Source organism: Lactuca saligna, chromosome 4 (genome assembly GCF_052625555.1).
Source record: "Lactuca saligna cultivar CGN05327 chromosome 4, ASM5262555v1, whole genome shotgun sequence".
NCBI lineage: Eukaryota > Viridiplantae > Streptophyta > Magnoliopsida > Asterales > Asteraceae > Lactuca > Lactuca saligna.
Genome location: NC_136420.1, coordinates 98,637,381 through 98,781,559, shown reverse-complemented (window position 1 = coordinate 98,781,559; position 144,179 = coordinate 98,637,381). Strand labels below are relative to the sequence as shown.

At 37.5% G+C, this 144,179-nt stretch overlaps 11 protein-coding genes and 1 pseudogene across 11 annotated transcripts; 3 read left to right on the top strand and 9 right to left on the bottom strand.

The window, feature by feature from the left end:
• Positions 1-20,387: 20,387 nt before the first annotated feature.
• On the bottom strand, positions 20,388-37,540 carry LOC145039967 (protein MANNAN SYNTHESIS-RELATED 1-like; annotated as a pseudogene).
• A 32,457-nt stretch (positions 37,541-69,997) lies between these two features.
• Positions 69,998-73,163, top strand: LOC145042458 (calmodulin-binding protein 60 A-like). The gene is made up of 7 exons (XM_078990888.1): positions 69,998-70,281; positions 70,549-70,639; positions 70,730-70,776; positions 70,865-71,361; positions 71,445-71,605; positions 72,083-72,283; positions 72,370-73,163. Exons 1-7 carry the CDS (start codon positions 70,175-70,177, stop codon positions 73,042-73,044), a joined length of 1,779 nt encoding a protein of 592 aa, XP_078847014.1. The 5' UTR covers positions 69,998-70,174; the 3' UTR covers positions 73,045-73,163.
• A 108-nt stretch (positions 73,164-73,271) lies between these two features.
• Positions 73,272-75,252, bottom strand: LOC145042459 (Putative thiol-disulfide oxidoreductase DCC). The gene is made up of 8 exons (XM_078990889.1): positions 74,934-75,252; positions 74,529-74,677; positions 74,341-74,448; positions 73,897-73,953; positions 73,752-73,817; positions 73,609-73,669; positions 73,492-73,535; positions 73,272-73,403 (listed from the first exon to the last, which is right to left on the bottom strand). Exons 1-8 carry the CDS (start codon positions 75,064-75,066, stop codon positions 73,365-73,367), a joined length of 657 nt encoding a protein of 218 aa, XP_078847015.1. The 5' UTR covers positions 75,067-75,252; the 3' UTR covers positions 73,272-73,364.
• Positions 75,253-95,605: 20,353 nt separating this feature from the next.
• LOC145042457 (succinate dehydrogenase subunit 7A, mitochondrial-like) lies at positions 95,606-97,455 on the top strand. The gene is made up of 4 exons (XM_078990887.1): positions 95,606-95,765; positions 95,888-95,956; positions 96,873-96,975; positions 97,239-97,455. The coding sequence occupies exons 1-4, from the start codon at positions 95,709-95,711 to the stop codon at positions 97,310-97,312; spliced, it is 303 nt and encodes a 100-aa protein (XP_078847013.1). The 5' UTR covers positions 95,606-95,708; the 3' UTR covers positions 97,313-97,455.
• Positions 97,456-98,128: 673 nt separating this feature from the next.
• On the top strand, positions 98,129-100,678 carry LOC145042456 (pentatricopeptide repeat-containing protein At5g66520-like). The gene has a single exon (XM_078990884.1). The coding sequence runs from the start codon at positions 98,884-98,886 to the stop codon at positions 100,555-100,557; it is 1,674 nt and encodes a 557-aa protein (XP_078847010.1). The 5' UTR covers positions 98,129-98,883; the 3' UTR covers positions 100,558-100,678.
• Positions 100,679-101,695: 1,017 nt separating this feature from the next.
• Positions 101,696-103,732, bottom strand: LOC145039966 (heat shock cognate 70 kDa protein-like). The gene is made up of 2 exons (XM_078987961.1): positions 103,516-103,732; positions 101,696-103,330 (listed from the first exon to the last, which is right to left on the bottom strand). The coding sequence occupies exons 1-2, from the start codon at positions 103,730-103,732 to the stop codon at positions 101,700-101,702; spliced, it is 1,848 nt and encodes a 615-aa protein (XP_078844087.1). The 3' UTR covers positions 101,696-101,699.
• Positions 103,733-104,233: 501 nt separating this feature from the next.
• LOC145039965 (uncharacterized) lies at positions 104,234-109,995 on the bottom strand. The gene is made up of 5 exons (XM_078987959.1): positions 108,972-109,995; positions 108,100-108,849; positions 107,886-108,007; positions 107,450-107,803; positions 104,234-104,302 (listed from the first exon to the last, which is right to left on the bottom strand). The coding sequence occupies exons 1-5, from the start codon at positions 109,993-109,995 to the stop codon at positions 104,234-104,236; spliced, it is 2,319 nt and encodes a 772-aa protein (XP_078844085.1).
• Positions 109,996-113,169: 3,174 nt separating this feature from the next.
• LOC145039964 (heat shock cognate 70 kDa protein-like) lies at positions 113,170-115,202 on the bottom strand. The gene is made up of 2 exons (XM_078987958.1): positions 114,986-115,202; positions 113,170-114,800 (listed from the first exon to the last, which is right to left on the bottom strand). Exons 1-2 carry the CDS (start codon positions 115,200-115,202, stop codon positions 113,170-113,172), a joined length of 1,848 nt encoding a protein of 615 aa, XP_078844084.1.
• A 3,448-nt stretch (positions 115,203-118,650) lies between these two features.
• LOC145039963 (uncharacterized) lies at positions 118,651-124,421 on the bottom strand. Its single transcript, XM_078987957.1, has 5 exons — positions 123,398-124,421; positions 122,526-123,275; positions 122,312-122,433; positions 121,876-122,229; positions 118,651-118,719 (listed from the first exon to the last, which is right to left on the bottom strand). The coding sequence occupies exons 1-5, from the start codon at positions 124,419-124,421 to the stop codon at positions 118,651-118,653; spliced, it is 2,319 nt and encodes a 772-aa protein (XP_078844083.1).
• Positions 124,422-127,595: 3,174 nt separating this feature from the next.
• Positions 127,596-129,628, bottom strand: LOC145039962 (heat shock cognate 70 kDa protein-like). The gene is made up of 2 exons (XM_078987956.1): positions 129,412-129,628; positions 127,596-129,226 (listed from the first exon to the last, which is right to left on the bottom strand). Exons 1-2 carry the CDS (start codon positions 129,626-129,628, stop codon positions 127,596-127,598), a joined length of 1,848 nt encoding a protein of 615 aa, XP_078844082.1.
• Positions 129,629-133,076: 3,448 nt separating this feature from the next.
• On the bottom strand, positions 133,077-138,851 carry LOC145039961 (uncharacterized). The gene is made up of 5 exons (XM_078987955.1): positions 137,828-138,851; positions 136,956-137,705; positions 136,742-136,863; positions 136,306-136,659; positions 133,077-133,145 (listed from the first exon to the last, which is right to left on the bottom strand). The coding sequence occupies exons 1-5, from the start codon at positions 138,849-138,851 to the stop codon at positions 133,077-133,079; spliced, it is 2,319 nt and encodes a 772-aa protein (XP_078844081.1).
• A 3,167-nt stretch (positions 138,852-142,018) lies between these two features.
• Positions 142,019-144,051, bottom strand: LOC145039960 (heat shock cognate 70 kDa protein-like). Its single transcript, XM_078987954.1, has 2 exons — positions 143,835-144,051; positions 142,019-143,649 (listed from the first exon to the last, which is right to left on the bottom strand). The coding sequence occupies exons 1-2, from the start codon at positions 144,049-144,051 to the stop codon at positions 142,019-142,021; spliced, it is 1,848 nt and encodes a 615-aa protein (XP_078844080.1).
• Positions 144,052-144,179: the final 128 nt, after the last annotated feature.

Genomic DNA, 144,179 nt, shown 5'->3' with positions numbered 1-144,179 from the left:
GAGCCTCGGCACGTCTGGTCCGCCCTTGTGGGGCCTACAGCCTATCCGGACCGCTCGCTGGGCCTTCGGAACAACCGGTCCGCCCTGGGTATCTTGGCCTACAGCACAAAGCAGGACCCGCCTTAACCCATCTCCAGTCCAAACCACCATGTGCACAAAACATACATTCATATAACAGTCATAGTCAACAAACCGAGCAAGCAGATCACATAGCATATCATTACCCTAACCGGGTTAGCGACCTAACCGGTCACTAGCATAGCATCACTCTGTATATCGGGAAAACTGACCTTAGCAAGGCCTCCTAGCATGTACCATCCTAGCTACCAGGATGCAGACACATCAAACAATAACATAATAACCATAACCGAATCTCAATACAATAAAGGGCCGGCCTTGGTGCCTTAGACCCTGTTGATATAGTGAGGATAACTCACCTCGAAACTGCCGGCTGAAAAGATAAGATCCCGCTGCTCCGAACTCTGGCACGAACTCCTTCACTAAACATCAAAACATACAACTCAATAAATACTCTTAATTACCAAAATACCCCTGGAAGACAACTGGTCAACCTTGGACGAGTCAAAGTCAACCCCTGTCTGACCCTACTCGCCGAGTCATCCCAATGACTCGCCGAGTCCTTATGCTCAGAACTTCCCTCAATTAGCGACCCAACTCGCCGAGTCACCCCAAGACTCGTCGAGTCCAACAACTCTAAGTCCACTCGCACCCAACTCACCGAGTCATCCCTTGACTCACCGATTCATCGACTCAACCAGAAATATTGGGACTTCCTCGACAAGACTCGCCGAGTCCAAATGGACTCGTCGAGTCCAAGGCCATCTTCAACCTACTCGCCGAGTTGTTCTTCCAACTCGTCGAGTCCCGGGCCATCTTCAAGCAACTCGTCGAGTCCACCCATGTGACTCGTCGAGTACCACCTATCTGAATCCATACAGAAGCATCTCAGGCCATGCAATTGATCCAAAACATAGATCCAACCTCCTACAATCCATCCATCACGTAAAGTGGCAAACTTTACGTGAATCTAACGAGATTTAAGCCATATTCACCTTAAAACCAAGGTTTGGGACATGGTGGCTTCACTAAGCACACAACACAGGAACTTTAATGCACTCTAGGCCTTCAATATTCCAGATCTGAGGTAGCAACCTCAGATCTATTCTCCAAACTCCAAAACATTCCAAGACATACTCCCCACAAACCCCAAAATGAAGAAACTAGGAATGCACAGCCTAAGGACGAAGATATTACCTCCAAAAGATGCCTCAATAGCAGTCAAACTCGAATCCAAGCAAAGCCCTTTGATCCAAGCCACTTCTCCTTCAAGATCTCTTCAAACAACACCTCTCCAAGCTCTAATTTTCTCCACAAATGATCTCTCCACGTATTTAAGGTTTCTGGAACTCAAGGGGGGAATAAGGGAGGCTGTGGAGGAGTATAATGCTCTTTATATAGGGCTCAACCCCGGAATTTAGGGTTTTCTCCATACAGCACCTACTCGCCGAGTCCATCTAGGGACTCGCCGAGTAGGCCACTTGACACGCGACCATGACCGTGACCTGACTCGCCGAGTCATCCATGGACTCGCCGAGTCATCCTCTAAAACTTACACTTTCAACCCCTCAACTCTACTCTTGCGATTCCGGGACGTTACATAATGGATTAAGAAGTTGAGTTAAGAACTTAATAGACATGAAAAGTCATAAAGTTGGAAACTTTATGACTCTTGAGGGTATTTTATCCATGGATCTGAAAGATGGACGTAAGGGTTTAAGGCATTAAGCACTAAATGAAGTTTGGGAAGTCTGGGCTTACGCCCTGGATAATTTGTGTACACAGCGCGTATGCGGTTAACCCTCGCAATGCCGATCAAAGTGGGAGTATACCCTGTGTACCCTTAGAGTACGCCTAATGTACGTCTTCTTAGTCGACTCGGCTGAGTCAACTCATTTGGGTTGGCTCAGTTGACTTATGGATTTTTATTAGTTTGGCTTTGACTTTGACCAAGTTCAGGGGTATTTTGGGTATTTTGGTTGGTGTTGAGAATTGGTCTTTTTGGATGGTGATTTAGAATTGGTATTTTGGTTGGATAGGTAGGGGTTAAAGCTGAGATTCGGAGTCGGGACCTCATCAGCTATTGATCAGATCAAGAGGCGAGTTTTCTTCACTGTACTTACGGGTCAAAGGCACCAAGGCTGACCCATTGGATTGATGTTTTGCTATACACTGATATCATGAGTATAGAATAGATCTAAATGATTATATGCTAGCTGTCGATATGCTAGTCTGTTAGATCTGTAGGACTGCCTATGATTATGTCTGCATGATTATATGTATATGTTTGTTATCATTCAACATGTTGTGTTGGTTTGAGGTTGCATTGCTTCGTGTTGTAGCCAACAAACCCTGGAGCATTCCAAATATGAGCTGAGGACCGGGTGGTATGCTAGACTCATACTAAGGGCTCAGGTGCATTCCAGATACGAGCTGAGGACCGAGTAGTATGCCAGACTCGTACTGAGGGCTTGAGGGTATTGGAGCATTCTAGATATGAGCTAAGGTTCGGGTAGGGCATGCCAGACTTATACTTAGGGCTCAGAAGCATTACAGATACGAGCTGAGGAACAGTTGGTATGCCAAATTGGTACTGAGGGCTGAAGATTTGTATTCCAATAGGATGACTGATTGGACTAGGGAGCAAGCCAAACATAAGTTGTACGCCCCAAGGGCAAGCCAAACTGTAAGTCCCTAATTTTCATGTGTATCAATCAGATCCGTTTGATGGTGCGAAATCCCAATCAAACGGATGATGTCAGATCAAATAGAAGAGAAAGAGAAGAAGAATAATATGAATCTCTGTATGAATTGATTAGAATTAAGATCCGGATACAAAATATTCACACACAAAATGCTCTCTAGTTTTCTCTCTTCTCTCGTTCATCAATCTCTACTCCTCACCCTATACTTGGAATATGGGCCGGATAACACATGGTCCGTAAATGAATTTACGGCCGTAAACTAAACCATAAATAAATATTACAGAAAAATACAATTGCCCAGAAAAGTAAAGTATAAACCATATTTTGACCCAACAATCTCCCCCTTGGTTTATAGCTTTCTTTTCTTAATTGACTCAACAAGCTCCCCCTAAAAAGTAGCTAGCTCTTCTTGTCAATCTTCAATGAGAGCTTGGCTTCAGCTTTAACCTTCGATTTCTTCACAGCATCAGGATGAACATATTAATCTTCAGTGAATGACTTCATCTTGAGCACTTGAGGTTTTTTTTCAGAATTTGGCATTGAACGCACATTGGGTGAGGAGGCTTGACGTACTGATTCTTGAAAGATAGTGCTTTCAGCTTGAGAATCTTCAGAGAGAACATCAAAGAGAACAAATCTTCTAGATCACTTCAGCAGGTTTAAGATAGCAGCAAGCTGATCGAGGAGGCTTCAATTCAATCCGTCACATAATCTTCAATTTCAGCTTCACCTTGCTTCTGGGGTTGAAAGATTGAATTTGAAAGAATAATCTTCATTTCTTGCTCCTTCGAATGTGAATTCTTCGATGCTCACGGACGAGGCTTTGGCTCAGAAATCTTCAACACAAACTCCATGAGTCTTATCTATACCTGAAATCACTTTTCAAGACAAAACAAAACTAAAAGAAAACTTAGCACACAAATTAAAACAGTAACAAAAATATTTTTGGATTTTTTTTTGATTTTTCTGAACAAGAAATAAAACACAAATAACACTATTTTTGGATTTTTAATTTTTGATTTTTTTTAAAAATTTTTTAATTCTCCCCTAATATTTAAATTAGAAGAAACTATGAACAAATTTAACAAAAATAAAATGATATCTAACTTTAAGAGTGATTTGGGATCAAAGTTGTTAGACAATATTTATCCACTTGTCGGTACCTTTCATATTCACATCTTTGTCTGGTCGATCGTCGGTATTGTGGTCCACTTAAACACGAAAAATTATGACAGATTTACGACATACTATTTGTTACAAGACAGGGTGAACTTAAAATCCTAAAATTTACATATGATCCTAATTCTTTAAATACTATATCTTAAGGACCATTCATCTGACGACGACCAAGGATATTGTTGTCCACCTAAATTGAGCAGCGAGATCTATAGACAATCTGTATGAGTTCAATTTTAAGTGTACTGGAACGTGTTTCCCGCTTCCTGATATGCCCCAACCATCAAGAACTTCCAGAGTACTCCTTACACCGGGTGAGCAGACAACCATTCAGAGAGAAGATAGATTCAGAATTCTATTACTTATTACTTCAGAGGGGTTGAGAAGAAGAAGGTTGCATATGCTGTGTACCAGGTCGGATTAAAAGTCACGCAGAGGAGACAACATATGGCTAACAGATAAGAAGTATTTCACATATATAACTTGCAGAGAAATAGAGTTGCATATGTTTCAATCTGGGTCGGATCTCTTCCAATCGCGCAAAGGGTGCAACATATGACTAACCGACGGAAAGAAAGAAAATCATATTCTACAGACCTAATTTATCGGAATTTACCAGTCGCCCCATCTAACCGGAATTAAGGACAGAATCCACACATCGAGGAAAAGTTAAACCACGATTCTAAGTACGGGTTCAATTAATGTGACGAGTAGATTCCCATATATATCTCCCTGCTCAACCTATCCGAGTGTCGTATTGTCAGGCTGAACGGATCTAACTAGGTCAAAATTTGTCAAGTCTATAAATTTTCTAAGTTCAACTCTGCCTAGTCAAGTCCATTTAGAATTTTTCGTGCCTACCGACGCATCAAGTCAGAGCATAGACCCTTCAACTTTGGGTACGTTACGCAGACTCAGGTTGCATGTTACCACTTGATAATATCACTTCCCAGAACATCTCCCTCTAGAACATTTCATAACCAACGTATTTTTGATTTTATGATTTTCTAATGTTTTTGGATTTTTTAAAATTTTAAAATTTTTGTTTTGTTTTTATTTCTCCCCCTAAATTTGTGCATAGGAGAGAAACGAAAGTAAATGCGCAAATTTAAACTATCCTAAAACAAAAATTTGTCTTTGAAGCGAATCAGAATAAGATAAAATCAGGAGTATAGAGAAGAAAACGCAAACCGTAATTCACCGATTGAATCTGCATTCAGAAGGTCTGAGAACAGCACGCGTAATCTCAGAACAGATCCGAAAATTCTTCATATTATTAAGCACTAATCCCATGAGTTATCCCTTCCTTTCTTCCCTTCCCGCAAAGGACACATACTCTCAAATAATGTTCTTAGTGTTGTACAGTTGAGAGCTGTCCTCAATCATATGCCAGGAGCAGCCACTACCAACAAACCGAATTCTGATGATATGCCTCCATAGCTGCTCCGACACAGAGCGGGATCAGTTGGTCTTTGGAACCCAGTCCATTTTGAAACTGGGTCGACCTTTTTCCTCAACGCACGATACTCTCTCCCATGACATATCCTGCTTATCACAAGCAGAAGATGTAGAAACGTTAGAAGCATTAGGAGATTTAGGAGTTTTCACCTTTGGTACCCATCTATATTCGGGTTTAACCCATTTCTTGTTCGATCCGATGGGTGCCTCCGCACTTGCTTTGGAACTTGAAGCCGACTGCCGAGATGACTTTGACCTAATTGGTCTTGGCTTCACTGGAGCATCTCTTGAACTAGACTTCTGGGCCGGCATTCCCTTCTTGTTATTAGGAGTTGGATGCTTGGCCTTGTTCGTATTCCAGTCATCATGGTCTGAACGTGACCTTGAGTGGTTTCTTTTGGAGTATCTCCCTCTTGGTGCGTTCTGCTAGCCTTGTGCATAGTAAGGAACGTATGCGCGATTTGGACAATTTCTGGCAATGTGTCCAGGTGTTCCACAGTGAAAACAAGTCCTTTTCTTCACTGGGAAATTGTTTCTTCCTGCCCCTGGTGGCGTATCCTTGCCTTGTCTCTTGCTTTTCTCACACGCACAGTTGCAACAGGCACTCTGTTTAGCTTGAAATGGTGGCCTGTATTTACCAACGGCAGGTTGATTAGAAGCAGTTGAGTTCGAAGCAATAGATTCAGAGTTCAAGGAGTCATTGGTTTGTTCAGAAGAGCTCTCCTTGTTCTCATCTCTTCTACTTTACCTGCACATGTAACAGAAACATCAGTATTTTCAACATTAATAACTCCTCCTGACACAAATCCAGCTCGTTTTCCATATCGAAGATGTGGCTCCCTGTCAGTTTCGTCTTGTGTCATAGGGATGGATGTGTAGTTATGATTATAAGGAGGAGGTACACTATCATACCCTAGACCCTTGTTTTGATTTTCTTTGAATTTTAATTGAGTTTCATACAAGGACTCAACTGTCTGACTTGACGCAGTATAATTTTTGAAACTGACATCTGTTTTTCCACACTTAATTTTTAAAGCGTCAAGTTCTTCAGTTATAGCAGCAAGTTGTCTCTTAATATAATCATAATTTTCACACTTGTTTCTATACTCTTCCTGAAGCTTCCTAAAGTCCTTGGTTTTTGCTTCTAATTCAGCCTTCAGGGGTTTCTGTCCTTTCCTGAGTTGATATCCTTCATATCTCAGGTCCTCAACTTCTCTTTTTAATAAATCAGTTTGTTCCCGAAGAAATTTAATCGTAGCTTCACAAGCTGGAGTACATGTAACTTCAGTGACCGGAATCTTTTCAGAACTCATTGTTTCTCTACACTTCAAAGCATCAAGTTCTTGAATTACATCAGCAAGACTAAGATGATTGAGATCTTTTGTCTTCTTGATGATAGCCACGTTCATGTCCCACGATTTCGGAAGTGAATTTAGCAGCTTTTTGTTTATCTCAGACTTAGTCAAGAAGGTCCCGACTATATTCATCTCAGTAGTGAGTGTAGTAAATCGCTGCAACTGAGTTTCAAGGGTTTCTCCAGGGATATAATCGAAAATGTTAAAATTTTGTCTTAACATATCCTGACGACTCTCTTTCATGTTTTCAACTCCCTCGAAAACTTCAAAAACTATTAAAAAAACAAAACTAGAAGCTAAGATAAAAATTAAACGTCAAATTTAAAATGCCCTTTTTCTCAAAAGTCAACCTTAAAAGTCAAACCTAAAAAATTAAACTCAAAAGTCAAACTTGAAAAGTCAAACCGGAAAGTTAAATTTGAAATTTTAAAAGTTAAATGAAAAAGTCAAAGTTTAAAATCAAAGGTCAAACCTGAAAGTCAAAATCAAAATATTAAATAAAAAAAATCAAAAATAAAAGTTAAAAATAATAAATTTTTTTATATATATTTTATTATATATATATATATATATATATATATATATATATATATATATATATATATATATATATATATATTATTGAAAATGAGGTTTTACTAATAAAAGAAATTGATTTTGGGGGTTAAATGTGCCAATTTTCGAAATTTGGTGTGAAAAGGAGTCTATTTGAATTAAAATCGGAAGAGTTGTATCATCAAGTAGCCTAGCTCAGTTGGTAAGGCATTTCGTAGAGTATAGAGGAGGCGTGGGTTTGATTCTTGCCACCTGCAAAATCGCTTCCTTTTTTTTAATAAACACAGATGCAAGCTGTTGCTTAGCCGGCCACTGAGCCGAGCCGCAAATTCCGAGCCGCTCCGAGGCCGCAAGCGTCCGGCGACCGTGAACAGTCTCCGACCGTGAACGCAGAAACCCTAGCCGCCGGCTGCAAAAAACACCGATTTTTCGACTTTGAAACTCAAAAACTCGATCAAAAACCTTTTTTTTTTTTTATGAAAAACACGAAGAACAAACCCCCCTTATTTTTGCGAGATCTATCCGAAAACGCAAAAATATTTCGAAAATAAGATCAAATAATGCCCCGAATCTAACAAAATTGACTGATACAACTTGGCTCTGATACCAATTGTAAGTCCGTAATTTGCCTGTGTATCAATCAGATCCGTTTGATGGTCGGAATCCCAATCAAACGGATGATGTCAGATCAAATAGAAGAGAAGGAGAAGAAGAATAATATGAATCTCTGTATGAATTGATTATAATTAAGATCCGGATACAAAAGATTCACACACAAAATGCTCTTTAGTTTTCTCTCTTCTCTCGTTCATCAATCTCTACTCCTCACCCTAACACCTCTATTTATACTTGGAATATGGGTCGGATAACACATGGGCCGTAAATGAATTTACGGCCGTAAGGTGTTTATGGCCATAAACTCAGCCGTAAACTAGACCATAAATAAATATTACAGAAAAATACAATTGCCTAGAAAAGTAAAGTATAAACCATATTTTGACCCAACACAAACTTATACTATAGGCTCAGGAGCAAGCCAGATATGAGATGTGGGCCCGATAGGCAAGCCAGGCTCATACTGTGGGCTTAAGGGTAATTCAGTCTTTTAGTTATGGACCCAGTACATGATATTATTTGTATATGTTATATGTTCGTGTGCTGGTACTTTGGGGGAACTCACTAATCTTTCTGCTTACATTTTTTGTTTATGGTTTCAGGTACTTCAAAGGACTTTAGCAAGGCGAATGCATGACCGTACACATCCTTGGTTTTACTATTGATTGGGTATTTGGAGATTCTTATTTTAAATCATGTTTTGGAAACAATGGTTTTGTAAACACTTTTATTAGTAAATGGGTTGTTTTGAAAAGTTTAAATTTGTTGAAATTTAAGGGATGTTTCGTGGGGTGTGGACATCCTATCCTGTATGGTCTTGGAATCCTATTTCCTGGAAGCTCGAGATGATATTAGTGGAATAGTAAGGTTGTGATATGGTTTGGAAGTCCATCGGTTATGGGGTTGACAGAGTGCAGTTGAATCCAAGTGGGGGAGAACCGTTTGGAGTATTGGGAATAATTCCATGTGTAAAATAAGGAGAAATTATATACGGTAGGAAACTGGAGAGCCAATTCTAATTGCGGTGTAGACTAAGATTTGCTCAATGAATGAGAATTTAGGTTATCTTTTCTGAATATGTAAAGCATCAGTCATGGTGCATTAAGGAGATGTGATTAGATATAGTTAGAGGGTTCGTGTTAGAGCCTCTCTGCATATTCTTATCTAATAAAGGCTGTAGGGTTCAAAGCGTAACCCAGACACCTGATTGGGGTATAGTTGGATGCAGCTTCAACTCATAATGATTTTGGTTGGTAGGTTGATATGGGAGTGTTGTATGACTACGGGGTAGCCGTAGCATACACAAGGATGATAAGTTGTTAGGTAAGTGTTGTAAGTCTACGAGGGGATCATAGCATTCACCAGAATGAGGTAGGCCATTGTAAGAGTGGTCATTAGGATGAGGAAGGATCAACACATGTCTGGGTCAAGTCGGATAGTATTATCAGAGGACTGCTCCTGGTTGAGTATGAGGATCGTTGGATCTGAGGCGATGTTGAGCCTTTATAACACTCGATTGGATGAGACCCATGGGCGAGGCCTGTCGAGTTATGATAGAGTGGGTGAGGCCCGGTGCGAATTGGTTGGAGCAAGGTATAGGATCACGTTTAAAGCGAGATGACTTTATGGTTAGTGGTTGGTTTCCATGTGGTGTGTAGGCTAGGGTAGCCTGTATCAGCCAGACTCTTAGTAGGAGCTTGGTTGTAGGACCAAATGTGAAACTGTCAGTCTCAACAGTCGATTGGGGATTTGATATCTCAGTTTAGTGGAAGGTCTTTGTGGAATGGGAAGATTTCAGTTTGAGTGCAGCATAAATCTTTGGATTTAGGGATGTGAGTTATGTTTCGGGTTGGTAAGTAGATGAGACTCACGTTGGGAGTCGTCTTTATTTATATGAAAATTTTATTTTCATGAGTAAGGTATGTGTAACAACGTAAATTTCCAAAACAATTTTTAGCATTTTATCAAAACATAATTCATTTGTAAATCATAAAAACATCATTGTTTGAAACTCAATTTATAACATATATCAATCCCAAGATCTCATAGCATAAAAATCCCGTGTGTGTACTGATCAAGCCGGCGCCTTCCCGCGATCCTCACTAGTACCTGAAACACATAACACAAAACACTGTAAGCACAAAGCTTAGTGAGTTCCCCAAAATACCACATAAAACACATATTAGCCACTCGAGGCTATAACTTTGTGGGTCCGTGCACCCAAACTCTGTGAACCCTCAGGTTCTAACTCTGCAAGCATGTACAACATAAATCACATATAAGAATGCCACACAACAAACAATATATATAAAACACTGTATCACATAACTCTATTTACCTACTCAAGGTAAAGTATAGTGAGAAGACTCACCTTGCGTATCTCAGTAACTCGTAAATCCCTGAAATCACTAGTGCTCGATCTCCCGAGCTATAGTCCTCCTATACACAAATATATCCCTAATTAACACTTCCCCAACTAGGGTTGACTAACTCTATCAAGTCAACACCGGTTAACTCTGGTCAATGGTCAATGGTCAACCCAACTCGCTGAGTCCCTACGAGGACATGATTCCTCTGAATCCCTTCCGACTCACCGAGTCACTCACCCAACTCGGTTACCCAACCCCTGGTTCGAAAACACGGAACAACTCGCTCCAACTCATCGAGTCTGCCAATGGACTCGGCGAGTGCATTCCATGCATAACCCCAAATGACCTTCTGAGGTCAGATCTGTTCCACTAGCTCATAGATCCAGTCTTTCCAAACTTATTTATCACGTAAAGTTTATGTCTTGGCGCTCATATCACACCTATTGACTCATAAATGGTGTTTTAACCTCACACACAATGATCCCAAACCAAAACCTCCATAGACTCATATAAAGCTTGGACAAAGAGGCACTCTGGACCTCCATGGGTCCAAGTCCATAACCTAACTCGGCTAAGGGACCATGGGAGCACTAGATCTAGTCACAAAAGGGCTCAATAAGCCCTAAATCAACATGAACATCACCTCAACAGAAAATGGTTCGAAAATAGTACCTCAAACGTGATTTTCTGGACCTCAGATCTTCAGGTGGTTAACCGTCTTGCTTCCTCTTGGCTATAGCTTCCTTTCTCTTGCTAGACAACACTTCCAAGGTCGACAATGGCTCCTTCTCTCACTCCAAACTCTCAAGTTCACTAGGGTTTTGCTATGCGGGGGGGGGGGGGGGGGTGGTGAGCACAAATGACGGCCATAAGGCCCTTTAAATAGGCCCCAAACCTGAGAAATTAGGGTTTCATTAAACAGCGCGGACTCGCCAAGTCCATCAATGTGACTCATCAAGTCCGGTCATTAATCCGGGTGAGAAATCGCGTCTCTACTCGGCGAGTCTACGCACCAACTCGCCGAGTTCTTCCAAAAGACTCAAAATAAAATGAATAAATATAATACCTGAAATTCCGGATGTTACAATATGGTCAAGGATTCTGCCTACCAAGGGTATCAGTTGGGAATTTCTGGATCAGATGGATACCTTTTAGTTTAGTTTGTGGAGAGAAGTCCTAGCAATTGTGTTTTGGAATGGTTCCGTCGGTGTGGAGGTCAAGTAAAGTTTTGGGTTTATGGATTTTCTAGTAGCATAGTACTGGTTCTTATGTATTATAGAAGTTAGTGGATCAGTGAGTCATGCTCCTTTAGGACGTGTGGGACCTGTGAAGGTTGGGGTCAAATATTATTGCAAGGTTATTGTATGTTAAAGTTTACTTTGATTGGATATCTAGAAGAATTGACTTGATTTTTTGGGAAGTTTAGAACGTAGTAATAAGTGATTTCAAGGACGAAATCTAATTTAAGTGCGGGAGAGTTGTAACACCTAGATTCTTGTGATTCATTTCTTTTTATGTTTGGTGATTTTTGGTAGTGGCCACGACGTGGTGGAGGAACCACCACAACGTGGCAAGGTCAAATGTGGTCGCATGACTTTTGGACTACCATGGCATGGTGTAGGTCACCAAGACGTGGCAGCCGATCAGGCCCAAGCCCATTTTTTTTAGGGTTCCCTTTGTATTTAAACCTATCTAAACCCATTTTACGTTTCATCATCAGCCTCCAAACCTCCTTTAACCTCAGAAAAACTAACCCTAGCCTCCATTGAAGTTATGAGCTCATTCTTGGTATATTTTGGTGATTTTAGAAGGAGAATGAAGCGTTTGATGAGGTGGTTTCTTGGAAAGCATCATTTCTTTAGCTAAGCTCATTTCTTGGACCTTAGTGAGTGCGCAAGACTCAACCTTTTCCTGCCATGTTGCTAGATCTCTTGTTTTGTCCCCTTTTTCCATGATTTTGATGGACTTAAGTGATAAGAGCTCATAAAGTTTTCAACTTTATGAATCTCCAGGTCAAATGGAATATTTGGTGTCTTGGATCTGAATTATAATCAAGTCTTGATGTCATGCATGAGATTTTGGTCATTAAACCCTATTTTTGACCTAAAATGGAAAAGTGATGTTTTGGACATGCAAGTCCATAAAGTAACGACTTTTAAGGTCACTTGGGAGTGTGAAATCATTCTGGGAAATTTGGAGGTGCAACTCTAAGGATTAGGTGCTTAATGAAAATCTTGATGCATTATGTTACCATTAGTGGTTGAGGTTGCAATTTTGGATTATGGAAGGGTTTGAGGGATAAAGTTATAAACTTTACACATTAAGACCACTGAAAGGACCAAATGTAAGCCTTGGAGTTTTTTAAGTTGAAGGAAAAACGACTTAATGGGTTAAGATGTCCAAATGCGTCACCACGGTGTGGTTGAGGTTGTCACGCCATAGTGACTTGATCCAGACCCGTCTGTTTTGGCGGTTTTCGACCACAACGTGGCCAAGGAGCCACAAAGTTGTGGCTAGTTGGGTTGACTTTTGAATTTTGATTTTGGCCTGGATTTTAACCAAAGTTTGACCTAGGAATATTTAGGGTATTCTGAGTGGTAGAGTCGATTCCAAAGCAACATGTTGTTTCAGTTTCTAAACTGTCTATGAGGCGAGTCTCTTCACTATGCTCATGGGTCGAAGGCACCAATGTCAGCCCGATAGGATTTGTATTGTAGGATGCTAGTTGTCTTTGTTATACTTGCATGAAAGACTATTGAGGGGGGGGGGGGAGGGGTAGCCCTTGGCACTTGTATGTAATACCGGGATTTAGCCCTCAACATTACAAGGAAAGGACATGGGGGTAGCCCGTGACACATGTATCTAGTACCGGGATCTAGCCCTCGATAGTACAAGTATCATATTATCGGGTTGAAATATACCCCAAGGCAGGACCCATATTTTTTTATTGGGTTGAAATATACCCCAGGGATATTTGTTTATTGGGTTAAAATACACCCCAAGGGGAAGCCCATATTCGTAAGTTGGTATGTAATACTTTGGGGGACTCACTAAGCTTTGTGCTTACAGTTTATGTTTATGGTTTCAGGTACTCCTAATTTGAAAGGGAAGGGCCCAACATGATGGCACAACAGCCTCCCCTCATGATTTCCCCAATTTGAATAATTGTACTCTAATATTTTGAGTATTATGATTTGGTGTTGATTTTTGAAACAATTGATGAATGATTTGAAAGACTTCCAATGAAAAGTTTTATTACTATTTTTAGGCTGTTACACACTAGATCATCAACATATATACCAACCAGAATTAAATCTATTCCTATGCATCTTCGAAGCACAACTTGTTCTTGAGCACGTCTAAAACTTCATTTCTTTCAGAATTCTATGAAGCTTGATGTTCTATATACGTGGTGCTTGTCGTAAGCTATACAAATCTTTTATTAACTTGTAAACTGGGTCTTCTTTCCCTGTCTTCATAAAACCTTCTGGTTGATGAACGAACACCTCTTCTTGTAATTTGCCATGCAAGAAGGTAGACTTTACATCTAATTGGTGCACTTCCCAACCTTTTGAAGCTATAAGAGAAATAACAATTTGAACGATTTTAATACGAGCAACTGGTGTAAACACTTTGTTAAAGTATACACCAGGTTGTTGTTGGTAGCCTTTTACGACGAGCCTTGCTTTGTACTTACTAATAGAGTCATCCACATCCCTTTTAACCTTGAAAAAACACTTTAGACTAATAACAACCGTGTTTTTGGGTCTTGAGACTAACTTCCAAGTGTCATTCTTCTCAATGGACATGATTTACTCTTCCTCCATTACTTTTATCCATTGTGGATTTTTTTCGTGATTCATGATAGCTTGATGGCTCATAATCATTTAAGGATAGAAGATGTTGTATATTTTTGACATAAAATCTCATTTCGTAGTCATCACACCTTCATGGTGGCTATGTGGTCCGACTTGACCTTCGTTAGGGAGGATCTTCATGGTCATCAGTGTTATATTAATTGGGTTTGTCTGGTTGTTCATCTTCCAATTCACTTTCTCCACTTTCTCGCTCACCATTAACGTGATCTGATTCGTCTACAATAGATCCTTATCCGGTGTCTACACTCCTTGACCAATGAATCTAGAACATACCAGGTTTTGTGTGTTAAGTTGCAATTTTCGTCAAAAATCACATCTTGAGATACAATGATAAAATTTTATGACAAATTGGATCATACAATCGATATGTCAAAGTTAGCATGACCTAGCCTTGAATGACTCACATTGTTGGTTATTCCCTATAATGGGTGGTAAGCCAATAACCAGATCCTCTTTGATATATTTGAAATTATGTCAAAGTTAGCATGACATAGCCTTGCATGCCACAACAAATTTTTATCTCTTAGACGACTATGTAAACAAATGGGTCTTCCAACTAGGAATCTTGCTTTGTATAGTCTGTTTTGCCGAGTGTTTTACCTTGAATAAGAGGAATCTATGACTGTCATAGAGTAATAGTAGATTGTAACGTCCCAAAATTTAAGACCAAAAATTTTAGTTTTATAATAATAAAACCATCATCAAAAAATGTCTCGGAAAAACCATAATGAAATCATAGTATATTAATAATCATCCAGTTACATCAGAGTCAAACAAAATGTGGAACAATGTGATGTGTGTGATACGATTATCCCGAGTTCTTCCCCTTTGATACGGAAGTACCTGAAACATAAATTAAAAAACGTAAGCATGAAGCTTCGTGAGTTCCTTAAAATACTTCATAGCATACATATCAAATATATAATGAGTCATACCCAACAACAATTAAGCCCTACCCGACATCAAGCCCCGCTCAGAACAAATATGTCAATAATATGAGATGGGCCCCACCTCATCACATTCATTAGGCCCCACCTGGCATGGCCCCCCGCTCGGTATGCATATCGACATATAAACACATGTAATATTCACCAAGACAAATAGCATACAATACACTCATCAGGCCCCGGCCGGTATACATATTACATACAATGCATGCAAGAGTCACACATACAACTAGCATCATAACCATAATAAATTATGGGTCGGAATTAGTGCCTTTGACTCGCCAAGCACAATGAGGAAACTCACATCAAGCTACTGAATGTCTCAGATAAAAGCTCGGACCACTGATTCAGAAAATCCCGCTAACCAATCAAACATACCCAATTAATAAGTTGGGTCACAAACCAATACTATAAATCTCATTCAGTTGTCCAACTCCCATGTTAAAAGATCATTTTACCTTTTCCTCACTTATCCTAATAACCAAAGCCCAACCCAATAGATCCAAAGGCCTAATATAACCTAAAATCCTAAATGGCACCCAAAGCCCATTATATGCCCAAACCAAGAAGGCCCAATGCCTAATAATAGCCTAAAGGTCAAAAGACTATGGGCCCAACAAGGCTTAAACCCTAAATGTCCAAATATGACCCAAAATGAAAAAGTCAACAAAATTCAAGTTGTTGAGTACGCCCGACATACTCAGACTTACGCCCAGCATACTCCCTTCTGGGGCCAGTACGCCCAGTGTACTCCATCGACAACGAACTCCTTCCATTAAGCACTTAATCACTTAAACCACTAAGCCAAACTCTTAGATCTGATCCCAAATGGTATCTTAATACATAAAGTTGAAAACTTTACACTCTTTCACAACTTATTGGGGGCCAAAACTCAAAAAGAACCTATAAGAGTAACTCTAAATCATGCATGGGCCAAGATAACTCATCAAGATTGCATTTTTATGAACAAGTGACCTAAAAAATGCCAAGATCTACCATTCCTAGCTTCTAGAGTAGCTCATACTTTCAATCATGTCTTAAAGGACCATAAAAAGCACAAAGACAAGCCCTAAACTAGATCTATCATAAGGAACCATCAAGTTAGGATCTTTATACCTCAAATAGCCTGGAGAGTTGATGAAGATTTTGGATATTCAAGCTCCAAGTCCAAAAAAGGTTCACCGTCAAGCTTTACTTTCTTCAGAGGATCCAAAAACACCTCAAAATCACAACAAAGACTCACAAACATTCAAATGAGGGCTAGGGTTTGGTTCTTAGGTTTTTGAGAGATGGAGGCTAGTCATAAGAAACCCCAAAGGAAACTTAAGGTGTTTAAATAGGGCACAAACCCAAAAAATTAGGGTTTTCCCCTGCCAAGCGTACACTCCACGTATTCCCACGTATGTACGTGGGAGCCTCCGCAACCATCTTAAGAGCCAGTACTCCCATCGTACTCTGCTAAGGACCAAGTTTGTAAAGATTTTTATATAACAAGGGCTTAAAGGGAAAACTTGGAAATGCAGTGTTACATTGGTCTCCTTTCATTGAGACTTCACAACCAATTTTTGTTGCTTGTTCCAAACTAATAATATTTGCTTTGAGATCAGGTATGTAGTATATGTCACTAAAGAGCTTTTGAACTCCACCATTGCTATTGAAGAGAATGGATCATTTTCCTTCTATTTCGACAGACAAATCATCTCTAAATTTGATCTATCCCCCAATACGCCTGTAGATTTCGGTGAAGAACAAAAGGCTACCTATCATGTGGTTACTAGCACCATCGTCTAAGTACCATATGTCATTCTCATCCTTTCCTGTGTTATAACTGCTAGGTATCACATTCGCTTCGTTTAAAAACATTGTTTTATGAATTGTTTTTAACATAAATAAACATGGGTCATGATCTTCAATTTCATCCATGTTGGCTTATTCCTGTTTTACTTTTCGTTCTAGCCATTGGGATGCAAATTGACCGAATTTGTCACATCTCTAACACTGAACCTTTGACCTGTCTTTATTTTCATCTTAGGTTTATTAGATTCTTCATTAGTAATAGGTGTGGATCGGCGTTGATTTTGAGATTGGCGACCTCCTCCTTGTCCTCGCCCTGGTCCACATCCACCTCATCCTCCTTTGTTGGCATCTTTATTTCTTGTGGTAAAAGTCGTGTTGTTGAGTGACAGCTCTCCTTGATCGATAGTGGGTTCATCTTCACGCACGCGTTCTTCATAAGCTTTTAGTCTCCCTACCACATCTTCATATCCAATAGTTTTAAGATCAAGAAACTGTTCTATTGATGCAACAATATAAACGAATTTCCTTGGTAAGCTAGTAAGGAATTGTTTTACTAATTTAGTTTTAGGGATAGTTTCACCAAGAGAGGTTGATTTTGATGCAATGGCTGAGAGACTGCTTGTAAATTCATCGATAGTGCTTGTCTCCTCATCTTCAAATTGTCGAAATTGGTAGCGAGAGTCTGCAAGCGTGCTTCTCGTACCCTATCAACTCCTAGATGATGGGTCTTGATTGAATCCTGGATTTTTTTGTGCTCATCACACCGACTTGTAGGATGAGGTCTTCAGATATCGATTGGAATAGGACTGCAATAGCAACGTTATTTTTCTTTGAGTCGGTCAATCCTAGATCAATGGTATCCCAAACCTGATGAACATTGAGCATTACCTTCATTCGGATTGACCATACCGTGTAGTTACAAAATTCAACATCGGTACATGAAGCGAAAGTGGCATGCCTTCTTTCGTCCTTAATGTGCCTGAATCTAGCGGACCTGACATGCTTGGTGGATCAGATTTCTACTTTTCGCTCTAGTGCCAATTAACGATTTTAATTGGAATAGAAACAGAAAACTCAGAAAAATAATTTGTTATATTCAAAGAACTAACTCAAACTTTGATTACAACATTTTCCTCTCTATAATGTTGTAACACGATAACTACTCCTAACATCTATATATATATATATATATATATATATATATATATATATATATATATATATATATATATATATATATATATATATATATATATATATATATATAATCAAGAGCTTTGAAACCTAGTAAAATACCAACTTATTCACCAAAACTTTCCTTAATCACTACATTGTGATAAGGACTCCAAAGTTTCTTGGGCAATAAGGAAATTACCAACAATTTATTGCTTTCACAACTACTTAGATGTTTTCTTTTTTTTATGATTTGATCTCTTAGTTGTTTAAAACTTGCCACTACACCTATGGGATTTTTAAATGTTATATATGATCTTGTTAAAATAAGTGGGTAAGTGAATTAATCGTCCCGAGTTGTTAAGAGACCAAGCTCTCTTAATTTAAACATGCGGGCTTCGCCAAGTGCCAAATCACCTCGAATTGTTTACCCCACAAGTTAAAACAAAATGTGGGAACTAAACAACCTTTTTGCAATAGACAAAACTGCACAAATGGTCCTTTTGGTTTGTTGAAAATTTCACTTTGATCCAAAAATGTTTGGAATAACACCAGATATCCAAACTTTTTATTTTTTTGCGAGTTTGGTCCAATTTGCTATGAACTTTTTCATAATAATGATTTTACTCTTATTTTTTTCTTTTTTCTTTTTTTTATTATTTAAAGATTGTTTAGAAGAAAAAAGAAAAAAAATAAAATTTGCCTTTTCTATTTTATTTTTATAATTTTTTTATAACAAAAATAAAAAAAAATGCAAACTCTCTCTCTCTCTCTCTCTCTCTCTCTCTCTCTCTCTCTCTTAAAAATTTACCCATCTAGCTTATCTTCTTCCTCCCACTCTTGCTCTCAATACCATTCAATACTACCAATCGTCCATCATTGCCACCTCCTTTAATAAAAAATAACTAAATAATAAAAAAACTGCAAAAGAAAAAAAAATAAGGGTAAAATCGTTGTTAAGAAAAAATTCATAGTAAATTGGACCAAAGTCACAACAAAATAAAAAATTTGGAGCTAGTTCAAATATTTTTGAACCAAAGTAATAATTTTCAGCTAACCAAGTACCATTTGTGCAGTTTTGTCTTTGCAATGAGATCAACCGATCAAGGAACCGGATGAATTGAAGAATATTCTTTCATTCTTTTTTTTGTTTTATTAGAATTTATTTCAAAATGGTTTTTCTATTAAAAGCATATAGGATAGATATTCAAAAGATCGAACCACTTTTTATATAAAACACAAAGCAATGGACTGACAGGGGCTTTGGGGAAGAAAGTAATCAAGTGTTTTGTCTTTTAGAGATAGGATGATAATTATGAAAAATGTGCTAAGCCAAAAGCATGCTTCAAAGCATGTTGAAGCCCCATAATCTATGGACCCTATTTATAACTCTGGGAGCGGATAAACATATAACTTTACTCAGATATTTAACCGTGCATGGCACAAACCAAAACACCCTTTCAATCTCATGGAAATATGAAGTAAGATATATGCTTTTTTTCTTTTAAAAGTAAGAACATTTATAATTTTTATATGTCAAACTGACAATTTTTTAACAAAAAGCATATAATTGTTTATGTATTTCTGAACTTATCCATTAAACAATCATCAACTGAGAAAATGTTCTATATATATATATATATATATATATATATATATATATATATATATATATATATATATATATATATATATATATATATATATATATATATATATATATATATATATATAATCAAAATCAAAATTTTCCTTTAATTTAATTTTCATATATTTAGTTTAATACTATTCTATAATTTTATCATGGATTCTAAAACAAAATAATCTCATTATTATCTTAATGTATTTTTTTATATTAAGACAAAGTATTGTCTTACTTAATATTAATATATTCTTTATGTTTGGCATAGGTTTTGGTCTTGATTAGCTATAATCATACTATATTATTTTATTTTATTTTCTCTATTTAAGGTATGGTATTCTCCTATTTTGAGATAAAATAAAAAAACAATACAAATGGTAATATAAAGGTTACCAAAAAAACTATTATTTTAAAAAGAAAAAAACATATGTTGGACAAAAGTAACATACGTCAAAAAGTAACAAAAAATAATTATTTATATAGATGACATCTATCAGAAGTTAAAACAAAACAATTGGTTTAGATGATAGTAATTTTTTTTCAAGAATAGTTAATACAATAAGATTAAAGTTAAAAAAAGGTAATATCATCTAGATCGATAATATAATAACATTACAATTGATAATACCATTGTCAAACCTATAGAATCACTACCAAAAAAAAAAAAAAAAAAAAAAAAAAAAAAAAAAAAAATCAACTAAAAACAAAATGGTCACTAACAATGGAAGGAGTGGTCACAAAGCGATATAGTGACCAAACTTTTGGTCGTCATTTTTTGTAACTATAGGTCCGTCTAAAAAGTTGATAAGCGACCAAATATTAAAATGGTCACTAATTAGTGACAAAAATATATTGGTCACTAAATCTGTGACGACACATTTTAACATTAATCAATGAAAGTCATCACAATTTTATGTAGTCAATGACCAATAAAGGTCGTCATTGTTTTATCCGGTCAGTGATCATACAAAGAGGTCACTGATTTACCAAATTAGTGACCATAAAAAGTCATCATTGATTTTGGTTGTTTATCGCATTTAACCTATTTAAGTAATTAACATGGAAATATACAAATGACTAAAAGGTAAAAACACATATGTTCACATATCTATACAAAACATAAATGACTAAAAGGTAAAATGATAAGCATAAAATAGTCTCAAATTTAAACAAAACCTATAATATACAAACACATAAATGACTAGAAGGTAAAAACACATATATTAACCTTTGTATAAAAGTAGGATTATACATGATATTCAAAAAATTTACCATGGAAATATAAAAAGGTTACATCAATCTATAAACATATGTAGAAGTCAATCGCCTTCTCATATTCATGTTCAAGAAACTTTGACTTCTTGTCCATTAGCATTATTTCCTCATGAAATCAATCAATCATTCAATCAACAATTCAAATTAAACTAAGAAATTCAACTCTTCTTTTTTATGTTATGTCTCACCTTTGTGTAAGATTTGGGAAAGAGTTCTTTCAAAGCATCAAGACTCCTATCCCATCTTGATTGAGTCAAATCTAAAGCAATATACTTATTAAAACCAAGTTTTCTTAAAACTAATGCAATCTCTTATGCACTATATCCTTGACAACCTTGTGATCTAACATGTTAAGCCTCAAGTCATGTCCACCAGATCATGCGACTTAAGGTTTTAAGTCAATCAACCATTGAGTCAACCACTTCCTGAACATCTGGTTGAAGCTCAACTGTTCCCATAAGTGGCAAAGCATCTGATTGAGTTATCTTGGTTGAAGCTCTTTTTCATGTTGACATATGGGAAGTATGTTGCTAGCCTTAATGGTAACTCTGAAGGTTGAGTCTTAACTACTTTCACCACTCCATCTATAGGTTGTTTACAAACTTTTCAATGTCATATTTGTCTCTAGAGTTCCTAGAAGATGCATCAAGTGATTTCATGACCACAAAATTGCTAACAAATAGCCAAATATAAGTGGAAATGTGGAATATCAGAATATGAGGAGTAGGTTGTAACCTCCAATCACCAATTTCGCTTCAAAAAAAAACACAACCCAGTTAATAAATAATAATAAAATAATCTATAATTCAAATTTCACCACTTACTTTTCACAAACATGAGTCAACCTAATATGGGACTAATTCCTTGTTGCTTTCTGGGATGCAATATATTTGAATTCTAATCCTAACTCAGCTGTCAATGTATCACCGCTTCTTAGCTGCTCAAAACAATATAAAAAAAATTCAAAATTTTCTGGAAAAATAACATTAACAAGATTCAAAAAAAAACTAACCATGGGTAATTGTGGCTTAGCATAAGCAACAAAATTTCCTTCATTGTTTAAAACTTTAACCACCTGTCTTGCACATTTTGTTTCACTGTTAAAACAAAACTCTAGGAATATATAAATCAAAGTAAGAAGTAAAAATAAATAAAAATAAAAACCTTCATGATTTCAGGATTCTTCCATGACCCTTTATCAGATCAAAGACAACCCCCTTGATCTGAACAAATACATGTTCCACCCAAAAAGTTCAGGCAATTCACTATAAAAAGAATGTGTTAATTGAATATTTTTTTAAACGTTTATTTTATATAATAATTAGAAAAATATATATGTTTACCTGGAATCGATAATCTCAAGCAATTTATTATGGTATTTGCATCCAAGAACATGAGAGATTAACAAACAGAAAGATTAATTCCTAAAATAATTATGAAGAAAACAATGAAATTCTGAAGATGTAATACAAAAACATATATTCTGACTTGTGAGCTACATAAATGAATCTTTGAAGTTGCTTAGGCGTCACCAATCTAAGTTTAACAATCTACCATGGTCAAACATCAAATTAAATAGAGATCCAGAAAGGAGGAAAAGCAACAAGATGAAGTCAACATTCCAGGGAGACATGATATTCTGGTCCATTATTTAAGGAGAAAGTGACAAATCCTTTGGATTCTTCTACCTCTTCTGCATAATTTGATGCAAAATAAAAGGTTATATTTTCATTAGAGACAATCTTCTTTCGACTGACGCAACTCTGAAGATGCCACAAGAACAAATACATAAACGAATTAGTGAATAAATGTGTTTAATCATATATCATCATTGTATGAAGAAAGAAGATAAAGAAATGAAATCAAACTAAAGATCAAACAAATACATAATTGTATTGTAGATAAATTGCATTAATAAGAAAAGGGAAGTACATTGTCGTTATCCTAATCTTGAAAATAGCACAATGGACGAACTTTTATTCTAAACTTGAAAAATAACAAAAAAAGGCATTCTTCTGTGATTTGTAGGTGCCTTCTTTCTTCACTAATCCAAAGGAAAATTTTGTTAAATGATTCAAGAGTTACTTATCTTAATATACTAGATGATCATATTATGGAATACATGTGTATATATGAGAATGTGATTCAATGTGATTGTTGTAATATGTTTTTTCTGCTAAGCAAATTTCAGTCTCATGTTGGAAGTACATATCATAGACCGTCTTCCAAGATATTTCTAGATGATGGGAGGTCTCTTTTGGATTGTCAAACTCAGGTAAACCTAGAAAATGAAGTTGATAGTTACTCAATCGATTGACTTATCTAATCATGCGATACTTGGCTAATATGGCCTTTGTTCGTTTTGCAATGATGGAGCCGATGGATTAGCAATCGAGCAATTGATTAGCAAGAAAGTGATGTCTGTGACATGAGAGTAATAAATTTAGCTACATTGATGGTCAGAGCGTAGAAAAGAGTATGGAGTACCTATTTGACTTCGAGTGGAGAACAGAGGTGCGCCAATGGGAGGGTGTGGAGCAACGATGGACCGACAACGTTGGACCGACGATGATGGTTCGATGACCATGGTCCGACAACGATGGGACGACGCGATGGTGTCGAACTGGAGATTGTCGGTGTGTCGATATAGGGCAAAAGAGATGTCTTGAGTCGATTTAGGGTAAAGTACTCTTCGTCGATTATTGTATCTATGGTCAAAATTAGTCAAGCTTATTTATAATAATAAACCAATTAATCTGGTGTTCACAAAAAGTTGTCTGAATAATTAATTTGGTCAAAATTAGTGAACTATAGTCAAAATTATTCAACCATAGTCTCCTTATTTAGTCAAAATATAAATAGAACCCATGATTTTTCTAATGTGTTTCTCCTTCTTTCAACTTTTCCAAATATTATAGCAGTAAATATGTTTCATAAGGACTAGTCAGTGTAACGAGTCTCTTCAAAATTATGTGAAAAAAAACGAAATTGCAGTCATTTTCAAAATTAAATAAAACTAATTAAAAATATTTTAGTTTTTATTAATTTAAAATTTATATATATATATATATATATATATATATATATATATATATATATATATATATATATATATATATATATATATATATATATACTCGGTGACCACTATTTTATGGTCACTAATTATTTTTCTGCATTTAAGTAGTTTTCAATAACAAAAAATAGTCGTGTAGTTTTGAATAGGAGTAGTTAGTGCCCATTATTTTTGGTCACTAAACCTCCAGTACAGTGATCACTTTTTTGTCACTAAGCTTCTAACATGATGACCATTATTTTTAGTCGCTATATAGTTAACATGGTGAACATTATTAAATAGTTGTTATGATATGAAATAAAAATAATTTAATTTTTCGCTGTTTAGTGACCGACTTTGTAACACCCAAAAAAAATTCAAGGCAATTTAAACTTTTAAAATGTTTTAAATCCATTAAACATTACAACTTGTTTTCAAAATATATTATATCAGAGTATCCCAGAAACAAATTCATAAAAAGTGAGGAGCTGTACGATCACGCCTTAGTCTTGCCCCGATCTCCTGAAGTACCTAAAACAATAAACTGAAACTGTAAGCCCGAAAGCTTAGTGAGTTCCCCCAAAATACCGATACACATACAATCCACATAATCATGTCAGCAACATCATAACATAACAAACTAAAATAACATAAAATGGGTCCACAACTTTATAGACTGGATTACCCCCTGGGCCCACAGTGTGAGTCTGGATTGCTTTCGGCCCACAGTACGAGTCTACCTTAGCCCGTAATTGGAATGCTCCCGGGTTTGGTGGATTACCGCACGAAGCAGTCTCGCCTCAACCCATCCCACATAACATATCAACATGTTGTAGGATTAGTGTCTAAGTCCATAACTATTTTGGTATGTACTTGACCCGATGGTGCATGGTCCTTTTGGGTTGCCTTCACCAAAGCAACTTGATTGGAGAAATAAATAAAGAGAGAGAGGTTATTATGATTTATTAATATGTTATAAGAATAATATATTAAAGGAGAAATCATATTTGTTTAATTAATATTGGTCAATAATTAATTAGGAATTAATTTTGTGATCAAGTGTAATTAATAAAACTAGAGGGGCTGATTTGTAATTATGTGATAGTTACAAAATAAGGTAAGGATTATCTTATTATTAGGTTGGATGAATTTAAGGTGATAAGGCCTTATAATTCGACTATGATAAGGATTCAAGGATTATCTTATGGGTTGCTTTGTGGATAAGCAACTAGATAAGGATAATGATTGAAACCCTATCTCTACACCTATATAAAGACCCTAAGGCTCATGAATTCATGTATCCCTTCCCAAGAGGTCCTAGAGACGAATTCTCATACCTCTCCTCTCTCCTTATACCTTCTCCATTTGCTCTTGGTGTTTGTAAGCCATTAGAGGAGTGACACTTGTGACTCTAAGCATTCCAAAGTCAATTCAAGGATATTTGGGATTGTTATTGCTACATAACAATCAGGGTATGATCTTAAACCTAATTACATATTAATATGATTACTTGAATGCTAGAATTAGGGTTTATAGTCTTGGATTCAAAGCATGTACAATAGAGAAACCTAGATCCAAGCATTAGGGTTTGTATGAGTACATAGGATGTCTTATGACCAAAACCCATCAGTGGTATCAGAGCCTAGGATGGTTTCAATTGTATTGATGCATTGTATATCTAAAAAATTCGATTTTTTGGTGTTGTAGAGGCTGGACTCGCCGAGTCTATAGCTGAACTCGCCGAGTCCAGGGTGACGCGACGAGTCCAGGCTTGACTCGACGAGTCAACTCGTTAGATAATGTTTATCTCGGGATTTCTTGTTGTTTTTGCATATGGATAGTTACCTTATCATGTTAGATCAATATTAATCTGATTATATGATATATTTGACTATATTTTTGATCTAAATGAAGATATTTATCAATTAATAAGATAATTGTTTCCTTATAAGATAATTGATTAATTATTTTGAGTAAATTGATAAATTGTTTTGCAAGAAATCATTAAATAAATCAAATATGGATAATTATGTGATTAAATGTTAAGTTAAAATTATTTGTTATTTGATCCTTGTTGTTATGAAAAGTTTCATATTTTCCCCTTTAGGTTTTATAGTTTAAATTTGAACCCAAAAGTTTTGAAGTTTTGAAATTTAAATAGTTAAAACCCTAATGTTTTGAAAAAGGTTTCAAAACTTTCCCTCAAGTTTTGGAATTTAAAAGTTGATTAAAAGTTAATTAGGAATGTTAAATTCTAAAACCCTAGTAATATTTTGAAAAGTTCAATTTACACCCTTATGGTTTTATTAATTAATTAAGGTGTATAATTAAAAGAAGTTTAATAAATCCATAAAAGTTTAGGTTAACCATTTAGTTGAATTAAAAGTGTAATTGTTAAAGTTAACCACATAGTATTTTAAAAGTATAAAATGCACCCTATACTATATATAACATTAAAAGTCTAACATTATATATATGTATGAGTAAAAGTCAGTCTTACCGTTAGTAGGCCTCATTCACGAAACTGGTCTATGAGGGGTGTTTAAGGAAATTGCCTATAATATGGCGATTGAATGGGTATCCACTCTTACCCACCGCACTCTTGACTAGTGGAGGGTCGTTAGCCGAACGGGTAGGATAGGACGAAACCTTTCATTATAAGTATAATGAAATACAAAGTAACTAAATGTTTTGCAAATTCCCAATCTTAGTTACTTAGGCAAAAGTGAATTGATGGAATTCCATGAAGTTACACTTTGTGCCCTTGCGAAGACGTTAGTAAAGCGTGTGTGGTTTACCGGCACACTAAATGGTTCTAAGCAAAGGTAGCAAAGGGTGACTCAATGTTTGTCATAGTTCGGTGGAGCGTGTGTGGTTTACCGGCACATCGAATAGGTCATTGTAACATGTGAGGGCACCATGTAAGTTTGCATGGTTATTCACACCCGCTTTGTGATCCTCGGCATCCCAGTCACAAACAAGAGGGGCATATCGAGATTTAAACATGCCATTGAATGTTCAATGAATCTCCAAGGATCTAGGAGTTTTCATAGATTTAAAACTTAAATTTATTTTTCGTTTTTCATGGTGGAAATTAGTGAATCGTCATTCACTTACCTTCAAATATTCTGCAACTAGATTACGACATCCCTTTTCTAGGTTGTAGCGTATTGTGTTCGGTCCTAGCCTTAGTATCTCATTTGGGTGATTTACTAAGGACTCAATCGATCAACTAACTTGAATTTGTTTTCTCCCATTTTGTAGATGTCAGAGTTCGACAACTATGGTCTTCCCAAATCCCGTGGAACAAGCATTCCACATGAAGATGATATTCCACGATTCGATCGAGGAACAAGAAATCATTCTTCACTTCCTCCTCCTCCTCCAATTATTCTCCCTAACCCACAAGATTGTAAAATTGAAAGGTTCAATATCACTCAAGCCCTTTTGGCAAGTGAACATAAAGAAGGAAAGTCGGTGTGTGCACACATCCTAGGGGTCCGTTGTCTGTGAGGAAATGGCTGTTGATTGGGTTCTTCAGTCACTACCTAACTCATATAGTGAGTTCGTAAGAGAGTACTATATGATGAACCGCGACGTGACCCTTATAGATCTCACCTATATGCTTATTGCTGCTAAATCAGCAATGGTTTGGCGCAATAGAAAAGCAAAGTTGATTGGTGAATCTGCCTTCGAGACCTCTATGGATATAGACAATGACAATGAAAGACATGCAATGATTGAAAAGTTTGATCATAAGAGAAGGGCGATGTCTGAAGTAGTTCCATGTGTTGTTCCAAAAGAGTCAATTTGCTTTTATTGCCAAGAGAAGGGGCATTGGAGACGAAGTTGCCCTATTTACCTAAGAGATCTAAGAGATGGGAGAGTCGAAAGTATGACTACGCTTCAGGTAAAATCCACTATCTAACTCTGTTAAGTTCCTATTCATTGATTCTTAATACATGATGTGATAAGATTGCATTTGAATGTTTTGAAGGATCGGTGAAAAGAAAGGAAGCTTGATAAGAGAGCAAGATGAATCTAATCACAAGAGATGGATCTTGATCGCATGGACTTGAAGATTGGATTTTGAGCTTAGATAGTTATGATAGAGTTGTTAGAAGTTTTCCTTTTACATAGTTTTCAATAGATTTTGCATTGTAAGGACAAATGTTTTTCCGCTGCTTTTATAAATAAAATAAATTTTGTTTGACTTATTTATTTATTTGTTTACTTCCTTGCAATGAAATCGTTATGAAAATTGATGTTTGCATATTTCTACAACGAATGGATATGATTCTTAGTTATGTTATTTATGGAAATGTCGAGAATTTACCAAATAGGGAGAGTTTCTCATCGCCCAAGTTTCAATTGGACAGAAACTTGGAATCATGCAACTTGGTTGCACGATGAATGAGAAATTTCATATTTTGGAAATTAGACTAATTCATTGACAAAGTGTCAAGTGAAGGACTAGGAGATCAAGTATAGAAAGTTGTGTGTTGATCAAAGTCCACCATAAGAGTAACAAAGACATTCGTCATGATTTACTAAAGGTTTAGTAAATATGATTATGCTTATAAGATTAAGTGTAATTCTGAATTGATTGAAAATGTTTAAATCAATAGCAGAACAAATAAGAAGAGTCAAGTAGGCATAAAGATAAAAGTTTCTCCATTCTAAGAAGAAGGGAGAGTACCTTCTATGCTTTATGATAGGTCTTAATGATTAAGAACCATATCTCAATTGATCCTCTAAGTGAGTCTTAGTACAATTGTATGTTTAAGAAGAGGAATCAAGGATTGAAGAAATGGTTAAATCAAGAAGTCTATTATACTTCGTTCCAATAACAAGTCTTAAAGTTAAGATTGTGACAATGAGTGAAAAGTATTAAAGGTTTATAACATTCATCAAATGTGGAAAGTTGTGATGTCTTGAATAAGACAAAGATCGACTAGGACCAATTTATGAAGTGTTTGATAAAAACTACACTAACTCTTGAATATTTGATTGTCAAGAAATGTTTATTGACAAAAGAATCTTATATGTCAAGGAGTCAGTGGGAGTCTTATTGGTCTGGAAAGGTTTCAGGAACAAATCAAATAAACCTTATCGATCATCACTAGCACACAAGTTAAGGTTTACAACCTATCGTGATGACATTATTTTGATTCTGTGCCAATCCAATCGAGTTAATTATGCATGAGAGTTCTATGAGTTCTCATTTTGAACGCATAAAAGGCAAAGCACCTTAATCAATGAAAGGTCCATTAATAGGAAAAAGGTGAGATGCTTAACTACTTGGAAGACGTGGTGGGCAGCTGTGCTACCATAAGGCAAGAAATCAAGATTAAGAAAGTTCAGTCCATATGTGTTTGAATTTGTCGTAAACTTTGGTTTTAACAAATTCACATGGATAGGAACAAATACACCATTTAAATCTAAGTGTCATAAGATTTCCTCCTTCATGAAAATGATTGTGAGGAAATGCTTTCAATAAGAAAGATTCTAAAAAGATAGTGATTGTAAAATTGCATTCTCGAATTAGATCATGGTTACGGTATCCCTTTCCATAATTTGAATTGTGAGGTTTGACAATTAGTCTTAATTGTTAAGACACACATATGAACTATCTAAGGCAAAGGTGTATAAGTTCAAAAAGCCTTGATAAAAGATTATCAAAGCATTAAGTATTAGAAACATGGACTTAAGAAATTCAATAGGCATTGTCTTTCTGAAAGTTAAGATGTTTATGAATACATGTCGAAGCTAGTGGGAGCATAAAAGTTATGATTGTATGATTATTATGGAAAGTATTGCAAGTTGGCAATATTAATTATAGAAAAACAAGAATTATACCTTGCAAAGTCGTAAGGGTTATAAAGTTGTTTTGCTATAATTAAGGGAGAGAATATTATGCTTCATTTCAAATCTAAAGGATTAGGTTGTGAAACGTTAATAGATTTAGTCAAAGGTACATAGTGTGTTCTTAAAATTTCGATTATGATTACGACATTCCTCTTCACAATTCGAATTTTGAGAACATAGCAAATAAAACATTATGCATCGTGTCCAATACGCTTCGGGTATAGGATTGATTGCAAATGCTTTAATGTTTGACCATTCTAAAATTTTCCAAATGTCTAGCGCATTTAGAGGGAAAAAAGGACTAGAATTGGTTTTGACTAAAATAATTAAACAACTATCAAAGAACAATCCAAAGTTCGACGAGGATTGGTTGCTTGTGAGTAGTTGGAAGCATGGTATTGAATGGACCATATTGACATTATTATGAATAGATAAGATTCTATTAAGAATAAGTTGTCATATGGAAAATATGGAATCATGTCCATATTGGGAAGTAAATATTGAAAATCTATGACTAGATTAGAAACTTTTATGCAAAAGGATGTTCAAAGGAATGTACTTTGAGTGAGAGACATAATATCTAAGGAATTGTCTTGTAACAATCTCCGATAGAAAATTTTGTAACATCATTAGCAATAGTCTTTGCGACTTTGGTGCAGTGACATTACGAAAGGATCGTTGCATAAAGTGTTAGAATCTAGCATATTCTATAAGTAGCAAAAATTTGATATTCTTACACTTATGAAAAAGGATTTGGAGTTGTAAAATGAGAATGATTGGAAATGTGTTCAATTTGTCTATTTCACAAAAGTAAGAACCATAGGTACACATTGTGTGCATGCTAGGAGCATGGGACAAGTGTTGGAATTCAAGTAAGAAGTTGATTACTCGAAACGACAAATAATGAGTAATCGGTATGGTGATAAATAAAAGGAGTTTCATTTATACTCAAAGGTTTGAGGCCATATGGGATTAGTATTATTCTTGTGTTTCACTTTGCATGTTTTGACTTCCAGAATAATTGAGTTTATTAAGAATAATTGAATTATTCAAACGGGCCACAGTCGTTCATATGTTGGAAGTAGATATGAATGAAGACTGTCATGAATTGGTGTGTGGATTGTCTAGAAGAGTATTAGACATAAGCAAATGTTTGCTGCAACGTTCATGAGTGCTTATGAATATGATTTGAGCATTGGATTAAACCCACGCTCACTTGGATCACTCCATGAATTGTATTACGAGTGATTGGTGAGACGATAACATCTTATATTCTTGAAACTGAGATGTGTGAGTTGTATCTTGCGAATCGGTTGCACATTGATAATATGTAAACGCACTAGTAACTTGGTGTTATAAAACATATTGTTGTGTGTGATTTGGTGAGTGAGTGCAAGCAAGCATTGTATCAAAGTTTATCCGTTCCTTTTATTCAAAGAATAAAAGCAATATCTTTTGGGCCCCTCGATGGTTTAGTGATGACAAACGTAAATGCTCGGCCGGGCTAGGGCTAATTTGATTTGTTCAATTAGTCTGTCGTCATAAATTAGAAATCGAAATATAGTACAAAGAGAATGATTTGAAATCATATCTCATATGATATCTAGAATGGAGGAATATATGATCCCTTATCTAAGGACACGCGTATCTGATAGGATCAGAGTTGACAGCGGCTTTGGAAAGCTACGATTGCAGATCAGGATCTGAAGTCATACGCATAATAGTTATTAGACTTATCCAAGTGGGAGACTGTTGGATTAGTGTCTAAGTCCATAACTATTTTGGTATGTACTTGACCCGATGGTGCATGGTCCTTTTGGGTTGCCTTCACCAAAGCAACTTGATTGGAGAAATAAATAAAGAGAGAGAGGTTATTATGATTTATTAATATGTTATAAGAATAATATATTAAAGGAGAAATCATATTTGTTTAATTAATATTGGTCAATAATTAATTAGGAATTAATTTTGTGATCAAGTGTAATTAATTAAACTAGAGGGGCTGATTTGTAATTATGTGATAGTTACAAAATAAGGTAAGGATTATCTTATTATTAGGTTGGACGAATTTAAGGTGATAAGGCCTTAGAATTCGACTATGATAAGGATTCAAGGATTATTTTATGGGTTGCTTTGTGGATAAGCAACTAGATAAGGATAATGACTGAAACCCTATCTCTACACCTATATAAAGACCCTAAGGCTCATGAATTCATGTATCCCTTCCCAAGAGGTCCTAGAGACAAATTCTTATACCTCTCCTCTCTCCTTATACCTTCTCCATTTGCTCTTGGTGTTTGTAAGCCATTAGAGGAGTGACACTTGTGACTCTAAGCATTCCAAAGTCAATTCAAGGAGATTTGGGATTGTTATTGCTACATAACAATCAAGGTATGATCTTAAACCTAATTACATATTAATATGATTACTTGAATGCTAGAATTAGGGTTTATAGTCTTGGATTCAAAGCATGTACAATAGAGAAACCTAGATCCAAGCGTTAGGGTTTGTATGAGTACATAGGATGTCTTATGACCAAAACCCATCACATGTATCAAAACTAATGCACATACAGATAATCATACAGTATCACAGCTAGTCCTGCAGATCTACCTGACTAGCATAACAACTGGGATACATCACTAACTCAACTCAGCATATCAATAACTTCGAGAATATCAACTCCAATAGGCCGGCCTTTGTGCCTTAGACCCCTTAGTATAGTGAGGATATTTCACCTTGCAAAATGTCGACTCGGTAACTAAACTCCAACTCTTAGATCACGACCGCAACTCCACCACCTTTAAATGATGCTAACAGAGGTAGATTTTTGATTCCCCACACTTTCCGCGCTTCTAGCCTCTTTCCATCCAAGCTCTTCTTTCTGAGGATTCTCTTTCCAAGCTTAAAACACACTAGAATGAATCACCACATGGATTAGGGTTCTCTGCACTCTCAAGGGGTTATAAAGAGGCTAAAGGGGGCATATGATTATTTAAATATGGTGCAAAACCCCGGGATTTAGGGTTTCATCTGCCAGGTCCTACTTGTTGAGCCCCTTCTTGGACTCAGCGAGTAGGCCACTAGATTCGCGAACCAACCCGCTGCTACTCGACGATAGGGCAACCAACTCATCGATTAGACCTTGGAGACAAAAAAATCTTATTTAAATTAATATCTGACAATCGGGGCGTTACAACTCTCCGCTACTTGAATTATACTTTGCCCTCGAAGTACGGTACGATGAACAATGTCTGGTAATGCTCCCGCATTTCTGCCTCTGGCTCCCACGTCCACTCGGATCCCTTCTAATGCTCCCATTGTACCTTCACCAAAGGTATCTCATTATTCCGCAAAACTTTCGTCTTCCTCTCAAGTATGGCCACAGTCCTCTCCACATAATTCAGGCACTCATCAACCTAAATATCATCCAATGGCACCACTGCCTCCTGATCCACAATGCACTTACGCAGCTGTGAAACATGGAAAGTGTTGTGGATCCGACTAAGCTACTCCGGAAGCTCTAACCTGTATGCCAATTTGCTAACCCTGGCAGTGGCCCTGAATGACCCAATGTATCGGGGACCCAATTTCCCCCGCTTCCTGAAGCAAATCACACCCTTCCAGGGCGAGACCTTCAGGAGCACCATATCATCCACCTGAAACTTTAACTCGGATCGGCACCTATCGGCGTAACTCTTCTGCTGACTCTGGGCGGTCTGTAATCGTTGCCTAATCTGTTGAATCTTCTCAGTAGTTTGCAGGACTACCTCCGTCCTCCCCATCACTCGGTTCCCAACCTCACCCCCAACAAATCGGGGTGCGACATTTGCGCCCATATAGTAACTCAAACGACGGGGCACCAATATTGGAATGGTAGCTATTGTTGTACGCAAACTCTGCAAGAGGTAGGTGGGAATCCTAACTCCTACCAAAATCAATGACACACGCCCTCAACATGTCATCGAGGGTCTGAATGGTCTGCTCACTCTGACCGTATGTCTGCGGATGAAACGATGTGCTAAAGTGCAAGCGTGTGCCCAGTTCCTCGTTGAACTTCTGCTAGAAATGGGGGGTAAATCTGACATCTCGGTATGAGACAATGGAGACTGGAATCCTGTGGAAAGCAACGACCTCGCGCACATAAATGTCGGCCAACCTCTCGGCCGAAGAACTCTCCCGTATCGCCAAGAAATGAGCACTCTTGGTCAATCGATCCACAATGACCCATATAGTGTCGAACCCTTTTGCCGTCCTTGTCAGCTTTGTGATGAAATCCATCGTGATCTATTCCCACTTCCACATGGGGGTCTCTCTAGAGGCTGTAGCCTACCATACGGCCTCTCATGCTTGGCCTTGACCATCCTACAGGTCAAGCACCTCTTGACTTACAAAGCGATTTCTCGCTTCATACATGGCCACCAGTAACTCAAACTCAGATCTTGGTACATCTTGGTGGCCCCCGGGTGTATGGAAAAATGAGACTTATGAGCCTCCTCCATCACTGTTTGTCTAACCCCACCAGTCACTGGAACCCAAACTCGGCCACATCGGGTCAATAACCCCCGACTATCCTGAACAAACAGAGCGCTTTTTCCCTTGATCCTTTCTACTTTCCAGTTCTCTGGTCGTATGCCCTCGACCTGGGCATCTCTGATCAAACTCAGCAACATGGAATCCATCGCTATCCTCATACACTTACTAGGGTAGAAGACCCAGCTGACTTGCGGCTCAACGCATTTGCAACAACATTTGCTTTACCAGGTGGTAAAGGATCTCACAATCGTAGTCCTTGACTACATCTAACCACCTACGTTGTATCATATTCAGGTTCGGCTGATCCATGATGTGTCTCAAACTCTTGTGATCCGTATATATGGTACAACAGACCCCATATAGGTAATGTCTTTAAATCTTGAGAGCAAAAACCACCACTTCCAGCTCCAGATCATGTATAGGATATCTCGTCTCATGTGGCTTGAACTACCGCGACGCATAAGCTATCACCCATCCCCTCTGCATGAGGACTACCCCTAAACCTATAATGGAGGCATCACAAAACACCACGAAATCCTCAACTCCATTAGGGAGTGTCAAAACTGGAGCCTAACATAACCACTTCCTCGTTAGGCGAGTGAGGGGTACTGCAATCTTGGAGAAGTCTCGAATAAATCTTTGGTATTACCCCGTTAGTCCTAGAAAACTCCTGATGACTGAAGGAGACCTCGGCACCTCACACTGCATAATTGTGTCGATCTTGGCTGGATCGACCAAAATCTCATCCTGATTAACGAGGTGCCCAAGGAACCGGACCTCTCGTAACCAAAACTCACACTTCGAGAACTTGGCATACAATCGTTCCCATCTAAGAACCTCCAACAACTCCCTGAGGGGCTCCTCGTGCTGCTCTCGGGTCATGGAATACACCAAAATATCATCTATGAACACGATTACCGAGCGATCAAGCATCGGTCTGCAGACCCGATTCATCAAGTCCATGAATACGGCCATCACATTGGTAAGCCCAAACGGCATCACCACGAACTCGTAGTGCCCATAATGCGTCCGAAACGCGATCTTCTCCACGTCCTCCTCTCTAACGCGGACCTGATGATACCCCGATCTCAAGTCAATCCTGGAGAACCAAGATGCAGCCTGTAACTAGTCGAATAGATCGTCTATCCTCGGGAGTGGATAACGGTTCTTCATCGTCAACTTGTTCAACTCCCTATATTCAATGCACATCCGGTGCGATCCATCCTTCTTCCTAAAGAAGAGGATCGGTGCTCCCCATGGAGAACTGCTAGGTCAAATGAACTGCTTGCCCAACAGTTCCTGCAGCTATGAAGATAGCTCCGCATCTCGGGTGGCGCCAAACGGTACGACGCCTTAGTAATAGGAGCCGCACCCGGCACCAGGTCGATCCGAAACTCAACCTACCTCTCCAGAGGTATCCCTGGCAACTCCTTCAGAAATACGTCTGCAAAATTCCTGACCACTGGAACCTATGAAACTGAAGTCTGGTCTCTAACTCGTGTATCCACCATGTACACTAAGTAACACGTACATCCATGCTGAATATACTCCCGAGCTCTAGCGGCTAAATAGAACCCTAACCCTACTCTGGTGCCCTCGCCACATACAATTAGTTCTCCCCCACTTAGGGTTTGAACTACCACTCTCTGGCCCTCGCAATCTATCATGGAGCCAAAATGACTAAGCTGATCCATACCCACAATCACGCATACTTCCCCCATGGGAATCAGAATCAAATCTATCGAAAAATCTCCAACTGACATCCTCGGTAGACCGAAGAAGCAGAAACTCCGTGTTCGTTCGCGATGGAAACTTGCAACGAACACTCTAGCTCGTCAACTGGTACACCAAACCCCCTACCAAACATCTGAGAAACAAAATACCGACTTGCCCCCGAGTCAAATAAAACCAAAGCAGGCAAGGAGTTTACTAGAAACGTACCTAAGCACAAGTACCACATATAAGCATAACACGGATATAATAAACGAGGTGAAGGAAAAAGACAAATACCAGCAACCATATCTAATGCTGCTCTGGCCTCCTCTACCGTAAGCTGGAAAGCACGCCCCTGAGCCTTTGGAGGGTCGACCTTAACAGGCCTCCCATCAGCGATCCTCAAAGTAGCTGGCGCTGGAACCTGCGTCGGCTTGGTGGCTAGCAATGGGCAATTGGCCTTCACATGGCCAACCTAATCATAGTGGTAGCATAACCTCATACCCGAAACCGAGACGCCTTGGTGGCAATCCTTCGCATAATGCCCCTCCTTGCCATACCTGTGGCACCCATTACCCGTTCGACACACTCCAGAGTGACTCCTACCACATTTCCCACATGTGCGGCTCTGCTGACCCTCAGCCCTAGAATCAGCGGTCTTAGACTGCTTCGGTGCCAGCTGAGACTCTATTGGGGCCGAACGCTGCTACCTCAACTGCAGATTGATCTCCAACTCACGCCGCTTAGCGGCCTCCTGCAACTCCAACAGAGTATCACATTACTGGGTGGACACAAACTGACGGATGTCAGTCTTGAGCATGCTCATATAACAAGTCATCTGAGCTTGCTCGGAAGCAAACTCTGGGCAGAACATTGCCCTTTCTGTGAACATACGGGTGATCTCCATCACCGACTCTCCATCCCATCTCAAACTCAAAAACTCCAGTGCTAACCGCTCCCGCTCCACCCATGGAACATAGCAGGCGTAGAACATCTCCCTGAACTGCTCCGAAGTAATAATAGCTCTCTGATCATTAGTGTACAATCCAATCATCATTCTCCAACAATCCTTGTCCCTTAGTCTTAGCAGGTTCAGGGCACATCTAACCTTCTGGTTAGTAGGGCATGAACACGTGAAGAAACAACCATCTACGTCAGACAACCACCTCATAGCTCTAATCGCATCCTGTGTACCATCAAACGTTGGAGGCTTCGTGTTATCGAAGTCTTGGTACTAGATACCCCATCCAGCTCCACCTCCTCCTGCCGCTGTTACAGCTGACACAGCTGCGACGACAGCCGTCTCTGCAAGGGTTGCGTAACGCTCGTCAAAGTACTCAATCATAGTAGTCGTAATAGACCCAAACATCTCCGGTACCTGTGCCCGGAACAAAGCGGAAACCTCATTGTTTGGTTGTCATTCCAAAAAATAATGGGATAAATTAATATTAATAAAGCTCAAATCACTGCTATTTCTTATACTAAAGATAGTATAGAGTAAGCAAGGTCAGTCCACAGGAATACATGACTTCTTATCTTGCCATATTTTCACACATAATACAAATAATATTAAAATGGGGGATTGTTTTGAACTAGATTTAAACTTCATGAATAAACAATATTGTTAACAGAATTTAGTAAAAGAAATACATTTCCGATTCTGATTCTTATACATGTATTATGTTGATAGATGCAAAATCAATATGATTATGTTCTATCTAGGTTGGTAATTTAGATACTAATAAACTCTAATATCCAAGTTGACAAAAAATGTTTTATTCAAAACATGTTCTTCAAATAAAACTTCATTTAATTGATTTAATTCAAGCAAGCTCTTTCATCAAATCATTAAATGACTTCAAGTTCTTGCAACAATTACCAACAATGTTCAATATTCCTCATAAGCTTGGGATTATGAACATTTAATCTTTGATTACACTCATTTTGATTTAATTACAATCAATTAAGTGCATGTTACTAACATCAAATCATAAAACATATACGAATTTTACAATTTGATTAACTAGATTGATAAGAACCCTAATTCATTGATCAAGTGAAAAAGAGAATAAACCAAACACATGATTAAGATCAAATCAAAGATTACTAGATATAAAGCACAAATCAAGTTCAAGTTACAACCTAACAACACATACTTAAGAATTCAGATTCGGAAATGATAATGAAATCAACCACACATGTCTAGGTTAAACTACAAATCAAACAAGATTAAACTTCAAATTGACTTACAAAAAGGAAATTTAAGTGTTTCCAAGTGTTAATCTACTTCCAAAAGTTCTGAAAATCCCATTCTCTCTGCCCAAAATCCGACTTAACTTCCCACTAAACTGATTGTCTGAATTATATGAGAGTAAAACTACTTTAAAACTGTCGAGACGTTTACACGGCCCGTGTAAATTAAAGGGTGCCATTTACACGACCGTGTAAACTAGAAAAGTAGAATGCTCAATCCTTCCAGGCCTTCGAAGTAGAATGCTTCTGTATATGCGTTTACACGGCCCGTGTAAACTATAAGCTATCATTTACACGGCCGTGTAAACTCCTATGGAGCTAAATTCTTTACTTCTTCATTCTCTGTCTTCAGTGCTCTAAAACTTCTGAAACTTTGTCTCCAACTCTTTTTAACTCCCCCCATTAAGATCCAACCTTCAAAAATCCCTGAAATATCATAAAAGTGTGTGAATGGAATTGCACCATGAAAAACCCCGAAAAATATGCAAAATCCATGAGTTTAAACCTAAATGCAATGCACTTTTATGAACTAAAACTACAAAATGAATGCATGAAATGCACCTAACACTCATCATGCAGGACCTCTCGAATCCTGGTATCTAGCTCATCCGTCCCCATCCGCACCACAAGCTCAGGTGCTATCGGCACCTCCTGGCCTCCGTCCCCCGATCCTGATCCCGACCCAGATGCAGTCACAAATCGTCTCGTCATCACCAAATCTGAAAACACACCAACAAATATCATATAATCACATAATAATAGGGTACCAACTCCCAACTAAACCATAAGGGTTGTGAATTCCTTGCTACGTGTATGGGTCCTGTGCATTCAATAGTACGGGCCCTACTACCTTCCACACCTACCCATATTTGTCTAAAGTATCACCACAACACCCTAACAATATACATAACATAGCTAGTGCACAACCCTCATTCTTAGAGGAATGTTGAACCATCTCAAAACTGCCCTCGCAGCTTCTCACGACCTACCCATCCATGAAACTTCCATCAACCCTCCAGTACTAGCATAGGCTAGCCATACATAACACTGGACCCTATAGACTTTCGAATATCCAATCTTACCCTAAGGTCGAATTAAACATTCTCAGTAACATCTTGATTACATGCAGCTGTGATGCATACACAAGTAACTACAGTAATGATGTAAATCTCATATAAGGAAAACCCTAGGCTAGTAGGCATCATTTAATCAGGAAATTCTATCATGCAACTCCTGAAGATCCCTAGCCTAGTACTAGCATGTTGTTCTAACATATCACATAATCAAATAGATGTATGGTATTTTGGGATTTACTTACTGGCTCCAGCTGATCATACACCATGCATCCTCCTTCACTTAGTTTGAAAACCGTTTTAAAAATCTTTTGAAAACCTTTCCGTGATTTGGGACTGGATTCACACAAATGTTCCTCCAATTCACTCAAACCAGGGCTCTAATACCAACTTGTAAGACCCAAAAAAGTTCAAGCCAATTTAAACTTATAAAATGTTTCAAATCCATTAAACATTACAACTTGTTTTCAAAATGTATTATATCAGAGTATCCTAGAAACAAATTCATAAAAACTGAGGAGTTGTACGATCACGCCTTAGCCTTGCCCCGATCTCCTGAAGTACCTGAAACAATAAACTGAAACTGTAAGCCCGAAATCTTGGTGAATTCCCCCAAAATACTGATACACATACAGTCCACATAATCATGCCAGGAACAACATAACATAACAAACTGAAACAACATAAAATGGGTCCACAACTTTACAGACTGGATTACCCCCCTGGGCCCATAGTGTGAGTCTAGATTGCTTCCTACCCACACCTCACATATGGCTTGCCATCGAGCCCACAATATGAGTCTCCCTTAGCCCGTAATTGGAATGCTCTCGGGTTTGTTGGATTACCGCACGAAGCAGTCTCGCCTCAACCCATCCTACATAATATATCAACATGTATCATAACTAATGCACATACAGATAATCATACAATATCACAAGTAGTCCTTCATATCTACCCGACTAGCATAACAACTGGCCTACATCACTAACTCAACATAGCATATCAATAACTGCTAGAATATCAACTCCAATGGGCCAGCCTTGGTGCCTTAGACCCCTTAGTATAGTGAGGACATTTCACCTTGCAAAATGTCAACTCGGTAACTAAACTCCAACTCTTAGATCACGACCGCAACTCCACCACCTTTAAATGATGCTAACAGAGGTAGATTTTTGATTCCCCACACTTTCCGTGCTTCTAGCCTCTTTCCATCCAAGCTCTTCTTTCCAAGGATTCTCTTTCCAAGCTTAAAACAAACTAGAATGAATCACCACACATATTAGGGTTCTCTGCACTCCCAAGGGGATGTAAAGAGGCCAAATGGGGCATATGATTCTTTAAATAGGGTGCAAAACCCCGAGATTTAGGGTTTCATCTGCCAAATCCTACTTGTCGAGTCCCTTCTTGGACTCGGCGAGTAGGACACTAGATTCGCAAACCAACCCGCTTCTACTCGACGAGTAAGGAGACCAACTCATCGAGTAGACGTTGGAGACAAAAAAATTCTTATGTAAATCAATACCTGAGAATCGGGGCATTACAGAGTTAGTGTCCACCACATAGAATTGGTCATTAAATTTGTAGGATTACCAAAATTCAATGACCACTTAATTTCTGGTGACTAAAAGATGCTTTTAGTGACCAAAATTTAGGTCGTCACTAATAAGGACTTTTCTTGTAGTGAAATTTATTAATATTAGAATTAGATGCATGAATGGTAGTTCACGCTTAAAAGTCCTCGACACGAGTCCTAGTCGTTATGTTTAGGTATGTTTCCATCCCTCTTGTTAGACCATTTATAACCTTCATACTCAGGACCCTAACTTGATTGTTTTTTAATAATTGATCCACCTCACAAGTTGCATTAATTGGTTGACCAAGTTCCATTAATCTGAGTGATGTTTTGGAGGTACAAGGCTCTCTTTTTATAATAACTATGTACCCTCTAATACAGTAAGATTATAACAAGACATTACGTTCGAGAAGTAGTAGCATCAAACAGAGTGCCAGTCTCCACCATTTCAGGAAGAGATGTGCGATTCACTTCTAGATTCTGGAAGAAGTTTCACGACAAGTTGGGTACTCGTCAACACTTTACCACCACTTTTCACCCGCATAAGGATGGTCAGAGCGAGCAGACCATATAGAATTTGGAGGATATGCTACGGGTATGCCTTTTAGACTTCGGTGGTAGCTAGGATACCTACCTTCCCTTGGCAGAGTTTTCCTACAATAATAGCGACCACGTGAGTATTTACAGTCCTCCCTTCGAGATGTTATATGGGAGGAAGTGCAGGACCCCGATATGTTAGGGTGAGGTTGGGAAGAAGGTCATTAGGAGTAGTGAAGTGCTACTCAAGATGACAGAGAGGATCCAACAAGTTCGGAGCAGGGTTCAGACTGCTCAGAGTCGGCAGAAAAGTTATACCGAAAAGCGTCGTTCGGACTTGGAGTTCTAGGTCGGGGATATGGTCTTCCTAAAGGTGTCCCCTTGGAAAGGTGTCATCTAGTTCAAAAAGCGGGGCAAGTTGGGCCCCGGGTACATTGGACCTTTCAGGGTTGCAACCTGAGTGGGCAAGGTGGCGTATAGGTTATATCTGCCAGCCGAACTTAGCCAGATTCACAGTACCTTTCACGTCTTCTAGCTGCAGAAGTTTCTGGTAGATGACTCTGCAGTGGTGCTCTAGAGGATATTTAGGTGGATAACATCCTAAACTACATCGGGCGACCAGTAGCTATCCTCGACAGGAAGTCGAAGGATCTAAGAAACAAGAGGGTCGAGCTAGTGAAGGTGCAGTGGCAGCACCACAAGGGCTCAGAATGGACTTGGGAGTCGGAGGATGAAATGAGGAAGCACTACCTCGAGCTTTTTCCAGATGCAGCAGGAGACTTCGAGGACAAAGTATAAAATAAGTGGGGGAGATTTGTAATGTCGGTTCCCGGTACGTGTTTTAATTATGAGTTTTTGCAATTTTATACTGGGACTTGACGAGTTGAGGCACCAAATTCATCGAGTAGGGGCAAATCTTGGACAAAGGTGGAAGACTCTATTCAACGAGTCAGAAGCCCCAGCTCGATGAGTAGATCTGTCTAAATGAAACCCTAAATTTTAGGGTTTGCACCCTATTTAAACAACTTATATGGCCTCCACACCAGCCTCCATCACCCTCAGACCCTATTCTTGAAACCCTAATCAGCTTGTGAGTGTTCTTGAGCTATTTTGTGCCATTTTAGTGATTTGAAGCTTGGAGAAGGAAGGAAAAGGATTGGAGATCCAAGAAAAAGGCAGTATATCCAGCGTTTTTGTTGCATTTCCAGTTTGTTTGATGTAAAAAGCTTAAACCTTGGTTGTCCATCACTTAGATCTTCTTTAGGGCTTGCATATTGTCATTTTTGGGCCATTTATAAGTCACTCCCGGGATTTGAGTGCATAATGGAGTAATGACTTCAGATTCGTGAACATCTGAGCTCTAGAAGCTCAAAGTTGCCACCTTTATTGAGCAATGACCCTATCCCATGCATTAGAACTCCTTTATGGCTTATTTTTGGTGTTTTAGATTCATAACACCCATGCAAGCACGTAAAGTTTGTAATTTTAAGTGTTATATCGAACCTAGGAGGCCAGATCTATGCTTTAGATGCAATAAGCCCGACTAAAATCGACTGTATGGACTTGGACTTTAGGGGACTCAGCGAGTCGAGTCATAGTTCCCCAACCTTTTTATGTTTCTGAGCATTCTGGTTGAGTCTAGAATATGACTAAACAAGATAGATGTGAATACGGACTTGAAGTTCAAAGAACTCAACGAGTTCAAGGATAAACTCAGCGAGTTCAAGACAATGTCCTGACTGATATGAAGAAAAACTCGATGAGTTTAAGGAAGAACATGGCAAGTCAAGGGCTAAATGTTACAACTTATATGAAGCAGGTCTCGACGAGTTCAAGGATGAACTCGGCGAGTCATGAGCAAAATGTCCCGATTCTATATGAAGGAGAACTTGACGAGTTCTTGAAAAACTAAACGAGTAGAATCGAAGTTCCAGGATTTTGTGGATTATAGAACTAAACGAGTTAGTGGACCAACACGGCGAGTTGAGTCAACCAGATGTTGAATTTGACCAAAATTTGACTTTAACCATGGTGTTGACCTTGACTTTGATTTTGACCTGAGTTTACCCTTGAAAGGGTTATGAGTATGAAATGGTAATTAAGGAAGGTTGTTATGTGTAGGAGTTTAAGGAGTTTGAGAGGAGTTGATCCCAGCCCCAAGGACAGTTCAGATACTACACGAAATTGAGGTGAGTTACTTTCTAGTAGAAGTGGGTCTAAGGCCATAATGTCATCCCACTAATGGGAGTGATTGTGGATGAACTTCTTCATGATAATTGTCTGGTTTTCCACTATCTGTTATGTTTTATGTGCTAGTATGATATCATGTTATGTGATAGTGGTAGTAGGGGGAATAGTCCCCATACCCGATCGATGGGGCCAAGGGGTAGGTCGGGCACCCCGGTATGCTTGACAATATGATTATGTTATGTTTATGTGGTAGTAGTAGGGTGAAATAGTCCTTATAACCAGTTGAGATAAATCGAAGGGGAAGGTCAGACACCCCGATGTGTCTGACAGGGGTAGGTTAGGCACCCTGGTATGCCTAGCAGGGGTAGAGTGAGCACCTCGGTATGCTCAGCAGGGTAGGTCGGGCACCCATATATGCCTGGCATCATGTGTTATGTATGGTATTTGGTATGGTTGGGGAACTCACTAAGCTTCGTGCTTATAATTGTCAATTTTGTTTCCAAGTACCTCTTCATCGAAGGGGAAAGAGTCGGCATGGTAACAGCGTATCATACACACAAGATTCCACATTATGAGATTCTTTGGATTGTACTCTAACATTATTACTATTTTTATGATATGGTTTTGATACATGTGATTATGGTTTTATGAAATGATGTGACTAAATGATGTTTTCTTATAAATGTATTTCTAAATTGTTATATCAAAATGAAATTTTTGGTCTTGAAAATTGGGATGTTACATACGAGGCCAAGCTCATGGGACTTAATGAGCTTATATATGGGCTAAACCCTAAATATTAGGGTTTCAAACTGTCCAGATTACGCTCAGCGTAACCCTCGTATGCCTAGAGTAACCCTCGTATGCCCAACATACGAGGCTCGAACCCGCGATCACAGCCTCGCTAGTACGCCCCATGTACTAGCCACAAGGACCAAAATTGAAATATTTTAAATACGAAGGGCTAAAAGGATACATACCTAATTCAAGAGTTACACATTTGGAGTAGACTTGGTCTTTCGTACGATATTCTTCTTGCTTTATTTCATTGCAAAAACATTTAAGAGCTCGCCTAAAAAAATATGAATGTTTTTTTTGTCATTGCCCACTTTTGAATCCTTAGATATATCGACACATTCATGTGTAATTGCCACCACTTCTATCCCAATGTTTTTAGGTACTTCGTTAGGTTGAGTTTCTGAATGAATTTAGGTTCGGATTTTGATTTGACTTCATTTTAGCAAACAAATTTAGGTTGAATTTGAGAAATAAAACTTAAGGGATTAAATTCAATTTTTTGAATGGAATTGTGGCTGTGGTTATTGTTAATTTTGTGGTTAAGTATGTCTGGATTGCATGGAATATTAACCATTATAAGGTAGCATACAACCATAATGGTAAACAGGTGGTGAATAGATTGGTGGATCAAATTAAGGTTGATATATTGATGAAGATTTTGAGGTGTTTCTTATAGGTTTCATTGCTTGTTTTGAGTATTTGAATAAGATATTGTTGTAGCTTTGTAGAGAGATGGAAATAGTACTCTAGAGAGATGGAAAAAGTTTAATACCTGTTTTTGTAAATCGTATTTTGATCTATGTCCATAACTTTAATGGGAATATTATGTGTTTTGTTGACTTGAAATGAGTATTCAAATGCGAAAGTACAAGTAAGTGTAACTTAGTGATCAAATGTATAGAAAAATACATTTTATTAAGCTCACGATGTGGTATGATCGAAGCCACGATGTGACCGAGAACGAAGATTCAAGTTACATAAGTGAACAATGACGGTAGTGTAGTTTGGAAATGCCACGACATGGAAGTACCTTAGCCACAACGTGGAAAAGTAGATTACCTATTATTATTAATGACCAATCAAATATTGTCGTTTGAGAACAATGTCATAAAAGATCCCTCATGATGTAGCTTGTAAAATGTCACGACGTGGCGATGAAAACACGTTAAAAAATAAAACGATCTACATGCAGATCATTTTGATAAAACACTCCTAAAACACACTCCAAGGTGCAATTTCACCTACATAAACCATAGAAGTTTGATCTTTGAGGAGCTATTCAGATTAGAGTGCTAAATTGATGATCCAAGGCAAGAATCACTACTTTTAAACATCTAATTTTGGTTATTAGGCTAATTATGATGTATAGAAGGAAATTCTAGGTGAAAAGATATGATGTAATTGTAACACTCGGTTCCTGGTACGTATTTTAAATAATAATTATTTATTTTTGCAAAGGGACTCAACGAGTTGGAGGCCCCAAACTCGTCAAATAGGAATTGGATTTTTGGATGCGGGAATCGAAGTCTACTCGACGAGTTGAGAGCCTCAACTCACTGAGTAGAGATGCTAGAGTGAAACCCTAATTTCCAGGGTTTTCACCCTATTTAAGGACATTAACACCCCATTGTGGCCTCCCTCATCGCCTCCCTCAGTCCAGAAAACACTAATTCACGCTCTTGAGCTTTTTGAGTGTGTGTAAGTGAAAAGAGAGTGATTCTTTAGCATTTTCTTAAAGGAGTGGAAGCTTGAAGTGCTTGGTTGAAGGAAGGATCCTTGGATATAGATACTTTGTTGTCAAAGCAGCCTTACTGAGGTATAAAGTCTATACCTTGTCCATTCAATTGCTAGATCTCTTCATGGGTAGTTTAGGGATTTAAGGAGCCATTTTTGGAGCCATTCACGAATCCAAGCATGTTTTGGAGTCATGACTTCAGATCCAGAGCCTTTGAGGGACTCCATGGCACAAAGGTTCCAACTTTATGGCCATCAGAGTCCCATGCAACATGCGTACCGCTTCTTGCAGCCTTTTGAGCTAAACAATCCATGCATGAACGTAAAGTTAGAAACTTTACATGATATATCAATCCTAGAGAACGAGATCTATGATTTGGATGCATTAAGCCCGACTAGAAACGACTATATGGATTTGGGATACGGGGGCTCGACGAGTTGTTCATACAACTTGGCGAGTTGGGTCGTGCTCCACCAACCTTTTTTTGTTAATGTGTAAACTCGTTGAGTTTAGGAGATGACTCAGTGAGTTGGACATGTTTGAGCTTGAAGATTAAAGAACTCAATGAGTTCATGGTGGAACTCAGCAAGTCATGAGAAAAATGTCTCGATTTTGTATAAAGGAGAACTCGACGAGTTCAAGGAGGAACTCGGTGAGTTATGAGTAAAAGGTCCCGATAATGTTATAAGGAAGAACTTGACGAGTTCATGGAAGAACTCGACGATTAGGATCAAGACTTCAGGGTTGTATGTGTTGGATAAGGTGTCTAAGTCCATAACTATTTCTGGTATGTACTTGACCCGACCCGGCATGGTCCATTTGGGTTGCATGGCACCATGCAATTGGATAGACTAAATGAGAGAAATAACACTTGGATATTATTAATATATTATAAGTTCTAATATATTAATAATATTATTTGATTAGTTTGATCAAGAATTAATTTAGAATTAATTAAGTGATCAAAAGATAACTAATTAAATATATGGGTTGATTATGTAAATCATCCATATCTTGTATAGTGGGCTAAAAGACTCCATGGACTATCAAGTTGGGTTCCACCCATAGGATGCTCCATGGATGCTCCATGGGAGTTACAAACCCATGGGTCATGGAAATGAAGAGTCATGACACATTAGGGTTTAACCCTAGATGTGTCAACACTATATAAGTAACATGTTCTCCACCCAAAATCAGCTACACTAAGAAATAAGAGGGCTTGGCCGATTTTGAAGAAGTGAGTATTCTCTCATAAGTTCTTCCAAGAGCATTTGGTGTTGTGTGAAGCATTTGAGGCATCACACTTGGGGTGCTAGGCTCACAAGGTTTCAAGGAACACAAACAACAACAAGGTAAGTTATTCTATCTATACTTTATGTTAAAATTGTTTCCCATGTATGCTAGATAGGAATATAACCTTGGAATTCAACTTTGCATGACAATTAGACAAACATAGATCCAAGGTTATTAGGGTTGCATGTACACTTAGGAAGTGTTAGAATGCTCAAAACCCATCAGTATGGATTACGAAACTCGGCGAGTTGATGGACCAACTCGACGCGTTGAGTCAACCATACGTTGACTTTGACCAAGGGTTGACCTTGACTTTGACTTTGACTTGAGTTGACCCTTAAAAGGGTTATGGTTATGGAAGGGTAATTAAATGGATTTCATGTGTAGGAGTTAAGGAGAGTTAATTCCAAAGTCGAGGATAGATAAACTACTACACGACATTAAGGTGAGTTACCATTGAGTAGAAGTGGGTCGAAGGCACCAATGTTGGCCCACTAGTAAGAGCTATAGTAGAGATGATTGTCTTTGTGATAATTATCTGGTATGTTATGGTGTATGTACTAGTATGTTATGATGTTATGTGATGGTGGTAGAAGGGGTAGGATAGACCCCAAAACTGGTCGATAGAGCCGAAGGCGTATGCTAGCACCCGGATAAGCTAGGTAGTATATGACTTATGTTTATGCACTAGGATGCTATGTGGTAGAAGTAGGGGTTAAATAGTCCTTGGTAACGATCGAAAGGACCGAAAGGGTACGCCAGCACCATGATATGCTAGGCAAGGTACTGTTCGACAGGACCGAAGGGATAGGCCAGCACCCTGATATACCAGGCAAGTTACCGGTTGACACGGCCGAAGGGGTAGGCCACCACCCTGATATGCAAGGCAAGTTACCGGTTGAAAGAGATCGAAGGTGTAGCTAGTACCCGGATATGTTAGACCGTATGTGTTATGTATGGTATGTGGTATGATGAGGGAACTCACTAAGCTTTGTGCTTACGATTTTCAGTTTTGGTTTCAGGTACCTCTTCCTCGAAGGGAAAGGAGCCGGCACGGTAGCAGCGCATCACACACACAATTTTCGGCACTAGAGATCTATGGGATTTACTCTCTCATATGATTTTGTTATGACATGTTCTGACTATGGATACACTGGTTTGATATATATATATATATATATATATATATATATATTATCACTATGTGGTTTTCCGACAAATGGTTGTATATTTGTTTAAATTAAAATGAAAATTTTAGTCTTAAATTTTGGGATGTTACAAGTTGGTATTAAAGCCTTGGTTTGAGGGATTCGGACACACCTTCGGGGGTGTTTGGACTCAAATCGAGGGTTTGAAAGATTTTTACAAGAAAATAGTTTTTCTAAAAATTAAGAGTTTTGAGAAAGAACAAAGTGTTTGATGTGTGCAATCGGCCGAGCTCAAGTAAGTTTTCCCCAAGACACCCATACATGTTTGTTATGATATATGATATGATTATTAGAACTGCATGCTAGATTAGGGTTGATGATCTAGGAAGGATGCCTTATATTCCTATTGTATGTGTGAGAGAACTGCATGCTAGATTAGGGCTAAGGATCTAGGAAGATTCCTTATGTGCCTGCTATATGTGCTTAATGAATTGCATGCTAGAACTGATTAGTCAGTAATATGATAACCTGAATAGGATTTGCTTCGTTTGGGTCACTCAATGCTTGAATCTTGCTTGCTTTGTGCTTATAGGAGTTCTAGTTGTCTTTAACTAACTAGTAAATGAATACGTTAAGTTACATATTGCGAGGACTAAATAATTTCATAAGGTTAGGTCTTGCCCTATTTCCCAGCTCTTGTTTGAGTCCATCCTTTGTAGGGTAGGACCTATCATTCAAAGAATTATCTGGTCTTAGTGATATGTGATGGTATTCACAAGATAGTTCGGTAAAGGTAGCATGGACTTCTTACGCAGCTGATGGCGGAGAATGGGTGGGAGAGTTACCCTAGGGTAAGCCTAGGATGAGATTAGTGCATTGAGCAGTAGTAGTATAAGGGGACTTGGTGAATTCAAAGCAATCCTTGAGGAAACTACAGATAGATGTGGAAGGTAGTATGGGCTCGTACTACTAAAAGAATAGGAAATGTACTCGAGTCAAGGAGGGCTGAGATAGAACCAAAGAACTTGTAGAGTATGTGTAACCTTTCAAGATTATGTATGACCCTGAAAATTATATGTTTTGTTTCTGAATGGTGGTGACATGTCACAAAGCGGGAGGTTCAGGGTCTGGATCAAGCACAGGTTCAGGTTCGGGTGCAGGATCCTAGTCGGTTGATGACGGACTACACGAGCTCATCGTGTCAGAGATTACGAGGGGGATCCTTGAGGCGACCCCAATTATTGATCAAGGAAGGGATCATTGAGTTGACGGAGGAGCGTCTCAGGGCGTTCAGGAGCAACATGGCATATGAACAGACAGGGACACACACACACTCTCCTTCAAGGATTTCATGGGATATAATGCGCCAGAATTCCATGGGGTGAAGGACCCCATTGTTGCCAGGAGGTGGATTGCAGATATAGAGTCTGCACAATTGACGAGCTTCTGCCCTGAATGCTCGAAGGTTCGGTATGTTGCAGGGTGCTTGAGGGACAAAGTTAGGGACCGGTGGGAGGCAGTCAGTGATTCGTTGCCTATGACTTGGTTGGACTTTATGACTAGGTTTAGGGATGAGTTTGCGCCAATAGTGGAGATCCAGTAGCTGTCCAGGGAGTTTCTTGACATGAGATAGAAGACCGAGTCGGTGGCAGAGATACCGCCAAGTTCAGGAACAGGGTCTTACTGGTCTCTCAGTACACGGGGGACGAGGAGATGAGGAAGACCTGGTACCATGACATGTTGAGAGCTGACATTAAGAAACATGTCAGCTACTCATCATGCTCGACCTTGGAGGACATGATAGGCAGGGTGATAGAAAGGAATACTGATATAGAGCACATCCAGAAGAGGAAGGCAGAGGCTGGGCAGGTGACTGGGGTTTCGGGGAAGAAACCCAAGGGATTCGACACTAGGTCGAAGGGCCAGCAGGGCCGAATCCGCTGTTGGAAGTGCAACAAGACACGTGAGGGGGTGTGTAGACTATGGTCATCTGGCTGCTATAAGTGTGGTAAGCTCGGGCACTTTGGCAGGGATTGCATTGCCCCTACCCCCACCCTCAAGACATCTGACATATTTGCTTTCATTGCAATCAGAAGGGCCATAAGAAGGCCAACTGCCCGAGGTTAGTGCCAGCAGCGCCAATGGTGGTGCCAATTCCAGGGACCCTGCGGATCACGGATGGCCGATAAGGCAAGACAAATGCTACAGAAGTGAGGATTCGAGCATTCCAGTTGACCGCCGAGGAGGCGCGTGCCAAACTGGATGTGGTGACGAGCATGTTTTCTTCTCCTTAACTCTTATTACATTGCAGTTATGTTATTTATGGTTTATGTTTTATGTGTTTGTTAGGATCGTTCCATATGAACAACATTCCAGTACAGGTGTTATTTGACTCGAGGGCTACCCGATCACTTGTCTCTCTTGCTCTTAGCAAGAGGTTTTTAGAGTCCTCGGGCATGTTGGATTGTCCTTTAGAAGTCAAGATTGCTAACGACCGATCGGTACGAGCATCACAGGTTTTCATAGATTGCGTCTTGAGATTGCATGACGAGTGATACCTCATGGATTTGGTTCCCAATCTATTGCGTGGGAAAAAGGTTACCATAGGCATGGACTGGTTGCGACCAAATGGGGAAGTGATCGAATGTGCACAATAGTTGGTATGTGTTAGGATCCCAAGTGGGGGAGAGCTGGTGATTCAGGGTGAGAGGCCGCAACGAGGACCAACCATGTGTTCGGCAACGAGGGTTAGATGTTACCTTCAGCAGGGGTGCGCAGGGTATGTCTCCTACGTTATGGATACCCAGGAGGTGGGTAAGGCGACTGTGAGTGATGTACTAGTGGTGCGAGAGTACCCGGACGTATTTAAAGAGGAGCTACCTGGGGTACCTCCGGAGAGACAAGTTGAGTTTCGGGTCGAACTAGTCCTTCGTGTGGCTCCGATAGCCAAGGCACCATATTAGTTGGCTCCTCCCGAGATGCAGGAGTTGTCTACACAGCTACAGGAGCTATTAGACAAGGGATTCATTAGACCGAGTAGTTCCCCCTGAGGAGCCTCGATCTTGATTGTGAAGAAGAAGGACTAGTCGTATCGGATGTGTATAGATTACCGGGAACTGTACAAGGTAATGGTGAACAACCATTACCCACTCCCGAGGATTGATGATCTCTTTGACCGGCTATAGGGAGCATATTGGTTCTCCAAGATAGATTTGCATTCAGGCTACCAGCAGATGCGATTCAAAGACCAGGATATATAGAAGACTGCTTTCCGGACTCGCTACGGTCATTAAAAGTTTGTGGTGATGCCCTTCGTGCTCACCAATGCTCCTACCGCATTCATGGACGTCATGAACCGCGTATGTAGACCGATGTTAGATCGATCTATGATAGTCTTTATCTATGACATCTTGGTTTAATCCAAGACGCAGGAGAAGCATGAGGAGCACTTGCGAGAAGTATTAGATACCTTGAGGAGGGAGAGCTTGTACGCTAAGTTCTCCAAGTGCGAGGTGCAGTTTCTTGGGTACCTTGTCAACCAGAACAGTATTTTGGTTAACCCGGCCAAAGTGTAGGGCGTGATAAGATGGGAGGTTCCGAAGTCTCCATATGAGATTTGGAGTTTCCTTGGGTTAGCAGGCTACTACTATAGAGATTCATACAGGACTTCTCCAAGATAGCAGTACCCTTGACCCGACCGATGAAGAAGGTCGTTGTATTTTACTGGGGGCCTGAGCAGCAAGCAACATTTGAGACATTAAGGCGGAGATTGTGTGAGGCACCCATCTTAACCCTGCCAAAGGGAATAGAAGATTTTGTAGTATACTGCAGTGCGTCCATTTCAAGCTTGGGCGCAATACTGATGCAGAGGGGGAATATCATTGCCTACACCTTGAGGCAGCTAAAGCCTCACGAGGCAAACTACCTGACACACGATCTGGAGTTGGGGGCGGTTGTTTTCTCCCTCAAGATTACCTCTATGGGATCCAATGTACCATTTTCATGGACCATAAGAGCTTGAGGTATCTCATGGATCAACCGAACTTGAATATGAGATAGCATCGGTGGCTAGATGTGGTGAAGGATTACGACTGTGAGATCCTCTATCACCCAGGGAAGGCCAACATTATGGTCGATGCTCTTAGCCATAAGGCAGACTAAATCAGAGAAATTTAATTGACGATGACGACGCTGACTCCACTTTTGGAGCGGATCCGAGAGGCGCAGGTTGAGGGTATGAAGGAGGAGCGCCAAAGTGTGATCGAGTAATAGGTCGGGTGGCCTCGTTTGACTATGACAATCATGGGCTGTTGACCCTGCATGGGAGGGTCTAGATTTCGTACTGGGGTGGAGTACAGCGAATTCTGATAGATGAGGCTTACAAGTCCAGATTTTCGTCCTGACCATCCATCCCGGGGTGACAAAGATGTACAGAGATCTTCGTCCTGATTACAAGTGGCTCTGCATGAAGCGGGTTGTAGCCTGGTACGTTGAGAGATGCTTGACCTGCAGGAAGGTCAAGGCAGAGCACCATAGGCCTCACGAAAAGACGTAGTCGTTGGATATCCCGATATGGAAATAGGAGGATATTACTATTGATTTTATCACGAGGTTTCCCAGGACCGCACGTGGAGTGGATTCGATTTGGGTCATTGTGGATCGGTTGACCAAGAGTGCCCATTTTCATCCCGATCTAGGAGAGCATTTTGGCCAAGAAGCTAGCCGACATTTACATCCAAGAGGTAGTAGCTCGACACGAAGTGCCAGTTTCCGTGATTTTTGACCGAGACATGCTATTTACTTCCAGATTCTAGACGAAATTTCATGACAGGTTGGGTAATCGTCTGCACTTTAGCATGGATTTTCACCCACAGGCGGATGGTCAGAGCGAGCGGACCATCCGGACTTTAGAATATATTCTCCGGGTATGCGTTTTAGACTTCAGTGGTAGCTGGGTTACCTACCTTCCCTTGGCAGAGATTTCCTACAATAATAGTTACCACGTGAGTATTGATCTCCTCCCTTAGAGATGTTATATGGTAGGAAGTGCAGAACCCCGATATGTTGGGGTGAGGTTGGACAGAAGGTCATGGGGAGTACCGAAGTGGTACTTAAGACGACGGAGAGGGTACGACATGTCTGAAGCAGCTTCCGGACTGCTCAGTGTCGGCAGAAGAGCTACGCTAACCGGACCTGGAATTCTAGGTTGGGGATATGGTCCTCCTGAAGGTGTCACCTTGGAAAGTTGTCATCTGATTTAGGAAGCGGGGAAAATTGGTCCCCGGGTAGATAGGTCCTTTCAGGGTTGCAATCCGGGTGGGCAAGGTAGCGTATAGGCTGGATCTGCCAGCCGAGCTTAGTCAGATCCACAGTGCCTTTCATGTCCCCTAATTAAGGAACTACTTGGTAGATGACTCTACAGTGGTGCCTCTAGAGGATATTCAGGTGGATGACACCCTGAACTACATCGAGCAACCAGTAGCTATCCTCGACAGGAAGTCAAAGGATCCAAGGAACAAGAGGGTTGAGCTGGTGAAGGTGTAATGGCAGCACCGCAAAGGCTCAGAATGGACTTAGGATCCAGAGGACGAGATGAGGTAGCACTACCCCGAGCTATTCCCAGATACAGCGGACTTCGAGGACGAAGTCTAAAATAAGTGGGGGAGATTTGTAACGCCCGGTTCCTAGTATGTATTTTAAATAAGACTTATTCATTTTTGCAAAGGGACTCGATGAGTTGGAGGCCCCAAACTCATCGAGTAGGAATTGGATTTTTGGACATGGGACTCAAAGTCTACTTGACGAGTTGAGAGCCTCAACTCAACGAGTAGAGCTACCAGAATGAAACCCTAATTTTCATGGATTTCACCCTATTTAAGGACATTAACACCCCATTGTGGACTCTCTCATCGCCTCCCTCAGTCCAGCAAACCCTAATACGTGCTCTTGAGCCGTTTGAGTGTGTGTGAGTGAAAAGAGAGTGATTCTTTAGCATTTTCTTGAAGGAGTGGAAACTTGAAGTGCTTGGTTGAAGGAGGGAGCCTTAGATCCAGAGACTTTGTTGTCAAAGTAGCCTTACTGAGGTATAAAGTCTATACCTTGTCCGTTCAATTGCTAGATCTCTTCATGGGTAGTTTAGGGCTTTAAGGAGCCATTTTTGGAACCATTCATGAATGCAAGCATGTTTTGGAGTCATGACTTCAGATCCAGAGCCTTTGAGGGACTCCATGGCATAAAGGTGCCAACTGTATGGCCATCGGAGTCCCATGCAACATGTGTACCGCTTTTTGCAGCCTTTTGAGCTAAATAATCCATGCAAGAATGTAAAGTTAGAAACTTTATGTGATATATCGACCCTAGAGAGCCAGATCTATGATTTGGATGCATTAAGCCCGACTAGAAACGACTGTATGGATTTGGGATATAGGGGACTCAATGAGTTGTTCATACAACTCGGCGAGTTGGGTCGTGGCCCCCCAACCTTTTTATGTTACTGAGTAAACTCGTTGAGTCTAGTAGATGACTCAGCGAGTTGGACATGTTTGAGCTTGAAGATTGAAGAACTCGACGAGTTCAAGGAGGAACTCAGCGAGTCATGAGCAAAATGTCCCGATTCTGTACGAAGGAGAACTCGACGAGATCAAGGAGGAACTCAGCGAGTTGTGAATAAAAGGTCCTGGTAATGTTATAAGGAAGAACTTGACTAGTTCATGAAAGAACTCGATGAGTAGGATCGAGACTTTAGGGTTTTATGGATTATGGAACTCGGCAACTTGATGGACCAACTCGATGAGTTGAGTCAACCAGACGTTGACTTTAACCAAGGATTGAACTTGACCAGGGTGTTGACCTTGACTTTGACTTTGACCTGAGTTGACCCTTAAAAGGGTTATAGGTATGGAAGGGTAATTAAAGGGATTTCATGTGTAGGAGTTGAGGAGAGTTGATTCTAGAGCCAAGGACATATAAGCTACTACATACATTAAGGTAAGTTACCTTCCAGTAGAAGTGGGTCGAAGGCACCAATGCCGACCCACTAGTAAGAGCTATAATAGAGATGATTGTCTTTGTGATAATTATCTAGTATGTTATGTTGTATGTGCTAGTATGCTATGATGTTATGTGATAGTGGTAGAAGGGGTAGGATAGACCCCAATACCAGTTGATAAGGCCGAAGGGGTATGCCAGCACCCAGATAAGCTAGGTAGTATATGACTTATGCTTATGCACTAGGATGTTATGTGGTAGAAGTAGGGGTGAAATAGTCCCCGGTACCGATCGAAAGGACCGAAAGGGTAGACCAACACCCTGATATGCTAGGCAAGTTACAGGTTGAAAGAGACTGAAGGGGTAGCTAGTACCCGAATATGTTAGACCGTATGTGTTATGTATGGTATGTGGTATGATGGGGGAACTCACTAAGCTTTGTGCTTACGATTTTCAATTTTAGTTTCAGGTACCTCTTCCTCGAAGGGAAAGGAGCCGGCACGGTAGTAACGCATCACACACATGATTTTCCGCACCGGAGATCTATGGGATTTACACTCTGATATGATTTTGTTATGATATGTTTTGACTATGGATACATTGGTTTCATATATATATATATATATATATATATATATATATATATATATATATATATATATATATATATATATATATATTATCACTATGTGATTTTCAGACAAATGGTTCTATATTTGTTTAAATTAAAATGAAATTTTTGGTCTTCAATGTCGGGATGTTACAGTAATCAAGCTAGTAGATGATGTTATATAGCCTAATTACATTTTATTTCAATGATTTTGAACCTATATATGTGAATTGAAGATTTATGTGAAATTAAGCTCATAGGATTTAAGGTTCATGGGTAAAGGGTGTGACATAATGAATTAAGTCATCGAGTGATGAAATATATTGGTATATGGTGTTCATAACAGATAATATGAATCTTTTATGGGTATTAAACACTTAATATATATTTAGATTCTTATCATATGTTAAGATAGTAATATGATCTTATAAATAGAGAATTGATATATGCACGAGTAAAGCCATATAAATGACTTAATAAATGATATATATATATATATATATATATATATATATATATATATATATATATATATATATATATATATATATATATATATATATATATATATATATATAAAAGTTGATTTTGAATAGAAAATCCAAAGAAGAGGTTGAACAAGGAACTTCCAAGTTTGGAGAATCACCCACATAAGCCTAAAAAAGGTGAGTAACTTTGTCTCACTTATGATATTGTTGATATAAAAGTGAGATTTAATCTTTATAATTTATTGGATAATTGGATATAAATTGTATTATTTGTGTATTATATGATAGTGTTAATGAGAATTGATTCGGTATGAGAAGTATACATCGGATGATTGGATATTTTATGATGAGATCATTGGGATAATGATGATTATTGAGATTATGACGAGTTGCACGATGGAACTATAAGGAATAAATATATTATATATATCGGATGAATTTTCTAATGAGTATATGAGATGTACAAACTCATGGTAAATATAGAGAAATGTTATTGAATTGTTATAACTGAGATAAAAAAGAGTTGGTTAATAATATTTTATGTGTTATTGCATATGATTATAACTAAGCTAAATATGATAAGATTATTTGTTATTTATTAAGCTTCCAAGCTTATCGCTTTGATGTTTTTATGATTGTGGGTACAAGTAAAACGAATAAAGGAAAAAGCGTGATATAGTAGCAGTATAGTCTTTTTTTTTCAACTAAGTTTAATGATATATTTTTATATTTTGCAAAACCCGGCTCGATCTTGTTAATTCTCTTTTAGATGTGTATGATAAGCACTTGTAAAATAAGTTGGTATAATTGTTTCAACAAATTGAGTGTATGTGTACTTTATTTTAGTCAGTGTTACAAGAAGTATTTTTAGGTGTAGTAAAATTGGATGGTTGGAGGTGGTATTTATAATATGAAAAATTAAATTAAAAAAATCAACGGTAGGAGTATGTGAGAGAGAAAAAAAAAGAGCATGTATGTATGTATGGTATATGGTACTCGAGCTCAAGATTTGCCACACATCAAGGTAGTGTGCACCTTGGCTTAGCTATCAAACCATGACCTAGGTCACACCAACTACCAATAGCTTTAGATTGTGTTTGGCAAACGATATGGTAATTTAGTATTATTTTTTTTTTTAAATTTATTTGAGTTGTCAACAAAACCAAAAAGCCAAAATAAGTTATAAGCTAGTTTGTTACTAAGATGTTTTTTTTTTTTTTTTTTGTGAAGAACCTCTTCAGACCTCTTATTGTTGTGCAGTGCATCACACACGCAACACTTTTAATTTTGTAGTTGTTTGTTTTTTAGAAGTCTTCAGAGTTAAAAACATCTGCGCGTTTTCTGTTTGGCGTAACACTTGTATTGCCTCTTCGAACATCTTTTTTTTTTCTTACTGGAATCTTGATTATATGCTGTTGAAATCTTATTTTATATTTTTTTTTGTTTATTCTTGTTGAATTTTTTCGTTTTTTTATATTGAATAATTATAATTTCTTGATAAAACATCATTATTTTTAACTAAAATATATTTATTTTTTGTTAAAATATCATTATTTTTTATTGAAATATCATAAATTCTTACTGAAATGTCATACATTATTAAATTTTCGGTATTAAAAAAACTATTTTCAATTTATAAAATCAGTTTATTTTGAATTTTTAATATTTGCAGTAGCATAAGATATTAAAATATATATATATATATATATATATATATATATATATATATATATATATATATATATATATATATATATATATATATATATATATATATATAACAGATTTCATGAATTTTTGCTTTAATAATAACACCTCCTTTTTTGACATTCTTCAAAATTTGAGGAGCTTTTGACATTCTTCCGATATTACCCTTCAAAATACCTGACTTATTTATCCTACAAATCTGTTCCCTCCAAATCGCAACAAACTCATAACGTTTTCCCTCCACCGTCGATTTCATAGTACCAAATTTTCAAGTCGATTTCTTCAAAGCAATCTTCAATCGGCTTCATGGTTAGTATCGTTTTCATACCAGGTAATTGTGTTTTTATTATGTTAATCGTAATTGCTCATTACAATGATTTGTTATGCCTTTGATAATTCAGTGTCATAACACAAATGTTCTCTTTTTAATTCGGGTTGTCAAAGCTTCAAACGGATTCAAGGTTAGTAATCTTGTTTAATCAACTTGTTGTTTCTCCAATTAATATGATCTGGGTAAGCAATTTTAAAGTCATTTATATGATTTCAAGTGTGGGGCAATGCGATTGTCTCATTGTCTGTAATTGCCTACATGTAATATTGTAATTGTATGCCCTTCTTTATTTCTTGGTTCCTAATTGTATTAACCAGTTTCCTAATTACTAACAAGATAAGTACGTCCAAGAGTTCATAACCCAATAAAAAACTTGTATTATAGATAAATCTTAGCAACATGTAATAATTGATCTACATTTAATTTATATACGGTTAATCTTATCAAATACATCAACATCTTTATTTGCTCTTGAAACAATTTGATCAAAATGTCATCTAAGCTAAGCCCAAATCGCCATTAAAAAACCGTCATAGTAAGAACCATGTTAAACGATAAACCATTATGCATCTTGTAAGAAGCTAAAAGATCATCAAGGTAGTATAAAACCGTAAATTTTTTTTTTTAACAAAATCAGTTCTTTTAATTGATGCTCACATTGTGTTCAACAAAATGTCTGAAAGAGATGTCAACCATATGGCAGAAAATTACTTAATGGATTAGCCCAGCAAATGCGGAATATACTAGTACTTGGGGTCGGATTATGGGTTCCTTTATATTCGGGTTAATAGGAAAAAATTAAAGAATTATAATTTATCAAGTAGCTTTATATAATTTCTGCCATTCCTTAATAATTTCATGGAGAAAAACAATTAAACTTTTGGACTTTAAATTTCTATGCATCCAATATTTTTTAAAGAAATATTGGTTAACTATATCACAAGTACTGGGAATAGAAGATGTTCATGTTGGAGACAATTTCTTTTATTTTTTCAACTAGGTTACAACCTGTGGTAACCACGGATATAAAATTTATAAAAAAATTATATTATTAATATGAGTTAAGTTTGTTTAACACTTTTTCTATTGATTATTTAAAATTAATATTAATATATATTTGTAAAAAAATATATAAATTTGAATAGATGTTAAAGAGAAACACAATGAATAATATAAATTACAATGCCATATAAAAAATAAAATATAAAAAATGTGATAAAAAAAATAAATAAACACAATTGTTTGAATTTAAAAACTACGAAACATTTATAAATTTCTGAAAACTTCCTTACACACAACATTAGTATTATTTATGTTAATTTATTTACAATGTAACCATCGCCTATTTCTTCCAAGTTCCAACAACTAACCCTTTGCAAAACCATTTTTTTTCAATAAAGTATTATTGTTTTTAGCAATGATAATGAACTATTTCTACTATCATTTCATTTTATAATATCGTCTTATGTTCAGTGTTTTTTCCTTAATATCATTCTACTTTTTCCCTTAATATTGTTATTTGTTTTGATAAGAATGGTAGATTTACAAACAAAAATTCCAATGTTGTGTATAAGGAATTTTTTAGAAATTTATAAAAAAAATTGCCGTGAATATGGTTGACACATTTGTAAATTGAAACTTCAGTAATATTTTGTGGGTTATTTGTAAAGTTTTATTGTTAAAAACGAATTTATAACCAAATATGCATAAAAACCGATTTAAGTAAATTGCAAGCTAGTTTCTGGAAAAAAATTAAGTTTTTATTTACATAAATTATAGGTATATCTGGAAAATACTGTAGAAATATGAGTTATTACAAAGTAGTTAATCGAGTAGGGGCAAAAAAGTAAATTATGATGCTAATTATGTATTGTGTTACAACAAATACACACAAAAAAACACATATGGAAATAGTATATGTTCTTATGAAAAGTTGTTAAAAACACAAATCTTATAAAGTACAATGTTATATTCTGCATGGAATGAAAGTATGCTACTATTAAGGGATAAAAATGCAGAAAAAATTAAAAAAAAAAATAATTATAGAAGGTTGCCTTTTTATTTTGTGGATTATTTGTAAAGTTTTATTGTTAAAAAGGAATTTATAACAAAAACTTGTTTTGCTTTATAAGTAATGGCAAGTGATTTTAATTTTGATTATGAAAAAACTTGAATATATATGCTTCTATAAGTAATTTTGATTTAATATCTATGTACTGATTTTTGTTTTTAAATTAATAGTATCAAATTTATGAACCGATTAAGACTTATTTTGCTTTATGTGGCATAGGTTTTTTAGGTTAGTTGTTCAAATGGCAAGTGATTGGGAAACATGTAAGAACAACACCCTATAACCATGTAAAAGTTTCTCCGTTTTGTGTTTTAAAAAAAATTTACTAAAAGTTTCATGTTAAAAGTAATACTTTTGTTATGGATATCACTATAACCATGTAAGAACAACACCCTAGCGAGACACATGCATTTTCAGATCAAGATGATGGTTAATATTAAACAGAAATAGCAACAGCAAGGGAGCAAATAAAGGTCGCCATGTTCTGTCCACGATTGGGAAACAGGGGCTTAAAAAAACAATTTAGTTCATAAAGAGAAATAGCAACAGTTGAGCAATCACACACATGCATACACATTAAGAAGCAGAAACAATTTTCAATTATGATTAACACACGCATACACATTGAGAAGCAGAAACTGATGTGAAAAAAACAACACAAAAATTTAAAAAAAAAAAAAAAAAAAAAAAAAGAGATAAACGAACAATCTGAAAAGTAGGTTTTTTATAAAGTTACCGAAAGGATTGAAGTCTGGGATTGAGTGGACGATTTTTTGACTGTGATGATTGTAAACCTTGGAAACACGATGTTGTAAAGAAACGATTGATAGCATATGTTTGAATTATATATTGAGCAGAATACGATAAAATTGAATGCAATTGATATGATACCTTATATACGAAATTGGATACCATAGTAACATGTTATGAATCGGGTATGTAATGAATTTTTGAGTTAATATGTACAGCTGTTATAACCGAGTAAATGGAAAGAAAACAGGGCGTTCTATATATTTTGATTTGTAGTTGAAACAAAGTAGGGCTATTATCGGTATTTTACTTTGGAATTATTCTGGTGTTTTGAATGGACACGTGGAGTTTTGGTTTTGTTTAAAGCATCCACAATGGGGGGGGGGGGGGGGGGTTAATGGAAGAGTTGAATGAGGTGTCATGTCTAGTTGTCATTCAATGGATACAACTCCACCATTGTGAAATACCTCCTGGGCATTCAATGGATTTGGAGTTCAATGAACATTGAATTGAACTCTTCAATGGGAAAAAGGAAAGTCTTTAAATCTTTAAATAAATATTTTTTGTAATTTTTTTAATATGTTCCATTGAACTTGTAGAGTTTAATGCATTGTGGGATAAAAATGAATAGAGTTGTATGGAATAATGAATGATGATGTGTCACTCCATTGAACTCTATAAAGTTCAATGCATTGTGGATGCCCTTATTAGATAGGGAGATATCTTGTTTAAATTGAGATCATGTATGTCTAACATGAAAAAAAAAAACCTAAATAAATTACCAGAATGTTATGGATAATGAGGGTGTCAATCCTTAATATGGTAAGGTGTATCACAGGAAAAAGAAAGAAGCATCAGCGATTTAGAATTTTTAATTTAAATAAGTTAAGAAAATTGTTTACTTTTTGGTGTTGGAATCGTTTAAGGATTCTGTTAGGATTGAGTTTTTAGTTCCCATGTTTAAAAGATTTTCTAGCCTTATTTAAAGGGTGTTTTTGGGTGAAATAAGATATGCTTGAAATCAATTATTTTAATCTCTTAGAATAGTTTAACCTAGTCTCCTTTCCAGGGAGATTAGGTCTTAATAATACTCACGTCTGCAGGAAGCACAACCACAGAGCTGTCACGAGATCTAAATCCCGAGGCGTATCAAGTTTGGTATCAAAGCCAAATCTCGTGATGTCTGTCTCAAACGATGAATTGATGAAGAAATTGGAAGAGTTTATGATCCAACAAACACAAAACAGAAATGAATTAAAGGCCAACACCAATGATCTGAAGGCGGCTATGGTAACCCTGCAGTCCAAGCAAACTACGATAGAAGATGGATTACAAGCACAAAGTCAGAATAAGACATACAAACAAGGGGAGGATGAAGACAGTGAAGAGATGTGTTTCGAGGGGGAGAAATTCGAGGATCCACCAGAACAAGGTTGAGGAAGGGGCTGAGGGTGGACTTTTGGCATTGACCCAAACAGCAAGTGGACTTACTTTACAGGATCAATCGGAAGCGGCAGAGGGTAGGTCGAAGAAGGAATGGGACGAGGATTAGGAAATAATTTTGAGTCTTGGCGCACTGGAGGACAACAACCCTTCAAAACCAGTTGGCAGTCGACTAAACCCGAGGGATCCAAACGTAGGGGACTAGAATCACCAAAAGAAGGGAACGATAGTGGGGATACAGGATACCGCCGGGGGGGGGGGGGGGATTCCAAGATTCGCCAAGATGGAGTTTCCGACCTATGATGGAAAGGGTAATCCAATCGAATGGCTTCAAAGGTGTGAAGATTTTTTTTGAAGAGCAACAAACTCCCACGGAGGCTTGGGTGAGACAGACCACCTTTTCACTACAAGGAAAAGCTAGCAAGTGGTACCACAACCTGAGACGGATGAAGACACGCTTGAACTGGTTTGAGTTTTCAGAAGAATGCAGAATTAGATTCGGACCACCAATGAGTATGGACCCATTGGGTGAATTGACCCGTTTAAGGCAGTCCGGTTCAGTGGAAGACTACTGCGAGAATTTCGAGTCCTTGCTGGGAAGGACGACAGGAGTAACTCCTGACCAAAACATATGGCATTTTCTGTGTGGGCTTGATCAATGCTATCCGCTATGAGGTAGAATTTGCTAGACCCACTACGATGTACTATGCCATGAATCTCGCTCGACAAATTGAGCTCAAACTAGTAGAAGAATGTCGCCCAAGAAGTTTTGGGGCACCCTTATCAAACAAGAACAGGAACCGAGAAGCAACCACGGGTGGGACCGGAACCACAAAGTCAGAAACTCGCAACCCAACTTTTAAACGCCTCACCATAACGGAGATGGCGGAGAGACGAGCTAAAGGCCTTTGTTTCGATTGTGATGAGATGTTCTCTATTGGTCACAAATGTGCTAAACTGTTTTGCATCATGATGGCAGACAAGGAAGAAAATGATGATTATAAGGAAGACACCCCCACAATATCGCTGAATGCAATCAAGGGTGAGAAGACGAAGCAAACCTTTCAGGTCCGGGCCAAGATTGGGAATGGAATTGTGTGGGTGCTTTTGGATAGTGGAAGTACCCACAATTTCATAGCAACAAGGGCAACTGAACAACTTGGGGTAACCATTCAACACCGACCAGGACTACGGGTCGCACTTCCAGATGGGGGTAGAATGGCCAGCAGTGGGACCAGCAAAAACTTACCAGTAGAGGTACAAGGGTATAAATTCCAGGCTGATATGTTTGCTATTCCTTTAAAAGGTTTTGATATCGTATTAGGTATCCAATGGCTACAATAACTAGGAAAGATATTATGGGATTTTACGGTTCGGGAGATGGAGTTTACTGTTAACGGGAAGAATATTCCCCTGACACAGCAAGCTTGGCCGTGCTTACCAAAAATGATAGTCGAGCACCAAATCTAGACGATCTTTTGGAGGAATTTGATGATATATTTAAAACACCACAAGGGTTACCCCCCTCTCGGCCGTGTGACCACCGAATCCGCCTCAAAGTCAACACTGAACCAGTGGCTGTCCATCCTTACCGTTACCCTCATCTTCTTAAGGATGAAATCGAAAAGCAATGCACAGAGATGTTGAGAAGCGGGACTATCAGACCTAGCCAATCTCCATTTTCCTCACCTTTACTACTAGTCAAAAAAACAATATAAAACGTGGCGTTTCTGTGTAGATTATAGGGAGCTCAACGCAAAAACTGTGAATGATAAATTTCTGATACCTATGGTTGAAGAGCTTCTTGATGAGCCGCATGGTGCGTCGGTCTTCACCAAGTTAGATCTTACGTTGGGATATCATCAGGTACGCATGTTCCAACCTGATATCGAGAAAACTTCTTTTCGCACTCACCATGGACACTTTGAATTTCTCGTGATGCCTTTTGGGTTGTCCAACGCCCCGTCCAGATTCCAAAGCTTGATAAACGAAGTCTTTCATGTGTATCTACGAAAGTGTGTCCTCGTTTTTTTATGATATTTTAGTTTATAGCCCCTCTATGTTTGACCATGTGGCTCACCTTCGAATCATTTATGAGCTGTTGCGGAAACACAAATTATTTTTAAAACGAACTAATTGCACGTTTGGAAGCTGAGAAGTAGTTTATTTGGGGCACATTGTTCACGGAAACGGAGTAGCAGTCGATCAAACGTAGATAGAAGCTATTCGTGATTGGCCAAAATCACACAATGTTCGAACCTTGCGTGGGTTTCTCGGATTAATGGGATACTATCATAAGTTTATCAAGGATTACGGGATCATCGCGGGTCCATTGACGGGTATGTTACATTGTAACAGTTTTATGTGGGGCCCTGAGTCCGAACTCGCCTTTACTCAGTTGAAAGACGTGCTCTCCAACTCCCCAGTTCTTGCATTACCATATTTCACAACAGTTTTTATTGTTGAGTGTGATGCATCAGATAGTGGAATTGGGGCCATCTTGTAGCAAAACAATCACTCGGTGGCTTTCTTTAGTCGGAAATTGGCTGATCGACATCACAAGTTTCCGACATATGAACGAGAGCTAATGGGTTGGCTAAAGCCGTGGCTCATTGGCGGCCCTACTTATGGGGGCGACACTTTTTGATCAAAACCGACCACTACAGCCTCAAATTCTTGCTTGACTAACGGCAAACAACATCCCCACAACAACATTGGGTTAGCAAATTACTGGGTTTTGATTTTACGGTCGAATATCAAGTGGGATCATTAAACCGAGGAGCAGATGTGCTGTCAAGGAGAGAGGACCAAATCGAGACCGGAGAACTCTTTTTGATGTTAGATTTGCAACAAAAAATACTCGATACTCTACGCGTTCAAATTGAAACTGATGATGAACTTCGGGAATTGCGAAGAAGGATAATTGACGAAATCGAGGACAGTAGGTGGACTGTTAAAGACGGGATGATCATTCGTGACGGGCGAGTGTATTTAAAATCCAGCTCTCCGCTGGTTGATGAGGTGGTCTCGGCAGTTCATAATGCTACTCATGAAGGGGTATAGAAGACGATGGAGCGGATACGTAGTGATTTTTATTGGAAGGCTACCATCCAAGTTTTTATCCGAGAGTGTGTCGTGTGCCAACGAAATAAGTGGGAAGCCCTCCAACCAGCCGGTCTTCTTCAGCCTTGTCCCATTCCGGAGTCCGCATGGTCGGATATTTCAATGGATTTTGTCGAGGCGTTACCCAAGGTGTCGGGTAAATCAGTCTTTCCGGTGGTAGTAGATCGATTTTCTAAGTCTGGTCACTTTATTCCCTTGGGCCATCCCTACACTGCCGAGTCTATCACTAAAGCCTTCTTTACGGAGGTTTTTCGCTTGCATGGTCTACCGGAAACAATAGTTTTTGACAGGGACAAAGTATTTCAAATTGCTTTTTGGAAGGAGTTGTTTCGCCTATCTGGATCTCAGTTAGCTTTTTCCACAGCATACCATCCTCAAAGTGACGGTCAAACAGAGGTAGTCAACCGCACTATTGAAATGTATCTACGATGCTTGGTGGGAGATAAACCCCGCACATGGTTGGCCTGGTTACCATGGGCAGAGTACTGTTATAACACTTCTTATCATACAACATTGAAGACTACACCATTTAAATTGGTTTATGGGCGTGATCCTCCCAAATTACTTTATTATGTTGCAGGTCATTCTAAAGTCGAAGCAGTGGATCAAATGCTTATTGATCGGTCAGAATTTTTAGCTGTTGCCAAAGTAAGACTTGCTGAAGCTCAACAACGCATGAAATTAACTTATGATAGTCACCACAGATAGTTGGAATTTCAAGAAGGCGATTGGGTTTGGTTAAAACTCCAACCCTATCGACAGCTCACTGTGGCTAAGTCGAAGTTTACGAAGCTTTCTCCAAAGTTTTATGGGCCATTCCGAGTGCTACAACGAATTGGATCCATCACATATCGTTTAGCCCTTCCAGAGGGTAGCCGTATCCACAATGTGTTTCACATATCCCTCTTAAAACCCCACCAAGGAGTGCCACCATAAGCTTTTACTGCTTTACCACCCCTGGTTGATGGTGAAACCCTACTTCAACCTTATAAGGTGTTGCGTGCTCATTGGTATGAAGGAGTGCCTGAGTTACTGGTTCAGTGGTCTGAAGGAGATGAAAATGATGCGACTTGGGAAAGGCGGGAAACATTTCTAGAAGCTTATCCTGATTATGAGCTTGAGGACAAGCTCAAATTGGAGGGAGGGAGTAATGTTATGCATAATGAGGGTGTTAATCCTAAATATGGTAAGGTGTATCACAGGAAGAAGAAAGAAGCATTAGGGATTTAGAATTTTTAATTTAAATAAGTTAAGAAAATTATTTACTTTTTGGTGTTGGAATCGTTTAAGGATTCTGTTAGGATTGAGTTTTCAGTTCCCATGTTTAAAAGACTTTCTAGCCCTATTTAAAGGGTGTTTTTAGGTGAAATAAGATATGCTTGAAATCAATTATTTTAATCTCTTAGAATAGTTTAACATAGTCTCCTCTCTAGGGAGATTAGGTCTTAATAATACTCACGGCTGTAGGAAGCACAACCACAGGACCTATCACGAGATCTAAATCCTGGGGCGTATCACAGAATTTATCAATTATTACTCCTTAGGCTTGTGAAACTGAAAAAAAAAAAAAGTATTAAATTTTGTTTTCTTCCCTTATGAAATTTAGGACGCCCGATACAAGGGTTTTGCAAGAAATGTGGATCCTATGAAAAATACGGAACAACGAGAATATCGTAAAATTTTATGATGTTTGTATCGGCCACAACTCATGAGATGGTGAGAGATAGAAGATATTTTTACAAAAAAAGTTGGTTAACAATGTAACTTGAAATATTAAAGAACAAGAATGATAGCATTAATAATGGCACCTTAGGAAATTTTTAAAAACGGGAGAAACTGGTTTAGGTTGGAATCTCACCACCAGAAAGCTAGATTGTTCGGGTGAACGGTGGGATAGAAAGCTAAAGGTATTACTTTGATATTTTTATTTGTAGTATTGAGTCTTCTTTTGATATTATAGTGTCTTATTAACTCATTTTTCAAGAGAAATCCAATGCAAAGAAGTAGCAACACAAGGGAGTTTATCCATAGTTTGAGCATGTGTTTCCAACCAATGCTCAAGAGTTTTTAATCGTGTGCATTCATCTCTTAGAAGTTTTACCGAATGTGAATGATATGCAGAGGGGAGGATGAGGTCACCGAGGATGACATCACCGATGAAAGTAAGGAAAGAAACAGGAAGGGATTGTGAATGTGAATGATATGACTTTGTAGGTGTTTATGGCAGATTCGAGGTGATGTAGGTAGTCGGATTGGGTGGTGAGATTATTTAGGGATTTTTAATGAAAAGGATTCCAATTAACTTAATAACATAAATAATAATAAAAATTTAAAAAAATATCATAAGGACAAAATAATATCTTTAACAGTGGCAGAGACCAAAGATTCCAAAAAAAAACCGTCCATTTAAAAGTAATAATAATAATTATGAAGACCAGCTATGCAGATTATCACAAACTACTACAAGGACCGTATGCAGATTAGTCTAGTTAATCTTTATATCTATATTTTACAATATCACCGATATAAAACAATGCACCAAGAATGGGGTTCAAATACTATTTATTTTAATACAACATAAAAATTTATTGTATACATAGTTTAAGAAAAAAATATATATACATGTTAAAGATCAACTCCTGACACGCACAAAAAAGTTTGGTGGAAATTTCGTTGCATTCCTAGTTTTGGAATTGTCTTAATGTCTTTAGCGTTTTTTTTTTCTTTCAAAAAGGCATTTTGATTTGTAGATCACATGCTATTTTATATTTAACTCCCGAATCACACAAAAAGTGGGGTGCGATTTAGTTTTGTACGACATTTCGTGTGCTTTACGACTAATATTTAAATACTCGTAATAAATTTCGAATCGACGGTTTTTGCTTGAAGTCAAACCAAGGAAGCTTCCTCTAACAAAACGACTAGTTTAAAACTTATATCGTTAATAGAGAATTTCTATCTACTTAACTTTGTTTAAAGATAAGAATTCTAGTATATTTTGATATATATTTTAATAATAAATTACTAAGTTAAAACTTGTAAAAATATTGGGAAGGTGCAACAATGGGCGATAGAGGGTCACGATGATCATGTTATGATTGTCAATCAATAGGTAATAACTTTACTTTGGAAGCCACCAAGTTAACAATTAACAAACTCATAAAAGTTAATATCGAAACTTAAATCACACCTCAACAAGTGTAATCAAACATCAAACACTATATAATATATAACACCGATTGGCTCCCACGACCTCTTGGTAAAAACAGTAATCTAAAAATCTGATTATTATTATTATTATTTTTTGCAACTAGTACAACATTTTTCCATTAAATAAATTTAATTATTATCGTACAACATTTAAGATGATAAACGGGCAACAAGCTGCGCATCTCATATAAAATAAAATAAAAGGGAACCCTAAATATGTAATCTGAAATGTAAATACGATGTCCGAAATATCTGATTTCAAATTGTTTTATGTCTAATCTGAATAGTCCGATATATAATTAGGTTAGTTGGAAATTGACAATTTTCGAATAAATGATTATTTTTTATAAGATCGTATAATAATTGACGTGAAAAACAATTACTAAAAAACGTTACTTTTTTGTATGCTTTCATCATTCGTCTGAATGGTCTCAAATTATCTCATTAAATTCCATCGAGTTCAGGTATTCCGTATCCCACAGCGAAAAGTGTGGATGTGGGTGTAGTCTGGTCGGCTCCACGTTCGTCTATATATAGAAAAACCAATTCGAATCTAAGAAAGCAACTTCTTTCTGAAAGTTAAACTGCAAGTAACTGTAGCCGCCGGCATATTCCAGCTACTCCGCCGTTCTCTGCAGAAGCTAGCAACAAAATCGATAATGGCGTCGGATCGACAGCAATTCGAAGAAGGGAGCACCAACGACTACGGATCAGAACTAAACACAAGTCCCACCGACGAGCTTGCGGCGGTCTCCGCCTTAGCAAGGTAAAACAGTAAACACACTCTCCTCCGTCACAGTCGGCGCTCGTAGATGAGCTTTTAATCTCTTAGAAAAAAAACAAACAGATCGAACGCTACTTCAACGGTAGCGATCGTATTCGTGTGTGATTTAAATTTGGGGGAAGGAGGCATGAGTTCTAGAGGAAACTCAAAATCAGGTCTCGAGAAACCTGAAATTGGAAGGTTTTCTCGCTAATAGTTTTTTGGTTTACCTCCGTCTCTGTTATAGTAATGGTATGCTTTGTTCTGTAGAAGCGCAGGGGAGTTGATGATAATCCAAACGTTACACCGTTTCATCGGGCCTGTTCTTATACCAATCCTTAAGCCTCTGATTCGTGAAATTGTAAGTTCTCTGTCTCTGTATGAATCAATATTGATGACCTGTTGTTGTTGTGCATAAGTAGAAGATAACTGATAGTCCATAAATTTCCAGGCAACGGAGCAGGTTGGATTGGCTGAGCTTTTGGCTAGAATGAAAGAGTAAATTTAAACCAGTTGTTATCCAAATAAAGTGGAACCTTTAATTAAATGATCTTTTACTGATATACATGAATTGTATGATCATCAGGAACCCTGCAAACGTGGCAAGTACTTCAGTTCCCAAAAGACTAAAGCTACTGTTCAGAAACAGGATTTCCCTTCCAGTATACACAGGAAAGCGTCTTTCAGGAGAGAATGGAAGCACCATTGAAATAGTCTTGGTTGATGCTCTCACTGAGCAGATTGTGAATACAGGGGTCGAATCTACAGCAAAACTGGAAATAGTTGGTTTTCGTGTAGGTGATGATGGTGATGATGATGATGATGATGATGGTTGGACATTTGAAGACTTTCAAGAAAGGATTCTGAGTGAAAAGAAAGGGAAACGCATCCTCCAAGGAGATACTTGCTTGCAGCTAAAAGAAGGCGTTTGTTTCGTGAATAAGATTTCTTTTACTCATAATTCAGAAAACACCAAAAACGGTTTGTACAGACTAGGGGCAGGAATTGTGGATGCTGCGTTGATGAACAGAGTGGAAGTAGCAAGGACAGAAGCCTTTCTAATGAAGGATGGGCGCACTACTTGTAAGTATCATTCTAATATTAGTATTAAGATGGATCCAGTTTGCATAAAAGTAATTGATATAGTGGTGTTAATTTGTGTGTAGATTATGAAAAACACCCTGACCCACGTTTGTCGGATAAGGTGTGTTGTTTAAAACACATCAGCTATAAGGGTCCACGCTATAAACAACTGAGAGATGAAGGGGTGTTCACTGTGAAGGATATGCTGACTCTTCTCTACACAGATCCAAAACGGCTTCAAGATGTAGCTACATATTTCTCTTATCTTTCTATTTCTGTTGATATAGACCTCTACCTACTTTTTCAGCTTCAAGGATACACCCATATCATCCACTTCCTCTAAAGAACATATTCAATTTCAACAGAAAGCATTTTCTTTCTTCGTACTAGATAGATGCAATGCAAGAAATAATGCCCTGTTTCTTGCGTAGGGAATTGGACTACAATTGCAATTAATGTTAATGGCACAAAAGTTGCAATTGTTGTTCCACCAAAAAAGGTGGGACATATCTCCCGTCCGTGCAAAAGACGTGAATGCCCTCCTCGTCATCCTCATCGGAAATACCCTAGAAAGCTTGTTCAGTCTAGTCCAGTTGAGTCTCATCCTGTGTAACAAACGCAATCTAAATGTTTCTAAGCTTCGTTTTTCATGCATATTAAACAAGAACCTGCCTACTCTAGCTAATATTAATACAACGTATTTTATTTTGACATTTTGCAGATTCTTAACCTTAGAGCTTCTTCTAACATCTGGAATGACATTGTAAACAATGCTCAGGCATCCAATGGGATGTTTTTGTACCTTGATCCAAGAACACAAGGGAAAACTGGTGTGGTTCTTAATGCCAAACTACAACTGAAGGGATTAATAGCAGAACCTCATAAGTATGTACCCGTAGACCAGCTATCTGCCAAACAAAAGGTAAATTGGGGCCTCTATATGTAAATGACCATTTTGCCATTTAGACACTTGAACAAACAATATTCACTTTTTATCTCTATTAACAGGTGGACAATAAAGAGTTAGTGGTGTTTGCATCTGAACACTTTAAGACACTCCGCTCTTTTGAAGATGAGACTTGTCTTAAGGAATATCTTATTTCGTGCTTACACACAATACCATCTCCCAACCAAAGTTTGGTGACTTCCAATGTGATTGATGGACCACCAAGAAATGGTCTCACAGACAATTCTAATAAGTCAAACTCACTAGCAGCCTCTGAATATGATAGGGGGAAAGGAATAGTCCATGTTGATAATGAGAAGACATATTCAGGGAACCACCATGAAAAAGATATGGCAGCTTTAGAAAGTCCAATCACTGAACAGCATGCCCATAATCCTACAGAGCCAGGTACCTCTTTTCAGGATGTTGAGTCACCAGTGCATACGTGTGAGCATATGAACAATTCAACTGTCCTTGGTCAGTGTATGGACTGTTTGTTCAATGACCCAAATTTCCTTGAAAATATACACGACTTTCTAAACCATGATTCTTTGAATTTCAATTCCAACTCCGATGTTATGATGGTGACTACTCAGACTGTTTCCATCTGTACTATTGAACGTGCCCGGACAAGATGGACAAAAGTGTCCAAATTGCTTAGGCGGAATTCCGTAAGGGAAAGGATTATTAGTCTTACAGAAGGGATTCAAGCTCTCAAAAAGCAGAGGTGTTGTTAAAATGGTATGTCATCATTAATCACACAATTCAAGATTGTTTTTCCATTGCTGCCTAACGAATCTCATGTACAGTTGTACCATTCTTTTTATCTCTTATGTTTGTAGCATATATTTGGTTATTGATGCTTTTGTCATTGTAAGCACATCACAATTCTTACATGTATATATATATATATATATATATATATATATATATATATATATATATATATATATATATATATATATATATATTATTGCATCAAGTTGCTATTGTATATAGTACAACATCTCTGTGTCATGCCTTTAAAATATATGGACATGAAATCTTGCATCAATTATTACATCCTACAACTCTTGCTGTCATCGCATATTTCATCCTGCCAATTTTGAACCAGTAAATTAATTTCAAAACTCTATTACTAGATGTTGATAAATTAAACAACCATTTATAAAATTGATACCAACCTTTTTCTTTCTAGCCTCCAAAACTTGTTCTAAAGGTGGTCGACCTAAATACACAACAATGTTAACCAGTGGAAGAAAAACTAAGGACATACGTATGAGTCTAGCTAGTTGACAAACCTGTGACTTGAAGACGATATTTAGCCCAAACACCATAAACAGCATCGGCTATTGTTGCCACCTGTCGATAACATGTTTTTAGGATCAATGTCCAAGTGTCACCAATGCAAGCATGACAGGTGTGATTTGGTGAGATGACTTACAGGCTCGTATTTGGTAATTGCATAAACCCATCCAAGATCAACTGCCTCATATAACTTCCTGAACGCCTGATTTGAACTAGTTTTTTTTTATTATGTTAAAGTACAAAAAACCATATGAGTACCCAAAAGAAACTTAGAATAATACCTCAACATTAGTGACTACAGTTCCATCAGACATGATTGCATGAATCTTTCCCATAGCCTAAAAATGTTGATAGATGTTATACTACTGCTATGAACTGGCTTTATAAGATAAAATCAAAACAAGAACAGACAATCAAAAGCTTCTTGTATTGAGTAAAATCACTCAAAGACACCAAATAACATGGATATAACCCTAATGTTTTGCTAGTGATTTGAGAGCCTAGCCTCTCCCAGTGCTAAGATTACCAGATTTCACAAAAGATAATGCCACACTCCTTTCCTCTTCCCTCTTGTAAACATTTTTTATAACAAAATACCTAAATTGCCCCTCCACTAATAAGATTCTCTTTATTTGCTGATTTGTCTATATTACCCTTGTCTAACTACGTGACTGAAGTGGATGTGTAGCAAACAAAAAGAATCGTACAAGATATTACTAACATACAGTTTCATAGTCTAGGCCTTGATTATCCTCTGGTGAATAATCGTCTGAACTTATATCAACAAAGTTGATTGCGTTGTAGTTCTTATTCCTTTCCTTTAGAATGTTAACCTAGCAACAAGAAACATGATTAAGTTTAAATAATGCTCGAATTGATAAATCATGGTTTTTGTATATACACAACTGCATACCTCACGCATGCAAAGTGGACAATCACCATCATAAAGCATTTTAACCTTCCACTTTGGGGGAGATTGCATTTGATCTCCATTTTCCCCTTTCGTTGGAGTTATAGGATCTGTTGTTGCCTCTTGTATTGCTCTAACAGAAAATCGGAATCCTATTACCATTAACAATAGTATGGAACGCATCTGATTAGTAATTAGTGAATAATATCTGTAAGTGAAGTTTTATTTGATTATAGAGGCAAACTGGAAGGAAACCAGATTCAGTAGTCAGCAGTATCAATAACTACGTTGAATTTCATAGAAATGTTCGTTTATACATGTGCGATTAAAAAAGCAATCGAGAATTCAACACATACTGGAGATGCAAAGTACACAAACATAACTGAGATCAATTACTGATTGGTTTACCAGTTGGAGAAAGAGGGTAAGAGATGGATCGATGACGATGATTTGAAGCAGAAACCACAAATGGCCGTAGATACAAATTCGCAGGCGTCAATTGTCGCCTTCCGATAGAACCTGCTACTGCCCTAAACGCCATCGAATTGTTTGAATTCACCTACGTTTTCCCCAAAGAATCGAGTGTTTTGAACTCAAAATAAGGAAGGAGGAGCAGATGGCGGTTTTAGTGGTAGTTGTACGTGGCGCCACCTTGGTCATCCAGTTTTCACCAATCGCGGTTTCACCTCGTGTCTCATGTACACGGTGGAACACTAGCCACTACGACATGTTTACGAGAACCAATCACATAGGTTTACTGAAATAAATAAAAAATAATTTTGTCATTTTTTCCTTTAATTTACAAAACTAACATTTTGCGGTTATCAGACACATATATTTGCCACCTGTCTCAATTATTTCAATTTTCATTTCTAATAATATATTATTAATTTAATTTTTATAAATTAATATACTATAATGATTATATTAATTTTAAATTGTAAAAATTTACAGTTTAACATTTTTTTATAGTTAACAAATACGAGTCTAACAAATAATCACATAATTTTAATTTATTTATTTTTTGTATGTTTATTTATTTTTATTTTTTTTTTTCATAATTTTCATTTATTTCAAATTTCAAATATAAATAAAATTTTCGTTACTCATTCGTATTTAACATTTTGTTTTAATTAACTTGTATAATATATAGATATGACACGTACTAGTTTATAAGAGTATTGACTATGGACCACTAGTTATAACATCATTTTGATGCCACTTCACTAATGATATTATAACATCAAGTAGGAAATGGTCACCATGTTAAGAATATATTATAGCAACAACTTTTTTCTATATTATAATTTCTTTTTTATTTTTTCCCGAATTTATTTTCTTTATTAAAACAAATATATTTTAAATAAAACATAATATCTAAATAAAATATAATGTTTAAAAAATAAAAATAACATAGCATTTAAATTACACATGACATCCAAATTTATTAAAAAAACATTACAATACAAAAAAAAACATATTTTATTTTTCATAAACAACGTTATTCGTTATCGTTACCGTCATCTGCAAAGTTCTCTCAAAGTTGTTTGTGTTTATTTGTAGGGATGAGCAAAGGAACCGACCCGGGAACCGAACTTGGTGGAAAATAGGAACCAAATCAGACCGTCAATTCTACTGGTTGTGGTTCTTGTCATGTCTTCAATGTTGGAACTGGTCCTCGAGAAATAGCAACATATGGGTCCGGTTTTTGTCGGTCCTATCGGTTCCCGGTTCCACAAATCCATAAAAATATCGTCCCGGTCCTGACCCGACCGGTTCCATCGGATTCCGGTTCTAGCACCGATTCCGATCGATTCCCCGATCCATATGCTCATCCTTATTTATTTGTTTCATGAATGTCAACGAATCTATGCAAATATTATGTTGTTCCTTGTTGAAATTGAACATGTTTGAGTTCTGTTAGGATATAGTGTGCAATATTTCATCATTTATCTTCTACTATCATGTTATGCATTATGATACATGCATACATGATATGTCGTAGAGTTTCTAAGTCCAATGGTCGTGTTACATGTTCAACTATGTGTCACTTTGCCTTTAGCACTCCAAAAGGACGTTCCACATTTTTATGTGCTCCTTATTGTCTTCTCTTGAATAATTTATCTCTTTCTTCAACCGGGTGTCGGAATGCCTTCACAAATGTGGAATACGGAGGATATATTCCATCTGTACGGTAATACCCAAATTTGTATTCGTTTACATTCACTGTGAAAGCAGCATCTGGGACCTTTCCACTCAAAAGATCGTCGAATATTGGTGACTGATCAAGAACATTGATTTCGTTGTTAGAACCCGCAATCCCGAAAATGCATATCAAATCCATAAATCTTAGGAAGCAACAATCTCTAAAACCAACGAATGTGATCCATAATAACCACTTGCATAATTCCATTTCCATGCTACTGGACAATTTTTCCATTTCCATTGCGTGCAATCAATGCTTCTAATCATTCCGGGAAACTCGTGTCTTTCTTCATGTGATGCATAAAGCTCTTGCGTATCATGCAACGAAGGTTTCCGCAAATATATGTCTCCAAATGTTTCAACAACACCTTTTAACAATCTACGCAAACTTTCCCTTGCAGTTCTTTCAAACATTCTCATATAGTCATCAATGGTGTCGAGTGACTCCCCCATAGCCATCAAACGAATGGCAGCAACACATTTCTGCAACGTTGTAAATCCTCGCCTACCTCTAGCATCATGTCTCAATTGAAAAAATGTATACCTAAACATATATTAACTATGGTTTAAAAATATAGTGCATTTGTATTAAAATTAAAGAAACATGTAGTACATTTGTATTTAAGCTTAAAGAAACGATAAGGCGTTGGTGATCCGTAGGAACACATTCCTACTCAAACGAAATATTCTTTTGAAGTCCTTCGACCCGTATACACAATTATCCTCAAAGTAATCATGATATAGATGTTCATGTCCTTCCTCGCGATTTATATTTAACAGCATATGTCTTGTTAGTAGTGGGTGTTGTGATAAGTCACCGGCTTAACTCCGTCTTTCTGAGGGTGGAAATAAAGGGCTTGTGGATCACAACAAAGAAGATAAGACCGTCATTCGTCGTCCCGGAACGAGGCTCTGACAGTCAAGTCAGTGAGGGTCTGAGAGAGATAGGGTTAAAAGTGTAAAGAGGGTGTTAAAGGGTTTTGATCTCGGCCCCTTCTCTTGAGGGAGATGGGTGACTTTTATACCTGTGGCAAAGGGGGAACAGATCCTTGACAATACTTTTTGCTTTTTTAGGTCCTGTGAGAGCCAAGTGAACTCTGATTGGAGAACCATGTTCCACAAGCGGTTGCCTGCCATTAGCGTATGTTTGTCACGTGTGATGCTCTAGGGACCACGCCTGTCGCCTTACGAGTGGGTTGGTACTATTTTGTCGCGACTCTGGCCTTGATGCTTGGGCGCTTAGGAAAAAGTACATAAGCGTGAGTGAAGGAGTGAGCGCGAGGACCCAATGTTAGTTCTTCATCGCTCAGATTCGTTTGTTAGACCCCACGCCTGTCGCCTTACGAGTGGGGTACGTCAACAAGTCCCCTAGGCTAGTAGACATCAGCGTTTTCTTAGGGTGGCTGAGTAGTTCTAGCTTAGGTCTGGACACGCGTCGGATGGGAGCGATTCACAAGGTGTTTCCATCGTAATAGATCTGTTTTGTCGAAAGAGTGTCGTTTCAATTTTTTCTCCCTTCTCTTCTTTTTGAAATGTTTATAAAGGTCCCTTGCTTCTAGGAATGGTTACGTGCTTCTTCTCTCCATAATCTCTCGTCTCAACCTTCTTCGTTGTTTCTATTTTCTCTTACATTTTTCCTTTCTAATTTTCGAAGGCTTCCTGAAGATCTGGAATTCTTCCTACACCCGAGGAGTTCAAGAGTCTTCAATTCCGGTTTGGGTTTATGCCTTATGGGAGGATCCTTTGGGTTGCTTAAGGACTAAGCATATGGATTAGGGTTTTGACTGAAACCCTAACTACTCAGCTATATAAGGAACCCTTAGGGTAACCAAAATCGGACACTGAACCCTAATAAGGATAGCCAGCCCTTACTATGAATTACGAGTTCATGCGATGTTGTAACTACTTATTCATGCGATGATACCCTAACCCTTACTGGACACGTATTGACCTTAGAAGCTATAGATTTAGTGCCTTATAATAATACGATGGTAGCTATGGATTTAGTACAGTGTAGATGAACCTTGGTAGCTATGGATTTAGTATTGTATAGATGAACCTTGGTAGCTATGGATTTAGTACTTGATGTATGAACCTCGGGCAGCAATGGACTTCGTGCCTATTCTTTAGGTCAATCCTTAGGAATGAATAAAGGAAGGATAGATGATTCTTAGGGTAGATCCTTAAGAGTAAAGAAGATAATGGGGAATGGGTAATTGGGTTGACTGTTTAATGATTAAATTTAATAATTATATTATTGTGGGTTGAAAACCCTATATGCTCACCAGGCTCCCAAGCCTAACCCACTCAGTTTTCTTTGCATTATAGGTAATGGCACAAGAGTATAAGTTGGTGGACTTGACGAGAGATTTTGGATTATAGATCAGTAATTATAAATTACTGTTGTAAGGTCTATTTTATATTGTTTATGCTTTTGGTCTATATCGGAACATGACATTCCGAGATTTTGTTATTTAATGAAAATACATTTCTTTAAAGAAATGCTTGGATAAATTCTTATCGTATTTGTTTTGGGAACAAATTCCGCAACTCTTTTAATCAAAGAATTACTCTGATTTTATAAAACAAAGCATAAACAAATCGGTCTTTTTCTAGCCGTGAAAGGTACCTGAAGCGACATCGACTTCTTCTTTTGCAGCTTCAAGTGTCATCTGAAAGGCTCTCGCCTTCGGCTTTGGTGGTAGATTGGGCTTTGCTGCATCCTTCCTCTTTAGACAGTCTTTAAGAATATGCCCTACTTCATGACACTCAAAACATACCCTCTTATCGGACGAACACAGGTTGGCATAATGCCCATTCTTTCCACATTTGAAGCAAGTCACCTCCTCACTACATCTCCCAGAGTGCTTTTTCTTGCACTTCTCACACCATTTCGCTTCACCTCCTCCTCCTCCAAACTTCTTGGACTTAGAAAATTTTCTTTTCTTGTTGGAACCTAAAGTTCCTTCAAATTTTCTCTTTTCACCAACTTCTGCCCTCTCTAGACCCTTCTCTTTGATCTGAACCTCAACATTCTTAGCAGCCCAGATGGCGGCTTTCAAAGTGGTTGCTTGCTTAACCATCGGACCAAAGTCCGCTGGTAATCCAAGGGAAAACTTGTTGACCTTAGAGAGTTCAGTTGGAACTAGATGAGGAACTAGCTTCATCTTTTCCATAAAACTAGCAGCGTATTCAGTAACGCTCATCTTTCCTTTCTTTAAATTCTGGAACTCATTATTGATTTCCAGAAGATCTTGCTCAGAGCAGTACCAATTTCAGTTGTACCACAAATTCTTCCCAAGACATCTTACTAGCTTCTCTCTTGGGCATCGAATCAGCTAGTAACTTCCACCAGCTCAACACACCAGACTTTAACAGAGGAATCGCAAGTGCGGTCTTTTGTTTGTTGCTGCACTCGCAACTTTCAAACATCGTCTCCATTTCGGAGATCCAATTCATGACTTCCACCGGTGTCGGACTCCCAGATAGACACGACGGTTTAGATGCCATGAAATCCTTGTATTTGCATCCACGTACATCAACTCCTTCATCATAGTTGTTTTGTCTAACTATCTGTGGGTTGGCTTGACCAAGAGTCCCACTGTAGTTCCCTCCTACTGATTGCCCTTCATTCAATACAGGTTGTTCAATAGGCATCATAGTCTCTTCCCTATGGTATTGTAGTAATCACCTTGTCTCCTCCATTTGGCGATCTAACATCATCTGCATCATTGCTTGTACCCCAGCCATCGTCATTGGCTCAGGTGCAGCTCCTATAACAGGTACTTGCTCAACTACTTGAGGTTGAGGTTGTTGATCCCTGTTTCCGTTTGCATTTGCAGCTCCACTACGAGTTTTGGCCATTACAATCTATATAACGAATAAGGCGAATTTAGGTCTTTATCCTTGTTAGACATGTTAATTCCCTTATCACTCCAAAACGTTTACATGTTAGTTCTAATCTCGTAATCATACGCTTAGAATCCTATACACATAAGGTTTCCAGATCCGGTCGGCAACAGACCATAGATCCGAACAAATAATGGCACACATGGCAAACACATAGCATTTAGCACATAAGGGCATTTTAGGCATCTTCCCTAAAATAAACTTGTGCTCGTGACTAAAATATGGTAGACACTCATTTCACAATCATCACTTAGCATTCAAAGTTCAAGTCTAGAAATTCTACAATTTCTTAGTTCGCTTAAACTAATGCTCTGATACCAACTGTGAAATCCCCTAATTTCTCAGCCAGAAAAGACCGATTTAATTTATGCTTTTTAAAATAAAATCAGAGAAATCTTTTTAAAAGATGTTGCGGAATTGGTCCCCAAACAACATATGATAAAAGTTTATCAAAACCCTTCATTGAGAAGGTATATGTTTTCCATATATATATATATATATATATATATATATATATATATATATATATATATATATATATATATATATATATATATATATATATATATATATATATATATATATATCAAAACCTCGGGATGTCATGTTCCGATACAGATCAAAAGCATAAACAAGACATTATAAGCCTTTCAACAATTATTTACAACTACTGGCCTATAATCCAAAAATCTCTCGTTGTCCTCCGACTATGCTCGGGGTCCACTGCCTGTAACATAAAAAGCTGAGTGGGTCAGGCTTGGGAGCCTGGTGAGCATATAGGGTTTTCAACCCACAATAATAATAAACTTACTAAGTTCATCAATCAACAATAACCCTGATTACCCGTTCCCGTTATCTTCACTTTATGTCCCTAAACACTTGTCACAAGGGACCTAGCTTAAAGAATATAATCGGGATGGACACTACTGCTAAGGGGTTTCCTCAGCCATACATGTCCTAAAGGCAACCATGAGGGGAATGGAGTACAACGAATGAACACTCTCAGTTCATTAACACCTACAGGTTGCGGACCTGCTAATGTTTCCCACTAGACTGTCTAGAAAGTCCGTGGTCGTCATCCAAACTCCACTAGATGACTGGATCTCAAAACACATCGAGGCCTCGCATCAATTTTATTTTATCACACATCACTATCTACCCATGTTCTACCCAACATATATGTAGATAAAAATACTTATACAGTTTAAAACTTGTATAAAACATCAACACAACCATCATCTCAAATAAACAATTAATATATTTACACATAGCACGTATTATAAGGTAAATACTTCATATCTATGTGTAAAATGAAAGTGACTATACACTTGTGACAATAGTTAAATTCGGGTCAAGTCTAAGTCGAACAAAGTCACCGAGTCAAACCGGTCAACTCAATTAAACCTTGTATATTAGGGTTTGTGTTATGTAATTACTGTATAACTCACTATTTTAATGAGAAAACATCACTTGGAAAAATTTGTGTGTTTAATTTTCCTTAGCCTTAGTGCTAATCAATGAACAAAAACAATAAAACAATGTTGCATACTCATCGGGAGTGTGTAAGATCCTAAAACATGGCTTAACGGGGTTCACGGACCTTGCGTTGCGGAGCCAAACACTCACAATTGTCACACATGAAACCTCTCTCAATCATTTTCCCTCTATCTCTCCACGAATGTCAAATCTCTCCCAAATCTCTCTAAGTATGTGAAATCTCTCCCAAACACCTCTTTGTATGAGAAATCTCTCCAAGAATGTCAAATCCTTCCCAAATCTCTCTAAGTATGTGAAATTTCTCCCAAATATCTCTTTGTATGAGAAATCTCTCAAAGAATGTCAAACCTCTCCCAAATCTCTCTCAAAAGTTCCCGTAACATTTTGAAGTCATTCGGGTCATTCCGACCCTTAACCGGGTCAAAAACGACTTGAAACGGGGTAAAAACGAGTAAAATCGGCTTAAGGACCCGAAACCCCTCTTAAGGACCCGAAACCCCTCTTAAGGCCGAAAGTCCTCTTAGAACCGAAGGTCCCTATAGGGACCGAACCTGCTAAGAACCGAAGCTGGAAGAGCCGAACCCGAACGCTGCTGAACCGAACCCGAAGGGTCCTCTCGGGCCCGAACCTCGCACACACACCCGAACCCGAAGGTACTGTTCACTTCGGTCCATTTTGGTTCTGATGCCTTTGGACCGAGCCCTTCGTTTCCTGCTTACCTTCGCTTCCTTTCGCTTCCGAATCAGCATCAGAGGGGACCGAACCTCGGCCAGGACCGAGAGGTCTCGCTGGGAAGCTTCTTTTCTCCCGGTTTTCGTCTAGTTTTGCGTTTTAGGCCCGTTTTTAATTGTTTTAACACGGGATTTTCACCCAAAACTTTATTTTAACATATAAGACCCTTTAATTAATTATTAATCACGTTTTTTAGGATAAAACCATATCCAAGTAGAGTGGGTAAAGTACAAAGGTGGAGTGTTGACTTTCCTTTATTTTATGACACAAGCAACCCCCATACCCATTCCATGCCTAACCCACACTCCTCCCCACCTTACCTTGTCACTTCCTTGTACTTTTTACCTCTCTCACAAGCCATCCCCATGTTTTTAGGGCTGGTCACTCAACCTCTCTCCTCATTTTCTTTTACTTGCCCTCATTTCACCAAAGATCCAATTCCACTTTTCTCTCAAACTTTTCTCTCTAATTCGAGATCCCAAGGCTGATCATCAAGTGTTATCCCACTCTTGGTAAGTAAAATTCATCCTTCTTGTGATTATTGCAGTTCATTCTACTCAAATCATTGATTGCCTACACAAACTCCATCACCATGATGTTAGATTCTCGAAAATCTTCAAAGCATCTTCAAGTGTTCTTGAGTTGATCACTTCCATTCTTCAACAATCATCTACTGAAATCACTCAAGTTGAGTTAATACCCCTACATTTTCATGTTTTCTCAAGTTTTTAGGGGGGGGGGGGGGGGAATACAAGTTAAAACACCAAGAACATAACCAAAATTTTCTAACAGCCTTCATCAGAAAATTTGGACTCGATTCACGGACTGTTTTAGGCAACTTAAACATTTTTGTTTTAAAAACTGTTTTAGGTGTAAGTAGTTCCAGTTCTTATCTTTAAAATGACTACTTGTGCATCTCCATACGATTTTTCTACAATTTATGGTGATTTTTACAAAACTGTCTATCAATTCAGACATCAATCCGGGCCAGTCTGTGATTATGGACTTATTCACACAAGTTAGAGTTCATTAAAACTCATAATAAAAATTATGAATAAACTAGACTCATTTTCCAAACTCTCAAAATTTATGGATTCTGATTTGGACCCTTGATAATTTTTCTATAAATTTTCTAAGAACAGTAAATGAAAATATTAACAACTAGAAAAATGCTATAAATTTCATTTCACCTTGTAACATGTTCAGCAAGGTGTATATCTTTATGTGATTATATATTTTTTCAAATAAATGAAATTTTGACTTAGTATATAGTCACACATCAGTTAACAAATGGAGTTTGCTAGACAGAGCATAGAAATAACGATTTGTTAGCACATCTATTACATACAAACATTTGAATAAACTATGTTAAGTATAGTTTATGTACATTACCACTTTTGCCCTTGTTTTGATAAACTATAATATGTATAGTTTATGATTCATCACATAACACACTCATAAAAAAAGGGTACATTCATACAAAAAGGTTTTACATTCACGCACACCACACGTAAACTTGTTAACTTCAATTGTGAGACATTCTCTTTCCGTAAGTCCGAGTGCGGGACTTAAATTCCTGATAGCTATATCCAGAGTCTCTTGTAGGGAGAACGTGATAGTTGTGTATAGATCTATATTGGGTTAGACACCCCACACCTGAGTTGCATGCAACAGCTAGACCGGCAGGTCTGTGGTGACAAATATCATATCAGTTTCGCGACGCCTGAGAAACGTCGTGGCAGGTTCATTCGGTCATAGTATGGTTATAGCGGCTCACTTAAGAAGTTAACAACTCATAAAGTTTACGGAAATTTTTCTTTATAATCAAAAAGGGTTTTATGCCGATTTAAAACCATGGTTATATTATTAAGTATGGAAAATACTTGTTCATTCATGGTTCTGGGATTTAGGACTACATATGTGACATCCCCAAAATCACGGCCAGAAAAGATCGATTTTGTTTATGCCTTATAAAAATCAGAGTACTTCATTTTATAAAAAGGTTGCGGAATTCGTTCCCAGAAAAACATGGTAAATACGTTATTAAAACATTTTCGAAGAAATGTATTTATTTCATTTTAAAACGTTTGGGATGTCATCGTTAATACCGAAACATAAGCATAAACAGAACTTACAATGATTTACACTAGTGATCTACATCTCCTTAAATCTCTCAGTGTAATGTCACTTCACTTCATCACCTGTGATATACATAAACTGAGTGGGTCAGGTTGCGAAACCTGGTGAGTACATAAGGTTTTCAACCCACAATAATATAATTGTTATGTTCAATCATCAAACAATTAACCCCATTACCCATCCCTGTTATCCTCTTTACTCTTAAGAATTTAACCTAAGAGTCATCTATCTTGCACTCGTTTATTCCGAAGTCCCTTACTTCCAGAGTTATAGGACTTGCACTAAATCCATAGTTGCCGATGTTCGTTCATAAAGCACTAATTCCATAGCTGCTGTAGTCTATTCATCGGGTACTAAATCCATAGCTACCAGTCTTTATCTAATAGGTACTAAGTCCATAGCTACCAATGTTCAACATGTACTACGTCCATAGCTACCAATTCCAAACAGGTACTAAATCCATAGCTACCAACGTCTAACAGGTACTAAGTCCATAGCTACCAATGTTTGTCCCATAGGCACTAAGTCTATAGCTGCCAATGTATACTCACGTCATCCTCTATCTCTCATCATTCATCTACCCATCATCATACCCAACATATTCATATATAAAATACGTTATACAGTTTAAATCCTTTAAAACATGTATAAGACGTTCATCCAGCATAGACAGCAAGTATTTAGATAATATGCACACATAGCACGTAGTTTATATAAAATACTTCATATCTATGTGTAAGATGAAATGGACTATGCACTCACTTGAGTAGGTGGTGACTCAGCACTCGGACAACGCTTCGATACTCTCAAAACGATGTTCCTTCGATAAAACCTAGTATCGATACCACTAGGGTTTAGTCTAATGATAACCGCGACAAATTAATTGTCTGACTATTATTATTATTATTATATAAGTGTTAATAACACTCAATATAACTCATAATAATAGCCCAAATAATTATTTTAAGGACCTAATAACATTCCTATAACTATTTGAAAGCTATATTAAAAATTGCGTAAGCGTAGCACACTTACAGCGAATTTTATCGAAAACCGGAACTTAATTGGAGCAGCTTTTCGAAACCGAAAAACTCCTTTTTCTCGGGACTTCGGGAGCCTCGGGGCTTCCCTAGGGTGCTAAGGGGTTTTTCTAGGGTTTAGGGGGGTTTAGATGAGCTAGAGAGAGAAACTAGTGAGAGAAAGAAGTGGATTTGGAGTGAAGAACAATGGCAGCCTCGCACATCAATTTATAGGGTTAGGCTTCGGTCATTACGCTGGGCGTACCGAGGGTACGCTGGGCGTACTCCTCGGATAAGATTGCTAGCCTTGGACCAGCTGTCTTGCACTCCATCGGACGGATAAGAACCGGAGTACGCGGGGCGTGCTTGGCCTCGGACGCGGGGCGTACTCCGGACGCTAGGCGTCTATTTGCTACGATGGGCGTAACCCTCGCACCAGGTGTCACCATCCGAAGCGATTTCATCCGACGGCTGGAAGTTCGGCCACGTCATCATTTCATGCATCAGTTTCGCAAGTTCACTTTCCAACTTTAAAAATTTGTAACCTTCGCGTATGAGCTCCGTTTTCGACGTTCTTTATATCCACGCGAAGGTGGGAACGTACTCTACAACTTTCATTTAGACTTCATTGGCTGATTTTGACTCGATTTTAAATTTTATATTATTAACGGGCCGGGACAGGATTGGTCCGTTAAATCCTCATAACTTCTTCATCCGACATCCGTTTTCGCCCATATTTTTCTCGTTACGCTACTCTTAATGAGATATTCGATTCTCGTTTAGGTCATGTTGGCTAAAAACCACTCGATCAAGTATTCGAATTTCGGGCTGTACACTGCTAGTCCGAAACTTCGAAAAATCATAACTTCTTCATACGAAGTCAGATTTGGGCGTTCTTTTTATCGATGTTCTTAGTTTAACATATTCTACGACTTTCGTTTAAATTGCTAAGGCTAAATCTCGCTCTATTGTAAATTCATTATTTACGCTTTTCGGTATTGTGTCGGTTCTGACGCGAAACTTCGACGGGTCATAACTTCTTCGTTATAACTCGGATTTCGGCATTCTTTATATGCACGAAAACCTTGTAACATACTCTACAACTTGGTTAAGATTATTTATTATAAATAATATTTTGTCAAAAAGTCGTTTTCGACCCCTATTGCCTCTAATTTGACTAGCCCGGATCTACGGGCGTTACAATTATCTCCCCCTTAGGATGATTACGTCCCGGAATCATCAACGAAACATGGTCTTATAATGACTCCATACGTCATCTCTTCATCCTAGGTAATAATTATAACTTCTACATTCCTTCAAGTCTATCTCTTAAACTCATTGATTGTAAGAGTATTCGATCGTGCACCTGCTCTCTCCCTCAGGCTAGACTCCCAATTATGACATTCAAGTCACAATCTTGATCCTTACTGGATACGAACTTGAGATGATTTCTTTTATACTACTATGGATCGATGTGTCATATTCTAATGACCTATCATCGTATGTTGCAACACTTAGACTTAGGTTTCTTAGAGTTAAATTCTAAAACAAGCTATGCCTTCCTTCATGTTCTAATATGATATAATCACACTTTAACATTTGGCATTTCTAGCTATCAACTCCTTTAACAACGAGCGCGATATTTCTATTGATCGCTTTGATTTCAATCGTTTGGTTTAAGTCGGACGCTACATCGACCTTGATTTTCTAAACCACATAACATACTTAGCGTAGTCGGACTCAATTCGATATGACCACCAGGGTCGGAATATCAACAATCTTCTTAGTCATTACCGAAAAGATGGTAACAACACACTTGAATAAACGAAATCAATTACTAGCTTCTTGGTAACCTTGTGACTTTCCCTGATCCAAGTGTGAGTCCTGTGCTTCCGATAGTATAGGCCTCTACTACCATTCACACCTACTCATACTCGTCCCAAGTATTTTCTCGTAGTTTCCCAATTCACCATGCAACAAATCACACAACAATTTTACACACCAGATAACAAAACGAATATTTTATTATTTCTCGAAACTATTACATAGGTGTTCAAGTTCACCCTAGACTATGCCTCTACTAGGCTACATCATACGAAACTATGGCTACTGCATAATTCGATCTTCGGGTAAGAAGTCCTCATTCTTGATTCCTTGCATGGTTCTCTTCCTCGTCAAGGATCATGTGAAATGCCCTCGGCCTTGGTGGCGTTTCTGGTCTTGCTGCTTTATTTTTCCTTGGGCAGTCTCTGGACATGTGCCCCTTGCCTCCACATCCGTAGCATACTTTGTCATTATGCATGCAGTCTTTGGAATAGTGACCAGTCCTCCCACACTTGTAACAAGTCACTTCTTCGTTGCACTTTCCACCATGCTTCTTCTTGCATTTATCACACCATCTTGCTTCACCTCCATCTGCTCCTCCAAGCTTTGAGAATTTGCTTTCCTTGTTCGGCCTCGAAGATCCTTCAAACTTCCGCTTCTCTCCTGCCTTATCTTTTTCTAGACCCTTTTCTCTTATCTGGGCCTCTACGTTCTTAGCTGCCCTAACAGCTGCTTTCAAGGTAGTTGCCATTTTGACCATTGGGCCAAAGTCAGTGGGCAGTCCGTTAGCAAACCTATCAATCTTGGAGAGTTCAGTAGGAACCAAGTAGGGGAATAGCTTCATCCTCTCGGTGAATGCGGTGACATACTCGTCAATACTCATCTTCCCTTTCTTCAGGTCTCGAAACTCGTTGTTTAGGTCTATCAGATCTACCTCCGAGCAGTACTGCATTTTCAACTGTTCCAAAAACTCTTCCCACGACATCCTTAAGGCTTCTCCTTGTGGCATCGTATCTACCAATAGCTTCCACCAACTCAAGACTCCAGTTTTCAGCTGTCTTACTGCGAAGATAGTCTTTTGTTTCTCGTTACAGTTGCAGCTCTCAAACACCATCTCCATCTCAGAAATCCAATCCATAATCTCAACCGGCTTCGGGCTTCCTGAGAGGCTTGGTGGTTTCGCACCCAAGAAATTCTTGTACATCCGCCCATCCTTGTTGTTTCTCCCTTCTGGGCCATCCCTTTGCTCACCTTGAATCCCTACTTGACTCACTTGGCGGCTGTAGTTCCCTTCCTTAGATTGCTCAGGAACTGGCTCTGTCGGTTCAACATGTACGGTAGGTTCGTCCCTATTCAACATCTGTCTCATTTCTTCCCTTTGTTCAGCTAACATAGCCCGAATCATGGCTTGAACTCCAGCCATGGTGACTGGCTCAGGCGTAACTTCTTCAACAACAGGTATTTGCTGAACCACTGGGGGTTGGTTCCTGTTCCCATTTGCGTTTACGTTTCCGCTACGGGTCCTTACCATCTCGATCTATACACCGAATAAGGTGAATTTAGACCTTTAATTGACGTTTAAATCATCCTTATCACTCCGAAACGTTTACATGCTAGTTCTAATACCGTAGTCGTACGTTTAGAATCCAAAACACATAAGGTTTCCAGATCCGGTCAGCAACAGACCATAGATCCGAACAATTAACAACATATCATGCACAAAGCATTTAGCACATAAAAGCAATTTAGGCATCATTCCTAAAATAAGCTAGTGCTCACACCTCACAATCATCGCCTAGCATTCTAAGTTTAAGTCTAGAAATAAATCCATATTCCTAGTTCGCTTAAACTAATGCTCTGATACCAACTGTGACATCCCCAAAATCACGGCCAGAAAAAACCGATTTTGTTTATGCTTTATAAAGACCAGAGTACTTCATTTTATAAAAAGGTTGCGAAATTCGTTCCCAGAAAAACATGGTAAATACGTTATTAAAACATTTTCGAAGAAACGTATTTATTTCATTTTAAAACGTTTGGGATGTCATCGTTAATACCGAAACATAAGCATAAACAGAACTTACAATGATTTACACTAGTGATCTACATCTCCTTAAATCTCTCAGTGTAATGTCACTTCACTTCATCACCTGTGATATACATCAATTGAGTAGGTCAGGTTGGGAAACCTGGTGAGTACATAGGGTTTTCAACCCACAATAATATAATTGTTATGTTCAATCATCAAACAATTAACCCCATTACCCATCCCCATTATCCTCTTTACTCTTAAGAATTTAACCTAAGAGTCATCTATCCTGCACTCGTTTATTCCGAAGTCCCTTACTTCCAGAGTTATTGGACTGGCACTAAATCCATAGTTGCCGATGTTCGTTCATAAAGCACTAATTCCATAGCTGCTGTAGTCTATTCATCGAGTACTAAATCCATAGCTACCAGTCTTTATCTAATAGGTACTAAGTCCATAGCTACCAATGTTCAACAGGTACTACGTCCATAGCTACCAATTCCCAACGGGTACTAAATCCATAGCTACCAACGTCTAACAGGTACTAAGTCCATAGCTACCGGTGTTTGTTCCGTAGGCACTAAGTCTATAGCTGCCAATGTATACTCACGTCATCCTCTATCTCTCATCATTCATCTACCCATCATCATACCCAACATATTCGTATATAAAATACGTTATACAGTTTAAATCCTTTAAAACATGTATAAGACGTTCATCCAGCATAGATAGCAAGTATTTAGATAATATGCACACATAGCACGTAGTTTATATAAAATACTTCATATCTATGTGTAAGATGAAATGGACTATGCACTCACTTGAGTAGGTGGTGACTCAGCACTCGGACAATGCTTCGATACTCTCAAAACGATGTTCCTTCGATAAAACCTAGTATCGATACCACTAGGGTTTAGTCTAATGATAACCGCGACAAATTAATTGTCTGACTATTATTATTATTATATAAGTGTTAATAACACTCAATATAACTCATAATAATAGCCCAAATAATTATTTTAAGGACCTAATAACATTCCTATAACTATTTGAAAGCTATATTAAAAATTGCGTAAGAGTAGCAAACTTACAACGAATTTTATCGAAAACCGGAACTTAATTGGAGCAGCGTTTCGAAACCGAAAAACTCCTTTTTCTCGGGACTCCGGGAGCCTCGGGGCTTCCCTAGGGTGCTAAGGGGTTTTTTCTAGGGTTTAGGGGGGTTTAGATGAGCTAGAAAGAGAAACTAGTGAGAGAAAGAAGTGGATTTGGAGTGAAGAACAATGGCAGCCCTCGCACCAGGTGTCACCATCCAAAGCGATTTCATCCGACGGCTGGAAGTTCGGCCACATCATCATTTCATGCATCAGTTTCGCAAGTTCACTTTCCAACTTTAAAAATTCGTAACTTTCGCGTATGAGCTCCGTTTTCGACGTTATTTATATCCACGCGAAGGTGGGAACGTAATCCACAACTTTCGTTTAGACTTCGTTGGTTGATTTTGACTCGATTTTAAATTTTATATTATTAACGGGCTGGGACAGGATTGGTCCGTTAAATCCTCATAACTTCTTCATCCGACATCCGTTTTTGCCCATCTTTTTCTCGTTACGCTACTCTTAACGAGATCTTCGATTCTCGTTTAGGTCATGTCGGCTAAAAACCGCTCGATCAAATATTCGAATTTCGGGTTGTACACTGCTAGTCCGAAACTTCAAAAAATCATAACTTCTTCATACGAAGTCAGATTTGGGCGTTCTTTTTATCGATGTTCTTAGTTTAACATATTCTATGACTTTCGTTTAAATTGTTAAGGCTAAATCTCGCTCTATCGTAAATTCATTATTTACGCTTTCCGGTATCGTGTCGGTTCTGACGCGAAACTTCGACGGGTCATAACTTCTTCGTTATAACTCGGATTTCGGCGTTCTTTATATGCACAAAAACCTTGTAACATAATCTAGAACTTGGTTAAGATTATTTATTATAAATAATCTTTTATCATAAAGTCGTTTTCGACCCCTATTGCCTGTAATTTGACTAGCCCGGATCTACGGGCGTTACAACATACACATATTAAAGAAAATATTGGATTTTTTGGATACATATTCAAACGCGTTTACAAGGAAAATGGTTCACTTCTATAAATCTCTTATGAACTCACCAACCTTTGTGTTGACACTTTTTCAAACAACTTGTATTCTCAGGAAATCACTAAACAGGAAATCAAGTGCATTTTGAGGATGAGACGTTAAGGCGTCAAACATTTCATATTTTGTCAACATATTGTAATTGATTTTGAAACATGTAATTCATACAATGATGTAACTTTTTCAATTATATATATGTTGGTTGTGTTTGCTTAAATCACTATTGCATTTGTTGTTATGATACTACACATGAAGTCCTCCACCCCCGGACGTTTCCGCCATCCTTGGTTTGGGGGTGTGACAACACTCACTTGATTTGATGATAATCGGGCAACAATTCGTTTCCTAAAACGATCGTTTCTAATAAAACCGAGAGTTTTATTGAGAAACCGGGTTTTGCAAAAGTCGAGCTTTGAAACCGAAAAGATAATTTCGGGATTCTCAGGCACTTCGTGGCATATTCCGGGGCTTTGGGGGATGTTAATATGAAGAAAATATGGGAAAAGGGGTTAAAAGTGGCCAATTTCCAAATTTACCCGGGAGGTCTCGCATGGCTGCTATTTATAGGGGAGGAGGACCGAAGGCTCAGATCCGAACCGAGGAGGGGATGGCACGCGTCTGCGAGGCTCGGACCAGGTGGCTGCTTTGGCGAGGCTCGGATTGGTCAGCTGGGAGCTTCGGATTGGTCAGTAGCCTCGGTCCAATGGGAAGAGTCCACATATGCGAAAGGGGTATCCGAGGGGTGTCTCCGGGGCATCTCATGCGAAGCTGTTGGCTTTTAAGTGGACCTCGGCTGCGGTCCAATCAGGAGGTGCCACACATGGATTCGGTGCACTCAGCAGCTGCCACGTGCGAGGGTGACGTGGCATGCGAAATTGCCCGGTTTTTCCCATTTTTTCTTTATTTTTGTTCCAAACTTGCGAAAATCATAACTTTCGCATACGGGCTCTGTTTTTGACGTTCTTTATATGCATACGTAGCTAAAATTACGCTCTACAACTTTCTTTTAGACTTCGTCGATTTTTATATTATTATTTTTAATAGATCGGAACAGAAAATCCGTTAAAAATTCATAACTTCTTCATCCGACGCCCGTTTTCGTCAGACTTTTTACCGTTATGCTACTAATGACAATACCTTCAATTCTCGTTTAAGTTGTGTCGTCTAAAAATCGCTCTAAAAATTCGAGTTTTTTAGTTGTCTACTGCTAAGCTGAAACTTTGAAAAATCATAACTTCCTCATACGAAGTCAGATTTGGCATTCTTTTTATCGAATTTCTCGGTTTAACGAATACTACGAATTTCATTTAGATCACTAAGGCTAAAAAGTAGTTTATTAAAAACTCACTTTTTACGACATTCAGCACTGTGCCGGTTTTGTCGCGAAACTTCGTCATGTCATAACTTCTTCGTTATAACTCGGATTTTGGTATTCTTTATATCCCCGAAATCCTTGTTTCGACCACTACAACTTTATGTAAAGATATCGGGCTTATCTCACACTTTAATTTTGATGCTTATTTTTATTCTTAATTAATTAAGCCCTAATAATTAAACATAAAATACATAATTCACGTAATATTCACATAATTCCTTTTTATTTCTTCAAAATGAGTTAGAAATGTTAACCTAGACTATCACCTCAATATAAATTCCTAGGCTAGAAACACGAGTGTTACATCCTCCAATACTTGTAGAGTTTCGCTAACGAGATTACATAAAGAGAAAATAAATCATGAGAGAGAGAGAGAGAGTTTCTTAATAGAAAATGTTGTAAAGAGGGAGTGAGGGTGACCCTCTATTTATAGTGATTTTTACAGGCCTATTCATGACACTATTCATGACACTATTCATGCCGACATCCGTAGATATTGGTAGGCGGGCGAGCATGGTGTTGGTTTGGAATATGCTATTTTCTTGTTATTTTCAGATAATTGTAATTTTCTCATACGAACTCCGATTTCGACGTTTTTTATATCCACACGTTCGTCTTGATGTCTACTACAAATTTCATGTTTATCACTTTGGCTAAAAAGCAATTTATCGCCACTTTCATTTTTAAACACAAAGTTACAAAGGTTTAAATTTGTTTATATCTTTTACAAGTGAAAAACGGGTGTTACAAATCTTAAAATGTAATTTTTTCAAACGAAGTTAATTAATAACAAATGAGATATCCAACATATATTTTGTAGCTGAAATAAATAACAACCCCACCCCACCTCTATTTACCCACCACATTCTTACTTTCGATTCTCCATTTTCTTCTGGCACTAACCTTTTACCGACCACCATCTTTTGAACGTTGCCGCCGTCACCATATATCCTTATCTCTTATTGTTGTTAGCCACCATCTCTTGAACAACGTCGACCAACACATTTTAAATCATGTCGACCACCATCTCATCCTTTTTTACTGTCATTGCTAGCCACCATTTCTTGAATGATGTCATCGATCGCTATCTACATCTCTTTTCCCTGTATAAAGATCAATCTATTTGGATTTACAAACTAACAAAATGCAAAACTTGATTTGACCAGAAATCCATCCTTTTTTGAAATCAGATTAATAAGACTGATAAAATAAAAGAAAATTCAGACTTTTTTCCTGGTTTATTCCTACCAAGAAAGAAAGAGAACCAATCTTGAAAATATGGGTTGATTTTATTTCTATTTGATGAAATGTCTAACAAGGTCCATGGTTACTTAAATGCTCTTTATGTATTATAAATGTTGAGTTTTGGATCATTAAACTCATGAGAGTAGGAATATAGAAAAAAGAAATAGTCGTGAATACTATAACATAGATGTAGATGAAAAATGGTGGGGTGGGGTGGGGGTGGACGGTAGTCATGGAAGAAGCTAGAGAAAAATGGATGGTATAGGGATGGATGATATTGTTGACGGTGGTAAGCCTTCTATGGTTTATAATTATATAAGGACTAATATTGATTTTAATTAAAAAAATAATAAAAAAAAAGATATAAAAGTCTGTTTATATGATTTAAGGAACAACCATGTAAGATTTTGAAATGAAAAAAATCATCCAAAATTATAAATGAAAATAAAAAATCTGAAAAATCATACGGACCATTTATATAAATCTTTCTAATTTTTTCTATTAATTTATTATGATTATTATTACTTTCTCGTCGTATATTTATTGTCTATTTTTGATTTTTAAAGTTTTTATTTTTCACATTTGACTTTAAATATTTTTATTTTTAAAGTTTTTATTTTTGTTATAACAATGAAAACAAATACAATCCATTCATATAATTTGCATCAAAATCATATACCAAAATTAAAAATATTTAATGACAAAATTAAAAAATAAAGACTTTAAAAATAAAAAAAATAAAAAAAAATATGAAACGAATTTTTTTTTTTTTTGTTATGATTACCAACCCTGTCATAGCTTTAAACGCCTATAGCAAACGCAACCTAAGTAATTCACATATTCGGAATTCCATTTATTTAATTATTTGAGAGTGACATTTTTATTCGGATTTGACGCTAGTGACGGAATAGTAGAGGGTTGTAAATGAAAACTAGATAAAGTATGGGGATGATACTGAAACATTATTTATTTACAACTTCATTCTCCAAGATCCAGCGTCGGATCAGTTTTCATCTCCACATCTGCAACTTTCCCTTCCCCCGAGCTCAGCTAGCAGCAATGGCTTCCCTGCTCAAACGTGACACCTTTGCTGTCCTTCGTTCTCATCATCCTCAGGTATCAATCCCTCTCTATTTATATATTTTCCACTTGATTCGGCCTATAAGTTTCTCATTTGTTCCATGCGTTTGTTCGTCGATTGATGCGTGTAGTTTCAAAATAATTTTGATTTGATTTAGGCGGCGGAGGTTTCGCAGTTGCAATCTAGACGTCAACTTCATGTCGAACCTGGGGCTCGCGAGAAAGCCGTAAGTGTTTGCTTGATCTCCTTTTGGTGTTGATTTGTATCGATAGCTGTTGGCATAGGATTGCATGTGTATATGGATAGGTCGAAAACGAAGCTAGATATTTTAATTGATGTCTTATTTGTCGAGATTTTCTTTTGTTTGAATTTCCATTTCTCAGGCTACTCTGTAAGAATAAACCCTAATTTAGTTCATGATTTTCTAATGTATTTCCACTCTTGCCTACTTGAAAGCCCCGGTTCTAATTTCAAATCGAAGTGATTAGACAGTTAGTTTTGGCGTATTTTATGCAATTGTTTGGCATGATTGTGTAATACTTGCTTGCCTGTGATAACCTATAATGCTTTAACATATCATCCTTTGAGACATGGATCTTCATGAGCACTACATCTCCCTTCCTATCTGTAACTGTAACTCTGTAAGTTATTATGTAATGTGTACCATGAGTGGCATCATAAGTCCTGATATAATGGATATTCTTTTTCTTCTCTAATCTTTCTACAAACCATATTATGGACTATGACTGCAAGAATTTCATGCCATTTCTTTTGGCATTAACTACTCTTTTAATTTCCAAATATTCAAAATTATTTATCCACAACATTTGCTTATATGGGACTGACAGCTGACTTCCATTGATTTCTAGCAAGCCTTAGTTTGTGTAACCTTAACATTGGCAATCAACATTTGATTGTTTATTAAACCTGATGTTTTGTGTTTATTCATAACCAAAACATTCAAGGAAGTTATTCTATTGTTCTTTTTTTCCCTTATCAATTTCTTCTTTGTAGTGCATATTCAAGAAGCAGATGCTTTTTATATGTTTTTATATGTAGCAAAGATTAATGTCTGTATGTCTACGTCAAGCATTACATCCAATTATGTAAACTCAACTTGTGAAAATGTGTACTTTTTGCAGCTTTTGGCAAAGGATCCAGCATTAGAGCGCTTCAAATCATATAGAAAAGGTGCCTCACGCATCAGAAGAATTGGAGATTACCTCACTATTGCAGTTGTAGCTGGTATGTTAAAATCCAAAATTGAAAAAGAATCAAATTTTTTTTAAGTGGTTTTGATTATTTTAGCCTACATGGAATTGTTTAGTTAAGTTCACAGATGTAAAGTTGTTCTAAAGAAAATAAATTTCAAGCAACATGACAGATCATAATAAGGATTTTGTAGCAACATGTTGGAGAAAGACTCACACTCAATCTCTTATCTATTGCAAAAGACCTGAATGCCCTCTTCATTCTCATCATCCAAAATAACCTTAAATTTGTTGCAGGATGTTGCTATGAGATTTATGTGAGAGCTGTGACACGAGAAGAAGCTCGGAAAGCAGCTTCTGGAAGTGCTTGATTTGATGTTGATGGTGATCATTACTTGTTCCTTGAAGCATGAAAAAGATTGTCAATAATTTTATGAATAAGCAGTGTTGTTGATTTTTGAAGAAAAATGATCTTTCTTTTATGCATAAGATGCGTCGTTTCAGTTTTCTTTCAGATGGTGTCATGAATATAGCGTTGTGATTGTTGTTTTTTGCTCTTATGAAAGGATAAATTGCCTTACAATAAACAATTTATATACTTGCTAATATCCCACAATATGGAGGATTACAAGGAATATTCCATAATATACATTTAGCCTTGAGGAATTATCTCTATAATTCATCATCTTTAAAAAATTATAACATATTACAATCCCTAAATACAATTATAAAAATTTGTGTAATCAACCCTATCGATTTTTGTTTCTACTTTTGTAGTTTATTAAAAACAAACATTATATTTGTAAACATTTTACAGACTTGATACATTTCATTTATCTGTTTGTATTAAGTATTGTAAATTTGCAATATATGTGTGTTTTTTATATATAAATATTGTATGTAAATAAAAAGCATTTAATTTGAAACATAAAAATATAATTTAAAACGAATAATAAATAAACATCAGTTAATAAACTAGAAATGAATAAGCTTAAAATCAATAAACCAACATGTAATAATTGACAAATCATGCAACATATTTGTTTATTTTGAAAAAAAACATTTACATTGAGATGTAATCCAATGCAAGACCAAATTTGGTATTAGTGTAATAATCGAAAATTATAATATCATATTTGATGTTGCGTTCTTATTTGTTCACCAACATCAAATTAACTCTAGACTCTAGAGCAACCTTATAACTTTATATATCGTTAATTATAAAATTTTAGGGCTGGGTTTAAGATGCCTTTTAACAGTTTTATAAGTGTTACAAGATTTTTGTAGTAAGACCCCAAATGTTGCATTTCCACAACTTGAGTTGTTAACTTGTTTCATTATTTTTCCTTGATGATCGGGAAGCAACTCTCTCAAGCATTTCATCGAACACCTTCCTAACCAAACTAGGAGCAAGCCGATGACGGCTCTTCCCCGTGTCAACTGAAACACATGCAACGATTTGAGTCAAACCACCAACATTGACGCCTAGAGCATCTCTAAAAGCTGAGGTAGAAGCAACAGTTTTGATTGTGATGAAATGCCAACCAAAACCGTAAGCATATTCGGTAACCATCTATCCTTACCACACGCAGTTCTATCGGGTCCAGATGATTGTCCCTTTACATTTAACATCAACGCTCGTTAATGCCAGAGTAGATTGATAGGTTTTATTCTAAAGTGGAGCACAGTTCTTGTTAGACTTTGGGTTTGATTCGGATGTTTGTGTGGCCATTTCTATGGAGAGCATGTATGCTTTGGATTGAAGCCATAATCTGTGCTCCGAAGATGTTTGATGAAATGCCTTAACGAGATACAATCATCTCATCTTGACGAATTTTGTTTAAGGGCTATGGTAGCTCGTACTATAAATTTCTTTTAACCAACTCTTAACGGGTATGAGCAGAAGCAGCTAGTACACCCTTAAAATCTTTATTGCCATGAAATGCATTCAACTTTGGGATTCAAAGTTGAAACCTTTAAGCAGTTATTCAGGTTTATAGCTTCTCATAGCTTTTGTTCATTAAAATCCAATATCCCCACTAATCCAAATCGAAAAACACTTAACCAGCTGCTAAATCAGCGACCACCGTTGTTGCAACTCAAGCAAGTACACGCTCAAGTCATCACCCAATCACTGTCATCATATTCCATTCTGATCGACTCTCTAATCCATTGCTATCTATCAACTAATAGCCTCAGTTTTGCAAGAACGCTATTCGATCAATACCCTGATTATCCCCCACCGATTTTGCTATGGAATCTAGTGATCAGATCCTATTCCAAACTCCAAAATTCTCCAGAACCCATCTATCTTTTTCGCCAATTGAATGCAATTAAAGAGAATCCCCTAATTGTCCCCGACAAATTCACATTCACTTTCTTGATCACGTCATGCACACACCAAAACTCAGAATTACATGGACTGATCGTGCATGGTATAATCATAAAAAAGGGACAAGTACATAATCTCTACATTGGTAACTCTCTGATAAATTTATACGCTGTATTTCATAAACTACACGACGCACGCAAGGTATTCGATGAAATGCCTGAAAGAGACGTCTTCTCATGGACCAGTCTTCTAGGTGGGCATGTCAAGCAAGGCGAAATCACAATTGCCTCTGAAATATTTACAATGATGCCCATACGCAACACAGTATCTTGGGCAGTTATAATTTCTGGATTCCTAGATTGTGGCAGGTATATCGATGCCCTTTCATATTTCCATGATATGCTAAGACAATCTCATGACACAAAAAACCCTAACGAGGCTGTTCTTGTTTGTGCTTTATCTGCTTGTGCTAATCTCGGGGCTTTAGATCAAGGAAAATGGATTCATGCCTACATAGTCAAGACAGCTGTTAACAACACATCTAACATCTTAACTGCTTTAATTGATATGTACGCAAAATGTGGGATGATAGATTCTGGATACCAAATCTTTCACAAGATAGCTCAACCAGATGTTTGCAACTACACAAGCATGATCTCTGGGTTTTCAGCTCATGGTCTTGGTAGGGATACCCTCCAAGTGTTCGATCAAATGCTAGCTGAAGAAATTGCACCCAATGAGGTCACACTTCTTGGTGTCTTAAAAGGATGTAGCCATGGGGGTTTGGTAAATCAAGGTTCTTTGATTTTCCACAACATGGAGAGATTATGGAAAATTAAACCCAAAGTTGAACATTATGGTTGCCTTGTTGATTTATTAGGCCGTGCTGGCTACTTGAAGATGGCTTTATTGATTGCAATCAAGATGCCTTTGGATGCTGATGTTGTTATATGGAGGGCGTTGCTTAGTGGTTGTAGGATATATAAGGACGCGAGTCTTGCGGACAAGATTATTGCGTATGTTGAGCAAGGGTATTGTGGTAATTTCATTGGAAGTGAAGTGCTTCTTTCGAACCTATATGCTTCTTTAAGTAAATGGGAAAGAGTTGGCGAAGTACGAAAAGTAATGAGTGAGAGAAAGAAGGAATCAGAATCAGAATCAAATGTTGGATGTAGTTGGATTGAGGTGGATGGTGTTGTTCATGAATTTCGTGTTGATGACAACTTGCACCCACAAATTGTGAAGCTAAATGAGGTTTTGAAAAGGCAAATCGTGGAGGTTTAACTACTTAACATTATAGTATTGATGTGTTCTCACATCAGTGTATTTAAGTATTTTACTAATTTAAAATTTTAAATTGCGTACTCCTTTTGTTCTTATGTGTATCAACCCTTTCATTTTCCAATCCCAACAATCTTTTCCTTGGTAAGCATTCTTTAATAGTTGCTTAAATAAGTCCCTTTTAAGTGTTGTTTTCTAGATACATGACATTTACAAAAAATTTGAGAAAAATTGAAAAATATACCACGACAAATTTGTAACATGTTAAGATCGAATGAGAAAGCCTATTTTCCGCAACTTTTTCTATTAAGTCGTTCTTTTTACATTACGTCAAAAGAAAATGCATATATTACTTTCTAGATTAAGTCATGATCCCATTATCAACTCCATAGATGTCATAAAAGCAATTAGGATTCTTACCAAGACTTGCGTTCATAACTTCACAACCAGTACAATCTAGAAACTAGTAAGTATACCAATTAAATATCTACCAACATTGCTCGAATCATGGAAATATAAATTGGTTCAAAGAAAAAGATGCCTAAGGAATGACAGATTACAAACATTAACCAAACATCTAGTGTTTGTTATTCAAGGGAGCTGTTAATTTCTTTTAATATTCTCTTGCTGATGAAAAATGGCTTTTGAAGCTCCATTTCAAACGATTAAGGTTCTTGTGGTCTTGTTGAGTCCACAGAAGCATGGCATTACAATTACAAAAACTCATTTACTTCAATAAAAAAAAAAGCATCTATTGCGGTTCTTTAAAGTAAGCACACTAGCTCCTAATTTTCACAAGTTCCCATTTCTCTTTTGGGTTGCTTCATGCTTGGGGTAAATTCAGCATATACTCATACCGAAACAAAAAAGGGGACAACATAACTTTACCTTGTGTGGCATAAACAATATTGGATGTTTTGTCATGATACATGATTGAACGTTATAAATCAAACAATAACCAACATATGAAAATATAGAACGCAAATTTCTCTAAATCCATAATGTACCAATACATGCCTCGCATGAGCAAAATAGCATTCCATAATAATTCATGAGTTCCCAATGTTTAGCATAAACTAATGAAAAAAAACGACAACCTTAGAAGATACCAGTTTAATTAAAAACCATGATTATTTGAAAACTAATTAAAATTCTTGCATGCATATGGACTCCAGATATTCCTTCATGGCCTGAACCTCATCAGTGGATGCATCTTCATGGTGCTCGATCCACTTGGTCGCGTCAGCAATCTTGTGCTCCATCATCATCAACCTCTCACTGTAAGCCATATTCTTAATCTTATTTTTCATGTCGTATATGAAATCCTCTAGAGCATTGAATGCATCTACTTTCTTTTTGTATTCTTGGTCCTCGTGTTTGTAGTCTTCAGCATCTTTTACCATCTTCTCGATCTTTTCCTTGGAGAGACTTCTGTTTTCATTGGTAATCATGAGTTTATTCATCTTACCGGTTGATAATATCTCTGCTGTGACTGTGAGGATACCGCTGGCATCTATTTCAAAATAGACGATGCATGTTGCAACTCGTTTTGGAGCCGGGGGTATTCCAGAAATTGTGAACTTCCCCAACAAATGGTTATCCGTAGATTTGGCTCTTTCACCTTGATACACCATGATTTCCCACCAAGATTGGTTGTCTTCGGTTGTACAATAAATTTTGGATATCTTTGTAGGTATTGGAGTGTTCCTTGGGATCACCACGTTAAATTTTTTGCCTCTTACCTCTATACCAAGGGACAAAGGGGTGACATCTAATAACACCAAATCTCGACACCTTTTATCACTGTTACCACTTAACTTTGCAGCCATAACCGCTGCACCGTATGCTACAGCCTCATCGGGGTTTAGGCTCTTGTATAGCTCCTTCTTCTGATTGAAAAGTTTTTGCAACATACATTGGACCTTTGGTATTCTAGTTGACCCACCAACAAGAATCACCTCGTTTACCTCCGGTTTCTTCATCTTTGCATCGCTTAAACATGCCTCCAGAGTCTTGATGCATCGATCAAAATACTCCATGTTGAGGTCTTCAAATTTAGCTCGACTGAATTTCATAGAGAAATCAATCCCCTCATGCAAGCAATCTAGCTCGATAGATGTGAGAGTATCGCTCGAGAGAATCCTTTTTGCTTTCTCACAAGCACATCTCAGTCTCCCCAATGCTTTTTTGTTGGGTGTCAAGTCTTTCTTCCATTTTCTTTTGAATTCCTTAACACAGTGATCCACCATGCGGTTATCAAAATCCTCGCCTCCCAAATGAGTATCACCAGCAACGGCTTTCACCTCAAAGGTACCGAATTCCCCTTCTACCATAGTCAGTATAGAGACATCAAAAGTGCCACCACCCAGATCAAACACCACCACATTCTTCTTCTTTTTCTCTTTCATTTTGAAGGGCTCTTCTAGACCATAAGCAATTGCAGCTGCTGTAGGTTCATTGATCATGCTAATGACGTTGAGTCCAGCAATAGTGCCAGCATCTTTTGTTGCTTGACGCTGTGGATCGTTAAAGTAAGCGGGGACTGTTATCACAGCATCTTTCACGGGTTTTCCAACGTATGATTCTGCAATTTCTTTCATCCTTCCAAGAACCATTGATGAAATTTCTTCCGCCAAAAATTCCTTGGCTTTACCTTTGTAGGAGACGACTATCTTTGGTGTGTCGGAAGGACCTTCTATCACCTTAAAAGGCCACAATTTCTTGTCCTCCTGCACTTTGGAATCACTGAACCTTCTTCCGATCAACCTCTTAGCATCTGAACATTATTTCAAAAAAAATATTAGTTTATAACAATGATCTAAGACTTCAGTGTACTTAAATGTATCAGATTCCGCTGTTGAGTGAAGAATGATTCTTAAAATATGGAATTTCCTTACGCTTAATCATAATAAAATAACAACATTCAATACGATGTATGAAAAAAAAAAGGTTATTACGTACCAAATATGGTGTTAGCAGGGTTGATGGCGGCTTGGTTCTTGGCGCCGTCGCCAATGAGACGTGCTGCATCAACGAAAGCAACACAAGACGGTGTCGTTCTATATCCCTGAGCATTAGGAATGATTTCGATGCGATCATTCTTCCAAACGGCGACACATGAGTACGTTGTTCCGAGGTCAATGCCGATGGCCGGTGCGTCGTCTCCTGTTTTGCCCATTACAGCCAAATTTCAGTATAAATTAATTGTCGCTTTTCATCATTAACTTACCTTATACATTTTGTTTTAAAATTCAAAAAGTTTAATAAGAGATATACACAATCTGATGCATAGTCGATCTTTATCTCCTACTATCTCGACCCCTATCTCCCTTATTTTTAGACCAAATAGTCAATCTATCAAGTGTAACATTTTTCGAGCCCTTGAGCGTTTTTATTTATTTTGAAAATTTTTCATTATTTACCAAACCTTTTTATGATTTAAATTCGACAAAACTGTAAGATTAGTCCCTGTGGTTTTCAGAAAACTTTGGATAGGATCCAAAAAGTTTTCAACTTGAATGAACGATCCAAATTCAATGTTTTTCTGTGTTTTTGGTCCATAATATATTTGAAAAGTCGATTTTACCCTTTTCATTTCTTTTTTCTATTTTTTTGATTTGTTTTGATATTTAAATAGTTAAAAACAAAAAATAAAAACTAAATCTCACCCACCTCCTCTTCACCGTACCCCATTTTCTCTCCCTATCTTTTGACTCTCTTTCCCATCTTCTTCTTCATCACACATCACCTGCAAATCAAAACTCACACAAAATATGAACAAAAAACCCAGAATCTGCAGCAACCTTCTTCTTCAATGAGTTTACCATTCATCGAAATGTATAAAATTATTGTAGAAGCAAAGGCCAACAAAAAAATCAAATTTATTTGCAATTACGCCTAAAACACTTAAAATTAGAACACCAAAATTAATTCATCCTAATTAAGTGTATTATAATCCGAAAAATTACAGTGCAGACACCAAAGTGCATCCCAACACAAACTCTTCAAGCTCTTGATAACCACAAATCGAGCAACAGTAGCCAAATGATAAAATTTCGCAAAATCCATGTTTAAAAACCATTGAAGAAAACCTGTGATGTCCAAAAAAATTGACTTAGTGGGTTTCTTCCATGAGTAGGCAGAAAACACAAAATCAGTGATGAACACGAATCGTAGAAAATGATAAACACAATGATGAATAAGAATTGCAGAAAATCAAAATAAAAATTCTAAACCAACCTAGAAATTTGCAGAAGACACAAAATCAAAATCTGGATTGAAACCCTAAAATAGTCTGGCGGCTAAGGGAAAGAGATGAGTATGTCGCCACAAGTTAGAACATTTCAAGATTTCCGATTTGTTACTAGATTCAACGTTGTCGACTTCATTAAGGTTAAGGCAGGTTTCAAGCTCTAATATGTAAATCCACTGGCTCATAAAGGACGAGGAATGGAGGCGATGAGAGGTAAAATACTCACCGACAAGAAGGGGTGGCGATCATTAGGTCTTCTTGACGGGGTGATAGACATGGAAATGATCTGAAAGTCAATGTCTTTTTGATGAAGAGGGAAAGAACACGAGAAAGAAATATAGGGTGGATGGGGTTTGTAGGCCCATTTTTTTTCTATTTCTTTTTTTTTTTAATTATAAAACAATTAATACAAATAAAGAAAATGAAAAAAATAAATAATAAGGGCAAAATAGTCTTTTCAAATTTTCAAGGACTAAAACTAAAGAAAATTCTTGATTTTAGACCTTCCATGGAAGTCGAAAACTTTTTGGAACCCATCCAAAGTTTTTTGCAAACCACAAGGACTAATTTTACAGTTTTGTCTTTAAATTGTCATCTTCATACCAACTAAACAACCTATAATTTAACAATAATATAAAACTAACAAAAAGAACACTAATTCAGCAATTAAATAAATATATATAATCCAAATATAAATTACATAATTAAAATTCAAATGAAACTAAAGCATATTAAAATTGTATGTCATGTCTCCTTGGTCATATCATAGTTTAAATCTTGGTCTAAAGCATCTTCAAACATGTCTGAATCTTCTTATGTATTGTTGAACAGGTCGTCGTATGTAGACTACACCTCTGTAGATTGAGGATTTCAGAATATGACCAAAGGTTCCGCAGAGGGGGTTCTGCGGAACCAAAACGCCTCTGCGGATTCTTTATTGCTCTGAGGATCAGGGGCATTAGGTAAAATCACCCAAAAATTACCCTTTCCTCCTTAGTCAAATGCGGAAGGAAGCTAGGGCAGTCGATTCGCGGAAGGAAGCTGCAGACGTCGGACGGAACGGACACAAAATGTCACGGCGAGCTCGATTCGTGGAGCAACTACACTCCGATGTGTTATCTGATGGATATGGAACTCAAGTAATATTTCAATTTTTTTTCCTAATCTTTGTATAAACTCAGAAGTAGAAATTGATTATATGAATTGGAAATTGATAGGTTAAATGTTATATATAAACATGTATGTTTGTTAGGATGTAAGGACTGAAATTTGTGAAATAAGAAATCTATTTATCCTATTCTTTTCATCATGAACAGATCCTCAGAGGTCCTTTGCAAGAACTGATCTGCAGAGGAGCCCTCTGCGCAACGATATATGCCTTTGCGCAAATGTATTTTTTTGTTTTTGTTTTTTTTTTTTTTCCGATTTTCTATATGCCTTTGCGCAAATGTATTTTTTTCCGATTTTCTAACACTCAACTGAGTTCTTTTGACCCTCAACAGATATGAGACTTAAAGCCTTGGACTCGTCGAGTCCCAGGAACGGACTCGCCGAGTCGGTCACGTCCACATTCTAAATCCTCGAGTTCTGATGTACAACTTTTGATCAAAAGATAGCTCCAAGCTTCTACAATCGATCTAGCATGTAAAGTTACGAACTTTACGTGCTTGCATGGGACTCTGAGCTCAAAAAGACATAAAACAAGCTCTTATGATGCATGGGACCTTTCATGGGTGCAAAAGCAGTCCCCAACTGCCTAGTGACCCCCTTAATGACGTGATTCATAAGCTCCAACCCCCAACCATGTTTGCAATCATGGTTGGCCATAAAAATGGCTTATAAAATCCCTAAATCTCCCCAAAAGGGATCTAACAAATGAAAGAGCAAGGTTACAACTTTTTACCATCAATGAACTATAGAAGGTGCACAAACTCGGGTTCCCTTGGTCTCTACTCGCTTCCTCAAGCTTTTCTACTTCCTTCTTAAAACCACAAGCACCAAAATCCACCAACAAAGCTTAGATTGCTTCAATAACGACTAGGGTTTCAATGAGAGGTGTTCTGGGAGCATAAGGGACGATATGGCCGACATAACATTGTTTAAATAGGGTGCAAACCCTCGGATTAGGGTTTTTTTTTTTTTTTTTATTTTTTTTTTTCAGACAACGTCTACTCGTCGAGTCCGGGGCCCAACTCGTCAAGTCCATTGCTTGAATCCCGCGTCCCATCCCGCTTCTACTCGACGAGTTGGTCCTTCAACTTGCCGAGTCCAAGGCCAAAATGCAAGATTTTTAAATGATTAATAAAAAGCAAGGTTGCAGAAAACGCTAGACGTTAGCTAGGCGGTGGACTGGGGTCTAGGGATTAATCGGTTAGACGGGGATTAATCGGGGAACATTAATTATTAAAAAAATAATTCAAAAAATTATAAATCTAATTTTAATACTAAGAATATAAGTAAATAAGCATAAAGGTTTAATAATAACTTAATAAGTTTAACAAACACAACCATTTATCATCCAAAATAAACATAAAAGTTTAATAGTAAGTTTAACAAGCACACCAAATCATATCCAACAAGTCCATAAAAGTTTAAAATAAGTTTTAACAACACAACAATTTTCTTCTAATCTTCACCACATACTTCCATTATTTGAACCCCATCCGACTCATATTCGTATTCTTCTAACACTTGATCCTCACTCTCGGACTCGAAATCTTCATCAAAAAGTTCGCTCGTTTTTGGACTTTCGCGGGGTGCTTGACTAACATCGGTTTCAAGAGTTTCATCAACCGTTTTGGGGTCTACTTCGTCTACATCACAATCATCGCAATCAACAATCCATTCTTGAGCGGAGAGAGAATGATTTGATAATAGCACTTCTATGTTTCTATCTTTTCTCTTTTTGTTTTTCTCCATTAAATTAGCATTGAATTGAACATAAACAAGATTGTTCAATTTGCTTGTCTCCAATCTATTTCGTTTCTTTGTGTGTACCTACAAATTTAAACACAACAAAGAGTTTAAACATGCTTAATATTTAAATTTTATAAAATATAAATTTAATGCTTTATATTACTAACCCCTTCAAACGTGCTCCAATTCTTTCACAACCTGATGAACTACTAGTTAAAGAAAGAATCCTCATTGCAATCTTTGTCAAATGAGGAGTTGTGCCACCAAATAGTCCCCACCAACTAGCTATGATTTTGAAACAAAAACACATTATTAATCGATAAATATCAAAATTTTATAAAATAGATAAATAGATAACTAAAAGGAAAACGAATTACCCAGATCAATGTCGGCATCATTCACCTTACAATGTTTAATTGCAAGATCGGAGCCAAATCTATCAACCTTCTTCTTGTACTTTGGCAAGTCAATAGTTACGAATTGCCTTTGTATCTCTAAATCTCCAAGAAATAATGTATCAAAAAAATCAAGAACCGCATCCATTACATCGGGATCAAATTGGAGTTGTGCATCATTATAATGGTAATACGGATTCAAAAGATAAGATGTCAAATGTAAAGTTGAATCTAGTTGACCTTTCATCTTTGTGTTTATGATATCTATAATAGGCTTGTAGTGTTTCTCGTTACCACCCAAAGATTTGATAATTTCTTCTTTTGCAACTTTAATCTCCCCATAAACAAAACCCATTGAGGGATTCCAATCCGCATCAACCATTCGAAGGACTTTCACCAAAGGAGAGAACACTTTTAAACATTGTGTCACACCGGACCAAAACTGGACACTTGTCACCGTTTTATATGAGGCAATCCCTTTAGGCTTACCGGAAAATTTACATTCCTCCCATTCGTTGCTAGAGAACATATGTCTTAGTTGCTCCTTTTTTTCGGACAAACTTTGTAATGTTAGAAAGGCCGAAGCAAATCTTGTGACTCCCGGTCGGATAATTTCCCTTTTGTTGGTGTAACTTCTCATCATCGCCAAGGTTTTGTGGTGAGCGTAAATGAATATGGTTAGTTTCTTTGCTTGATCTAGGATTTTCTTAAACCTTGGGAGTGCTCCGATACCTTGAAAAACAAACACGATTAAATAATAAATTATAATATATAATTAAACATTTTTAAACTACATAAACTACTAAGAAAAATAAAATAATAAATACAATAAATAAATAAAATAATGTAAATACCTTCAAGCATGAGGTTAATGGTATGTGTTGCACATGATGTCCAAAAAATAGATGGTCTTTTCTCTTTTAGCAACTTCGCTGCCCCCATGTTATTTTTGGCATTATCGGTCACAACTTGAACAACATTCTCAGGACCAACTTGTTGAATACAAGATTCCACATACTCATATATGTGTTGGCTTGTATGTGCTTCACCGGAACATTCTTTTGAAGATAAAAAAACGGTACCCATCTTCGAATTAACACATAAATTCATAATGCTTCTCCTTTTTCGATCAAACCAAGCATCCGTCATAATCGAGCATCCATCCTCTTTCCATTCTTTTTCGTTTTTTTTCAAAAAATTTTTTGTTCTTTCAACTTCAAGCTTTAGAAGTGGGTCACTCAAATCATATCTAGTAGGACATGGAAGCCCGGTTCCAAATTGGCCAATAACCTCCACCATCATTTTGAAGCTATCCCTTTCAAAGGCATGAAAAGGAATCGCACTCTCGTATGCCCACCTACTAATAAATTTATGGACCGCTAATATTCTTTCTTTCCGGACAATATTGTTAAGATCAATATTTTTGCTCTTTCCCGCCTTCACAACTTCTTCGGGGTTTATTATGTTTGCGAAGTTATCCATGGGGCCTATAACATTTGGAGCCTTCGACCCCAAAGAATTTTCTACTTCATCCACGCTATCATGCAATTCTTGTCTCGCCTCTACCCTTAAATCTTCAATATGAACTTTTTTAGCTTTTTTTTTCAACTTCCCTTCGTTAAGATAATTCAGACATTTCAATTGATCATCTTTTGTAGACTTTGGACATGAAGATACATTCCCCGTTACATGAGCAATATGTTGTTTCATCCTATAAATCCCCCCACCAAACACTTTTCCGCACAAGGTACATTTCAATCTATCCATGTTGCTTTTATCTGGGATGACACCATATTCCCAACCAACATCATCTGAATTACGTTTATGTGCACCAGTGGCGGTTGATCCAACAGATGTAGTAGATGCATTAGATGCCATTGATTGTCAACTGTTATAAAAAAAAATACATTAACACATTAAAAATTCTCACTAAATCAACAAACTTTGTATCATATCCATTTATCATCACTTCATCTAATATTTATTATTGAGTATATCATGATTATCATCACATTAACACATTAAAAATAGTTGAATACTCACTCACATATCACTAAAAAAATCACATTAACAATAACACCGTATTGGTGTTATTCATATCAGAGGCTCTGTAAACAAGTTTTGTAAACTGACTAAACTCAATCATATTTCCAAACTAGCTTCTAATTAATTTTTAGCAAAAACAACCTGTTCTATAAACTCAATCAGTCAATCTCAGCTCTATATGAAGCAATGATACTGGAACTAAGTAAACTCAATCACATTAACAGAATAACAAGTACGAATTTCGTATTTAATAGGTAGTAAAAATCAAAGAATCGGGCCAAAATACTGGAAACAAGTTGATAAACCAAACAAGTTGATACCGGAATCGGGCCAAAGTACGAATGTTACCCAACTTTCGTCTTCCATGTTTAACAGAAAAATGAGCATATATTTCATCATTAGTTCATCAGAAATCAAATGATTAACACCTCAAATCGAGGACAATAGATAAAATTGAAATTTGATAGCAAAAATCGAGTTTGATAAACTAACCTGTGTCGATTATGAAGATTGTTGCCGAACACTGAATACAATGCAGCCCTAACAGCGGCTCTAACAGCAAAGATGGCGGATTTCACACATTGGGGTTGTAACAGGCGAAGGCGACGACACTATTATCTTCTTCGATTTCATCTTTTAGTCAAGAGAGAAACCACAAAAAAGTTTTCAACTTTTAGTCAAGAGAGAAACCACAACGACGGGAATGAGCGAAGTGGGAACGAGCCCTAGAAAAAGTTATCAGTTTTTACGATTTTGCCCTAATCTTTTTTGAAAATCCGTTGACCGATGTTGACCTATTAAACGCCTAGATCCGATTATCTCCGATTATATCCGATTAGCTCCGAGTTTGACCGGCTTTGACCAGCCCCGATTACACATAAAACGTGGTCGGTTGCAGTCCGCCTAGCGCCTAGGCGCCGATTAATCGGCCGCCTAGGCCGATTTTTACAACATTGATAAAAAGAAATACGTACCAAGAACCAGGTGCTACATTCTTGTGCCGTTTTTCTGAGAGCCTCAAATACTCATCCCATGAGTCCGTCCTATGTTGAATGCTAGTTGACGAATTGTCGTATTTTTCAGTTGGAGGGAAACCTTGCCTACCTCTAGCTTCCCACTTCGGTTGAAAATATGGAAATCGATTCATCTCACTAAATATGCATAGAAAAATTATTTCCTTGTCCGAAGCCGACGTCTAAACTTTTCATCACCGACAAAATAGTATTGTACAAGATGGTTGTGCCCATCCACACGATTTCTCTGTAAAGGGCATTTTCTGGTTTTTGAAGAGGAAGTTTCAACTTTGTCTTCTTGTAGATAAGCGAGCATTATTTGCATAACGTTTTCGATAAACATCGATTCTCACAAAGCAAACTTACCGTGGAACATGATTATGGCGTTTTGAATTTGATATAAAGAATGTAGAGGTTTTTTGTGTTGTGGTATATAATGAAAGTAGTATTCTGTAGTGGAGATAGAGGAAAAAAAATTATAATCCTTAATGTTTTAAAAACCGGTTGTTTAATTGAACCGGTATGGCGACCGATTCCCGGTTTAACTGGTTCGACCGACGAGTGAACCGATTTTTATATTTTTCATGTTTTTTTTTCTATTTTCCTACACATACATACATATATAAATTATGAATTTGATGTGTACAAGTTGAAACATTAAATATACACATAGAAATAAGTTGTAAATGAATCCAAATATATTAAAATAACACATAACCATAAGTTTTAATGTTTTACATCAATTCATATACGCCAAAAAGAAAATAAAATATAATATTGAAACCAAATATAATTTTAGATGAATATAACATCATAAAAAATCTTTATAATATTTATCATAAAACTAAATAGTTTTGAAGAAAAAAGTCATTAAAGTTTATTACGTAAATGATTTTTTTCATATGTTTTTATTCGGTTTAACCGGTTCAACCGGTTTATTTTGACCGGTTCAACCGGGTTTTTTTTAAAGACCTGTCGGTTTAATCCGGTTCAGAAATTAATATAAAACCGGTGATAGTTGAACCGCTCTCTCCACCGGTTCCCCGTCCAATCGGTTCGACCGGCCGGTTCAAACCGGTTTTTAAAACATTGATAATCCTACATGCGTCCAACGGTAAAAAATGAAAGAATGCATGCGGTGTAATCCCACACACCACACTTTGTGGTGCTCCCCACGTCCCGCTCCTACCAGCTCAACCCACCGTATTGTGTGGTGGAAGTAGACTCTTGAGCTTAACTTTGCAACCATTACAATCTAGAAACTAGTATTTTTGTATGCAAAATATCTACCAACATTGCTAACAATCTATAACTAGATTTAAAGAAAAAGATGCCTAAGGAATGACAGATTACAAATTTTAACCCACCATCTAGTGTTTGTTATTCCAAGGAACTGTTACTTTCTCTTATTATTCTCTTGCCGGTGCAAAATGGCTGGTGAAGCCCCATTTATATGATTAAGGTTCTTGTGGTCTTGTTGAGTCCATAGATGATAGATGCTTGGCATGCATAACAAAATTACAAAATTTTAATTACTTCAATACATAATGTATCTTTTACGGTTCTTTAAAGTAAGCACACTAGCTCCGATTTTGCAAGTTCCAATTTTTCTTTGGGGTGCTTTATGCTTAGGGTAAATTCAGCATATATGTACTAATACTGAAACAAAAAACGGATAACATAACTTTACCAAGTGTGGCATAAACCATATTGGACGTTCCATTTTGATACATGAATAAACATTATCAAACAACAACCAATGTTATAAACATAGTATGCAAATTTCTATAAATCCATAATAATCAAACAACAACCACCGTTATAAACATAGTATGCAAATTTCTAGAAATCCATAATGTACCAATATCACATGCCTTGCATGGTTGCATGAGTAGAAGATCGAAATAGCATTCCAGAATTCACGAGTTGCACTGTTTAGCATAAACTAATGAAAAGAAATCACAACCTTAGAAGATACCAGTTTAATTGAGAACTAAAATTCTTGCATGCATATGGACTCCAGATATTCCTTCATTGCCTGAACCTCATCAATGGATGCATCTTCGTGGTGCTCGATCCACTTGGTCGCGTCAGCAATCTTGTGCTCCATCATCATCAACCTCTCACTGTAAGCCATATTCTTAATCTTATTTTTCATGTCGTATATGAAATCCTCTAGAGCATTGAATGCATCTACTTTCTTTTTGTATTCTTGGTCCTCGTGTTTGTAGTCTTCAGCATCTTTTACCATCTTCTCGATCTTTTCCTTTGAGAGTCTTCTGTTTTCGTTGGTAATCATGAGTTTATTCATCTTACCGGTTGATAATATCCCCGCTGTGACTGTGAGGATACCGCTGGCATCTATTTCAAAACACGCAATTGTGCTTACAACTCCTTTTGGAGCCGGGGGTATTCCAGAAATTGTGAACTTCCCCAACAAATGGTTATCCGTAGATTTGGCTCTTTCACCTTGATACACCATGATTTCCCACCAAGATTGGTTGTCTTCGGTTGTACAATAAATTTTGGATATCTTTGTAGGTATTGGAGTGTTCCTTGGGATCACCACGTTAAATTTTTTGCCTCTTACCTCTATACCAAGGGACAAAGGGGTGACATCTAATAACACCAAATCTCGACACCTTTTATCACTGTTACCACTTAACTTTGCAGCCATAACCGCTGCACCGTATGCTACAGCCTCATCGGGGTTTAGGCTCTTGTATAGCTCCTTCTTCTGATTGAAAAGTTTTTGCAACATACATTGGACCTTTGGTATTCTAGTTGACCCACCAACAAGAATCACCTCGTTTACCTCCGGTTTCTTCATCTTTGCATCGCTTAAACATGCCTCCAGAGTCTTGATGCATCGATCAAAATACTCCATGTTGAGGTCTTCAAATTTAGCTCGACTGAATTTCATAGAGAAATCAATCCCCTCATGCAAGCAATCTAGCTCGATAGATGTGAGAGTATCGCTCGAGAGAATCCTTTTTGCTTTCTCACAAGCACATCTCAGTCTCCCCAATGCTTTTTTGTTGGGTGTCAAGTCTTTCTTCCATTTTCTTTTGAATTCCTTAACACAGTGATCCACCATGCGGTTATCAAAATCCTCGCCTCCCAAATGAGTATCACCAGCAACGGCTTTCACCTCAAAGGTACCGAATTCCCCTTCTACCATAGTCAGTATAGAGACATCAAAAGTGCCACCACCCAGATCAAACACCACCACATTCTTCTTCTTTTTCTCTTTCATTTTGAAGGGCTCTTCTAGACCATAAGCAATTGCAGCTGCTGTAGGTTCATTGATCATGCTAATGACGTTGAGTCCAGCAATAGTGCCAGCATCTTTTGTTGCTTGACGCTGTGGATCGTTAAAGTAAGCGGGGACTGTTATCACAGCATCTTTCACGGGTTTTCCAACGTATGATTCTGCAATTTCTTTCATCCTTCCAAGAACCATTGATGAAATTTCTTCCGCCAAAAATTCCTTGGCTTTACCTTTGTAGGAGACGACTATCTTTGGTGTGTCGGAAGGACCTTCTATCACCTTAAAAGGCCACAATTTCTTGTCCTCCTGCACTTTGGAATCACTGAACCTTCTTCCGATCAACCTCTTAGCATCTGAACATTATTTCAAAAAAAATATTAGTTTATAACAATGATCTAAGACTTCAGTGTACTTAAATGTATCAGATTCCGCTGTTGAGTGAAGAATGATTCTTAAAATATGGAATTTCCTTACGCTTAATCATAATAAAATAACAACATTCAATACGATGTATGAAAAAAAAAAGGTTATTACGTACCAAATATGGTGTTAGCAGGGTTGATGGCGGCTTGGTTCTTGGCGCCGTCGCCAATGAGACGTGCTGCATCAACGAAAGCAACACAAGACGGTGTCGTTCTATATCCCTGAGCATTAGGAATGATTTCGATGCGATCATTCTTCCAAACGGCGACACATGAGTACGTTGTTCCGAGGTCAATGCCGATGGCCGGTGCGTCGTCTCCTGTTTTGCCCATTACAGCCAAATTTCAGTATAAATTAATTGTCGCTTTTCATCATTAACTTACCTTATACATTTTGTTTTAAAATTCAAAAAGTTCTGATGCATAGTCGATCTTTATCTCCTACTATCTCGACCCCTATCTCCCTTATTTTTAGACCAAATAGTCAATCTATCAAGTGTAACATTTTTCGAGCCCTTGAGCGTTTTTGTTTATTTTGAAAATTTTTCATTATTTACTAAACCTTTTTATGATTTAAATTGTCATCTTCATACCAACTAAACAACCTATAATTTAACAATAATATAAAACTAACAAAAAGAACACTAATTCAGCAATTAAAAAAATATATAATTCAAATATAAATTACATAATTAAAATTCAAATGAAACTAAAGCATATTAAAATTGTATGTCATGTCTCCTTGGTCACATCATAGTTTAAATCTTGGTCTAAAGCATCTTCAAACATGTCTGAATCTTCTTATGTATTGTCGAACAGGTCGTCGTATGTAGACTACACCTCTGTAGATTGATGATTTCAGAATATGACCAAAGGTTCCGCAGAGGGGGTTCTGCGGAACCATCACGCCTGTGCGGATTCTTTATTGCTCTGAGGATCAGGGGCATTAGGTAAAATCGCCCAAAAATTACCCTTTCCTCCTTAGTCGAATGCGGAAGGAAGCTAGGGCAGTCGATTCGCGGAAGGAAGCTGCGGACGTCGGACGGAACGAACACAAAAATGTCACGGTGAGCTCGATTCGTGCATGGAGCAACTGCACTCCGATGTGTTATCTGATGGATATGGAACTCAAGTAATATTTCAATTTTTTTTCCTAATCTTTGTATAAACTCTGAAGTAGAAATTGATTATATGAATTGGAAATTGATAGGTTAAATGTTATATATAAACATGTATGTTTGTTAGGATGTAAGGACCGGAGTTTGTGAAATGAGAAATCAATTTATCCTATTCTTTTCATCATGAACAGATCCTCAGAGGTCCTTTGCAAGAACTGATCTGCAGAGGAGCCCTCTACGGAACGATATATGCCTTTGCGGAAATGTATTTTTTTGTTCTTGTTTTTTGTTTTTTGTTTTTTTTTTTTCCGATTTTCTATAATTATTATCTCTTAAAATGGACCATTGAATATTGAGATCATTTTATGTTTGATTATATGTAAATTAATATTAAAATCGATTTACAATTATTTCTATAGTTAAAAAAAACATTGAAAATTTCTATAATTATTATTAAAGTGGACCATTTATGTAAATTTTATAATATATATGGGACCTTTCTGTAAAATTCTGTAAATTTGTTATAGAAAATGGACAATTTATTTTGAAAGATAATTATTGACGTAGACCATTGTATAAAAAGTTATAGAATAAAAACATTATTTTTGTTGCATAAAATTGTTAAAAAACAATATATAAGTACAATGCTATAAAAATACAAGTACAATGTTATTTAAAGTTACTTTTCAGTATTATTATTATTATTTTTTTAATTTTTGCATATATGTTTAATCTTTTGCAGCATAGTTTGCGTGGATGGCCTGCAGAATGTACTTTTAAAGGGCGTTGGGGACTGAGTTGAAAAAGTACATTACAAAACTAAATAGTAGGCAAGTTGAATCATTTCGAGAGACAGCTTTTGGGATCTTCATTGGTATGCCCACCCCGAATGGTGACCCGATGCTCTGTCATTTGTTGATGTTGAATGAGGTTCGTGATGTAGAGGTAGCCAGGGCTGGAAAGTTTCTGTAACGTCCCAAAACTACGACCCGGAAATTTCATTTCTAATATATATAAAAGATCATAAAACGGAGTATTTCATAATAAAACCATATGTGGCGTATCTCAAACTATAACAAAATACTGCGAGAAAACCGTGTCACCACTGTATCAAAACATAACTAAATAAAACTAAATCAACTCCCAGGGCAAAAACTGAAGCTGTGGTGTGTGCGATGCCATCATCCTGAGCTCTTCCCTTTGCTTGCGGAAGTACATGAAACCAAAACTGAAATTGTAAGCACGAAGCTTAGTGAGCTCCCCCAAACTACCACATACCATACAATAACAAATAAAGCACATACTGGGCCTTGCCCACTGCATCGGACCGAAGTCCGGAACTAACTGCATCGGACCGAATTCCGGAACTAACTGTATCGGACCGAAGTCCGGAACTAACTGCATCGGAACGAAGTCCGGAACTAACTGCATCGGAACGAAGCCCAGAACTGACTGCATCGGACCGAAGTCCGGAACTGACTACATCGGACCGAAGTCCGGAACGGGCTGCATCGGACCGAAGTCTGGAACTATCTGATCATCGCATAACATGAACACGTATCTACTAACATAGCACATATACAACATTGGACCTAAGTCCGGGGCACATAACACATAAACATGCCTGAGTTACAAAGATATCAAGCACCCTGAGATACTGCTTCGGACCGAAATCCGGAACTAACTACTAACTAAACGGGCCGGCATTGTGGCCGTAGACCCGTCCCTACAGGTAGGAAACTCACCTCGAGAACTGGCTGCTGAGTGTATGGTTCTGGAAGCTATCTGCTGCTACTCCGGTATCTCCTCGGCTACAATTCCATAAACACACTCAAACAAATACTGATAATTGTATTGGGGTAAAATGACTCTTTTACCCCTGGTCAAGTCAACTCTCCTGGTCCAATTCAATCAACAGTTGACCTGGCTCGCCGAGTTGGTCCGCCAACTCGCCGAGTCTCTACTCTCACTTTTCAAACTTCACTCGCTGCTACTTGTCGAGTGTGGCATCAACTCGACGAGTTGCCTTACGATTCTAGAACTTCAGGCTATCTGCATCCGACTCGCCGAGTCTGATGAACAACTCGACGAGTTGTTCTTGAGTTAAGAAGATCGTCCTGGACTCGCCGAGTTGTATGAACAACTCTTCGAGTTCCTCCATTACTAAGTCTGACCTCCAACTCACTGAGTCCACTCTACCACTCACTGGTCCCCACTCGACACCACTCAAAAGGGGAAACTCGGTGACTCGCGACTCGACTCGCTGAGTCGCATGCATGCGGCTTCTAAAAACTCGATTCTGCTTGAATCCAGCGTATATAATTTATAGATCTGGGCTCCCTAAGCTCGATTAACACGTAAAGATTCTATCTTTACGTGCCCATAAGCACCCAAGAGGATTAAAAGGCTCAAAAGCATAATAAAGGCTAGATCTAGGGTTCTCATGCAAAGCAACTTCGAAAAAGGCAATAAAGGATAGGATCCAAAAAGTTTTCAACTTGAATGAACGATCCAAATTCAATGTTTTTCTGTGTTTTTGGTCCATAATATACTTGAAAAGTCGATTTTACCCTTTTCATTTCTTTTTTCTATTTTTTTGATTTGTTTTGATATTTAAATAGTTAAAAACAAAAAATAAAAACTAAATCTCACCCACCTCCTCTTCACCGTACCCCATTTTCTCTCCCTATCTTTTGACTCTCTTTCCCATCTTCTTCTTCATCACACATCACCTGCAAATCAAAACTCACACAAAATATGAACAAAAAACCCAGAATCTGCAGCAACCTTCTTCTTCAATGAGTTTACCATTCATCGAAATGTATAAAATTATTGTAGAAGCAAAGGCCAACAAAAAAATCAAATTTATTTGCAATTACGCCTAAAACACTTAAAATTAGAACACCAAAATTAATTCATCCTAATTAAGTGTATTATAATCCGAAAAATTACAGTGCAGACACCAAAGTGCATCCCAACACAAACTCTTCAAGCTCTTGATAACCACAAATCGAGCAACAGTAGCCAAATGATAAAATTTCGCAAAATCCATGTTTAAAAACCATTGAAGAAAACCTGTGATGTCCAAAAAAATTGACTTAGTGGGTTTCTTCCATGAGTAGGCAGAAAACACAAAATCAGTGATGAACACGAATCGTAGAAAATGATAAACACAATGATGAATAAGAATTGCAGAAAATCAAAATAAAAATTCTAAACCAACCTAGAAATTTGCAGAAGACACAAAATCAAAATCTGGATTGAAACCCTAAAATAGTCTGGCGGCTAAGGGAAAGAGATGAGTATGTCGCCACAAGTTAGAACATTTCAAGATTTCCGATTTGTTACTAGATTCAACGTTGTCGACTTCATTAAGGTTAAGGCAGGTTTCAAGCTCTAATATGTAAATCCACTGGCTCATAAAGGACGAGGAATGGAGGCGATGAGAGGTAAAATACTCACCGACAAGAAGGGGTGGCGATCATTAGGTCTTCTTGACGGGGTGATAGACATGGAAATGATCTGAAAGTCAATGTCTTTTTGATGAAGAGGGAAAGAACACGAGAAAGAAATATAGGGTGGATGGGGTTTGTAGGCCCATTTTTTTTCTATTTCTTTTTTTTTTTTAATTATAAAACAATTAATACAAATAAAGAAAATGAAAAAAATAAATAATAAGGGCAAAATAGTCTTTTCAAATTTTCAAGGACTAAAACTAAAGAAAATTCTTGATTTTAGACCTTCCATGGAAGTCGAAAACTTTTTGGAACCCATCCAAAGTTTTTTGCAAACCACAAGGACTAATTTTACAGTTTTGTCTTTAAATTGTCATCTTCATACCAACTAAACAACCTATAATTTAACAATAATATAAAACTAACAAAAAGAACACTAATTCAGCAATTAAATAAATATATATAATCCAAATATAAATTACATAATTAAAATTCAAATGAAACTAAAGCATATTAAAATTGTATGTCATGTCTCCTTGGTCATATCATAGTTTAAATCTTGGTCTAAAGCATCTTCAAACATGTCTGAATCTTCTTATGTATTGTTGAACAGGTCGTCGTATGTAGACTACACCTCTGTAGATTGAGGATTTCAGAATATGACCAAAGGTTCCGCAGAGGGGGTTCTGCGGAACCAAAACGCCTCTGCGGATTCTTTATTGCTCTGAGGATCAGGGGCATTAGGTAAAATCACCCAAAAATTACCCTTTCCTCCTTAGTCAAATGCGGAAGGAAGCTAGGGCAGTCGATTCGCGGAAGGAAGCTGCAGACGTCGGACGGAACGGACACAAAATGTCACGGCGAGCTCGATTCGTGGAGCAACTACACTCCGATGTGTTATCTGATGGATATGGAACTCAAGTAATATTTCAATTTTTTTTCCTAATCTTTGTATAAACTCAGAAGTAGAAATTGATTATATGAATTGGAAATTGATAGGTTAAATGTTATATATAAACATGTATGTTTGTTAGGATGTAAGGACTGAAATTTGTGAAATGAGAAATCTATTTATCCTATTCTTTTCATCATGAACAGATCCTCAAAGGTCCTTTGCAAGAACTGATCTGCAGAGGAGCCCTCTGCGCAACGATATATGCCTTTGCGCAAATGTATTTTTTTGTTTTTTTTTTTTTGTTTTTTTTTTTTTCCGATTTTCTATATGCCTTTGCGCAAATGTATTTTTTTCCGATTTTCTAACACTCAACTGAGTTCTTTTGACCCTCAACAGATATGAGACTTAAAGCCTTGGACTCGTCGAGTCCCAGGAACGGACTCGCCGAGTCGGTCACGTCCACATTCTAAATCCTCGAGTTCTGATGTACAACTTTTGATCAAAAGATAGCTCCAAGCTTCTACAATCGATCTAGCATGTAAAGTTACGAACTTTACGTGCTTGCATGGGACTCTGAGCTCAAAAAGACATAAAACAAGCTCTTATGATGCATGGGACCTTTCATGGGTGCAAAAGCAGTCCCCAACTGCCTAGTGACCCCCTTAATGACGTGATTCATAAGCTCCAACCCCCAACCATGTTTGCAATCATGGTTGGCCATAAAAATGGCTTATAAAATCCCTAAATCTCCCCAAAAGGGATCTAACAAATGAAAGAGCAAGGTTACAACTTTTTACCATCAATGAACTATAGAAGGTGCACAAACTCGGGTTCCCTTGGTCTCTACTCGCTTCCTCAAGCTTTTCTACTTCCTTCTTAAAACCACAAGCACCAAAATCCACCAACAAAGCTTAGATTGCTTCAATAACGACTAGGGTTTCAATGAGAGGTGTTCTGGGAGCATAAGGGACGATATGGCCGACATAACATTGTTTAAATAGGGTGCAAACCCTCGGATTAGGGTTTTTTTTTTTTTTTTTTATTTTTTTTTTTCAGACAACGTCTACTCGTCGAGTCCGGGGCCCAACTCGTCAAGTCCATTGCTTGAATCCCGCGTCCCATCCCGCTTCTACTCGACGAGTTGGTCCTTCAACTTGCCGAGTCCAAGGCCAAAATGCAAGATTTTTAAATGATTAATAAAAAGCAAGGTTGCAGAAAACGCTAGACGTTAGCTAGGCGGTGGACTGGGGTCTAGGGATTAATCGGTTAGACGGGGATTAATCGGGGAACATTAATTATTAAAAAAATAATTCAAAAAATTATAAATCTAATTTTAATACTAAGAATATAAGTAAATAAGCATAAAGGTTTAATAATAACTTAATAAGTTTAACAAACACAACCATTTATCATCCAAAATAAACATAAAAGTTTAATAGTAAGTTTAACAAGCACACCAAATCATATCCAACAAGTCCATAAAAGTTTAAAATAAGTTTTAACAACACAACAATTTTCTTCTAATCTTCACCACATACTTCCATTATTTGAACCCCATCCGACTCATATTCGTATTCTTCTAACACTTGATCCTCACTCTCGGACTCGAAATCTTCATCAAAAAGTTCGCTCGTTTTTGGACTTTCGCGGGGTGCTTGACTAACATCGGTTTCAAGAGTTTCATCAACCGTTTTGGGGTCTACTTCGTCTACATCACAATCATCGCAATCAACAATCCATTCTTGAGCGGAGAGAGAATGATTTGATAATAGCACTTCTATGTTTCTATCTTTTCTCTTTTTGTTTTTCTCCATTAAATTAGCATTGAATTGAACATAAACAAGATTGTTCAATTTGCTTGTCTCCAATCTATTTCGTTTCTTTGTGTGTACCTACAAATTTAAACACAACAAAGAGTTTAAACATGCTTAATATTTAAATTTTATAAAATATAAATTTAATGCTTTATATTACTAACCCCTTCAAACGTGCTCCAATTCTTTCACAACCTGATGAACTACTAGTTAAAGAAAGAATCCTCATTGCAATCTTTGTCAAATGAGGAGTTGTGCCACCAAATAGTCCCCACCAACTAGCTATGATTTTGAAACAAAAACACATTATTAATCGATAAATATCAAAATTTTATAAAATAGATAAATAGATAACTAAAAGGAAAACGAATTACCCAGATCAATGTCGGCATCATTCACCTTACAATGTTTAATTGCAAGATCGGAGCCAAATCTATCAACCTTCTTCTTGTACTTTGGCAAGTCAATAGTTACGAATTGCCTTTGTATCTCTAAATCTCCAAGAAATAATGTATCAAAAAAATCAAGAACCGCATCCATTACATCGGGATCAAATTGGAGTTGTGCATCATTATAATGGTAATACGGATTCAAAAGATAAGATGTCAAATGTAAAGTTGAATCTAGTTGACCTTTCATCTTTGTGTTTATGATATCTATAATAGGCTTGTAGTGTTTCTCGTTACCACCCAAAGATTTGATAATTTCTTCTTTTGCAACTTTAATCTCCCCATAAACAAAACCCATTGAGGGATTCCAATCCGCATCAACCATTCGAAGGACTTTCACCAAAGGAGAGAACACTTTTAAACATTGTGTCACACCGGACCAAAACTGGACACTTGTCACCGTTTTATATGAGGCAATCCCTTTAGGCTTACCGGAAAATTTACATTCCTCCCATTCGTTGCTAGAGAACATATGTCTTAGTTGCTCCTTTTTTTCGGACAAACTTTGTAATGTTAGAAAGGCCGAAGCAAATCTTGTGACTCCCGGTCGGATAATTTCCCTTTTGTTGGTGTAACTTCTCATCATCGCCAAGGTTTTGTGGTGAGCGTAAATGAATATGGTTAGTTTCTTTGCTTGATCTAGGATTTTCTTAAACCTTGGGAGTGCTCCGATACCTTGAAAAACAAACACGATTAAATAATAAATTATAATATATAATTAAACATTTTTAAACTACATAAACTACTAAGAAAAATAAAATAATAAATACAATAAATAAATAAAATAATGTAAATACCTTCAAGCATGAGGTTAATGGTATGTGTTGCACATGATGTCCAAAAAATAGATGGTCTTTTCTCTTTTAGCAACTTCGCTGCCCCCATGTTATTTTTGGCATTATCGGTCACAACTTGAACAACATTCTCAGGACCAACTTGTTGAATACAAGATTCCACATACTCATATATGTGTTGGCTTGTATGTGCTTCACCGGAACATTCTTTTGAAGATAAAAAAACGGTACCCATCTTCGAATTAACACATAAATTCATAATGCTTCTCCTTTTTCGATCAAACCAAGCATCCGTCATAATCGAGCATCCATCCTCTTTCCATTCTTTTTCGTTTTTTTTCAAAAAATTTTTTGTTCTTTCAACTTCAAGCTTTAGAAGTGGGTCACTCAAATCATATCTAGTAGGACATGGAAGCCCGGTTCCAAATTGGCCAATAACCTCCACCATCATTTTGAAGCTATCCCTTTCAAAGGCATGAAAAGGAATCGCACTCTCGTATGCCCACCTACTAATAAATTTATGGACCGCTAATATTCTTTCTTTCCGGACAATATTGTTAAGATCAATATTTTTGCTCTTTCCCGCCTTCACAACTTCTTCGGGGTTTATTATGTTTGCGAAGTTATCCATGGGGCCTATAACATTTGGAGCCTTCGACCCCAAAGAATTTTCTACTTCATCCACGCTATCATGCAATTCTTGTCTCGCCTCTACCCTTAAATCTTCAATATGAACTTTTTTAGCTTTTTTTTTCAACTTCCCTTCGTTAAGATAATTCAGACATTTCAATTGATCATCTTTTGTAGACTTTGGACATGAAGATACATTCCCCGTTACATGAGCAATATGTTGTTTCATCCTATAAATCCCCCCACCAAACACTTTTCCGCACAAGGTACATTTCAATCTATCCATGTTGCTTTTATCTGGGATGACACCATATTCCCAACCAACATCATCTGAATTACGTTTATGTGCACCAGTGGCGGTTGATCCAACAGATGTAGTAGATGCATTAGATGCCATTGATTGTCAACTGTTATAAAAAAAAATACATTAACACATTAAAAATTCTCACTAAATCAACAAACTTTGTATCATATCCATTTATCATCACTTCATCTAATATTTATTATTGAGTATATCATGATTATCATCACATTAACACATTAAAAATAGTTGAATACTCACTCACATATCACTAAAAAAATCACATTAACAATAACACCGTATTGGTGTTATTCATATCAGAGGCTCTGTAAACAAGTTTTGTAAACTGACTAAACTCAATCATATTTCCAAACTAGCTTCTAATTAATTTTTAGCAAAAACAACCTGTTCTATAAACTCAATCAGTCAATCTCAGCTCTATATGAAGCAATGATACTGGAACTAAGTAAACTCAATCACATTAACAGAATAACAAGTACGAATTTCGTATTTAATAGGTAGTAAAAATCAAAGAATCGGGCCAAAATACTGGAAACAAGTTGATAAACCAAACAAGTTGATACCGGAATCGGGCCAAAGTACGAATGTTACCCAACTTTCGTCTTCCATGTTTAACAGAAAAATGAGCATATATTTCATCATTAGTTCATCAGAAATCAAATGATTAACACCTCAAATCGAGGACAATAGATAAAATTGAAATTTGATAGCAAAAATCGAGTTTGATAAACTAACCTGTGTCGATTATGAAGATTGTTGCCGAACACTGAATACAATGCAGCCCTAACAGCGGCTCTAACAGCAAAGATGGCGGATTTCACACATTGGGGTTGTAACAGGCGAAGGCGACGACACTATTATCTTCTTCGATTTCATCTTTTAGTCAAGAGAGAAACCACAAAAAAGTTTTCAACTTTTAGTCAAGAGAGAAACCACAACGACGGGAATGAGCGAAGTGGGAACGAGCCCTAGAAAAAGTTATCAGTTTTTACGATTTTGCCCTAATCTTTTTTGAAAATCCGTTGACCGATGTTGACCTATTAAACGCCTAGATCCGATTATCTCCGATTATATCCGATTAGCTCCGAGTTTGACCGGCTTTGACCAGCCCCGATTACACATAAAACGTGGTCGGTTGCAGTCCGCCTAGCGCCTAGGCGCCGATTAATCGGCCGCCTAGGCCGATTTTTACAACATTGATAAAAAGAAATACGTACCAAGAACCAGGTGCTACATTCTTGTGCCGTTTTTCTGAGAGCCTCAAATACTCATCCCATGAGTCCGTCCTATGTTGAATGCTAGTTGACGAATTGTCGTATTTTTCAGTTGGAGGGAAACCTTGCCTACCTCTAGCTTCCCACTTCGGTTGAAAATATGGAAATCGATTCATCTCACTAAATATGCATAGAAAAATTATTTCCTTGTCCGAAGCCGACGTCTAAACTTTTCATCACCGACAAAATAGTATTGTACAAGATGGTTGTGCCCATCCACACGATTTCTCTGTAAAGGGCATTTTCTGGTTTTTGAAGAGGAAGTTTCAACTTTGTCTTCTTGTAGATAAGCGAGCATTATTTGCATAACGTTTTCGATAAACATCGATTCTCACAAAGCAAACTTACCGTGGAACATGATTATGGCGTTTTGAATTTGATATAAAGAATGTAGAGGTTTTTTGTGTTGTGGTATATAATGAAAGTAGTATTCTGTAGTGGAGATAGAGGAAAAAAAATTATAATCCTTAATGTTTTAAAAACCGGTTGTTTAATTGAACCGGTATGGCGACCGATTCCCGGTTTAACTGGTTCGACCGACGAGTGAACCGATTTTTATATTTTTCATGTTTTTTTTTCTATTTTCCTACACATACATACATATATAAATTATGAATTTGATGTGTACAAGTTGAAACATTAAATATACACATAGAAATAAGTTGTAAATGAATCCAAATATATTAAAATAACACATAACCATAAGTTTTAATGTTTTACATCAATTCATATACGCCAAAAAGAAAATAAAATATAATATTGAAACCAAATATAATTTTAGATGAATATAACATCATAAAAAATCTTTATAATATTTATCATAAAACTAAATAGTTTTGAAGAAAAAAGTCATTAAAGTTTATTACGTAAATGATTTTTTTCATATGTTTTTATTCGGTTTAACCGGTTCAACCGGTTTATTTTGACCGGTTCAACCGGGTTTTTTTTAAAGACCTGTCGGTTTAATCCGGTTCAGAAATTAATATAAAACCGGTGATAGTTGAACCGCTCTCTCCACCGGTTCCCCGTCCAATCGGTTCGACCGGCCGGTTCAAACCGGTTTTTAAAACATTGATAATCCTACATGCGTCCAACGGTAAAAAATGAAAGAATGCATGCGGTGTAATCCCACACACCACACTTTGTGGTGCTCCCCACGTCCCGCTCCTACCAGCTCAACCCACCGTATTGTGTGGTGGAAGTAGACTCTTGAGCTTAACTTTGCAACCATTACAATCTAGAAACTAGTATTTTTGTATGCAAAATATCTACCAACATTGCTAACAATCTATAACTAGATTTAAAGAAAAAGATGCCTAAGGAATGACAGATTACAAATTTTAACCCACCATCTAGTGTTTGTTATTCCAAGGAACTGTTACTTTCTCTTATTATTCTCTTGCCGGTGCAAAATGGCTGGTGAAGCCCCATTTATATGATTAAGGTTCTTGTGGTCTTGTTGAGTCCATAGATGATAGATGCTTGGCATGCATAACAAAATTACAAAATTTTAATTACTTCAATACATAATGTATCTTTTACGGTTCTTTAAAGTAAGCACACTAGCTCCGATTTTGCAAGTTCCAATTTTTCTTTGGGGTGCTTTATGCTTAGGGTAAATTCAGCATATATGTACTAATACTGAAACAAAAAACGGATAACATAACTTTACCAAGTGTGGCATAAACCATATTGGACGTTCCATTTTGATACATGAATAAACATTATCAAACAACAACCAATGTTATAAACATAGTATGCAAATTTCTATAAATCCATAATAATCAAACAACAACCACCGTTATAAACATAGTATGCAAATTTCTAGAAATCCATAATGTACCAATATCACATGCCTTGCATGGTTGCATGAGTAGAAGATCGAAATAGCATTCCAGAATTCACGAGTTGCACTGTTTAGCATAAACTAATGAAAAGAAATCACAACCTTAGAAGATACCAGTTTAATTGAGAACTAAAATTCTTGCATGCATATGGACTCCAGATATTCCTTCATTGCCTGAACCTCATCAATGGATGCATCTTCGTGGTGCTCGATCCACTTGGTCGCGTCAGCAATCTTGTGCTCCATCATCATCAACCTCTCACTGTAAGCCATATTCTTAATCTTATTTTTCATGTCGTATATGAAATCCTCTAGAGCATTGAATGCATCTACTTTCTTTTTGTATTCTTGGTCCTCGTGTTTGTAGTCTTCAGCATCTTTTACCATCTTCTCGATCTTTTCCTTTGAGAGTCTTCTGTTTTCGTTGGTAATCATGAGTTTATTCATCTTACCGGTTGATAATATCCCCGCTGTGACTGTGAGGATACCGCTGGCATCTATTTCAAAACACGCAATTGTGCTTACAACTCCTTTTGGAGCCGGGGGTATTCCAGAAATTGTGAACTTCCCCAACAAATGGTTATCCGTAGATTTGGCTCTTTCACCTTGATACACCATGATTTCCCACCAAGATTGGTTGTCTTCGGTTGTACAATAAATTTTGGATATCTTTGTAGGTATTGGAGTGTTCCTTGGGATCACCACGTTAAATTTTTTGCCTCTTACCTCTATACCAAGGGACAAAGGGGTGACATCTAATAACACCAAATCTCGACACCTTTTATCACTGTTACCACTTAACTTTGCAGCCATAACCGCTGCACCGTATGCTACAGCCTCATCGGGGTTTAGGCTCTTGTATAGCTCCTTCTTCTGATTGAAAAGTTTTTGCAACATACATTGGACCTTTGGTATTCTAGTTGACCCACCAACAAGAATCACCTCGTTTACCTCCGGTTTCTTCATCTTTGCATCGCTTAAACATGCCTCCAGAGTCTTGATGCATCGATCAAAATACTCCATGTTGAGGTCTTCAAATTTAGCTCGACTGAATTTCATAGAGAAATCAATCCCCTCATGCAAGCAATCTAGCTCGATAGATGTGAGAGTATCGCTCGAGAGAATCCTTTTTGCTTTCTCACAAGCACATCTCAGTCTCCCCAATGCTTTTTTGTTGGGTGTCAAGTCTTTCTTCCATTTTCTTTTGAATTCCTTAACACAGTGATCCACCATGCGGTTATCAAAATCCTCGCCTCCCAAATGAGTATCACCAGCAACGGCTTTCACCTCAAAGGTACCGAATTCCCCTTCTACCATAGTCAGTATAGAGACATCAAAAGTGCCACCACCCAGATCAAACACCACCACATTCTTCTTCTTTTTCTCTTTCATTTTGAAGGGCTCTTCTAGACCATAAGCAATTGCAGCTGCTGTAGGTTCATTGATCATGCTAATGACGTTGAGTCCAGCAATAGTGCCAGCATCTTTTGTTGCTTGACGCTGTGGATCGTTAAAGTAAGCGGGGACTGTTATCACAGCATCTTTCACGGGTTTTCCAACGTATGATTCTGCAATTTCTTTCATCCTTCCAAGAACCATTGATGAAATTTCTTCCGCCAAAAATTCCTTGGCTTTACCTTTGTAGGAGACGACTATCTTTGGTGTGTCGGAAGGACCTTCTATCACCTTAAAAGGCCACAATTTCTTGTCCTCCTGCACTTTGGAATCACTGAACCTTCTTCCGATCAACCTCTTAGCATCTGAACATTATTTCAAAAAAAATATTAGTTTATAACAATGATCTAAGACTTCAGTGTACTTAAATGTATCAGATTCCGCTGTTGAGTGAAGAATGATTCTTAAAATATGGAATTTCCTTACGCTTAATCATAATAAAATAACAACATTCAATACGATGTATGAAAAAAAAAAGGTTATTACGTACCAAATATGGTGTTAGCAGGGTTGATGGCGGCTTGGTTCTTGGCGCCGTCGCCAATGAGACGTGCTGCATCAACGAAAGCAACACAAGACGGTGTCGTTCTATATCCCTGAGCATTAGGAATGATTTCGATGCGATCATTCTTCCAAACGGCGACACATGAGTACGTTGTTCCGAGGTCAATGCCGATGGCCGGTGCGTCGTCTCCTGTTTTGCCCATTACAGCCAAATTTCAGTATAAATTAATTGTCGCTTTTCATCATTAACTTACCTTATACATTTTGTTTTAAAATTCAAAAAGTTCTGATGCATAGTCGATCTTTATCTCCTACTATCTCGACCCCTATCTCCCTTATTTTTAGACCAAATAGTCAATCTATCAAGTGTAACATTTTTCGAGCCCTTGAGCGTTTTTGTTTATTTTGAAAATTTTTCATTATTTACTAAACCTTTTTATGATTTAAATTGTCATCTTCATACCAACTAAACAACCTATAATTTAACAATAATATAAAACTAACAAAAAGAACACTAATTCAGCAATTAAAAAAATATATAATTCAAATATAAATTACATAATTAAAATTCAAATGAAACTAAAGCATATTAAAATTGTATGTCATGTCTCCTTGGTCACATCATAGTTTAAATCTTGGTCTAAAGCATCTTCAAACATGTCTGAATCTTCTTATGTATTGTCGAACAGGTCGTCGTATGTAGACTACACCTCTGTAGATTGATGATTTCAGAATATGACCAAAGGTTCCGCAGAGGGGGTTCTGCGGAACCATCACGCCTGTGCGGATTCTTTATTGCTCTGAGGATCAGGGGCATTAGGTAAAATCGCCCAAAAATTACCCTTTCCTCCTTAGTCGAATGCGGAAGGAAGCTAGGGCAGTCGATTCGCGGAAGGAAGCTGCGGACGTCGGACGGAACGAACACAAAAATGTCACGGTGAGCTCGATTCGTGCATGGAGCAACTGCACTCCGATGTGTTATCTGATGGATATGGAACTCAAGTAATATTTCAATTTTTTTTCCTAATCTTTGTATAAACTCTGAAGTAGAAATTGATTATATGAATTGGAAATTGATAGGTTAAATGTTATATATAAACATGTATGTTTGTTAGGATGTAAGGACCGGAGTTTGTGAAATGAGAAATCAATTTATCCTATTCTTTTCATCATGAACAGATCCTCAGAGGTCCTTTGCAAGAACTGATCTGCAGAGGAGCCCTCTACGGAACGATATATGCCTTTGCGGAAATGTATTTTTTTGTTCTTGTTTTTTGTTTTTTGTTTTTTTTTTTTCCGATTTTCTATAATTATTATCTCTTAAAATGGACCATTGAATATTGAGATCATTTTATGTTTGATTATATGTAAATTAATATTAAAATCGATTTACAATTATTTCTATAGTTAAAAAAAACATTGAAAATTTCTATAATTATTATTAAAGTGGACCATTTATGTAAATTTTATAATATATATGGGACCTTTCTGTAAAATTCTGTAAATTTGTTATAGAAAATGGACAATTTATTTTGAAAGATAATTATTGACGTAGACCATTGTATAAAAAGTTATAGAATAAAAACATTATTTTTGTTGCATAAAATTGTTAAAAAACAATATATAAGTACAATGCTATAAAAATACAAGTACAATGTTATTTAAAGTTACTTTTCAGTATTATTATTATTATTTTTTTAATTTTTGCATATATGTTTAATCTTTTGCAGCATAGTTTGCGTGGATGGCCTGCAGAATGTACTTTTAAAGGGCGTTGGGGACTGAGTTGAAAAAGTACATTACAAAACTAAATAGTAGGCAAGTTGAATCATTTCGAGAGACAGCTTTTGGGATCTTCATTGGTATGCCCACCCCGAATGGTGACCCGATGCTCTGTCATTTGTTGATGTTGAATGAGGTTCGTGATGTAGAGGTAGCCAGGGCTGGAAAGTTTCTGTAACGTCCCAAAACTACGACCCGGAAATTTCATTTCTAATATATATAAAAGATCATAAAACGGAGTATTTCATAATAAAACCATATGTGGCGTATCTCAAACTATAACAAAATACTGCGAGAAAACCGTGTCACCACTGTATCAAAACATAACTAAATAAAACTAAATCAACTCCCAGGGCAAAAACTGAAGCTGTGGTGTGTGCGATGCCATCATCCTGAGCTCTTCCCTTTGCTTGCGGAAGTACATGAAACCAAAACTGAAATTGTAAGCACGAAGCTTAGTGAGCTCCCCCAAACTACCACATACCATACAATAACAAATAAAGCACATACTGGGCCTTGCCCACTGCATCGGACCGAAGTCCGGAACTAACTGCATCGGACCGAATTCCGGAACTAACTGTATTGGATCGAAGTCCGGAACTGACTGCATCGGACCGAAGTCCGGAACTAACTGCATCGGAACGAAGCCCAGAACTGACTGCATCGGACCGAAGTCCGGAACTGACTACATCGGACCGAAGTCCGGAACGGGCTGCATCGGACCGAAGTCTGGAACTATCTGATCATCGCATAACATGAACACGTATCTACTAACATAGCACATATACAACATTGGACCTAAGTCCGGGGCACATAACACATAAACATGCCTGAGTTACAAAGATATCAAGCACCCTGAGATACTGCTTCGGACCGAAATCCGGAACTAACTACTAACTAAACGGGCCGGCATTGTGGCCGTAGACCCGTCCCTACAGGTAGGAAACTCACCTCGAGAACTGGCTGCTGAGTGTATGGTTCTGGAAGCTATTTGCTGCTACTCCGGTATCTCCTCGGCTACAATTCCATAAACACACTCAAACAAATACTGATAATTGTATTGGGGTAAAATGACTCTTTTACCCCTGGTCAAGTCAACTCTCCTGGTCCAATTCAATCAACAGTTGACCTGGCTCGCCGAGTTGGTCCGCCAACTCGCCGAGTCTCTACTCTCACTTTTCAAACTTCACTCGCTGCTACTTGTCGAGTGTGGCATCAACTCGACGAGTTGCCTTACGATTCTAGAACTTCAGGCTATCTGCATCCGACTCGCCGAGTCTGATGAACAACTCGACGAGTTGTTCTTGAGTTAAGAAGATCGTCCTGGACTCGCCGAGTTGTATGAACAACTCTTCGAGTTCCTCCATTACTAAGTCTGACCTCCAACTCACTGAGTCCACTCTACCACTCACTGGTCCCCACTCGACACCACTCAAAAGGGGAAACTCGGTGACTCGCGACTCGACTCGCTGAGTCGCATGCATGCGGCTTCTAAAAACTCGATTCTGCTTGAATCCAGCGTATATAATTTATAGATCTGGGCTCCCTAAGCTCGATTAACACGTAAAGATTCTATCTTTACGTGCCCATAAGCACCCAAGAGGATTAAAAGGCTCAAAAGCATAATAAAGGCTAGATCTAGGGTTCTCATGCAAAGCAACTTCGAAAAAGGCAATAAAGGATAGGATCCAAAAAGTTTTCAACTTGAATGAACGATCCAAATTCAATGTTTTTCTGTGTTTTTGGTCCATAATATACTTGAAAAGTCGATTTTACCCTTTTCATTTCTTTTTTCTATTTTTTTGATTTGTTTTGATATTTAAATAGTTAAAAACAAAAAATAAAAACTAAATCTCACCCACCTCCTCTTCACCGTACCCCATTTTCTCTCCCTATCTTTTGACTCTCTTTCCCATCTTCTTCTTCATCACACATCACCTGCAAATCAAAACTCACACAAAATATGAACAAAAAACCCAGAATCTGCAGCAACCTTCTTCTTCAATGAGTTTACCATTCATCGAAATGTATAAAATTATTGTAGAAGCAAAGGCCAACAAAAAAATCAAATTTATTTGCAATTACGCCTAAAACACTTAAAATTAGAACACCAAAATTAATTCATCCTAATTAAGTGTATTATAATCCGAAAAATTACAGTGCAGACACCAAAGTGCATCCCAACACAAACTCTTCAAGCTCTTGATAACCACAAATCGAGCAACAGTAGCCAAATGATAAAATTTCGCAAAATCCATGTTTAAAAACCATTGAAGAAAACCTGTGATGTCCAAAAAAATTGACTTAGTGGGTTTCTTCCATGAGTAGGCAGAAAACACAAAATCAGTGATGAACACGAATCGTAGAAAATGATAAACACAATGATGAATAAGAATTGCAGAAAATCAAAATAAAAATTCTAAACCAACCTAGAAATTTGCAGAAGACACAAAATCAAAATCTGGATTGAAACCCTAAAATAGTCTGGCGGCTAAGGGAAAGAGATGAGTATGTCGCCACAAGTTAGAACATTTCAAGATTTCCGATTTGTTACTAGATTCAACGTTGTCGACTTCATTAAGGTTAAGGCAGGTTTCAAGCTCTAATATGTAAATCCACTGGCTCATAAAGGACGAGGAATGGAGGCGATGAGAGGTAAAATACTCACCGACAAGAAGGGGTGGCGATCATTAGGTCTTCTTGACGGGGTGATAGACATGGAAATGATCTGAAAGTCAATGTCTTTTTGATGAAGAGGGAAAGAACACGAGAAAGAAATATAGGGTGGATGGGGTTTGTAGGCCCATTTTTTTTCTATTTCTTTTTTTTTTAATTATAAAACAATTAATACAAATAAAGAAAATGAAAAAAATAAATAATAAGGGCAAAATAGTCTTTTCAAATTTTCAAGGACTAAAACTAAAGAAAATTCTTGATTTTAGACCTTCCATGGAAGTCGAAAACTTTTTGGAACCCATCCAAAGTTTTTTGCAAACCACAAGGACTAATTTTACAGTTTTGTCTTTAAATTGTCATCTTCATACCAACTAAACAACCTATAATTTAACAATAATATAAAACTAACAAAAAGAACACTAATTCAGCAATTAAATAAATATATATAATCCAAATATAAATTACATAATTAAAATTCAAATGAAACTAAAGCATATTAAAATTGTATGTCATGTCTCCTTGGTCATATCATAGTTTAAATCTTGGTCTAAAGCATCTTCAAACATGTCTGAATCTTCTTATGTATTGTTGAACAGGTCGTCGTATGTAGACTACACCTCTGTAGATTGAGGATTTCAGAATATGACCAAAGGTTCCGCAGAGGGGGTTCTGCGGAACCAAAACGCCTCTGCGGATTCTTTATTGCTCTGAGGATCAGGGGCATTAGGTAAAATCACCCAAAAATTACCCTTTCCTCCTTAGTCAAATGCGGAAGGAAGCTAGGGCAGTCGATTCGCGGAAGGAAGCTGCAGACGTCGGACGGAACGGACACAAAATGTCACGGCGAGCTCGATTCGTGGAGCAACTACACTCCGATGTGTTATCTGATGGATATGGAACTCAAGTAATATTTCAATTTTTTTTCCTAATCTTTGTATAAACTCAGAAGTAGAAATTGATTATATGAATTGGAAATTGATAGGTTAAATGTTATATATAAACATGTATGTTTGTTAGGATGTAAGGACTGAAATTTGTGAAATGAGAAATCTATTTATCCTATTCTTTTCATCATGAACAGATCCTCAAAGGTCCTTTGCAAGAACTGATCTGCAGAGGAGCCCTCTGCGCAACGATATATGCCTTTGCGCAAATGTATTTTTTTGTTTTTTTTTTTTTGTTTTTTTTTTTTTCCGATTTTCTATATGCCTTTGCGCAAATGTATTTTTTTCCGATTTTCTAACACTCAACTGAGTTCTTTTGACCCTCAACAGATATGAGACTTAAAGCCTTGGACTCGTCGAGTCCCAGGAACGGACTCGCCGAGTCGGTCACGTCCACATTCTAAATCCTCGAGTTCTGATGTACAACTTTTGATCAAAAGATAGCTCCAAGCTTCTACAATCGATCTAGCATGTAAAGTTACGAACTTTACGTGCTTGCATGGGACTCTGAGCTCAAAAAGACATAAAACAAGCTCTTATGATGCATGGGACCTTTCATGGGTGCAAAAGCAGTCCCCAACTGCCTAGTGACCCCCTTAATGACGTGATTCATAAGCTCCAACCCCCAACCATGTTTGCAATCATGGTTGGCCATAAAAATGGCTTATAAAATCCCTAAATCTCCCCAAAAGGGATCTAACAAATGAAAGAGCAAGGTTACAACTTTTTACCATCAATGAACTATAGAAGGTGCACAAACTCGGGTTCCCTTGGTCTCTACTCGCTTCCTCAAGCTTTTCTACTTCCTTCTTAAAACCACAAGCACCAAAATCCACCAACAAAGCTTAGATTGCTTCAATAACGGCTAGGGTTTCAATGAGAGGTGTTCTGGGAGCATAAGGGACGATATGGCCGACATAACATTGTTTAAATAGGGTGCAAACCCTCGGATTAGGGTTTTTTATTTTTTTATTTTATTTTATTTTATTTTTTCAGACAACGTCTACTCGTCGAGTCCGGGGCCCAACTCGTCAAGTCCATTGCTTGAATCCCGCGTCCCATCCCGCTTCTACTCGATGAGTTGGTCCTTCAACTTGCCGAGTCCAAGGCCAAAATGCAAGATTTTTAAATGATTAATAAAAAGCAAGGTTGCAGAAAACGCTAGACGTTAGCTAGGCGGTGGACTGGGGTCTAGGGATTAATCGGTTAGACGGGGATTAATCGGGGAACATTAATTATTAAAAAAATAATTCAAAAAATTATAAATCTAATTTTAATACTAAGAATATAAGTAAATAAGCATAAAGGTTTAATAATAACTTAATAAGTTTAACAAACACAACCATTTATCATCCAAAATAAACATAAAAGTTTAATAGTAAGTTTAACAAGCACACCAAATCATATCCAACAAGTCCATAAAAGTTTAAAATAAGTTTTAACAACACAACAATTTTCTTCTAATCTTCACCACATACTTCCATTATTTGAACCCCATCCGACTCATATTCGTATTCTTCTAACACTTGATCCTCACTCTCGGACTCGAAATCTTCATCAAAAAGTTCGCTCGTTTTTGGACTTTCGCGGGGTGCTTGACTAACATCGGTTTCAAGAGTTTCATCAACCGTTTTGGGGTCTACTTCGTTTACATCACAATCATCGCAATCAACAATCCATTCTTGAGCGGAGAGAGAATGATTTGATAATAGCACTTCTATGTTTCTATCTTTTCTCTTTTTGTTTTTCTCCATTAAATTAGCATTGAATTGAACATAAACAAGATTGTTCAATTTGCTTGTCTCCAATCTATTTCGTTTCTTTGTGTGTACCTACAAATTTAAACACAACAAAGAGTTTAAACATGCTTAATATTTAAATTTTATAAAATATAAATTTAATGCTTTATATTACTAACCCCTTCAAACGTGCTCCAATTCTTTCACAACCTGATGAACTACTAGTTAAAGAAAGAATCCTCATTGCAATCTTTGTCAAATGAGGAGTTGTGCCACCAAATAGTCCCCACCAACTAGCTATGATTTTGAAACAAAAACACATTATTAATCGATAAATATCAAAATTTTATAAAATAGATAAATAGATAACTAAAAGGAAAACGAATTACCCAGATCAATGTCGGCATCATTCACCTTACAATGTTTAATTGCAAGGTCGGAGCCAAATCTATCAACCTTCTTCTTGTACTTTGGCAAGTCAATAGTTACGAATTGCCTTTGTATCTCTAAATCTCCAAGAAATAATGTATCAAAAAAATCAAGAACCGCATCCATTACATCGGGATCAAATTGGAGTTGTGCATCATTATAATGGTAATACGGATTCAAAAGATAAGATGTCAAATGTAAAGTTGAATCTAGTTGACCTTTCATCTTTGTGTTTATGATATCTATAATAGGCTTGTAGTGTTTCTCGTTACCACCCAAAGATTTGATAATTTCTTCTTTTGCAACTTTAATCTCCCCATAAACAAAACCCATTGAGGGCTTCCAATCCGCATCAACCATTCGAAGGACTTTCACCAAAGGAGAGAACACTTTTAAACATTGTGTCACACCGGACCAAAACTGGACACTTGTCACCGTTTTATATGAGGCAATCCCTTTAGGCTTACCGGAAAATTTACATTCCTCCCATTCGTTGCTAGAGAACATATGTCTTAGTTGCTCCTTTTTTTCGGACAAACTTTGTAATGTTAGAAAGGCCGAAGCAAATCTTGTGACTCCCGGTCGGATAATTTCCCTTTTGTTGGTGTAACTTCTCATCATCGCCAAGGTTTTGTGGTGAGCGTAAATGAATATGGTTAGTTTCTTTGCTTGATCTAGGATTTTCTTAAACCTTGGGAGTGCTCCGATACCTTGAAAAACAAACACGATTAAATAATAAATTATAATATATAATTAAACATTTTTAAACTACATAAACTACTAAGAAAAATAAAATAATAAATACAATAAATAAATAAAATAATGTAAATACCTTCAAGCATGAGGTTAATGGTATGTGTTGCACATGATGTCCAAAAAATAGATGGTCTTTTCTCTTTTAGCAACTTCGCTGCCCCCATGTTATTTTTGGCATTATCGGTCACAACTTGAACAACATTCTCAGGACCAACTTGTTGAATACAAGATTCCACATACTCATATATGTGTTGGCTTGTATGTGCTTCACCGGAACATTCTTTTGAAGATAAAAAAACGGTACCCATCTTCGAATTAACACATAAATTCATAATGCTTCTCCTTTTTCGATCAAACCAAGCATCCGTCATAATCGAGCATCCATCCTCTTTCCATTCTTTTTCGTTTTTTTTCAAAAAATTTTTTGTTCTTTCAACTTCAAGCTTTAGAAGTGGGTCACTCAAATCATATCTAGTAGGACATGGAAGCCCGGTTCCAAATTGGCCAATAACCTCCACCATCATTTTGAAGCTATCCCTTTCAAAGGCATGAAAAGGAATCGCACTCTCGTATGCCCACCTACTAATAAATTTATGGACCGCTAATATTCTTTCTTTCCGGACAATATTGTTAAGATCAATATTTTTGCTCTTTCCCGCCTTCACAACTTCTTCGGGGTTTATTATGTTTGCGAAGTTATCCATGGGGCCTATAACATTTGGAGCCTTCGACCCCAAAGAATTTTCTACTTCATCCACGCTATCATGCAATTCTTGTCTCGCCTCTACCCTTAAATCTTCAATATGAACTTTTTTAGCTTTTTTTTTCAACTTCCCTTCGTTAAGATAATTCAGACATTTCAATTGATCATCTTTTGTAGACTTTGGACATGAAGATACATTCCCCGTTACATGAGCAATATGTTGTTTCATCCTATAAATCCCCCCACCAAACACTTTTCCGCACAAGGTACATTTCAATCTATCCATGTTGCTTTTATCTGGGATGACACCATATTCCCAACCAACATCATCTGAATTACGTTTATGTGCACCAGTGGCGGTTGATCCAACAGATGTAGTAGATGCATTAGATGCCATTGATTGTCAACTGTTATAAAAAAAAATACATTAACACATTAAAAATTCTCACTAAATCAACAAACTTTGTATCATATCCATTTATCATCACTTCATCTAATATTTATTATTGAGTATATCATGATTATCATCACATTAACACATTAAAAATAGTTGAATACTCACTCACATATCACTAAAAAAATCACATTAACAATAACACCGTATTGGTGTTATTCATATCAGAGGCTCTGTAAACAAGTTTTGTAAACTGACTAAACTCAATCATATTTCCAAACTAGCTTCTAATTAATTTTTAGCAAAAACAACCTGTTCTATAAACTCAATCAGTCAATCTCAGCTCTATATGAAGCAATGATACTGGAACTAAGTAAACTCAATCACATTAACAGAATAACAAGTACGAATTTCGTATTTAATAGGTAGTAAAAATCAAAGAATCGGGCCAAAATACTGGAAACAAGTTGATAAACCAAACAAGTTGATACCGGAATCGGGCCAAAGTACGAATGTTACCCAACTTTCGTCTTCCATGTTTAACAAAAAAATGAGCATATATTTCATCATTAGTTCATCAGAAATCAAATGATTAACACCTCAAATCGAGGACAATAGATAAAATTGAAATTTGATAGCAAAAATCGAGTTTGATAAACTAACCTGTGTCGATTATGAAGATTGTTGCCGAACACTGAATACAATGCAGCCCTAACAGCGGCTCTAACAGCAAAGATGGAGGATTTCACACATTGGGGTTGTAACAGGCGAAGGCGACGACACTATTATCTTCTTCGATTTCATCTTTTAGTCAAGAGAGAAACCACAAAAAAGTTTTCAACTTTTAGTCAAGAGAGAAACCACAGCGACGGGAATGAGCGAAGTGGGAACGAGCCCTAGAAAAAGTTATCAGTTTTTACGATTTTGCCCTAATCTTTTTTGAAAATCCGTTGACCGATGTTGACCTATTAAACGCCTAGATCCGATTATCTCCGATTAGCTCCGAGTTTGACCGGCTTTGACCAGCCCCGATTACACATAAAACGTGGTCGGTTGCAGTCCGCCTAGCGCCTAGGCGCCGATTAATCGGCCGCCTAGGCCGATTTTTACAACACTGATAAAAAGAAATACGTACCAAGAACCAGGTGCTACATTCTTGTGCCGTTTTTCTGAGAGCCTCAAATACTCATCCCATGAGTCCGTCCTATGTTGAATGCTAGTTGACGAATTGTCGTATTTTTCAGTTGGAGGGAAACCTTGCCTACCTCTAGCTTCCCACTTCGGTTGAAAATATGGAAATCGATTCTTCATCTCACTAAATATGCATAGAAAAATTATTTCCTCGTCCGAAGCCGACGTCTAAACTTTTCATCACCGACAAAATAGTATTGTACAAGATGGTTGTGCCCATCCACACGATTTCTCTGTAAAGGGCATTTTCTGGTTTTTGAAGAGGAAGTTTCAACTTTGTCTTCTTGTAGATAAGCGAGCATTATTTGCATAACGTTTTCGATAAACATCGATTCTCACAAAGCAAACTTACCGTGGAACATGATTATGGCGTTTTGAATTTGATATAAAGAATGTAGAGGTTTTTTGTGTTGTGGTATATAATGAAAGTAGTATTCTGTATTGGAGATAGAGGAAAAAAAATTATAATCCTTAATGTTTTAAAAACCGGTTGTTTAATTGAACCGGTATGGCGACCGATTCCCGGTTTAACTGGTTCGACCGACGAGTGAACCGATTTTTATATTTTTCATGTTTTTTTTTCTATTTTCCTACACATACATACATATATAAATTATGAATTTGATGTGTACAAGTTGAAACATTAAATATACACATAGAAATAAGTTGTAAATGAATCCAAATATATTAAAATAACACATAACCATAAGTTTTAATGTTTTACATCAATTCATATACGCCAAAAAGAAAATAAAATATAATATTGAAACCAAATATAATTTTAGATGAATATAACATCATAAAAAATCTTTATAATATTTATCATAAAACTAAATAGTTTTGAAGAAAAAAGTCATTAAAGTTTATTACGTAAATGATTTTTTTCATATGTTTTTATTCGGTTTAACCGGTTCAACCGGTTTATTTTGACCGGTTCAACCGGGTTTTTTTTAAAGACCTGTCGGTTTAATCCGGTTCAGAAATTAATATAAAACCGGTGATAGTTGAACCGCTCTCTCCACCGGTTCCCCGTCCAATCGGTTCGACCGGCCGGTTCAAACCGGTTTTTAAAACATTGATAATCCTACATGCGTCCAACGGTAAAAAATGAAAGAATGCATGCGGTGTAATCCCACACACCACACTTTGTGGTGCTCCCCACGTCCCGCTCCTACCAGCTCAACCCACCGTATTGTGTGGTGGAAGTAGACTCTTGAGCTTAACTTTGCAACCATTACAATCTAGAAACTAGTATTTTTGTATGCAAAATATCTACCAACATTGCTAACAATCTATAACTAGATTTAAAGAAAAAGATGCCTAAGGAATGACAGATTACAAATTTTAACCCACCATCTAGTGTTTGTTATTCCAAGGAACTGTTACTTTCTCTTATTATTCTCTTGCCGGTGCAAAATGGCTGGTGAAGCCCCATTTATATGATTAAGGTTCTTGTGGTCTTGTTGAGTCCATAGATGATAGATGCTTGGCATGCATAACAAAATTACAAAATTTTAATTACTTCAATACATAATGTATCTTTTACGGTTCTTTAAAGTAAGCACACTAGCTCCGATTTTGCAAGTTCCAATTTTTCTTTGGGGTGCTTTATGCTTAGGGTAAATTCAGCATATATGTACTAATACTGAAACAAAAAACGGATAACATAACTTTACCAAGTGTGGCATAAACCATATTGGACGTTCCATTTTGATACATGAATAAACATTATCAAACAACAACCAATGTTATAAACATAGTATGCAAATTTCTATAAATCCATAATAATCAAACAACAACCACCGTTATAAACATAGTATGCAAATTTCTAGAAATCCATAATGTACCAATATCACATGCCTTGCATGGTTGCATGAGTAGAAGATCGAAATAGCATTCCAGAATTCACGAGTTGCACTGTTTAGCATAAACTAATGAAAAGAAATCACAACCTTAGAAGATACCAGTTTAATTGAGAACTAAAATTCTTGCATGCATATGGACTCCAGATATTCCTTCATTGCCTGAACCTCATCAATGGATGCATCTTCGTGGTGCTCGATCCACTTGGTCGCGTCAGCAATCTTGTGCTCCATCATCATCAACCTCTCACTGTAAGCCATATTCTTAATCTTATTTTTCATGTCGTATATGAAATCCTCTAGAGCATTGAATGCATCTACTTTCTTTTTGTATTCTTGGTCCTCGTGTTTGTAGTCTTCAGCATCTTTTACCATCTTCTCGATCTTTTCCTTTGAGAGTCTTCTGTTTTCGTTGGTAATCATGAGTTTATTCATCTTACCGGTTGATAATATCCCCGCTGTGACTGTGAGGATACCGCTGGCATCTATTTCAAAACACGCAATTGTGCTTACAACTCCTTTTGGAGCCGGGGGTATTCCAGAAATTGTGAACTTCCCCAACAAATGGTTATCCGTAGATTTGGCTCTTTCACCTTGATACACCATGATTTCCCACCAAGATTGGTTGTCTTCGGTTGTACAATAAATTTTGGATATCTTTGTAGGTATTGGAGTGTTCCTTGGGATCACCACGTTAAATTTTTTGCCTCTTACCTCTATACCAAGGGACAAAGGGGTGACATCTAATAACACCAAATCTCGACACCTTTTATCACTGTTACCACTTAACTTTGCAGCCATAACCGCTGCACCGTATGCTACAGCCTCATCGGGGTTTAGGCTCTTGTATAGCTCCTTCTTCTGATTGAAAAGTTTTTGCAACATACATTGGACCTTTGGTATTCTAGTTGACCCACCAACAAGAATCACCTCGTTTACCTCCGGTTTCTTCATCTTTGCATCGCTTAAACATGCCTCCAGAGTCTTGATGCATCGATCAAAATACTCCATGTTGAGGTCTTCAAATTTAGCTCGACTGAATTTCATAGAGAAATCAATCCCCTCATGCAAGCAATCTAGCTCGATAGATGTGAGAGTATCGCTCGAGAGAATCCTTTTTGCTTTCTCACAAGCACATCTCAGTCTCCCCAATGCTTTTTTGTTGGGTGTCAAGTCTTTCTTCCATTTTCTTTTGAATTCCTTAACACAGTGATCCACCATGCGGTTATCAAAATCCTCGCCTCCCAAATGAGTATCACCAGCAACGGCTTTCACCTCAAAGGTACCGAATTCCCCTTCTACCATAGTCAGTATAGAGACATCAAAAGTGCCACCACCCAGATCAAACACCACCACATTCTTCTTCTTTTTCTCTTTCATTTTGAAGGGCTCTTCTAGACCATAAGCAATTGCAGCTGCTGTAGGTTCATTGATCATGCTAATGACGTTGAGTCCAGCAATAGTGCCAGCATCTTTTGTTGCTTGACGCTGTGGATCGTTAAAGTAAGCGGGGACTGTTATCACAGCATCTTTCACGGGTTTTCCAACGTATGATTCTGCAATTTCTTTCATCCTTCCAAGAACCATTGATGAAATTTCTTCCGCCAAAAATTCCTTGGCTTTACCTTTGTAGGAGACGACTATCTTTGGTGTGTCGGAAGGACCTTCTATCACCTTAAAAGGCCACAATTTCTTGTCCTCCTGCACTTTGGAATCACTGAACCTTCTTCCGATCAACCTCTTAGCATCTGAACATTATTTCAAAAAAAATATTAGTTTATAACAATGATCTAAGACTTCAGTGTACTTAAATGTATCAGATTCCGCTGTTGAGTGAAGAATGATTCTTAAAATATGGAATTTCCTTACGCTTAATCATAATAAAATAACAACATTCAATACGATGTATGAAAAAAAAAAGGTTATTACGTACCAAATATGGTGTTAGCAGGGTTGATGGCGGCTTGGTTCTTGGCGCCGTCGCCAATGAGACGTGCTGCATCAACGAAAGCAACACAAGACGGTGTCGTTCTATATCCCTGAGCATTAGGAATGATTTCGATGCGATCATTCTTCCAAACGGCGACACATGAGTACGTTGTTCCGAGGTCAATGCCGATGGCCGGTGCGTCGTCTCCTGTTTTGCCCATTACAGCCAAATTTCAGTATAAATTAATTGTCGCTTTTCATCATTAACTTACCTTATACATTTTGTTTTAAAATTCAAAAAGTTTAATAAGAGATATACACAATCTGATGCATAGTCGATCTTTATCTC

Excerpts from the sequence above, each read along its gene's own strand:
- LOC145042458 (XM_078990888.1), top strand. The coding sequence starts at position 70,175 with ATGGCGTCGGATCGACAGCAATTCGAAGAAGGGAGCACCAACGACTAC. Across the intron at positions 70,282-70,548 it reads GCGGTCTCCGCCTTAGCAAG|AAGCGCAGGGGAGTTGATGA; the intron begins GTAAAACAGTAA and ends TTTGTTCTGTAG. Across the intron at positions 71,606-72,082 it reads ATCCAAAACGGCTTCAAGAT|ATTCTTAACCTTAGAGCTTC; the intron begins GTAGCTACATAT and ends GACATTTTGCAG.
- LOC145042459 (XM_078990889.1), bottom strand. The coding sequence starts at position 75,066 with ATGGCGTTTAGGGCAGTAGCAGGTTCTATCGGAAGGCGACAATTGACG. Across the intron at positions 73,536-73,608 it reads ATATCGTCTTCAAGTCACAG|GTCGACCACCTTTAGAACAA; the intron begins GTTTGTCAACTA and ends TTGTGTATTTAG. Across the intron at positions 73,404-73,491 it reads TGGAGGCTAGAAAGAAAAAG|GATGAAATATGCGATGACAG; the intron begins GTTGGTATCAAT and ends CAAAATTGGCAG.
- LOC145042457 (XM_078990887.1), top strand. The coding sequence starts at position 95,709 with ATGGCTTCCCTGCTCAAACGTGACACCTTTGCTGTCCTTCGTTCTCAT. Across the intron at positions 95,957-96,872 it reads CTGGGGCTCGCGAGAAAGCC|CTTTTGGCAAAGGATCCAGC; the intron begins GTAAGTGTTTGC and ends TACTTTTTGCAG. Across the intron at positions 96,976-97,238 it reads CACTATTGCAGTTGTAGCTG|GATGTTGCTATGAGATTTAT; the intron begins GTATGTTAAAAT and ends AATTTGTTGCAG.
- LOC145042456 (XM_078990884.1), top strand. The coding sequence starts at position 98,884 with ATGCATTCAACTTTGGGATTCAAAGTTGAAACCTTTAAGCAGTTATTC.
- LOC145039966 (XM_078987961.1), bottom strand. The coding sequence starts at position 103,732 with ATGGGCAAAACAGGAGACGACGCACCGGCCATCGGCATTGACCTCGGA. Across the intron at positions 103,331-103,515 it reads CCCTGCTAACACCATATTTG|ATGCTAAGAGGTTGATCGGA; the intron begins GTACGTAATAAC and ends AATAATGTTCAG.
- LOC145039965 (XM_078987959.1), bottom strand. The coding sequence starts at position 109,995 with ATGGCATCTAATGCATCTACTACATCTGTTGGATCAACCGCCACTGGT. Across the intron at positions 108,850-108,971 it reads CATTAACCTCATGCTTGAAG|GTATCGGAGCACTCCCAAGG; the intron begins GTATTTACATTA and ends TTGTTTTTCAAG. Across the intron at positions 107,804-107,885 it reads GAGCACGTTTGAAGGGGTTA|GTACACACAAAGAAACGAAA; the intron begins GTAATATAAAGC and ends TTAAATTTGTAG.
- LOC145039964 (XM_078987958.1), bottom strand. The coding sequence starts at position 115,202 with ATGGGCAAAACAGGAGACGACGCACCGGCCATCGGCATTGACCTCGGA. Across the intron at positions 114,801-114,985 it reads CCCTGCTAACACCATATTTG|ATGCTAAGAGGTTGATCGGA; the intron begins GTACGTAATAAC and ends AATAATGTTCAG.
- LOC145039963 (XM_078987957.1), bottom strand. The coding sequence starts at position 124,421 with ATGGCATCTAATGCATCTACTACATCTGTTGGATCAACCGCCACTGGT. Across the intron at positions 123,276-123,397 it reads CATTAACCTCATGCTTGAAG|GTATCGGAGCACTCCCAAGG; the intron begins GTATTTACATTA and ends TTGTTTTTCAAG. Across the intron at positions 122,434-122,525 it reads TGATGCCGACATTGATCTGG|CTAGTTGGTGGGGACTATTT; the intron begins GTAATTCGTTTT and ends TCAAAATCATAG.
- LOC145039962 (XM_078987956.1), bottom strand. The coding sequence starts at position 129,628 with ATGGGCAAAACAGGAGACGACGCACCGGCCATCGGCATTGACCTCGGA. Across the intron at positions 129,227-129,411 it reads CCCTGCTAACACCATATTTG|ATGCTAAGAGGTTGATCGGA; the intron begins GTACGTAATAAC and ends AATAATGTTCAG.
- LOC145039961 (XM_078987955.1), bottom strand. The coding sequence starts at position 138,851 with ATGGCATCTAATGCATCTACTACATCTGTTGGATCAACCGCCACTGGT. Across the intron at positions 136,660-136,741 it reads GAGCACGTTTGAAGGGGTTA|GTACACACAAAGAAACGAAA; the intron begins GTAATATAAAGC and ends TTAAATTTGTAG. Across the intron at positions 133,146-136,305 it reads ATGGGGTTCAAATAATGGAA|GTGATGTGTGATGAAGAAGA; the intron begins GTATGTGGTGAA and ends TTTGATTTGCAG.
- LOC145039960 (XM_078987954.1), bottom strand. The coding sequence starts at position 144,051 with ATGGGCAAAACAGGAGACGACGCACCGGCCATCGGCATTGACCTCGGA. Across the intron at positions 143,650-143,834 it reads CCCTGCTAACACCATATTTG|ATGCTAAGAGGTTGATCGGA; the intron begins GTACGTAATAAC and ends AATAATGTTCAG.